Consider the following 144,179-nt stretch of genomic DNA (forward strand, 5'->3'; position numbering starts at 1 on the left):
TTTGCAGCTCCCTTTTTGTTTGTTTGTTTATTTTTATAATTTGTTTTATGGTATGATGCCAGTTACATTCAAAAACTGCACACAACCAACACAAATATGCTTGCATGGAGTCCTCCAAAGACCTAACAGCATGTAGCTCCACATTGAATATCCTATTTGTAGGTGAATGTCTTGTCTGTTACTGTGTGAACTCTAAAGTTGTATGATATAACCTCACTCTGCTCTACAAGTGGGTAGAGGACCAACAACAGGTCAGTTCAGGATGAGTAACCCACAGTTATTAGAACATGTTTGTACATCTAAACTGTTTTTTGAAAAAAACAACAATGACTCCTGATCACTTTTGATGATGTTTTTCCAAGGTTTTTTTTTTGCTATCACTATTGTATAATTCATGACACTGCTCTTCTACATACTTATAAATATCCCAGCGACACAGCTGTCTAACTGTCTCCTCAGCCCCACATTATATTGAAAAACAACAACATGATTCACTCTGGAGGAGCCGAATGTTTGCTGGTAATTAGTATGTGCAATTTTTAAAAAAGTAAGCCACTGATTACATGTGTTTACAGGCTGAATCCTCCATCTAATCAAGAGATTGGCTTGGGTGTAGTAACGCTCTGAGGACTCAGTGAATATTTTCTCTCTGGAATGTGGCTTTCTCTGATGAGAACATTTTTTTCAAAGTGTGTAAAGTCATAAGGTAGATTTGTATGAAACATGAAAATGTAGCTGACACAGGACCTGAGCGACGCATCTGACCATTCGGTTTACACATCTACCATTCACTAAAGCCTCATCAGAAGTGGTTTCTGTAGAAACGTGGCTGCTTTTTAAATTAAGGCTGAAGACTTTTGTTTGTCTCTGCTTTTTATTAAATCAAGGAATTACAGATTTATTGTACTTTCCTCTTGTATTTCTTAAATTCCTGTCTAAATGTCAAACCACTTAGCATTGCTTTGCCCCATTGAACCTTTGATGCATCAAATACCCTGACTAACCTGATGAGGGTGCTGTAATCAAATCTCACCTTTTAGTTATCATGTTTTTAGAGATTTAAAGACAGGAGTTAATACTGTTGTACAAGTGGTAGTCAGGATTGTCTACAGATGTAGAATTTCTAGTGTGATTTAAATTTAATCAAAAATGCCATTTTTGCATGTACAGCATCAAAACAAGCTAAAAGTAACATCAAATTTAACATTATTGTTATGAAAACAAGGACAAATGGCGGTGGTTGAGTATAATTCTGCCACTTGGTTGAGTGTGAAAATCCTTAAAATCTGGTTATATTAAAGTTTTTGATTATTTCACTTCTTCACTGACAATGTTTTTGTTTCATTAAATGCGAGTCTGTGGCAGCTTAAATCCTCTCCTTCATTATTAAGTGCAGTATTTCCACTGGCTCCTCTCAGGTTTCCCCTTTCACTCATCACTCAGGCATGCAGCTCTAAGGTTACTGCTTTGTTTAATTCATTGTGCTGACTCTATGTTACTCTATCAATGCAATAAGGAATAAACAGCTGTTCTTACTGTGGCACAAATTTTTAAACCCCTTTGTCACATCTCATTCTTCTAAAGGGAATCTCACTGGCCTTTAAGCAGCTATAAATCGGCGAGGTGAGGCCTTACAGTGTATCCTTATTCACTGGTATAAAGGAAAAATCAGTATGTTAGCATTTAAGTTTCACTGATGAACCCACGAGGCATTACACCACAGCTGAGTCACCTTTTAGCTAAACATGGCTTCTTAAAATAGGAAAACAGCCTGTAGATATCTTACTTTATTTAAAATCAAAGCATTTTAAGAACAAAATACGTTGGACGGTGCATCTTTTCCTATAAGCTGCAAATACTGGGAATACTAATGTAGAAGACAGAAGGACCCAAAAGCATGGCTCAAAGCTCCAAAAAAGCTTTATTCCTGGGAACTTGCAAAGTAAAGCTGACATAAGGGCAAACAAATAATCAAAAGGAATTAAACTAGTGACACAGGATAAGAAACACACAGCTTGAGGGAGAAGGCAACAAAGAGCACGGGAAGACAATGAATCCACACATGGAAGACACAAAAAGCTGAAACTAATATCAGATGATGACCCAGAGGTAGTACAACTAGACATGCTGCAGAGACTAAAGACCGCCAAAGTATAACAGGGAGAGACAAAACACTTGACGCAATGACAAAAATGTAAACAGCCACAAAAAAGACTGAGTCAGATACAGAAATGGGGGGGGGGGGGGGGGGGGGTACAAGGGATAAATAAAGAACCATAAAACCAGAATATTACAAAATATTCTTAGAAGCACAGAACCAAAAAAAACCTCATACATCCTAAAAACTCAAAACCCTGGGTCCAAGACTCAGAGACCATGACGACTATACCCACAGCACTACAAACAAAATCGACTCTCTCGCCACCTCTATATGGAACAGTGATTAATCGAAAAAGTAAACTCACTTCAAAATGTGTTTATGTACTCATGGTTTTTTGAGAGTTTTTATAAATGGGCTTTAATTTTTTTTAAATATGTAAACGCATTTTTGATGATTTGATGAGCATGAATTGTGTGCTGAAGATGACCATACAGACTGTTGCAGGAATGGCCAGTGATTCTATATATGAGTGGGACTGGCTGCCTGTGTTTCCATTAGCCCTGCAATGGACTGGCTCCAACCCCTGAGTGACCATGAAAATCGACAAGTGGAAGAAAATGGAAGGGACATAAAATACTCATGTCTATACTTTGTCCCATAAAATGTGTTTGGTAAGAAGTGGCTAAAAGGAGCTGCAGATGTCAGAAATTCAACTCAGGTTGAATGGTGTAATGAGGGAAAAGGACAAGGAAGCACGAGGTCCTTTTTCATCAGGTGGCGAGCAGCTAGAAAGTAAAATGTGGTGGTAGCCAAGAAGTACAAAACTAAACTGCAGCAGTTGACATAATTTATTTACAATAAAACCATCCCAGGGAATTTAAAAAACTAAAACTATAGGTCTCACTTATATACAGGGGCGTAATTTCCAGGGGGGTTAGGGGGGTTATGACCCCCCCAATAATCAGACCCAACCAATACAAACCCCCCCCCCCCAATAAAATTATGAATTATCCTACATACATAGGCTGTTGATTTTCTTTACTCATTTCAGTTATTACCAGCAAAATAGTTGCATGTTTAATCATCTGGGAATTTACCCAGACTACCCCAGGTGCAACAGTCTTGAAACCATCACACAAATCATTCTTCCCCAGTTGGGTCTCATTTGGAGAGGCATTCTTACTGGGTACAACTCCTCCACCACATCTGAATCCAGTTCCACAGACAATTCCAGGCTAATCTCCTTGGCATCCATCGGGCCAGTCCAACCTGTTGCTCTCATGAAGCTGTGCCGTCTTCATGTTTGTGCCACTTATACTCTGACACCTCTCTCTGATTGCCTTCACCTGCCATCTTTTATGTAATATCAATTCAATAAAACTTTATTGATCCTGAAGGTTGGCCCTGAAGGAAACTGGGTTAATATCAATTTCTGGTAATATCAGCAGGTGTGGATAATTTCTTTGATTAAGGCACGAAGTAACAGTGGGAAGGAAAAACTCCCTTCTAACAGGAAGAAACTGAATCAGGATGATCAGTCTTGCAGATGCTATGCACAACAGCATTTCATGTGTGGTGATTGCATTTGGATATCATCAAAGCAGAGCCAGTTTGTAAAGATGATCATTTTCTGAACATAATATACAGGAAACAGAAACTCCAATTGCTCACAGAGCTTGTTTTTCTCAGTAATCTAAAAAGTGTTTGAAAAAATTCCATTGACCTTTTTTGTTAAAGGAACTGCGACGATGCAAACTCTTGTTTTGGTGCACACAAACACGGTCGTCCCTGTGCCACTGTGGCCCTCTCTTTACATCATATTCAGCCAAGAGGACAACCCCAATCTGGATTATTTATACAGGCACTGATCTCAGTATTTGAAACTTTGACCGTGTTTAAAATGGACAAATTGTAACAGTGTATATTCACTGTTACTATATAAGTATATGTCACAGGAAATAATTCAAAGAATAATAGAGCTGCTTTAAATTTCACTAACAATACTTAAAGAAATTGGGACCTTGCTGCTAAACAAACATGTCTTCAGGCCTTTACCCTCATCCATTTTTAAGACCAAAAAAAAGCATAAAAGGTCACGTGTATATGTTCATCATATCTGGGTTTCCATGTGACATTTGGCCTAAAAAGTGCAACAGATGGTTGTAGAAGGAGCTTTACTCATCACAATCTATAGCATATTAACTAGACTTTTGATTTTATTATTAGTAACAAAGAAACAATGCATCTCTTCATATGCAAGAGAGAATAGGGAAATAGATCACAGGTAAAATGTCTAAATCAGCAGAAGGTATATATGTTAATTCATTTTGGGGGGTAATGTGTCAATACAACCCTGCTGCAAGGGATTCGGAGTCTAATCTTTCTTTAGTCAAGCTCAGCAATGTGGGAAAACAGGCTCATGAATGAATGTTGTGGCTCCTCTGGTTGAAATAAAGCTGGCATCTATTCTGGCCTCCATTCACATCAGTGGACACAAGCCTCAGACAGACTCAGCTACCCTGGTTCTCATCACCGGGCATTCAAGCATTTTAGCTCAGTTATTCCACCATCAGTGCCACTCGTGTCTGAAAGATCTGCTACCTTATCATTAAAGCTCCACCAGGATACTTCGACAAGCAACAAAGACTAGATTCAGAGCAGAATAATCATTACCTGCTGCTACAGTTGGTTAAACAAGATAACTGAGGTAACTACTATCTAGCATCGCACATTTTGGAAACGTGCAGCAGAATGCAGATGTACTCACAAATAAATTAGGTTATCAAAACTTTATTTGTAAAAGAATAAGCTTTTTTTAAAAGGTTTGTTTGTATTTTGCAGAGTTACAAGGACAAAGTAAAATATTTCCCAGTTCTGAAAGATTGTGATGATCAGAAGATGGAAATATTTGGGGTTTAATCATCTCAAAACTGTGCAATGCACCACAGAGCTTCAGTGCTTTGAAGTGCACTTTTCAGAAATCTCTTGTTAATCAAAAGGCTCTTTTTGTTTATGTAGAGCCTTTCATCCCTCAATTAATTTAATTTTCGCATAATAGTCACGTCTGTGTTTGGTCTGGGCTGTGTGCAAGCACACTGAAAGTATTTCCTAGCTTGTGTGGACGCAGTTCTGATTTGATGAAAACACAATCACATAATAAACTTAAATGGCCCCATTCCAAAAGAAAACATGCAGTGTTTTAAAGCTTTTGCGGTCCACACATTATCACACTAATGTTCCTCTGACTGTGCACCGCATAATCAAGAAACGCTGAATTACCATTGTTATTTTTGGACCTTTTATTCCTCTTTCATTTATAATTTGGCATTGTAACAACAACCACATTGGACAGAAATGACGAAGTTTCTATTAAATAACAAAGTCCAGGAAGTCCTGTTGATTGGTGCAGGGATAACAGGGCAATATATCTTCAAGTGAAATCACATTCATTTATTCTTTAACCATAGAGGCAGCGTAACGCTAAACTTTTATCAGGGTTGGAGAGTCTTGTTCTATCCCCAGCAGTGTTCTTGCTCCACTTCCTGGACTTTTTTTTGTTCTGTCTGCACTTCTTATGAGCACCTGTTCTTTGGAAAATAAAATTTTCTTGTTAACCCCATTTACATTACAGCTTAGAGAGAGGGGGGAGGAATCAAACTGCCTGCTCAAACTTAATAAGCGAACTCACCTTCTGCCCGAGATACGTCTTCCCTAACTGCCCGGGTGTTCTTGAATTAAATTAGGAAGAATCGCTTTAGGGCACATCCAACAGTCGGATGTCTTTCAGTCGGATATAAAGAACAAAACATGTTTCTCCTTTTTCTCTGAAAACCCTTTGAGTGATTACTTTTCTTCATAGCAGGGCAAAGAAAATCAATGCAGAGTTCAGAGTATAAATTACTCATTAGTGCTAGAGCCACAGCACAATAGTGCTGTGTTTTTTTGGGTTTTTTTTTTTTTTTTTTTGTGGAGTGCCAGGATGATTTAAAGCTGCTGACAGCACCAGGCGCTTACACTGCAATAGGCTCCTGCTGTCCCTCTTGTCCTCTATCATTTGTATCGATGGGTATAGCCTGTCTGCTTGCCTGACAGTTAATCTCTTCTTCTCTTCCCTCCTCCTTCACTATTACTCTCTCCTTTCTCTCTGTGAGCCACCACAACTCCTCCTCTTTCTATTTCTTGCATTACCTCCCCTGTTTTGTTTTGTTTTTTTCTCACAGATGTCGTTATGATGTATGATTTCACAGTAGCTCAGACAGCCAGTGTTGCTTAAACTCTACAAGACATCTATTTTTTCTTACATGGGGACCTATTCTGGTTTTTTCCAGTATTTTTTCTCTTATATGATTCACAGTCAATTATCTTCTACATTCTGAGTTAATCTAGTGGTTCTCAAACCACCAGCATTAATTTTAACACCATTGTTTCCCCCAATCATGACCCTTTTTTAAAAAGAAATAACCCACATTTCAGCATCAACATCATTCGACTTGGCTCTGAAAGCCACTGCTTTAACCCAGCTTCCTTGTGACTGGCTGCTCAACACAAACAGAAGGTTTGAACAGCAGGTTGGTTTGACTTCTGTGCTTATTGCTGTGTACCTTAGATGACCATATTAGGTATATCTACTCTGTTTGACATCGTTCTGATCCAATAGAAAAATATTGGGGGAAAAAAAAAACAAATCTCTGAACCTGAGAGTTTGGAGCAGTCAGGGATTCCTTGCAAATATGCTGACCTCATTATTTGAAACCTGCGTCATGTTTAGAGCATCTACCTCTGTGGATCATGAACTCTGACCTCTGGTTAGATGTGAAAGAAATGCAATTTCCCTTAAAGCATGCTTCTGATAACCAAAATACATGCAAAAGAAACATATGCACTGTAATTCTATGCCTTTATTAATTGAACTTAACATATTATTTAAAAATTTCAGTGCAAAGAGAAGAGAAAAGAAGAGACTGATTGAAAAGAGCTAGAACTGGTTCTGTATATCCAGTGATGAACAGAAAACACCGGAACACAGAAAATGGAGAAGCTCGAGTTTGAGATCAGAGTTCGTTGACCTGCTGTGGCAACATTACCAACCAACAAATGTGTACATTTTTCTCTCTCTCCTGTGTTTAAAAGGGAGAGAGTGAGGGTGAGAGAGGCCCCAAACAGCACCTGCATGTAGAATAATCCTTCAGTGTAGTTGACACATGTGTCTGCAGAGGGATCTAGCAGCTCTCTGTCTACCTTTGTTTCACAAACACTGCTGTGGGGATGTTTTGCTCATACCACAACAAATGTTTACACCCTCCATCATTTTCCCTCTTCTTTTCAGTATTTTTCACTGTCAAAATAAATCACATTTTTCTTTAAATGAGTACAATAAAAGGGGAACACGATAACCTAACAATGGAATTACTTATTATTTCCCATGTATGTTAGCATAGACATAAAATTAATCATTACACAGAATTCAGGTTTATATTATTTAGTTTATTATTGTATTGTTTAGAAGTTAGTGCCTGAAACTGCAAGCCTTTGTTTTTAACAACGGTCTCTCTTTAAACTAGTATTAATGTAGGTAACTGAGTTATTATACTCCCCCAAAAGTCTTTTTGTTAATTCCACCATCTCTAAGAGATACATCATAGCAGGTATTACTAATACTCACTCACATACTGTCTTGCTTTTTCTCACTTTCATTCCTCTTCTCTCCAGAGCATACCTCCACCTCTCTGGACTCTCTCCCACCTGCTCCCTGCTCGCACTAAGACCACAACATCATCTGCAAATATTATAGTCCCCAATATACTTCCTGATCTCTTTTCCATAGTTTTATTGTATGGCTCAGCAGCTCTTCACATCACTCTTGCTCTTGAAAACTAGTACCAGCACACTTCTGCTCCGTTCTTCACAGACACTCTCTCTCTAGGATTTAGTTTGGTGAAAAAGCCCCTTGCCCTCTCTCCTAGACATCTCTATACCTCCACATGTATGTAATCCATCACTTAAGGTGGATGTTGATTTTCAGTTAAGGGTCTAAATACTTTTTTTCAACTAAACAAGAGTATTTTGTGTTTTTGTAATTCAAAAAACTTCCCTTGATTTAGAAATATGTTTAAATTTACTTCCATTTTCACTCCTGTGTTATGTTGGCATCCCCTGTGTCAGAAACAGTAATGCATTTTATTTATAAAACTGGAGTATTTCCTGCAGGTTTTTCCACTCTCCAAAGAATATTAGAGTGAGCCATACTGGGTCTTTTGACTAAGGTTGTTACAGTGTACCACTGGTGTAATGCTACTTCTACTTTTTATAAGAATGGTTTATCGTCTGTTTTATGTATGCTGCTACAACAACTCAATTTCCTTCTGGGCTTAATAAAGTTTCTCTGATTCTGATTCTAAAACAAAATAAAACCTAACTGAAGCAATTTTGTGAACTTGGAAAACTATACAAACAAAAATGAAATTACCTTACTTTAATATGTTAGTTTGGTATAAAATGTTATTATGTTATAATTAAGACTTTGGATGTCTATAAGACTTTGTAAAAGTTATTTTTTATTGTAAAAACGTGTACTCTCTGTACTCTCCAGAGAATTAAAAAACAAAACAAAACAAGAAAATCCGATCTGAAAACTAACTGAAACTAAACTGAATGAAAAAAAAAAAAACCTCAAAATTAAATAAACTTTTAAAGTAATGAGAAACTACAAAACTATAATGACTCCATACTGATTTCCTCTGGTTCAAAAAGACCAACAAAATCTATTGTGATGGCCCTAAACTGGTTTTCGGAGGGAGCGGCTGGGCTCGGCACTTTCCGGCACGCTTCGTGGATATTGACGTGAGCTCGTGGCCGCCTCTCCCAGACTGCTTTATGTCTGGCAGCAGCGGCCATGCGCGGTCGCCATATTACTGCGCACCCCTCCCCTCCGGCCCCGTCACAGACAGCGCAGACCACGGCAGCGGTGCGGGAGGCTCCATACTGAACGACGCTACCGCCGGGGCGGACCAGTGATACAGCAAAACCCAAACGAGGACCCAGAGGAATGGATTTAACCCGTGTACGGCGCTTTTATTAGAAGTGTTTCGCCTTTTAAAGCTTCTAACTGCGGATTAAAGGTGGCTCGCTTTCACTTCGTTTCCTCTTGTTAAAAGAATAAGAATACAAAAACCCAGCAGTTTAAACAGCCGAGTTTGTGTTTAGCTAGCCGGTGATGGAGAGTGGCAGCTAGCTAGCTTTTAATATAACGCTAACTTACTCAGCAGCTTTTTGCCCGCTTTTTGTGTTCATTGCAGCGTGGCGTCTTTTTCTCTTCAACAAAACATACAGAAATGTTAGCTTGTGTTTAATAAAGGCGCAGACGGACAGCTCTGGTAGTTAACCGGCGAACTGGCATCAGCTGACGCTAGCGGTCACTAGCTTCTTTTGCCTCGCTAGGATAACGCCGAAGCGAGTGAAAGAAGACAAGGGTGTAAATATCGGCACAACTTTTGCCTCATATCTGCGCACTTCGTTGAAATATCTATTGTTTTTTTTCTAGATAATTTTTTTGGTCGTTTGTCTGTTGAGCGTAGTTTTGTCAAAACGGCGCCTTTAACGAGCTGCAGCCTTATTGCATACTGTCAGAGACCAACTACCGCCCGGATCTTCTCGAAATGCATCATCCGGACCCTGCAGGAGACTCTGGCAGTGTTAGAAAGATGGCGCACCAGGCTGTCTTTCACAGAAGGGGGAGCAACACTGGTAGCGGGAGCGGCCCCGGGCTGTCAACATCAGCTAACCCGGTGGTTAATAACAGCCACGTACCAGGCGATGACTACCCGCCCTCCCTGTTGATTCAACCTCCTGCTGGCTCATCCTCCCCGGGTCCCCATCATCCTCCTCCCCCCCACAGCCTAAATCTGCTCTCCCAGCCCCAGCCCACACAGTCCACTGGAGCTCAGATAAAAAAGAAGAGTGGTTTCCAGATCACAAGTGTGACTCCAGCACAGGTATCTGTTAGTACCAATAACAGCATTGCAGAGGATACTGAGAGCTACGACGACCTGGATGAGTCCCATACTGAGGATCTGTCGTCTTCTGAGATTCTGGATGTGTCCCTCTCCCGAGCTAATGATGTAGTTGGAGCAGAGAGAAGCTCCTCAGAGGAGACGTTGAATAATTTCCATGAGGCGGAGACCCCTGGAGCAGTCTCTCCAAATCAGCCTTCACACCCCCACACCTTGAACCAGGCACAGAAGCAACACGGTGGAGCCATGGTGAATGGGACTGTACACCATCAACATCCTCCACATCCTAACCATGCCCAGGTCTACCCTCTGTCCTCTGGCTCCGGGATCACCGCGTCTGGTCTCACCTCTGGAGCTTTACCTTGTGTCACCCAGAAAATGCCTTCTAATATGGGCGGCCCTCAAGAGAGAGTTTCCCAGGCTGCTCCTTCAAGTATCCCCACTCAGCCTACGGGGACTGCAGTCCCGGGATCTATCCCTGGAATGCACAGCTCTGCTGCTGGCAATACAGTTAGCATAGTTAATCCCCAGACCAGCAATGTTAGTAATGTGAATATGTTGAGCTCTGCCAACGTGCCTGTGAGAGGGGGGATCAGCACGAGTGCTAGCACTAGCAGTGGCGGCTATCCTCTCAATGTGATGAGCAGCAGTGGAGGGAGTGGAGGAGGAGAAAGTGCTGCTGCTCCAGCGGGGAGCAACCTAATGGCCCCCACTAGCATGATCCAGCAACACCAAAACTTAAACTCCAACATTGCTATGACTGCTACAACTACTGTTGCTGTGAGTGTCTCTGGAGGCGTAGGGCTCCCCAGCGGGCTCCATGGAAGAGTTGGATCAGCTGTGCAGCAGCCTGTGAGTGCAACTGCTACAGCTGCAACCACAGCTCCTGTATCAACTGCTCCTGCGGCCCCTGTGGTGGCCACCACCACAAGCTCTCGCTTTAGAGTGGTGAAGCTGGACTCTAACTCTGAGCCCTTCAAAAAGGGCAGATGGACTTGCACTGATTTCTATGATAAGGAGACCCCAGCTCCTGCCCCCACTTCTTCTTCTGATCCTGGGTCCCACAGCATACGACAGTTTGTCTCTGAGAGCTTTGCTGGGGGGTCGGAGAGAGAAAGCACAAGTGGGAGTTCTGTGAGTAGTACTATGAGTACATTGAGCCATTATGTCGAGAATGTGTGCAGTGGAGATGTTGGTGGACCACAGCATGCACAGGATTACAACTCCCCTCCTCAGGGCTTTCAAGGAATCCTCCCCAGCGGTTTAAGCATGGGGGTATCTCACACCCAACCCCAACAGCATGATAAAACTATTGCGGCCCCCTCGGCACCTACAAACGTTCATCAGCCTCCATCCATGCCGAGCCACCAGACCACCATGGGACTCACTGCTGTGTCCCAGCAGCAGCTCACTTATGCCCAGGCAGTTGCTAATCAACCCCCAGTAGGTGTTCAGCAGCAGAAGATGGGTTATGCCACCCTACCACAACAGCCAGCTGCTGCCCCCCAAGCACACACGATGTCGATGAGGCCACCTGAGTACACACAGCTGCAGCAAAGCATCCCTCATTCTGCTGCTGCTTCCCAGCCTTTGTCCAACCAAGCTGGAGCCACATCTGCTGGGATGGCTAACGGAGCCTGCCATATGATGGGAGGTCCTCAGCAGCCCCACTCTCTTCAGTCTACCACCTCTAGTATGTCCTCTCATGTCGGGGTAGCTGGTGTTGGCCAGCAGCCTCAGAGCCATCCAGGCCATTTGGATTGCCAGCAGCAAAAGCCGCAGTCACTCCCAACACAAATCCAAAACCAAGGGCTGAGCACCCAGCTGCCAACAGCGGCCCATCAGAGCCAGGCGTCTGCACCAAGTGTGCCTCCCCCCAACCCTCAGAGCGATCACCAGGCCCAGGCCCAACCCCAATCTCACAACACTGGGAATACTGCTCGGATGCCCCCGCAGGGAGTTCCCCATAGCCAGCCGTCTTCTGTGAGCTTGACCCATGACCACAGCAGTGCCCAGGCCCTGGCTCACGCTGCACAGGCCAGCGCCCTGTATGCCAGTCTGCCGAGCTTCACCACCACTCAGCTGCAAGATGCCCAGCGGCTGCTCCTCCAGCATCAGTCGGGTTTGTTGGGGTTGCCCAAGCTGTCTGGGGGAGAGACTGGATCCAACACTGGCCATGGTCAGGAAACTGAGGGCAACGCTGCCACCGCCAGTGCCTTAACAGCACCAGCTGGTCTCAAGACTGTAGATGGAGAAGAGGATGGGTAAGAGACTTCATTTTTATACTTTTCTCACTTATATTTGTTTGATTATCTGCAAACGGTTTATGGCTTTCTTTTTGTTTTGTATTAAAAAAAGAGTTTTGTGTGATGGTACTCAGCATTTTAAGTCTGTTTGAAGCTGAATGAGTTCACTGTTTAATGTTGCAGCTGTGAGGGAAGAAAAGTGTTGTTGTTATCCTAGATCACCAGCCGACAGAGGCCAAGCTGCTGCACTCTCTCTGTCCTCTGTCAGTGGGATACAACGCAGGGCTCAGCTGGATGTGACGTTTCTTGTCTTTATCAAGTGGCTGCAGTGATTCAACATTTTACCTCACCCGCCCGCCTGCTTGAAATCCCGGCTGTCTGCCTTACAGGGCACATTTTCTGCTGGGCGCACAGTTCCCTGTAGAGACTCTCAGCACATTTTGTTGTTGAAAAGCAGAAATTACAGTAGCAGTTGTCGATGACTTAATAAGCAATAGAATAAGACAGGTATGAAATAAACTGACAGCCATTGTCAATTTTGTGTTGTAGTCAAAGCAAGTCTTGAAATGCCCTTTCGTCTTTAGGAAAGAAACAAGAGTTGCCAGGTTGCTTATTCACATGAAAATGAAGGCACATGGCTCCTTTTTTCCTCAGTGAAAGCTTATCGATTTCATTAAGAGCCTTTTCCCTCTCTCTCTCTGCTACTGGCAAACTTGAAATCCTTTGGAAATTCCTCACAAGAAGTTTTAAGAACATATTTTGAGGTTAGACAGGAATTTTAATCACTGTGCAGCACGAGGGACTTGCTTTCATTTCCGTCACCCCTAACAATCTGAAGTCTTACGAATATGTTGGTGTTACTGTCACCTTTGCCCTCATAGCTTTAGGGATGTTTAGCATATCTGAGTCTCAGTCAGCGCTTAGCGAAGTGATGCCAGGTACAGCTGGGAATGTGGAGGGTAACATGGAAGTTATGTTAGTTTGGTTTTTTTTGGAGGGGGGGGGGGGTTGCCTTTATGGGTCAGCTGGGTAGATACTAAAGGGTGACTGTTTTTATCACATGATGTTTAACTCTGAGGAATTTGAAATCTATGTGGGATCAGGTGGATTATTGTCTTTAATCAGCACTCATACCAAAGCCCTGCTTACAGATTATCTCTGTGAATTATACTCATTCTGTCTAGTTTACCTGCTATCAGTGGTAGTGGTAATATTTTGACTCTGTTTTCTTACTTTTAGACTAGTCAGTCTGCACCATACAGTGGCTTGTGTGGCTAACATTAACAGTGCTAGGACGAGCTACCTTCTGTGCTTGCAAACACCTGTGCATAGTGTAAATAAACATGTCTCCGGTCAGGTGGTTTTAAGCGAGTTTACTTTGATGCGGCCTACATTTTGCAGATGAAAATAAAACAGAACTGTGCTGGTTTGCAGGGCTGTTACCTGCCCTGTCTAACATTGTGCTTCTTTACAACTAAAGTGAGACAAAGAGTGGGTCCAGGACGCTGGGCCCGACATTCGACAGGTAACTTGGCAACAACTTTAACCCAACAGATAACCGGCACTGTACATTAATGCAACATGAGAAATTAGTTTAACTTAAGGCTTTTTGATTATGGCAAAATAATGATTATGGCAAAATAATAATCCGAATTGTTGGTTAAGCTCAGTTATTTAACATGCTGCTTGTTATTGTCAGTAATTTCAACACTGTACAGTTACAGAAAACAGACTTTTTACAGCAAGTTTCCTTGAAGATAGGAAGAAAAAAAAATTGATAGGGGGGAAAAAGAATAAAAGATATGAGCTTGGTAGGAGACATGAGGTCTGAGAGAGTTTCAGACCTGGGCTAACAGGTATTTTTGACTTTAAAGCCTGTGTAACAAGAGTAGCTGCCACAAAGAAGCCCATGCATCAGCTTAGCTACCTCGCACAGCTCAAGAGGCCTTCATGGTAGCTACAAGGTGAGACCTGGTGACTGAGGCAGTTACAGGCAACTGATGATAATCTTTTCACTTGTACACCAATGAAAACGTTGCAGTATTTCTTTTCCCCCACATAGTTTCGTTTTCATGGCTCCTCCCTAAAAGCTCAAAAGTGGTGGTGTGAAAATGAATGCAAAAGTAATTTCGAAATCCAATGATTATTGTTTTTTAATTTATAGTATTTCTGCTGCAAATTACTGAAGGCAGCAGCTTTTAATCTAAGCAATTATTTGTTCACAAATAATTGTGAACCTGAGATTTTTTTTTTTTTTTTTTTTTGTATTACTGATATCTCTGCCTCTCTTTCATGTTCACTGACAAAAGTAATGCACTTCCGTGACTGCATAACAGGCATACTTCAAGAAAGGTATTTCCCTTGTGATTCTATATTTGGACTTGTGCAGACAAAACACAGTAAATTAATCTATTAATTACAAAACTGCTATGTAAAGTTATGTTAAATGACAACCCTCTTGGGTTAAAATAAAACTTAATTTAAAAGCATCACTTATTACCAAGACAAAAAATGAACAGCAGTTGTGATCAACTGCATGGTTTTTAAATTATTGAATAATCAAGATTACAATAATGACCACAATGATTGAGCAGCCTTGCCACCAGTGCAACACGGCTCTCCACCTAAAGAAAAATGGTTGCATGGTCAGTATTACAGGAGCTAGATATCTTAGCTGGACTTTTGAGAAAGGTTGCCCCAAGATATAGAGCCTCTACAAAAGGCCTTATGCAGATTAATTAGTGACATGATACTTGAAAATGTCTTTTGGCAACAAGAAATTCAGTTCTGTTTTGGAACATAAATAGAGTGGTAACAAGGGTAAGTGTGGAAGCTGACCTTATTCTTAGCATTTCAACTTCATTCTCAAAATAGAATTTCAAATTTATGCTGAGTTTTAAACAACAAAGAAACACTTGATGTGGTCTCAGTGGTCATTTGGGGAAAAATGGGCTGTCAGAAGTGCCCTTTGTTAAACTGCAATCAAAAGAGGAACTGACCACATGTCAGATAACATAGGAACTGCTTTGCTCATTGGTCTGGCTTAACATTGTGGCATCGTGCCCTTTTGTGTGTTTTGGACACACAGTTTTGAAACACTTATGTTTTTAACAGTCACTAACAGTTCCTGCCCACTGTTATTGAATTGTTGCCCTAACGTTAGTTGCAGTAACAGAGGAATGACTGTTCTAACTTTAAATTTCTGCTGAAACATTATGGTCATTTTGTGCAGAGGCTGTCACTGAGATGTTTTTTCTTAGCTTTCTCTGTCTGGTAGAAATATGTGTACAAGTATGTTGTGAACAGGGAATCTGTGAGCTGTATTTAGGGTTGGACAGTTCCTGTGGTCTTCTCTGTGACTGTTGATGACCAAATTTTCAGTTTTTGTTATGTGGGATGACCCTGTCCTCACGAACCCCTCCGGAGCCAAAGCTAACAGTTAGGTGTCCTCAGAGTGCCAGTTCATCTGTCTGCATGTGTCTCTTTGAATGAGGGAGCTTGTCTGTTGTACATATCCTGAGTCTGTCCTGCGAGTTATTAATGAGGTGTGTGAGTGAGTGTGAGGATGCCACTGCTGGGGTTTACTGGCAGCTAATAGTGATTAAAAACAGAATGTCAAATGTTCCTGTGTGCAGAACTTTAAGTAAAACCTGGCATGCTCCCACGCTCATGGCTCATCCTGTATGTGAGGAAGTGGTTTCGTGAGGTGAGACTTCACATTTGTGTGTATTTGAGTCTTGTGACCAGAGGTTTTGTAGATTGGCAAGCTGTAAAAGTTTGGTCAGAAATGAATATACAGTGGTGTGGAAAAAGTGTTAGCCCCTTCCTGATTATTATTATTATTATTATATTTTTTTTTTGAGGGGGGGTGTTTATCACACTTGAATATTTCAGATCCTCAAACAGTTTGAAATATTAGACAAAGATAGCACAAGTATAAATGCAGTTTTTTTTTAAATGAAGGTGTTTATTATTAAGGGGAAAACAAAAATCCAATCCTTCATGTGGAAAAATAACTGGTTGGGCCACCCTAGGCAGCAACAACTGCAATTAGGTGTTTGTGATAAGTGTCAATGAGTTTTTTACAGTGCTGTAGAGAATTTTTGCAGAATTGTTGTAATTCAGCCACATTGGAGAGTTTTTGAGCATGAAATGCCTTTTTAAGGTCATGCCACAGCATCTCAAGATTTTCCAAAGTCTTTATTTTATTTTTTAAACCATTCAGAGTTGGACTTGGTTTGTTTTGGATCTTTGTCCTGCTGCAGAAAACAAGTGCGCTTCAGCTTGAGGTCACGAACACATGGCCAGACATTGTCCTTCGGGATGTTTTTGTAGACAGCAGACTACAGCAAGTCTTACAGGTCCTGAGGTGGCAAAACAGCCCCAGACCATCACACTACCACCACCATATTTTACTGTTGATATGATGTTCCTTTTCTGAAATGCTCTTACTTTTATGCCAGATATAATGGTACACACACCTTCCAAAAAGTTCAACTTTTGTCTTGTCAGTCCAGAGTTATTTTCCCAAGTCTTGGCGATAATCAAGATGTTTTCTGGCAGGCAATCACTTTTTCACACCACTGTAACACAATTTTTTTTGTTGATTTTGTTTTAGCTTTAATGAGGCAATTCATCAATTACACTTTGCTCTACTTGAGCCTCCTTTTTATTTGTTTTCTTGCTTTTTTGAGATTAAAATGGTCAGTTTATTAACTATTATTGGCATTCCTCTTGTGCCTTTGTCTCACCTCAGCAGTATTGCTTGTAATTTCACTAAAGGACCCACTGGGAAATGAGAATCCCATCAATGCCTGGATATACAGTTTATTGACTTGCTTTGATCAACTTGCTCTCGACATGTCTGCCTCTTTTTCCCTCTCAATTGCCCCATATCTCTGCGCGTCTGTGGATGCAACCATCAAAATGAAAAGGCAAGTTATATTTCTTGAAGACAGAGATTATTTTATGGTCAATTGTACCAGTCTCTGTTAGCTAGAATTTGTGATAGAGGTACCCCTGTCTGTGTAGTTTGGCATATGCAACCTACATATTCTACCAGCCAGGCCAGAATGTTTTGAGAATCTAGAAGTGCCAAGTTTGGCCCTCATTGTCTAGAAAGGTGCTTTTTCTCTCAGGCAGTGAATATGGGTGAAATTTTGTCCTGTAACATAAAGTTGGTGGGGGACTAATACTTGGGTCTGTATTAGGTTCCCTGCCAAGGCTGCAAAGCTTTAGGGATTGTTATAATGTCAAACGTTAAGGTCAATGTCTCTTTTGGTTTTAGAATGATTAACATCTGTGGGGAAGCTTTCATTGCACTTACGGTAATGATGTACACAAGTGTATGTCAAGTGGAGTAGTGTTAATCTTCACTTAACCTGTCTGCTTCTCTATTATGCTAACAGTGAGCAAAGCAGAAGAGACAAATTAGTGTGACACTATAACACAGGAGAAGCACAAAAAAAAGACACACACACACACTAGTGCTAGTTTTTTATTTTATTTTATTTTTTTAATATTTCTACTTTCTCATTGAGAATGCAGGGTTTGTTTTGTTTGTTTTTTTTAATGTATATACACACTAATACATGTTGCGTCTAGCTAACGGGCAGATGATGATGATGATGATGATGATAATCATCACATGTTATAGTAATGTTGCAATAAGTTTCCCAGCAAGTCAAATGTAAGAAGAGTGACGTCATTAGGGTTGGGACTTTTCATTCATGTCTATCTATTCACTAGATCCTTGCAGTGTTTAAAGATGGACATAGCTGCTGCGATGCCACCTGTTATTTTCTTAAGTCCTATTTTGAAACCTTAAAACTTTCCCAAAATTACAAGAATGCGACAGTTGGTTCAGTTGATGTTTATCTGCAACATTATTTTTCTACCTACATGTTCAGATAATGCAAAGCATAGAGAAAGCATGTCTTTCTCTTTAAAGATTCTTCTTTGTGTTGGCAGTTGGCTTCAGTATGTTCACTGAATTTCACTGTCAGCGCATCCTTAATTTTGTGGTGACGTCTTTGGAGATTCTGCAAATTCTGATGTTATTCCACATGCTTGGTTTATTTATTTAAATGGAGTAGTAGGGATTCGTTTTATTTTGTTGATAGCAACACTTGTGATATTTGGGCTATGAAAAGATATTTGCTGGAGGTATGAAAAGTTTTGGATTGAAGAGGGGGAAAAATGAGACCTCTTATGAATCCAGCGTGTGAGGTAACTTATATATTTACATTCTTGCTAGCTTTGGCTAGCAAGAATGTAAATATATAAGCTAAAGCTAGTTAATATTTAACTAGCTTTAGCGAGCAAGAATTAGCTTTTGTTAAATTTATTATGGCCCAACAAACTCAGTCCACTCTATAATAATGCACCCACTGTGGAATTAGGCAGCAGTGTAACTTTTTTCTCTATAATGAGGAAACAAAATAATAATAGATGGAGCTGTTTGTCACGAAGGTTAGCCTATTGTCGTGTGAGCATGTTCAGGTTGGGAGGGCAGTTTTCTCAGATGAAAGGCACACTAAAAACACAATCCATTACAGGCCATTAGTTTTCCCACCACACTCTTAAGTGAAACAGTCCTGTTTATTGATGAAAAAACAAACCATCAGCAAGAACGGGGCAGACACAAACAAAATCAATGACGCATCTGAGCAGAGAACACCAGCAAAGCAGAAGACTAAGACAGTAAACTGCGCTGAGAGGGTTTCTGCTAACTTCTGGTCCCCCCTGAACAATCTTAGTGTTCAGTTTTCTTCTGCCATTCATACTTTCACCTCCCGGTTAAAAAGTGATAGTAAATACTCAGCGAGACCTCCCTCTCGCTGCCTCTGTTGCTCATACACAGCATGTTGTTGCTCTGTTGTTTTCTGGTGCTCTCTGGCTCGGTCTGTATGTGTGGTAGGATTGAGGGAGGTGTCAGTAGCATAACACACAACAATTGCTGTTTACTTGTAGTGAAACACTTTAGTGCTATATAAAGAGAGCACGGCTGAACGTTACAGCAGTTTTGGGCCATTTGTTGTGACGGCACTTTGTCACGGAGATTGTTCTAACTGCTCAAAAAAATGTGATACCTGCCCAGGTTTTGGCCCCTGTGTGGATTTTTCAGATTTGAGTGATATTTTCACTGTGTATTACAGCCTGATAATAACAAGGATATAGTGGGGTAATACAGTGTAATTCATAATAATTACAAAAACTTGGTACCAACAGTGATTATAGCTTGAATACTTGAATACGATTGGACTGAAATTGATGTAAATATGGCAGTAAGGGAACATGTGATCAAAAGTTTGTAATTATGGTCTTTTTTTTTTTTTTTTTCTTTTTTTTTAAGGTTCTGGTGGTTTCACATTGTATTGCTAATGAAGTTTTTATTTAAGCAAATGCTTATTTAGGTTTAGAGTCACACTTTTTTCCCCCCTGTCATGAGTGTATGACTTATAGTGGCATGAAAGTGCTTTTATAAGTGGACAAAAATACCACCAGACAACCAAAACCATAAATAATGGCTCTTTGGCTTTGTTAACAGTATTTTTCAAAGGGCTATAGAGTTGTCCTTAACAGGCTGCCTGTAATACTAAGAATAATGCAAAAACTTTTTCTATAGCATCTTGCTAAATCAGTGCTAATTTAAATAAGTCTATATTTTAGAAAAAGAAGAAGATAAAAAAACGGTCCAAAATATATCAAATTAATCAAAAATAAAATGTCCAAGCAATGAGTAAGGAAAGGAAAAAGTAAAAATTTAAGGTGTTTCTAAAACTTAACAGTCGATCAACATTCCTACCTGTATCTATGACCATGAGCTTTGGTTGAGGAAAAATGGGATTGTGGAAGCAGGCGATGGAAATGAGCTTCCTCTGAAAGGTGGCTGGACTCTTCCTTAGAGATGAGGCAAAGGTCGAAGTACGGATGCTGCTACTCCACATTGAAAGGAGCCAGTTAAGGGGTTCGAGTATCTGATTAGAGAGCCTCCTGGACATCTCTTACACACCTCCTAGGTGAGGTGTTTCAGGCATGTCCTAGTGGAAAGAGGCTAAGACCTAGGACCCTCTGGAGAGATTGTCTCTTGGTAGCTTGGGGATGTCTTGGTGTCCCCCTGGATAAGGTGGAGATGGTGGCCAGGGAGATGCCTAGACCCCTCGCAGCGCCCTCTGCCGCTGGGACCCTAGCTCTGTTAAGCAGCTAAGTTTGCTAATCTTATAAGAGGAGGTTTGTTCCACAGTGGTCTGGCTAAAACAATAAAGGCACATTTTGCCCTTTGTTTTAAGCCTGGATGAAACCTGTAACAGTAATTGATTCTCTGATCTGACAGGTCTGGGGCTTAGGCTTTTATATCTAATGAAAGAGGTTTTCAGTTATATTGTTCTAAAGAATTGGTTTGACCTTTACAATATTTCTAGTTTGTACAAAGCAAAACTGATCTAGGCTTTTGATCCATTTTGAAGCTGATAAATTCCTTGTTTGTGAGAAGGTTGCTGTGGTTTGGTTATTAGTTGTCCAAGGTGAGGAGTGACGCTATCAGAAACATAATTGGGACCAGTTACAAGGATTATCAGTAAGACGTTAAAAGTCGGACTGCTTAATGTGAATGAGGCCACTTGGATTTAAAGTTTGCTGTAAAAACTAACCTGTGGTGAGGAAAATCACCTGTAAGCCTTGTGTAACACATCGTCGTTTCCTCACCTGTGGGATGAGTTGACCCCCAGTGAGAGCACAGTGATAGACAAAACAACCCAAAATGAGACGGGCCTTCTTTGAACTGAGAACAAGACAAACTGCAGATGCAGCTCCTCTTTTGGTCACAAGTTATTTTGGTACCTCTAGTCTCTTTTCTTTATCCTCCATTTGCCTTCACTGGTCTTGAATGTTGAATGCTGTTAACAGGCTGCTATGCTGCCTGTCTAGCTATTATTATGTCCAACATGCTGTTCAGTGGTATAAATTTTAATAATGTGCAGATAATTGTTTGTTTCAAAAAGTTTTGTCCTGTGTGACAGATAGCTGTGGATCATTAACTTTTAAATTAATGTTTATGTATTCATATAGTTAGAACTGTGAGTGAGGAGGCTCAACAGTCAATACACTCCTTAGCACTAATATTTGCCACTGACACTATAATTCTAACTTTACTTTTGACTTGTGTAAGTTTACAGATGTAACAGTTTGAGAAAATATGTTCCCTACTTTTGAAGCATAAGCAATCAGGCAGTCTGTAAGCAAAGGCATTTACTAAATAAAGATCCACAGGTGATATGTATGTTTTTGGTTTTCCTCCCTGTTGCTACTTTGATGTTAGATTTATCCGCTTTTTTTTTTTTCTTTTTAAAAGAAATACAAAACCCAGAGTCACAGGAGTAAATCCTAAAACCCAGATTGGCATGTATCTACTTCTGGTAGGTGCTTGCAGTTGGGTGAATTATAAGTTAAGTGCAGCATAAAATGCGTAACTAAAGGGTATACCTTGTGCAGTCAGTGGCAGTTAAACTTTAGAGATCAGTAAAAGTGAGTTGGGTGAGATTATCTTGCATAACAAAAATGTTCAGGCATCATAAACATTTTTCCCACAGAGTTTATTCTCTGTATTAATCCAAGAATATGAAAAAATCCTATCAAGGGAACCCAGGAATTGCCATACTTCACTTAATAAAATCTGTGAATAGTGTCCCATAGCTATCTATCATGCTTCTGCAACTGAAGAGGAAAAAAACCCATCATACAGCAAGAGCTTAGAAGCAAATTTCAATGCAGAAAACGCACAAAAGAAAAAAGATTGCTTTGTAATTGTTACAATCCTAAACAAAGAGAGATTTCTTCTGTAAAACCCCACCAGAACATCTGGACACTAGGTCTGTTAAGTCAGTGCCAATAATAAATGAAAATCGAATCGATGAAAGGCAGCAGTGAGCGACTCTGCTCAGTTTGGTTCCATCTGGTCCCGTCTGCTGTGTCCTCAAGTAGTCTGAACCAGCTCCAGTAGACCTGACTAACTTGGGTCAGGTCAGCTCAGGTCACTTCCGCTGTGTGCTGTGAATTTTAGGGATCTCGTTGATCTCCCCACAATGAGCAACGGGCACAACACGCACACGCACGCTCCCTGCACTGCCAGGGGGAAGATTACATTCAAAACAGCTGCAGCAGAGATAGCCATCATGCTGCCAACCAGCCCACATTCCCCTAAGCTTTCACACTTTGAAACACACTATACACTTGTTCGGACCAACAATAGCTCCCTTTAAAAAAAAAAAAAAGCCTGCCTCATTCATTTTAGTATGACCACTGTGTTAGCTCAGCAGTGGTTTCAGCAGAAAAGTGTATTTTTTTATTTATTTTTTAAAATTTTTTAACTTCATCAGCAGAGCAAAGCGCCGTGCGAGGTTGGCTGTTAAAGATTTGAAATGTACGTTCACAGATGCTGATTGAACACCACTTCAGGGATGCAGCTGGTTCTCGGAGGCTATCCTTTGGTTTAAGTTGGTGGTGGTGATGCTTGTGGATGGAGTACTTGAACATTTTCCAGATAAATTTTAATTATTTTTTTATTTTTTTCATGCTGTTTTTGACCATTATGATTACCATAGTTTTAAATGAAAGCTGGCAAAACCTCTTGTATTTCTGGAGGTAACTACACACAAGCTCAGTTGTCGCGCAGACGTATGTGCCTTTTCCTGTTACTTTGGGCCATTCAGTGAACAAAATCCTGTTTCATCCTGACTGAACTAAACCCCAGGATGAGAAATATTAGTTTACTTGGTGCTGTTATGTATTGTTTAACTAACACAAGTTAGATTTTGTTTTACAAACAAGAGCAGGATTCATCACTGCATATTGATGTCGACGTGGTATTGTTATTATCTAAATGTGTACATTGTTGGGGGAAATTGTGCCAGAGACGCTGTGTTGTTACAGTTATTTGTTTGGAAAGTTTATTGTATTAAAAACGTGGAAGAAAAGGGGGATTAACATACAAACACTAAATCTCCTGTTGCGAACAGCATATGAGACATTTTTTTTTTTTGGGTGTATGCATAAATTTTAAAATGCTGTTGATTTCATCTTCAGTCACGCATTTTTATTTTTAGGCTTTAGTGGGCCGCCACTGTCATCCCCCCTAAACATGCAGGCAATGTGCTGAATCATGGCCGGCATTCCTGTGGCCAGAGCACTGTCCAGTCAGCTGCAGGAGTTTAACACACACACATTCACACACATGTAGAAGCAAAAATGCAGTGCATGACTTTGCTATAGGCGTAAGTTTGCTGCCTCTTTGTACTCCATGTGTTTCATAGTGTTTGTTCTGCTGCTGTCATTATGTCTCTGTTCGCTCTTAGCCGAACAGCACAGCTACCAAAGGTCATCCCAGGATAACGGAGACATAGTTATTGATAGTTGTGAGGCTTTTGTTTTTTCTCCATCGATTGATGCTCTCATCATTCCTGCAGACTATTTTCAAATCATTTTCTATAGTGTTGCTGGATCCTATGAGATATGTGAAGTTCTCTGTTATTGTGAATGTAAAACTATGATATTGTAACAACCCAATCTTATCGCAATGTATCGAGAAAATGTGGGGGGGGGGGGGAACCTACAACAAATAATAACAATGATGCTATCGTATAACAAATTAAAATGGAGGTGGTCTGTAAACACCAAAGTAACAATTATACAACTACTCACGATATCTGGTGTAATTAGTGAAGCTGTATCAGGATTTCATTTTTGAAAAGTCATGACGCATCTAAATGGTGTTGTATCCTGTGTAGAGAAAAGACAAGTTGGGTATTAATCACTACATTTATCACTTGATTGTCATCATGGGTGTGCCCAGCTCATTGAAATTTAAATGTTTCTGCCCGTGCTAGTCAGCACCAACAGTTGTTATTGTTTTAAATTGTTCTAAAGGAATGACTAAGCATGCTTGGAAAAACAAGTGTATCAAGTATCGGTGAAAGACATTTGCAAGAGCTGCTGTGGTGTTGTTACTACAAGTCTTAATGGGTAGTAGAAGTTATCTGCCACTAACTGGGGCTGCAGGTTCGACGGACAGTACCACTCGTCTCTCCTGTGATACAAATGAGCGAGGTTAAAGACAGCTGTAAGAAGTAAAAATTCTGCAATATGATGTTGAAAATATTTTATTTCTGCTGTCCAAGGTAAACTGACATCACAATGTGACTGAAGCCTTGTGAAACACATTCATGTAATATTTGTGTGGCCAGTGCTTAACTTTGTCCATTTGACTGTGTGTTTTTGAATGTTTTGTGAGCATTTTGTTACGTTTGGACTGTTTAAATAACTACTGAAGTAGTAGCAGGAACAGCCTTAATATTGTTATTGTGACAGAACAATGATAGATAATCAGTTTGCTGTTATGAGAAAATCGGCAAACGTTTTAGGTTTTTGGAGGTAGAGCTATGCCACTTTAAATGGGCCTGTTGTGCTTTTCTGTATTTTGTCATATATTTACTGTTACAATGGTGGGTGTTACTATTAAACATGGTCACTATGTGCAAGAAATTCTTTTGGACTTGTTTGAACTCTTGGTTTAAGGCAGTTGCCACAAGTTGAAAAAGGATGGATGCCAGCAGAGAAATGTTTTAAGAATCCTGTTGATTGGAAATGAGTTAAAATAAAAGGCTTATCTATAAATACCAAAGCTAAACAGTGTTGGGTTATCTCAGGCTAGTGCAGTTTGATACTTTGTCTGCTTGGCTGTGGTGATGTGAGAGTTTCAGTCAGTCAGGGTGCTTTCCCATAGGCTTCAATATTCATTCACTCTGGCTTTGTGTGAGCTAATCCCTTTCTCTATGCTCTGTGGCTGAATGAGGAAGGCTGCTGGAGCTCTACGCTGCTGGAGCTCTACGCTGCCGGAGGCCCCCCCCCCCCAAAAAAAGTCCTGGCAGCTGCTTCTCTTATTAGCATGAGTAAAGCGCTGAGATACTTTTCTGTGTCCTGTAATTCAGTGTCTGTACTAGACCATTTCCCATATAATACTTAGGTATACAAATATTTACATGTAATACTTTTTACTTGTGCGTCTGTGTTGACATGCACTTGGATGCACACACTTAATAACAAAAAACCAAGAGTTTATTTTGAACTTCAGATGTCTTTAGACTAGAGATTGACTGTTTGTTTGGTTTATTTTATTTATTTTTTGTTCTTAGTTTAACTTTTGACAGCTACTGGCACGGTTTCTGACTATACTGTGTCTCTGTGTGCAGTTTTGAGCTCTGTAAACAGTGCTGTACTACCCCCTGCTGGTTAACAAGCAGCGACTGCCAACAGACACCAGGATCATCATATTGGATGCAGACTAGGACTGTCAAGGGATGGTTTGAATGCTGCCTCTAGTCCTGAAAGAAGCACATTTAAATCTAAGAGTCCTAAATACATTCTTCTTTCAGTCTTCCTTTTCAGGCAAGCTAGCTGTCCTGCTGGGAGGGAAAAGCAATGCAGTAGAGCTATAAATTCATAACCTGTAAAACATTTTTTTATTTTTTATTTTTTTAATTCCTCAGCACATGCAGGATGGCCAATTTTTGAGCAAACAGAGGTTGTTTTTGTTTTAAAGACCAGTTTTTCCAAACTGTGATCAACTTTTCCCCTCGTTACAGTAAGAAATGTTCCGTTTAACCTGCTGGGTCCAGGAATGGTTCTTGTTTTTGAGTTTCATAGCCCATTTACTTTTATATTTTCCCCATTCATTTAATGTTGGGTTTTTTGTTTTGTTTTTAAAAATATGTTTAATGTCTCTTTAACAGCACTTTTTCAAGAGCACTTGTTATTCATTACATATTAAATGTATTTATATTACATATAAAATATATGGATTAACACTTTCAGAAGAGCAGGTGTGGATGACAGAAAATCATAGCACTTTTTCCAGAAAGTAGATTAAAGAGTTTAATTTAACAAATCTCAACTCTGCTGTTAGATGAGGAAAGCCCTGTAAAGTCAGATGATTGAGGAGCACTGCAGTTTTTTCCTTAAAAGAAGGAAGAATTAAAGCATGTTCATGTCATTTTTCTTTTCCTTTGGCTATTTGACATGTATTTTAACTCCACAAGAAAAACAAGGAAAAAAAAATCAGCTCTGGTGACTTTTCTTTGTGGGAACCAGATTTTTATTTATTTATTTTAATTTGCAGGGAAAGCTCTGGCACTGGGGTGACTGAGGACAATGAGTGGTGAAATGTGAGAAATGCACATCTTTACTGCACGGATGCTTTAATGCTTTAAGGTGTGATTAGACTTGATGAAAAGAAGGGTTGGCTGTGAAAACGGTACACTAATATTTTCTCACAGTGCCTGTAAGTACCTGAGCAAATTATATGGGGCCTAATATAAACAGTTGGTAGACATTCGCTGTTAATATACTCACCTGGTTATTATTATGTGTTCATGCTAAATTAATGATAGGTGTTTGAAGTGAATATAGGTGACCTTCCCATGTAGACCGGACTGAAAAGATAATGAGCAGTTAACTGTCTAAGATCACAGGCTTGCGTTTGTATTGTCCTGTTAACTGTAGCAGAGGCTGTTACAAGGGCAGGCGGAGGCAGGTCTACATTAGGGAACAATCATCTTATTTATTCTGTTTTATTTTTAAATCCTGCGATGTTAACCTATTACAGATATTTTATTTGTATTTTCATTTAGTTATAATTGGAAAGCAGAGGCTGCTTCAAAGAGAAATGTTAATATAGTTAATATAATCTGGGAAATTATTATAAGTTTTCAGCAGCCAAGAGCTGAGATTACTCTTCATTAGGTGTTGGTTCAAGACATGGTCTAAGCCAGGACCACAAACTTTTCCTTCATTAATCTTTTTTTTTTTTTGTCTGGAAATAGGCTTAGTATATGTGTGGGAAATCGGTGTCATTTGACTAGGTTTATACATAAACTAATTTATAATGAAGAAAAAATGCCTCAGGCCTACGGTGTATCACAATCTAAATTACATCAGAATCTCTTTATGGCAGTTTTTATTTCTATAATTTTTGAGATGTTTTGCTTTAATGAGTATCAAAGTTTCACAGGCAGTTTAATTCTCTGGAGTATCAAAGAAACCTTTCAGTTTTGTTTTGTTTTTTTTAATGTCAGAGAAGGTTTGTTTTTGAGAATGGTGAACTTCAGCTCACAAGTCAGTTTGTGAGATGCCAAATTTGAATTGTTTCTCTGAGGAGCAATTCACCATAAAGATGTGTGGAGTGTGCTGAATTAGAGAAAGTTTGGCTGCAGGAATGTACCAGCAGATGGCAGTGTGCACAAGCTAATACCTCCTGGTCATCCCCAAACGGGCAGTTGCATTAGGAGTATAGCCTCGCCTTGCTGGTCTGTGACAGTCAACAGTTATTTATTTTATTTCATATTTGTAAAATGGGAGGAAATGGTGAAGCAACGAGAAATTAATTTCCTTTTAAGCTCAATGCTCAGAACACTCGTGAATGAACAAATGCCTGTAACAGCTTCTTATCAAATTCTTTATGCTGTTATAACTGTGTGTTAGGGAAATGTAATGTAATAGGCTGGAAGGCTAGGAACTGTAGGAATAGGGTATTTTTGTCACAGTCACTTATGGTGTGCCTCGTGGTGTAATTGTAAATAAATTGTTAGTATCAACTTGTTAAGATCAAAGTCTAATATGAGGGCAGTGTGTTGGTTCATCTCTCAATGTTTACTGCTGATTTTACTAAAAATTTCCCAAATATCACTCGGATGTATCTCGTCCACAGGTTAGGAAGTCCAGCTCAAGTGAGGCAGAAAATGAGTCCTTGGCTCCTTTTAGAGCACTTCTTCACACACTTTTTCCACTTCAAAAAGGCTAGAAATGTTTAAAGCTCACACCACAACAGCTTTTTATTAACGAGGAACAAAGAATTCAATTTTAGTCAAGTAAATATCAGCATGGTGACTTGAACATGTAACATGTAAATGTAATGACACTCATGACAAGATGAATTGTAATCGCATGCATGATGAAGGGCAGAAAATTGGACTAGTCGTTTAAAGAGTCATCCTCCAGAAGTGGTTTGTTTATGCCACCTGTGTGCCAACGTAGTCTTTCCTACAGATGCATTATGGGAGTTGAGATGCTTCAACATGCTGTAGTGATATGAAATTTCCAGGTCACAGGCAGAAGGACAGAGGAGGCAGAAATGAGAGAGATGATGAGACCCTGGTGTTTTCAGGCCAGTTTTCTCAAGAAGTTACAGGAGAAAAGTTAAATTGCATCCTGGTTGTCGCCGCAGGGTGGTGCTGATGTTTTATTGTCATTTTTTGATTTTACAGTAAAAGCTATGTGGTTGTGTTGGGCTTGGGCTGTTATTTCCACTTTGCTGCAGATCTCTTGTTTGTTTAGCTTTTTTGGTAAATCAGACAGTATTTTATGAATCATCTTTTTGATAGTTTTGCAGTCAAGCAGCTACCCAGACTCACTTATCTGATCCTCATGTTGACAAGCTACAAACAGTATATGTACCAACCAATATATGGCAACGCCTCCTAGCTTCACTAGCTGGCACTGTTGAGCTGTAATTAGTCGGAGAATACTTCTCATAGTTATCACATGACTCTGTCTCTGTAGCTATGCTTGGACATTTATATTCATTAACCTTTTGAGAGGAAGCTGGATACAAAAACAGAAATATCCAGATAAGGGTCGTCTTAGTGAAAGTGGCGTGACAGAGCTTGCAGGAAACAACATTTTGTTGTTTGGTTTCTCATTAAGCCGCGCTTATGATAGCTCCGCTGTCGTCAGGGGTTTAGGTGCGGTGACGGTGGCGCTATCATTGGCTAATCCACTCAGTGCTCCGTCCTCGTGTCTTCACTTGTAATCTTACATGAGTACAAAGAGGAAACTGGGTCAGGGATTGGAGCTTAACATTTCCAGTTATTGATCTGCTGCTCCTCTTCTGTCAGCTGATGCTAGGTAAAGAAAAACTGAATAGCAACATTTTGTTTCCCCTACATTACAAAAAAGAAAGAAACAGATACAAAGACACATTTTTGTATCATTGTGTTTTTGTTGGTAGGCATTTGTTGTTCTGAAGAAGCCTAAGGGATTTGGAAAGACCAAAGCATTATTGATCTTAGTGCACCCAATTTCCTCAGTGATCCATCACTGATCAATTCTGCTGCTCCCTGAACCTTCAGTGTTTATATTTGTATTTCCACAGTTAAAATTAGTTTGCAGGTAGCAGCAAAAGGGGGGATGGGAGAGAAGCAACAATATGTAGAAGGCAAACCAAATTAATCAAAAGGAAATGCTTAGGATACTTTGTTTGATAGGTGATGGTGAGATAAAACAGTAGGCAACACAGAAGTATTGCACTTGTGATGTGAACTAAAAGCCTTGCTCTTAGCAAATGTTTCAGGATTTTGCATTTTTTTTTTTTTCAAGATGCATTACAGATGGGGAAAGTTAACTTTAGGAAATACTGGAAAGTGTGCAGTGGAGATGCTAATCTGAATAGCTTTACTTGATTATTGATAATTTTATCCTACCGTTAAGCTGTTGGTTTGAAAAAGCCCTAACCTTTTTAAGGGGCTTGTGCTTTATTTATAGTGCTGCATTAAATTTGTGGCGTAGGTCTATACACTTTACCATAACCCCATGCACCTTCCCAGACATGTGTCTACACAGACCTCAGGCCTGTGATTGATCTGTTTGGTAATAATACGCAGTGTAAACTCACCATATTGATCAACACAAAGTCATACTTCTGTGAACTAAATGTAACAGGCTGTAATTATATCTAGCTTGCTTGTTACATTATAGAAATAGATAATAATCTGGCAGTGTTGAAATGAGGCTTTTCTCATTTTCACAGTTTTGAAAATCGCTGTATAGACTCTAGGGCTGCCACGATTTGTCGACTAGTCACGATTACGTCGACTATCAAAATCGTCGACGACTGATTTAATAGTAGACGTGTCGTTTGAAGCTTTGTAAGATCGCAAAAGACGCAGGAATAATAGCAGGATTTAAGAGTGTAATAACGGACTGAAACAGAAGATGGCAGCACAGCATGTACAAGGATGCCAGCTGCCGTTAAACCCCGAAGAAGAAGAAGCAGCTGTGTCCCAGAATTCATAGCGCGGCCCAGCTTAGTTTCCAACAATGGCGGTAGCTAGTTAGTTTTAATATTACTCTTATTATTCTTTCTGGGTCACAAAATAAACGTTTAACATATTTTCAGGCGAGAATGTAGCTGTGTAAACCTCAAATATCGGCTCAGTTTATCAGGACACCACATATTTTCAAAAGCGCTCCGACGTTTTCGGAGACGTCTGTTACCCACTAGCTCGATAGCTAGCCGGGGGCTAGGTCACTAGCGCCATGAGAACACCGGACTCCCGGCAAATTGTTTTCAAACCCACCGCCGTCTTTCGCGACTCAGGTTAAATATATATGAGTCACTTAGATAAATTAAAAATGTTATTGTTTGGCTTTTTTTCTTTCTTTCTTTTTTTTTTTTTTGTATTTTATTTGTTCCTGAGTAAATCGGTTTGGCTGAGATTAAAGTTATAGTTTTTACACAGCTGAATAAACGTCAAGCAGACAGCTGATTATCAGAAGTGTGAGATGCTGGAGAATATACTCCGGTGTCCTGTTATATTTTAGATAGCAAGGAGTTTATTAAACTTTACCGAAACAATCTGCAAATTTCATTAAAATTGAATAAACTATCATCTTGTCTTTATTTTTAGTTAGCACCTTAAAAGCTTAAAGCTGTAAGCTAATGATAGTTATATAAGAGCAGATGCTGCTGGTGCAATAAGCTGTAGTTTTATGTCCAGTGGATGATGATCTGATTAGTCGACTAATCGCATAAATAATCGGTGACTAGTCGACTATCAAAATAATCGTTTGTGGCAGCCCTAATAGACTCAGAGCTCAATATTCCACAGGCATTGTGTAGACTGACTGTGACGGTTGATGTTACCAAGAGATATGACATCTAAAACTTTGTTGCACTAGCCAGCTGACCACTGCTGCAGTCTTTTCCTTAAAAGATGATGATATCACAGCTCAGACAAAACCCTCCACATCAGGTCTGGTGGTGGAAAAGTGAAAATGGGGACACAAAATTATCATGGAGGTTATTATTTTATTTCCTGTTTTCTCCCAGCTATTTTAGCATCTCCCACTCTGTCATCTGAGAATGTCTGAACTCGTGCATTAATCGTATTGCTCAACATATGCAATATCTCTCGTAGTGCAAACAGGAAGTGCATCTTAAATGTTCTCGATGTGAGAAGCTATAATTGTGCATAAAGAGTACAGCGCTTGCTTTTTAGTAGCATGGTGTCATTAGTTTTTGTTCTGTTACATCCTATTAGCTGCTGGCTATTCATTAGAATAATGCCCATCCCTAGGAGAGACCATTGTTTAATGCACATCATCAGTTCTAAAATAGAAACACATGACTGTGCTGATGCCGCTGGCCAAAAAGAATTTCAGTACCGCTGCTTCTGCCCACTGCTTTCCCTGATTTGGCTGAGAAACCTGTTGAATATGGAGGGAAATTTGTTGAGATGTAGAGCAGGGCATGAGAGGTGCAGATGACTCAGTCAGACTTGTGTGTCTGTATGAGAATATCAGCCTCCCACCAGCCAACACAAACACACTTATAACACCTTGTGATAGCTTTTAAAGTGGTGACTCTGTAGCAGGTGTGAATTGTAAAGGTTTGTAACCCAGACATCAGTGTGACTCAGTTTTCCACCCTCACAGACGCTTAAGGATTTGATTTTTGGGAGGTTAAAAAACCCCTCAAATATATATAAAATAGTATATTTTATATATAGATAGATAGATAGATAGATATATCTATAGATATATCTATAGATATATCTATAGATAGATATATCTCCTCTCATATTATATTATATTTTATATGCAGTTTGTAGTGCAGATTTTCAGCCTGTTCCCTCATAGCATTAAAAATTAACAGAAAGAAACACTGAAACTGAAGGCAGAGAAACCCACAAACAAGCAGCATCTGAAAGCGGCTGATATAAAGGTCTGGCAGAGCATCTCCAGGGTGAAAACACAGCATTTGGTGTTTTGGGCAATCAGCTACTGACTGCAAATTTTCTTCCAATTGCAGCAAATGGTTCCTATAATGAAAATTGGGTGACTATGTGTAAAAATAGCTGTAATCGCAAAACCCTTTGAATTAAAGCTGATTTAAAATTCACTGTGGTGGTGCACAAATGACAAAAATCACGTTTTTGATACTTTCTTTGTTTTACTTTCTTTGTCATTCATGAATGATCTCTGCACTGGAATTGCTTGAAACTGAGGCTGAAGAGAAGAACATGGCCTGCAGTTGTAGATGGTGGAATTAAGAGTTCACCTGCAGGATGAGGAATCGACTGCAAAGCAGTTTTTTTTTTTTTTTTTTTTTTTTTTTTTAACCATCAGTTATCATCATAAATTATACTCTTTACTACTTTACTGGAAAAGCGTGGGTGACCCTCCTTTGGCATGTAAATGCAGGGCCCTTTTTCCAACTGCCACCACAAATACAATGCACCTGTGTGGGGTAACGGTGCTGATATATCTGTGATAGGTCGATATCAGTTGATTTATTGATCAGTCACTTTACAGGACCACTTTACAGATGTCAGAAATATTTTTTTTGTTTCTTTTAATGAAATTTATCACACAACTTATAAAGTTACCAGTCATTAAAATCAATCCTGTATAGAGGCCCATAGTATCAGTGCATCATTTGGACATGCTTACAGCCTTTTTCTCCCCCTTTTATTGCTGATGTGAGCATCATTTCTGTCCTCTGATGTCTGGACAGAGCACTGTGTTTTCTTTGGCTGCTAATCCTTTTAATGCCAGGTTTCACTCCGCATTATTCAAACCTGCTGCTCGCAAACCATCACAGCTTACGTAACTGTGTGTGTGTGTGTGTGTGTGTGTGTGTGTGTGTGTGTGTGTGTGTCTACAATTATGTGTAAAAGAGAATTGTTTTATTCGTAAGAACTGACTTTGGTGCAAGGCTGATTAAACTGTGCTATATGCGTGTTGTGGCAAGAGACTTCAGGCAAAAACACAGTTGGTTTTTATTCATAAAGAATTATGAGGTACTGGTTTATTTTGCTTTTATAACATGTCTTTTAAACTAGTGAAAAATAATGGCTTAAATACATCATCTGGTATTCATTTTCTTGTTCTTTGTCTATTGGATATTCATGCAAATTGAAGCCTGTTGCATATTTAAACAGAAAAGAAAAAAAATTGTAGTAAGTAAATTGAAGGCAACATGCTAGCCACCAAGCTGCCCCACATTGCACCATATTAATGACTAACCCGTGTTGTGGGATCATCTCAGACTTTCTCTTGGCTGCAATTTGGTCCATTTTCAATGTCCTCTCCCTGCCATGTGATGGCATGTGTCTCTGCTGATTAGGGACTTTAACTTTAGTTCCATGCGAAAATATCTTTTTAAACTCAGTAAACACTTCGCTGTTGAGTTTATTGGCTTAATCACTCATTTTTGATCATATAAATGTTTTTTTTTTCCAAGTCTTTTGTTTTTTGGTCATGCCGTGTTTCAAAATGGAGGATTATCAGTGGTGGTAAACCCCACCCTGATAACTTGTGGTTGTCTGCTCATTAGCACCCACCCTTCCTCGTCACATCCATTCCTCGCAAAAATGCTCATCTTAAGGCTTCAAAAAGAGACTTCAGAAACAGTGGCTGTGGTATCTCTGTCCATTTTCTATATGGTCTATAACTAGACCTCACGAGTCATCTTTGTCATGGATGTCTGGATGTTAATGTTGCAGACCATTTATAGCTTTCAGTCATTTGTGTTTGGGAACTGAAGGACATAGGTAATGACATCGTACTTAATGAGCAGGTTTGGTGGCAGTAAAGGTGACATTGTACAATTCAATTTGCTTAGCTAAAAGGTCATTGCGAATATAAGTCATCAAACTGAATATTCTCATGGTTGATTTATATTTGAAACGTGCATTCGTTTGTGTCTCTCTCCCTTCTTGCCGTATGACTCAGTGAGAGTACTAATGCAGAGGCGGTGGATCTAGGCCATTCCAGTCCCCATGTCTCTGGCAGACTCTCTCCCTCCTCCTTTGCCTCTCCCCTCATGTGTGACTTTTAATTTAGAGTGAGGACTGAGGACTTGCTGCTGTCAGCCCAAATGTTCGAAAAGCCCATCCCTCTGTCACGTATGGATGCCAAAATGACCACTCATCATTCCTCCCTGCTTCTCTGACTCACTCAGTAGCTCTCTGTCATTCTCCATAGTCAGGGTGTCACAGTGGAAAAACCACTGCCAGGACTTACTGGTAAAGTCTGTGTGTGCTCCCCACTATCAAACTACAGCACAGCCAAAAGCCTTTACAATTCAACAATTCAATGGGCCTCTTTTCTCATCACTGGGACGCGCCAGGTCCTTTCTTTTTTATTTTATTTTATAAAAACAAAACATTTACAGTTTACATTTTCCCCTCAGAAATGGCAGAACTGGCTGCCATGTTTAAAAAAAAAAAAAAAAAAAAAAGAAGAAAAAAGAAAAGAAAAAAGAGTGAATTAAACCAGAAACTGTATATTAGGGATAGACAAACAAATTAGAAGTAATTAAGGAGACAGATAACATCAGAATAAAATTACTCATATTAAATTTTAGCTACATCAAAAGCATGTTATGACAGGAAACTGCAAATACGTCATTCCAACTTATTCATGTATAGCTTACTGTGAAATCTGGTGTAATGGTGGTATTAACTTTTCTCCATACAACATTATTGTTGTTCTATTTTTCTTGTGCTTGCTTTTTTTTCTATGTTTTCCTTTGTTTCGTTCGCTTGTCAGAGTCTATAGGTGAAAATTAACGTGTGGCTAATTTTTGCACTTTTTACAAATGTGGTGTGGCTTTGTGAGAATTTCTCCCCCAACCAAAGAATTTCGTTGAGTCTGTGGTCAATCAGAAAGTTACTCTGAGATGATGATATGAGGATGATGACTGCAGGTTGGAAGTACCCAACTTTTGAAGCTAATCATCATATCTGTGAAATTAAGCAACAGAGATCACCTCAGGTCTATGGGAAGTCTGGTTTCTGATGGTTCAAAATAAGAAGTAAATGCATGATAACCCAGCAGTGCATCTGCTTCTGTGTAGTTTAACTTTTGCATGTGTTTAGGCTGCAGAAAGGTGCAGGTCACCTGTGTGCTCAGTTACTTGCAAGTATGGAGTAATTGTTTGTCTTACTAGCCTCAGAAGGGAAATGTGTTCATATGTACTGTAAAAGGGGGCCCTTTCTTTAATAAGTATTCCTCATTTTTAAGTTTTAATTATTTTCTCTAAATAAATAAAAATCTTTCCACTGGAAATATAGTTGAATATAAAACATTAACTCAAAAACTAAAAAAATTAGTCCTTCAACACACCCGTTAAAATAAAAATAATCTCTAAGAATATGGTTTACCTAAAATATAATGCCATAAACGGGGTGTGGCATGAGCTGCCCAGAAGTCATGTGGTACTGATTCATATCCCCTGGATTGTGCTCATCCTTTACCTGTTGTTTCTTGGCGGGCTGTCTCTAAGCCAGCAGAGGCCCTGTGAGTAGGGCTGCTCGATTATGGCAAAAATGATAATCACGATTATTTTCACTGAAATTGAGATCACGATTATTTGACGATATTTATTTAACCCTTTAAGACCTACTATAGAACCAAGTCCACCAGAAGCTTATATTATTTTTTTACATGCTGTAGTGCCATTTGTGGGAGCATTTCAAGTTGCTATACAACTGTTATAGCCCATATTTTACTAATATGTATGCATTAAGTCCATAGTAACTACATTAATTGCAAAAAAGTGCAATAAACTACAAAAAAAATTGAAAATCGCTTTTGTTTTGTTTACATATATTTCTACTTGGAGAAATTTAAGAGGTTTATCCCTCAAAACTTTAAATACAAAAAAGTTGCAAAAAATAGTTTACAACAACAGGAAATTTATTTTGAGTGTCTTCATAGTTTTATTTTGGAGATACAGCAATTTTTATATACTGCAGGAAAAACAAAAAACAATCCTATGATGCAAATTTGCAAAGAAAACAGCATGTGCATCATTTCACTGTGCGAAGTGTTACGAACAGCTGATAGGAACGGCGAAGCGTGTTTCTGGAATATTATGTTTTTGTTCCTGCAAGCGCTTTTTATGCAATTTTTGCAAAGCTATATGTGGAACGAAACCGTGACCGAGGACAAGCTGATGGCATAAGATGTAAGTACAACTCCTCCGGTTTCATATGCAAAACAAATTATTGCGCTAGCTTACACGGTTCAGATTCTACAGGGATTTAAAAATAGTTACGCAAAACGGAGCGTGCAGCTCTGACCGGCTTTAAAGGGTTAACAATGACTTTAAAAAAATAATATAAAATAGTGTGCAACACCACTGAAGGTTTTTTTTTAAACTCTCTTTTCAACCAACGGCAGTCACTCTCCTCTCCAAATAACTTCTGCTTAGCTTTCCGAGCTTCCCTCGGGTCCTCTTAATCAGCGGTCCCCAACCTTTTTTGCGCCACGGACCGGTTTATGCCCGACAATATTTTCACGGACCGGCCTTTAAGGTGTCGCGGATAAATGAGGGAGGGGCTAATAATCGGCTCAGTCATTTTTAATGATCGTTGAAAGCCCAGATCGTAATCGTGATTAAAATTCGATTAATTGAGCAGCCCTACCTGTGAGTATATGTTGTGTTTTCTATCTGTGGAAAGCACTAAGCCATCTTAAAGCTGCCATCCAATGAGATATGACAAGATAAGACCCTAAAGCACAGGGTCTCTGGTCTGTCACACAACGGGCTGGCATATGTACTCGTAAAAGGACAAAGACATGATTTGGTTTGAAGTGGCGAGTTAAGTAACCAGTGTCAGGAATGCTCTTACCGTCTTTGACAGGAAACCCTAAAATCCTGTTGACTTTGAGTTCAAGGGAATTTTGTAGCATTATTAATCTCTGTCACTAAAGGTTAAAGGACTGATTTGTAGTTCTTGAGACCAAAAAATGCTACAAACTCGGACTCCACGTAATCTTTTTTAAGATCTGTTTTATTTTTTATTTTTTTGCATATGTCTCAGGCTATAGAGACCACAGGAGCAGGGAACTCATTGGTCCACATGCTAATCTGCGGTGATGGTTTATGTAACTCCTAGTATCACATGATCACACGTCACCACCGGCTCAGTAACTGGCTGTATTCAGTAAATCACTCACTAGTCAGCCATTCAAACACAAATGAGTGACCGAGGAAAAAAAAATAAGGAGCTCATGTACAGTCATAACCTGGCACGCTGCCTTTTATTCACTGTCCAGCTGCAGCTGCGTCTTTTGCTGTGATCTAGCACGCTGAATTTAATAAGGCACGAGTGGTGTGGGTTTTTTTTTTTTTTTTGGTGTTTGTATTTTAAAAAAACAAAACAAAAACCCACACTAAACAAAGAAGGTCAGGGACACACTGCTGCTGCGCTTACTCTGGAGTGTATATGCTGCTGCTAACGGACGGCTCCATGAGAGTGCGGGGGATACGAGTGCAAGGCCATGACGAGATGGCAATGAAGCTTTTGTTCTGGGAGCTGGAGCAGCATCTCAAAAGGTAAAATGAAAACAGGGAACCCCCACCGCCATCACCACCTCACCCCCTTCCCTAAAGGGGTCTGTATACGGTAGCTGTGAATAGACCAGTCACTACAGTAGCTGCACACAAAAGGCTGCATGGCTATATTGTCCTTTGGTTCAGTCATGCAGGGCTTCAGGGGTGCATTAGCACTGCATGTTCTTTTAATTCACGTGTAGCAGATAAACTGTAGGGAGTGTTTGATGTATAGTAAATGTGCAGATGGCGAGTAGACGATACACTGTGTAGTCCATGTGTGCTGCTTACTCATATCTTCTGGTGGGGTGAGTAATTAAAACCTACAGCATGCTGCTTTTTTTTTTTTCTTTCTTTCTTTTTTTTTTTTTTTGGCCAAATTCTGCTGTTTTATTTTATTTTTTTTAAATTGGCCTCTTGTTACAAAATGGGGCCATCTCCTCCATCATCTCATATGAAGTCCTATTTTTGCAGCAGATGCAGCCCACAGTGTCATTTCTGTACTTCCTGTTGAGGTGTTCTTGATAATATGCACAGAAAATGCGTTAAAATCATTGTTGTTGGTGTTGTATAAAGCACATTATACTTATAATGGTATCCGCTACATGTACATAGTTTTTATTGAAATAAGTGCTTAGTAATTGTGGTCAGATAAAAGCAGAACATCATCCAGGAGCTGGGTTATTTCTCTCAAAGTTTCTTCAGTAGGTCACTGGGCTGGTGTGTTGTTTTACAGCAAACTAGCGAGGCCATTCATTGGTTGGCTGGCCTGCGTATGACACTGCCAGTTATTGCATGCATAGTTTAAACACTACAGTGTTCTGTAATACATCAGCGAACAGAATAAAGAAGAATTACTGTGACTTTCATAGCAGCATTTTAATGGGTTCACTGCATCTGTGGCACATGGTGGTGGCAGAAATAAACTGAAATGTTTTTAATGACTGTGATGGACTGGTGAGCCATCCTGTCCTGGCTATACTGGGACAGCTGAGATAGGCTCCAGCCTTGGATGGATGGATGCTTTTAATTGCTGCCTTTCTTAATAGAAACAAAGAACACACTCATGCAGACCTCAGCAATGAAAACATCCCTTAAATAGAGTTGGAAAATGGGTACTAATGTCTAATTGAATTTGTGAGGTGCTTCAACCCTGGATTCGTTTTTTTTCTTGGGGGGGGGGGGTTGTGGTTTTTTTTTTTTTTTTTTTTTTTTTTTTGTTCCCCCCCCCCCCCCCCCCCCCCCCCCCAAAAGGTGCAGTGTGGAGTATATAGTTCATTGGAGGGTGTTTGTAGTCGTAAATATGCCGCAGCCTGGTGAGGAGTTACTTGGGGCTTTTACAGAGGGACTAAAGCTTCAGCTGTAAAGGAAAAAAAGGATGATTGCTTTGTTTTTATGTCTGAAAGCCGCAATTGTAATAAAATAAAATTTGATTTGTTGTTTCTATGTTACTTGATATTAGAGATGGCACGATACCACTTTTTTATGTCCGATACCGATACCGATATCATAAATTTGGATATCTGCCGATACCGATATGAATCCGATATAGTGTGTTTTAATCAATAAAACTGTTTTTTTTTTTAAAATATCTTGCTGCATTTTGTATAAGTTCATACTCAAGTTTAAAACAACAACTACACTAAAGCTATTCTGTTATACCTATATGCAAAAAAAAAATATTTATAGTTCAGCAATACTGATCAATCTAATAAACTTAAACCTACACCATCCTCCCTATTCTGGTATTTTAAAGAGTACTTAGCGTAAATATTAAGCAACCTAACTAATAGGGTTCCAACTCCCAGCAACAACAAAAATAAATAAATAAAAAATAGGGAACCACCCCTCACGCTCCACCTCATGATGCTTAATCAACGTAATCAACCTTAATTTGATGCAGTGTGAAAAAAAAATGCACAGAAATCAATTATTTTTCAAGAAATATTAAATAGATTCAACATCTTTCTTCAACAAAATTGCAGACTGTACAGATGGTACCTTCCCAAAGGAAAAAGTACTATAGCTTACTAGGGTATATATATTAGACTTAATAGTCACTATATACAGTAATTGACTTCTATTCATTTTACATCAAATTAAAACTTTGGGTGTAAGATTCGGATAATTATTTATTAAAAGCTCGACATTTTAAATGAGAATAAGAAAGAAAAGTATGTCTTTGTGCCCCCTTTTCCCTGTTAATGCCCTATCGGCCCCCCTGGCTAAACTTTGCTAGATCCACCCCTGCACAGTTACCAGCCGTCAGCTACGTAGAAAAAGATCCTCGAGTAGAAAGTAATAATAAATAAATTCTAACAACAGCTGATCAAGCTTAAACGTGCTGCTGTTGTTTAGCCGCTGGTTTCCTCTTTCTGGTGCAAAGTGGGCCAAAAACAAACCAGAGAGATGGACTCGCGACAGAAAAGCCGATCAGCTGATCATTAAGCAGTTTCATGATTGAAGTAGCAGCAAGAAGAGGCAGTCGCTCCATATATCGCTTGTTAAGCTTAACGCAGGAATGCTTTACAAACATTCAGAGATGGACTTACACACTTGCTTTACTTCTCTCGGGGATAACTTTGTCGGAGATGAAATGCCGGGTTGCTAGCGAAGCTCCAAATGCTATCCAGACCACCAACACGTCCCGCATGCCACAGCCGCTCTATCACGTGATGCCTACTGCTCCGACGTGCTAACGTTCTGAGGTGAGTTACGGCGTGTTGCAAGTTTTGTGAGGTGCTTTCGTGATATTTAATGGATCGGATTACATTTTTTATTTTTCTCCGATATCCGATCCAGTAATTTAGGTCAGTATCGGACCGATACCGATACGTAATATCGGATCGGTCCATCTCTGCTTGATACCAGTCAAAAGGTGGGAAAATGTGAACTGCATCTTTGTGCTGGCCAGCAGGGGGCGACTTTTGTGGTTTCTGAACGACTTAAGTTGTGCAGAGTAGGCCTGGGTATCACAAACAAAAATACTGCATGATCTTCACTGGCAACTATTGGAGTATTCTTTGAATTCTGGAGACAATCGATACAAATGTAGTAGTTTGTGGGCAAAAGCTGGTGCTAGCTGGTTAGGATGCCAACTTGCAGTTTTACTAAATTAACTTGGAACACTCACATTTGCAAAACAGTACATGTGTGTCTAATTTGGCCCACAGTCGAGCTCAAGCACCAGGATATTTAGACAAAAATGACTGCACCTCAATGAATATACAACCCAATTACAAAAAAAGATGACTGAATAAAATAGGTCTTTATGAGATTTCGGTAGAACACAGAAAACTATCAAATGTTTAACCTAAGACATTTTATTAGTTGGTTACAAATATTCACTCTGTTTAACTTTGATGGCAGCAACACATTTCAGGAGTTGCCCTGCCTGCATTCCAACTTTTTAACCAATGGAAAAATCATGACGCTAATAAGACACAAAGATGAACTGGGACTGCTGAAAAACGAGAATCCTCTATCAGACAAGAATGGGACAACTTCCTCTGTCCCAGCCTCCGGACTTAACTACGTTTCTGTCAGAAACTCTGGATTTATTTGATAATTTGAGTTAAAACTTTATAACCAGTTTAAAATTTTGTCCTAAAAGGTAAAAAGAAAAGCCCCTCTGTCTTCACTGATGAGGGCTTTAGTTCAGGATTTTATTAGTTTCCCCACACGTGATTTAAACCTAAGTTACTAAGTTTCAGTAGTGTTTTTGTGCAAGTTGCACCTTGAAAAGCTTGTTCCTAGCTTTTCCTGGAAGTGCATCAAGTTTTTCAGCGTAAACACGTATAGCTCCTACCAAGCCTCAATGTAACTCCATATACGTAGGTCTAATTTGGACCTTATGCGTGGGTGTTACTCCTCAGCAGCCGCTCTTGTACTGGCTATTTGGGGTGTGGATAATTGGCTAAACCCTCTTCCAGTCAATTGACCGGAAGAGATAAGCACTGCTCAGAGCTTCTTATTGAGGTACTTGGCTTTTCGGTAAGTGTTTGACTGAGGACAAGGGTGTGCGAGGCGGGCAAGAGTACAAAAAACAGTTTGTTCATAGTGTTGGTGCTTACTGATGCCCAAATTAGCTTAAGCCACCATTTGTAAAGGTGACTTCTGGTATCCAGCTGGTGCTTTGTTTTTGAATACTTCACCTGAAAACACTAAGATTAGACCCCTCCCATTCTTCAGCCTGCTGTGGTACTTCATACATCAAAATGTAAAAATGCCCAAAATTTCATCATTCCAGTTTTGCAGTTCTGAGATTTTACTGCTTTTTTTGTTTGTAGATTTGGTTTCATTTTTACTCCTGGCTCAGTAAAACATGTAACTTAAATATGATGCTACCAAAGTAATCGGTAACAAAAATAATTAGCTATAGTGTGCAAGTAGATGTAGAGAATTGTCATTATTTTTATCCAGTCTTTCTTAAAAAAAATAAATAAATAAAATAAAAAGACAATAGTTGTGCATCATATGGCCCCTTGAGGGTTAAGCTCCACAATCAGTTGTACTCAGTGCCTCAGTTTTCCCGATGGAAAATTATTCTTGGGCGTAATACTGCAGGACAAAGGCACAAGATCACTGACACTTGTGACTATTTGTAAGAAGATTAGATTAGATTAGATAGAACTTTATTAATCCCTCGGGTGGGTTCCTCTGGGAAATTCGATTTCCAAAAAAGCACAGCACCGACAGAAGTTACAGAGTTACACACACACACACACACACATATATATATATATATATATATATATATATATATATATATATATATATATATATATATATATATATATATATATATATATATATATATATATATATATATATATATATATATATAAAAAAAAAATATACGAAGGGGATAAATAGAATAAATAGGAATAAAAATACAAGTGAATTGCACATTTCAAGTATTGAGGTCTATTGCACCGTTGACTATTTACAAAAGTATTGCACAAAAGGTATTGCACAGTGAGGTGAAGAGGCACTACAGCTTAGTTGTTCCCCCCTCCTTTGTCCTCCTGTTTCCCCTCCCTCTCCCCTCCAGGGAGGAGTTAAACAGTCTGATGGCGTGTGGGACAAAGGAGTTTTTAAGTCTGTTAGTTCTTGTCTTTGGGAGAAGCAACCTGTCACTGAACAGACTCTTCTGGTTGTTTATGGCCGTGTGCAGAGGATGTCTGGCATTGTCCATAATGTCCATCAGAATAAGAATACATAGAAATATAAAAAGCAGTTTTATTAAACATAAGGTACACACATACACATAAAAGAAACCAATAAAACTTGAAACGACAGAAGTTCAAAGAAGTTGTAAAGTGTTAACATTAAAATCCAAGTGAATGTTTTACACGTTGCTCTGTTCAGTCTTTAGCTCTTGATTCAGGGTTTTAATTGTAATAATACAGGCATTTATTTTTTTGGGGCCCTGAGTTGAATTCATGGGGATGTTGAGTCCTCTTTGTTTTATACCAGCTTGCTTGCCACAGATTTGTCTTCATAGCTGTCCTGTGCTTGCTGGCAAGTCCGTTTCTCAGCTGTCTGGTTATAATTCGCATTCTGACCTCCTGATGAAACATTAACTCGTTCTGACCACAGAAACTGGACCTTAAGTTTCTTCACACTAGTTTTGTGGCTTGATTGCTGTATGATGTGGACATGGGTGTGATCAGAGGCGTGAATGTCAAGAGTTTGTATAAGAGATTTTAAGGACTTTGCGTGTGTTTGGGGAATGTGTGAGAGTGACCTTTTCACCGGGTGTAGGGAGGTATATGGGAGAGGGTGGTGCGCTGTGGGTGTCTGATGTGGAAATGTTTGGAAATGTAGGAGTTGTTTTGAGTCTGTTGAACAAAGACTCCCATCTGTAATGTGTGTGAAAAAACTTTTGGGTGTGTAGATTTCAGTCAAATTAGCTGCAGTGACCCACCATGACTGCCTTGAAGACAGACATTTGATAACAGTGTAGAATTAGGTAAGATAAGAGGTCTTTATGTTTACAAATAGTAGCAAAATTTCCACATTATAGCAACCAAAACAGTAAACACAACCAACAACAAAACAAAATTAGTGGAAGTGAAATTAATCATAATGAAAAAAGCTCAGTTGAATAGGATGAAATAAAATAACGTAAGATTACGAATATGTCTCTGAAGTAAAACCTCAAAAAATATGTAGACATGGATCATCTTGCAGTAAGGAGGAGCATCTGCTTTATTTACTTTTGTTTCTGTTTTAACTTTTTTTTTTTAACCCAACACAGCCATTGCACATCAGATGTACTTGTATGTATCCCAAAAGTCTGTAATTTAATGTGCTACTGCAGTCAAAACATGAAAAACAACCAATCTGAAAAAGTATAGGTGTACAACTTTATGAAATGGCACTAAAGAACTCCTCACTTTGTTCTATTTCACTAAATTGAAATTACAATAATCCAATAAAGAACTTAATATTTCAAATTCCAACAAATAAATCCAGATATTATGATATGAGGGACTGAGTATTTACACAAACTAAATCAGAATGATATGCATACATGTATACCAGTATAATAAAAGCAAATGAAATGCATCATCCATATGCGCTCAAAACCACAAAACTAATCATGTAAACCACATTTGTCTGACCAGTATTTGCCAGACAAATGTTGATTTCTCTATACATAGTTTCACTGTTTCAGAGAGCAACAGTTTATGGCAGATGAAAAATTGAATATGTTGTCTAATAAGGCTGTTATAGGTGAACATGATCTTTTTCAGAGGGTTCAGAGTTTGTAATGGTTGTTTTACAACAGAGGTATCTGCTCCCCTCACACTGGAAATCCCACTCACTGTGTTCAAAAGGAAAGCCCAGGTCTTTCTGTCATTTTGTTTGTAATATACATAATGGTATATTCTGCGAGAGTCAACACTGTTTTATGCAGAGGACAAACTGCCTCAGTTATGTATCTTTTAAAATCTATTCAATAAGGAGAGACTTGTGGGGTGATGGATTTTTCTGAAATGTGCTTATACAGTGTTTGGCCTGCAAATATTTGAGAAAGAAAATGGTCTGGAAGTGGAGGACCTTTTATTTCTATGTATACCATCTCTGTTCCCATTTGGTAAGACAGTCTTTTTAATGCCAGAGTCCTTTGATAATAATCCTCAAAGTGCAATACATCACAAGGCCGCAAGGGGGCAACATATGTACACGAAATAACACTAAGTGCCCACCTGAAGTATTTTAAATACGTTCATTTCTGTGTAACCTAAAATAAAAGCTAAGCTGTTCTTTTGATTATGTTCTGTTAGTGCAGATTACATGGACCAAGTTGACTTTCATCTGAAGTTTCAGTGTTCAGTTTTATTTGTAGCATCAATTCGCAACAGCACACTGTGACCCTACAGAATTGGAGATACCCCCAGCAACAGTAGGGAGGAAGATCTTCCTTTTTACAGAAAGAAACCTCGAGCACAACCAGATTCATGGAGGAGCAGACTTCAGCTGTTCTGTGTGGGGTTGGCATGTTCTCCAAAGATATGAATGTTATAGATTATTTAGAGGATCTAAGTTACCCACAGGCACCACAACACATGTGAAAATTAATTTAAGTAATAAACTAAATGTTACCGTTAAGTTTGACCCCCTTGGATGAAAGTCTTTCTTACTGTGGAGACTACAGCAGCAGCAGCTGATACATTCCCTGTCCGTCAACCTTGTGCGTCTTATCTGTCCCTGAGCCATTTCTCCGTATTATAAGCTCTTTCTCATAATGGACACTGGCCCTCATGGGTGCCAATGAAATAATGCCTTAGTTTGGACGAGAGCGTGGCTAGGACCAGTAGTGCAAAGCAACTTAGTACATTTACATGGAGCACAGTTGTGATCATTTATAAGTATTTAAGTTATGCTCATTCCCTTTCTGCTCCACCATATTAAGTTTTGTAGTTTGCACTCCATATTGTTACAATCTTCAGTTACTTGTTATTTAGGAAGATTTTTTACAAACGTTATTTTGGCGTTTTAATTTTTGGTCCATGCAAAAAGTTGCATTGCTCCTAAAGGATAGAGCCTTTATTATTCTCTGGTGCAGAAAGCTGTTCTACTACTTTGAAGCCCACTGTTTGGGGCGCGTGCAATAGTAATGTGGAGGTCACAAATGACTGGCAGGTGTGCAGATGTCAGCATAGATCTTCGTGCTCACCATTTTGAGGAAAAATGTGCATTCACTGAGTGGTTGGCAAGCGGTTGCTTGTTGTTTTTAGGTTAAATTGGTCAGGTTGTGCCAAAACAAAAAATCTCCAAGCTGCTGCGATTGCCGGTCATTTGCAAGGAAGATTTCCTGCAAATGCTCGCCAAATACATGTACAACGTTTACCTTCATGTCAATGTTGAGCCTCACCACTGTAAGAATGTTTGAAGAGGCATTCAGGGAATTCAAATTCTTTTCCCTCTAGCGACGGGTAGATGCCAGGGGATTGCCAGCTAGTGTCTAGGCCTGTGAGTACAGATAAAGATATGGCCATCCAACAATGATTTAAAATGATTAAATTCAATAATATATGATTATGGGGGGGAGCTGTTTTTCGGATATTCCCCCTTTGTGCTGCTGGACTATGATTTTATGCCGAAACCAGTCGGCAGAGCTGCAGGTGTGGGCGTTCCCTGCATATATTACGCAAACAGACTCAGCCTCCACCAATCGGAGGTCTGTCTCTTTCTGCGCGTGTGTGGATAAATCATCCAGCCTCGTCCTTAGCTGCAGATCTGTGTGTACGCGCGTCGCTGTGATGAACTGACCTTGGCTTACATCCGTACCGCTGCAGTCAGTGCGCGAGCTTTACCGGAGAGAGGACCAATAACAACAAAAGGAAAGGGGGAAAACACACAGGGAAAGAAGCGCGTGGATGTGCCACGCAGATCCTGTAAATCATGAACAGCATGAATGCTCCGTGCTACACCATGGCTATGGATCTAGGCGTGTGCCAGCTGAGGAATTTTTCCATATCGTTCCTGTCGTCGCTGTTGAGCGCGGAGAGCTCGCACGTCCAGCTCGATAATAGGTGAATGCTCCGTCAGCTGCTTCACCTGCAGCGCTGTGCCTTTTCCTCATGACTGTGTAGCATCCAGCTTAGATGACTGTAAATGCTCACTGTGAGGGGAAAAAAGAGCATAAAAAATTCCTGCTTTTATAGAAAATTCCAGATGTTTCTAGTAGCGACCTACATTTCTATAGAGGGAGCTCCTCAGGCTCTGCGGTTCGCTTTCCTCTATTCTCTGCATTTCTCTCCATCCATCTTATTTGCTGCTTTTCTTTCCCCTCCCCCCATTGCAGCACAGTTTGGCTTAAAATGGATTTATTTCTCTTTTCTCTTGCAGTTCATCCGGAGCCAGCGTTGTGGCCATAGACAACAAGATAGAGCAAGCGATGGTGAGTTTTTCCTTTAATTTGTTGTCTTCGAATTGCTATAAGATGTCTTAATAGGGTATTCCTTAAAAGTATTTTACTTTAAATCACCTATATCTGGAACTTCGTCATCCCAGTGTACTTAAGTGTTTATTTGAATTTCTGGCAAACAAAACGTTAACGAATTGTGAAATAAAACCGCTAATACGTGGAGAATAGTGCAATAGTGTGAGACTTCAGAACTGACGAGTGACCGAACGTAAAGGTGAAAGTAGTTTAGCTAACTCAAAACGAACCGCTGGTTCCAAGTTGAAAGAACATCCCGATTATTACAAATATAAAATAAATATAAAATTATAAGCACAACAGCCGATCAAAAAATAATCAAAGTTTTAAAAAGATCTAGCCCTTTATTTCCAGAAAAATCTAAAGTCTCTGTCTCTGCTGTCAGCTCTTGTTGCTAGGCAAACTGGAAGGCTGGCAGCCTGGGTATAAATATCTCGGGCTCTGATTGGCTAGCACTTAAACGTGGGCCGGCTTGCTGACGTAGCACCTTGGGAATATTCCCTCTCACGCTTCTCCTTTCATCATCATCTATTATATTATCCCAGATTAGATTACATAGAGACTCGCTTCTAAAGATCTCTTTCCACTTACTCCTTCATGAACTGTTAGTTTAATGTTTTAGGTAACTATCATTTTGTTGTTGTTTTGTTGTTATAGTAGTTTATTTTTATTTTTCTCTCTCGAAACATTCGTTTTTTCATAAAATAGTTCAGTATAATGAAGGCTGGCAGTGCTTTTCCATGAAAAGATAACACACAGCTTCAATTTAGGGATACTTTCAGCTTGAATGAAAGTTCCTGACTTTTTCCAAATAAAATAGGTCAGCTTTAAATGTTTGTTTTCCCAGATCATTAAAACTATGATCAACAGTATTTTCAGTGTACAGTCCCATGATGCACAAATAGTCACACCTTAAGGCCATCAGCATCTGGTCCAGGTGAAGACATAAGACAGGTAGCTTTTTCTTTTGCTGGTGTTTGCAATTGAAAATTAGCTGGATCCTTAAAGACTAGTTAGATTTTAATAAATGTCCCTTAATGTTAAGAACAGTTGATTTATGGAAATCAGAAAGCAACTGAAGAGGATAATAAATTAAGTCTGATCCAGAATGTTACTTTCTAATTAGTCACAACAACATTGATAAAATTAAAAGGAAATTTTAAATAAATAATTCAACTCAAAAGTGTTAGTAGTTTTGTATAAGGCAATAGCTGTGTCACATTTCCTTCCGTAAATTCGTCTCCCTGAGGAGATCAAGCCTTAGGAGTAACCTCAAAGCGCTTTGTATTGTAAGGTAGAGACCTTCCAGTGATATAGAGAAAACATCAACAATCAGACGACCCCCACTCCCACCCCACCCCCGTGAGCAAGCACTTGCTGACAGTAGGAAGGAAAAATTCCATATTAATTAATTTAAAGTTAGCATAATGTGTCGTCAACAACTTGATTCAATGTCATTTCACTCCTGACTTCAATGTGTGCAAAGCAGCAAAAGAAGGTACTCAGTGTGTAACGGGACTGAATAACATTATCCTGTGAGTCTTGTCCAGTCTCTTCTTACAGTGAGGATTACAGCTTATTTAGTAAACATTGGCATTGTAATAGCGCTGTGTTTCAAATTGGTGCATATCTATTAAATGTAAAAATGTGCAATTTCCATTTGGTTTAACAGATGCTACCTGTTATTTTATCCTTCTCCTTATCAACCTCATCCTTAAATTTAAATTCACATCAAACGGTTACAATTATGATTTTTGCCTAAAGGCACAACCTAATTTACCTGATGTTTGTGGATTCCTGTCGTAAACCTCTACCTCCTGTCTTTTTCAGGACCTGGTGAAGAGTCACCTCATGTACGCCGTGCGTGAGGAGGTGGAGGTGCTGAAGGAGCAGATCAAGGAGCTGATCGAGCGTAACTCCCAGCTAGAGCAGGAGAACACGCTGTTGAAGACGCTGGCGAGCCCCGAACAGATGGCCCAGTTCCAGGCCCAGGTTCAGACCGGCTCGCCACCTACCCCTCAAATGGCCGCCACGCCGGGACCCGCAAGCGCCACCACCCTCTCCCAGTCTGCAACACACAGCTCTGGCCCCTCGGCGTAGCCTGGCCCAGGTGGAGAACTTGACTTGTTTGTTTGTTTGTGTTGTTTGAGCTCTGGCACAGCTGCCGAGCCAAACTTTGCCTTCAACCGCAGGAGGCTACGCCGTTAAGATGAGAATTTGCACATTTTATCTCAGAAGGATGCAGACAGAGGGACGAGCGGGGGCTGCGCTCGGAGGCGCGGGGGGAGGGCGACAATCTTGAGATGCTGTACATGAAGTTGTTTTGAACATTTGCCAAAAAAGTCCCCCTCTTTTCATCAACTAGAATGTCTTACAGAGGAACAGCTCATCAGTGGAAACAATGCTTAGATTTAAATAGAAGAAAGAAAAAAAAATCACTGTGCCTGAGTGATGTCGACTACACCAGTGGGTGGAGCAGCAGGATTGATAGTTTCCTGTTTTGCAGAATGATGTAAATAAAAGAAGTTTCCAGGTTGACGGACTCAAGAGGAAGACACCTTCTCCAAATGAAGAATGTGAGCAATCATCACAGACTCCCCCCATCTGGAATGGGGGAGTTTGGGGTGGGAGGGGAGGTTCTTTACAGCAGCATTGATGATGATGGTATGATCTTTTAGCTGTGGGTTGATGGGATGAACAAACCGTGGTTTCTTATGGAGATGATGATATTCTATTTTCAGTATTTCAACCTCCTCGTTTTTGCCCTCGAAGCTCCTCATTGCAGTTTTCTCAGCCCTGCAGTGGCATGTAATTTAAACCTTATCAGACAGGGTTGAGACTTCTTTTGGGCTAAGCTGCATTTTTTCCCCTTTTTGTTTTCCTAAAAGATTCGAGAGGGCAGAGGATGATGTATATTTCTGTATAGTGTAAGTATCATGTAAAATAGAGAGGAGGTGGTGGTGAAGATAAACAACAGATGCTATCTAGGTCACACAGATTGATGCAGATGAGTCTTGCCCAGCCTGTGTCATCTATTTTTAATGCTGTATTTTCAGGACTGTGGATGGACGAGGAGTTTAGGATATTTAACTGACAACAAGCAGCCCGACTGTGTTGTCCATAACCCTTACTGCAACATTAACTCTTGACTGTAAAACCATTTCCACTTGGTTCTCTTTTTCTTTCTGGAGTATTGCACTCTTTATTTTATTTTATTTTATTTTTTTTGACAGTGAAATACTTTTGGATGAACAATATCTTAAAGTTCAATTTAAAAAAAAAAAAAAAAAAAAAAAAAAATACAAACTCTAGAGATGTTCTTTTTCATTCTGTGTATCAGTTGTATGCTCATGTTCTGTGCATGTTTCCGCAATGACCGGATGAGATATTGTAACATACATACCACAATTGCACTTGACAGCTGCACTTCACAACTTTCAATAAACATGGTTAAGGAAGAAATGACTCCTTTTTTTCTCCTCCCCTCCCCAGTTTTCCTGTCCAATTACTGCGCTCATGAATGAAAAGAGTGACCACATTTGGACAAGAGTGGAGCATTAACTAAAATAAAACGCATGATTTTGTGAACTTGAAATAAACTAACTAGAGGAAATCGCTTTAATTTTGGGATTAATTTGGTAAAATGTTTCTGTGATGAGACTGAAAGACAAGAGGTTGACACTCTGGATGTCTACTTGGTTAACTTAAAACTTGCCTCTGACGTATCCCCTCCATATAGTAACCATGAAAAAGACAAAGCAACTGAAATTGCATTAAATTAAAAAGAAAAAGTCAAATGAAAGAGGTTAGGTTGGTATCCCTGTTTGCAGCTACAGCTGAAAAAACCTGGGAACTAGTCTAATGTTAAACTCTGACAACCACTGGACAATTAGTGCAACTCAACTCTTTGCAGTAAGGGAGTTGACTCAACTGGTTGGCAGCTGTGTGTGTGTGTATGTGTGTATATGTATGTATGTATGTATATATATATATATATATATATATATATATATATATATATATATATATATATATATATATATATATTTTTTTTTTTTTTTTTTCTTTTTAAAGAAGGTTGGAGCGTGACCACTGCATCAATATTAGTTTAACATCTGAAATTCTGACTGGACTCAAGGAGTTTATATAAATTTCTGTGTATGTATATGGAGACAGAAGTGATTTTCACTTCACATTTAATCACAGCTATTATCACAGATTGCTCATAACTGTCCACTTGTCCCTGTTCAATCGCAAGCTGATGGCAGACAGAGCCCATCTTTACACAACAAAGTCGTTTTGAAACAAGTAGTTGTACACCAGGTGCCCGTCTCCAACTGTTACAAAATGAATGAGACCGCTGCACATTGTGACTGTAGCATTAGTTAGAGAGGCCATTACAATCTCTAAGATCTCCAATATCCAGGTGGATGACTTATAAAATAAACTCACCTTCCTCAGTTGCTGTGGAGGGAAAACTATCCAAAGAGGCCAGACCTCCCATGGCTTGCTTTCTTTATATGAAACTGCCTCCTACGAGCAATTACATATAACCACAATGGGCTCTGCATGTATTTAAGAGTCAGGGAATTTTACAGACTCCATTAAAGTGACGCTAAAAAAACCCAAACCTAAACAAATGCATTTAAGCTCCAGAAAATAAAAACAAAAATAAATATATAATTTGGATAACTTGCAGATGTAATTAAATTCAGTGTTTACATATCAAATAATGTTATCTTAGCAGACAGCAATTAAGTCATATTACAAACACAGTTTGTTTGTAATATGACTTTAAAAAGTCATATTACAAACTGTGTTACTGCTCTGTAACACGTAACAGTTAAACAAGGTGATATTCACACTGGTTTAATGCACTGGGATCTCATTTGTTCCCTTTAGGTGGCTGAACTGAACCTTAAATATAGAAAGCAGTGTTTTTGTTTGTCATTCTCAAACTTCTAAATCACCCCCTGATCCCTCTCATTACTGAAAATACCCACCATCTCTGTTTAGAGGGAAACCATATTTAAACTGGAAATGCAAGATTATGTACACAAAGTTCTGATAGCTACTTTACAAATGAGCTGTATGCGTACCCCGGGTGACATTTAAAGCATTTAGCTGCATCCTGCTGCCACCTACAACATGAAACCTCTGACGGGTGGAGTGAGTATCGTGCTCTGGTAAAACAGAGTCTACGACAGCAGAATTAAACGTGGACGTTTTCTAAATGCTCAACATTTATTTGAAAAAACATTCTTCATAGACTGACAGTGAATTATACAAGTATGGCACATTGTTAGCAGGAATCACTGGTCGCACAGTCACACACCTCTCTCTCTCTCTCTCTCTCTCTCTCTCTCTCTCACACACACACACACACACACACACACACACACACACACAAAATGAATCACGATCTCCAGCCGGCGTGGTCTCAGACTGTCCATAGAAAAGCTGTCAGTACCACAGACTGCAATACTGTAAACGCTGATCAGGGGCAGGGTGGTGTCTTTAGGGTCAGCTTCAGGGGGACGCTTCTCTCCCTCTCTCTCCAAGGAGTGGCATTCATCTCTGGACCTCTGGAGGGTGCACAGGTGAGGCGCTATGAGGGCATGAGGAGGGTTTGGGGGGTAGAGGGCAGGGGTCCAGAGTCTTCTCCTTCATCACATCCCCATACGGATGCTCTGGATGATCTGAAATATGGCTGAGAGCACACAGGGAGACACGACGTCAAAGCCTTGACAGGAAGGAAAACAGCGTGGTAAACAGCCATGACATCATTTCTCATCTGGATTCTCTATCCCGTTCCTGGGTCCAATTTCCCGCTCCAATCAGCAGCTTTTTTTTTTTTTTTTTTTTTTAAAAGTCCTGTCAACTCTGTGATACTTTTTAAAACTGCAGCAGATGTGTGTCCCTGTAATGTGGCGTCAGTTTGTGGGTCGCTCACTGAAACACACTGAAAATCTCATTGTCCATCCATCCATATTCATGGATGGCCAGCCACCCTTCGGAGGAAGCTCATTTCTGCCGCTTGTATCCGCAATCTCGTTCTTTCGGTCACTACCCACAGCTCGTGGCCATAGGTGAGGGTAGGGACGTAGATCGACCGGTAAATTGAGAGCTTCGCTTTTACACTCAGCTCCCTCTTCACCACGACGGACCAGTGCAGCGTCTGCATTACTGCAGCTGCAGCCCCAATCCGTCTGTCGATCTCCGGCTCCCTTCTCCCATCACTCGCGAACAAGACCCCGAGATACTTGAACTCCTCCACTTGGGGCAGGAACTCATACCCGACCCGGAGTGGGCACTCCACCCTTTTCCGGCTGAGAATCATAGCCTCAGATTTGGAGGTGCTGATCCTCATTCCCGCTGCTTCACACTCGGCTGCGAACCGTTCCAGTGCGACCTGGAGGCCCTCACCCGATGAAGCCAACAGAACCACATCATCCGCAAAAATCAGAGATGAGATTCTGAGGCCACCAAAGCGAAAGCCCTCCGCCACTTGGCTGCGCCTAGAAATCCTGTCCATAAAAATTATGAACAGAACCGGAGACAAAGGGCAGCCCTGGCGGAGCCCATCACCCACCGGGAACGAGGCCGACTTATTGCCGGCAATGCGAACCAAGCTCTTGCAACGGTTGTATAGGGATCGAATGGCCCGTAGCAATGGGCCAGACACCCCATACTCCTGCAACACCTCCCACAGGACACCCCGAGGGACACGGTCGAATGCCTTCTCCAAGTCCACAAAACACATGTAGACTGGTTGGGCAAACTCCCATGCACCCTCAAGTATCCTGGAGAGGATAAAGAGCTGGTCCAGTGTTCCGCGACCAGGATGAAAACCGCATTGTTCCTCCTGTATCCGAGGTTTGACTAGCGGACGAACTCTCCTTTCCAGCACCCTGGCATAGACTTTCCCAGGGAGGCTGAGGAGTGTGATCCCCCTGTAGTTGGAACACACCCTCCGGTCCCCCTTCTTAAAGATGGGGACCACCACCCCGGTCTGCCAGTCCACAGGTACTGCCCCTGATCTCCACGCAACATTGCAGAGGCGTGTCAACCAGGACAGCCCTACAACGTCCAGAGACTTCAGGAACTCGGGGCGGACCTCATCAACACCAGGGGCTCTGCCACCAAGGAGTTGTTTAACTGCCTCAGTGACCTCGCCCCCGGAAATTGGCGGGTCATTCCCCTCATCCTCAGACTCTGCTTCCTCCTCGGAAGACGTGTCAGTGGGATTAAGGAGGTCATCGAAGTATTCCTTCTACCGCCTGACAATTTTCTCAGTCGACGTCAGCAGCGCTCCGCCAGCACTATACACAGTGCAGGTAGAGCACCGCTTTCCCCTCCTGAGACGCCTGACGGTTTGCCAGAATCTCTTCGAGGCAGTCCGAAAGTCTTTTTCCATGGCCTCTCCGAACTCCTCCCACACCCGAGTTTTTGCTTCAGCCACTGCCCGAGCCGCATTCCGCTTGGCCTGTCGATACCTGTCGGCTGCCTCCGGAGTCCCACAGGCTAACCAAGCCCGATAGGACTCCTTCAGCCTGGTGGCTCCCTTCACCTCTGGTGTCCACCATTTGGTTCGGGGATTACCACCACGGCAGGCACCAACCACCTTGCGGCCGCAGCTCAATGCAGCAGCTTCGGCAATGGAGACGCTGAACATGGTCCATTCGGACTCAATGTCCCCAGTCTCCCTCGGAATGCTGTTGAAGCTCTGCCGGAGGTGTGCGTTGAAGATCTCGCGGACTGGGGCCTCTGCTAGACGTTCCCAGCACACCCTCACTACGCGTTTAGGTGCACCAGGTCTGTCCAGCGTCCTCACCCGCCACCTGATCGAACTCACCACCAGGTGGTGATCAGTTGACAGCTCAGCCCCTCTCTTTACCCGAGTGTCCAGATCATATGGTCGCAGGTCTGGTGATACGATTACAAAATCGATCATCGACCTACGGCCTAGAGCGTCCTGGTGGGAAAAAAAAAAACATTCTTGGCAAAAGCGAAAAGCGAAAAGCAAAAGCGAAAGAATTTGCCAAGAATGAAGAAATGTATTTCTATGATCTTACTCCACGGCCACGTTCATACATGTGAAAGTCTCCATCTCATCGTTTTGAATTGAATTCTAATGAGCATTTAAAAGACATTTTTAAGTTCGTGACTTTTCCAAAATTTTTCATCGTTACTGTAACGACAGAAGTATTTAGGGCTTAATCATACTCAAGTGGTAGCACAAATGCTTTACCATCAAAATATACACAAAGTACTTAAAATACACAGTTATTAGATTTACATTTTAACCCCTGATCCCATCCATGCTGTCCTCTAAGCAATTTGTAAGACTTCTGGTCAAGCTGTCATGCGGCACAGCTACATGACGCAAGCTCCAATGACGTGACGTGAAGGTCATGCAAATCGATAGGCCGTTTCAGCTTTGGAGAAAAATTTACTACACCCTGGGTTTGAAAAAAATGTCTGGGATTCTCCCGTAGACCGAATTATCTTCTGATGCCACCGTCATCTGAAATGGAGGAGGAGCTTAATACGGGTCAACCTCTCTTTTACTAAAAACAGACAAGTAACACGATGTGAGACTTCACACTTCACAGCACTCTAGTCTTAAAGCATCAATAGACACGCTACACTCCCCTGTGAACACAGCCCTGCTCCAATGAGGCTGATTAAATGTGAGTGCTTAATAAATCTACTGGATTGGGGATGTGGAGCTCCAGTGGTCAACTGCATAATTAATTAACATTTGATTTGAGTGAGCCTTTAAACATGAAATAAGCCTTATCTGTGTATATAAAACACTTAATTTAACACAGTTACTGAAGGTCCAGTCATCTGAGTGAGATAATCAAAGCATTAAAGAGCTGCTGGGTATTGAACACAGACTGATACATCACATCAGTCTGACTTTAGGTCCTAAAATCCAGCATCACTGACCAGTTGAAACCACTTTCTTCTGTAGATATTTTTTAAAAAAAGAAAACGTCCGTACCTGATCCACACACAACAAACACAAAGAGGGCGAGCAGCCAGGGACCCACAGGATACTTCTCTTCTTGTGGCCGCTGTGGAGGAGAAACACACATCATGTACGTCAGCAAAAATGTGCTGCCGAGCAAACACAGAGGCTTCCCTGCTCCTTGTCCAACTTCAACAACTGTTTTTGCAGGGATAAACCTCAGAGTCTAATTATACACTGAAAGGTGCAGGGTCAGCACTTCTCTCTCCCTCTTTACACGGTGGCTCATCAGTCAAAGGTTTAGAGAGCAGCCGTGATGAGCTCAAATTCAAATTCAAATTTTATTTGTCACGTACACAGTCATACACAGTACGATATGTAGTGAAATGCTTGGACAACTACTCGTGACCTAAAGAAAACAAAAAAAGGAAAGGCTATGAATAAGATAGGAAATAAATATGCAAAATTAAAAAGGGTAAATTTAACTAGGAAGGAATAAAATATAAATTAAGGTTAAAAATGAAATAACTGTACAACACAAATTAGAATGAAGGGTAAATTTAACTGGGAAGAATAAGATAAAATATATAAATTAAAGTTGAAAATAAAATAACTGTACAACAAAATACACAATACACAATATAGAACTATATAAGAATGTATGAAGAAATCTAAATATAAATAAATATATACACAATAACAGCAGCTGTACAAGTATTAACTGGAAATGAAGAATATAGTGACCAGTGTTGTGCAAAAACAAAGTCCAGAAAGTCCAGTGTGTGTGTAAGAACCATATGTGTGGGTCAGTACTGTGTGGTGGTGTGATTGAGAGACCGTATCGCCTGCGGGAAGAAGCTCCTCCTCAGTCTCTCCGTGTTGGTCTTCAGGGAGCGGAATCGCTTTCCTGACCTCAACAGAGAGAACAGTCTGTTGTTGGGATGGCTGAGGTCCTTCACGATCTTCCTGGCCTTGGTCCGGCACCGCCTGCTGTAGATTGAGTGCAGGTCAGGGAGCTCGGAGCGGATGGTGCGCTCAGCTGACCGCACAACCCTCTGTAGAGCTCGTCTGTCCTGCATGGTGCTGTTCCCGAACCAGGTTAAGATGTTTCCCGCCAGGATGCTCTCTATGGTGCACGAGTAAAAGTTCCTGAGCACCTTGGAGGGCAGTTGGAAGTCTCTCAAGCGTCTGAGGTGGTAGAGACGCTGTCGGGCCTTTTTCACCACGGTGTTGATGTGACAGGACCATGACAGGTCCTGCGTGATGTGAACTCCGAGGTATTTGAAGCTGTCCACTCTCTCCACTGGGCACTCGTTGATGACGGGGGTCTGGTAGTTCCTCTCCTGCTTAGTGCTGAAGTCCACTATCAGCTCCTTTGTCTTACTGACGTTTAGAAGGAGGTTGTTCCTCTGGCACCAGTTCTCCAGATTCCTAATCTCCTTCAGGTAGGCCGTCTCGTTGTTATCAGAGATCAGGCCCACCACGACGGTGTCGTCAGCAAACTTGATGATGGTGGTGGAGCTGGTAGTGGCCACACAGTCATATGTGTACAAAGAGTACAGCAGGGGGCTCAGAACACACCCCTGGGGGGGCTCCAGTGCTGAGAGTGGTGGAGGCTGAGACATGTCCACATCTGGTTGGATGTGTTAAACCTGGACCACATGCAGCTTGATTTGATCTCAAGTGGGCTCAACCTGAAAAAGTTTTGCCAGTAACTTAAAGAAGGGAGAGAATTTGTATGTTTACATCTAAAAATATTTCACTTTAACTTTAAAAAAAAAAAAAACAAAGAAAAATATTATTCCTTTCCAAATTATTCTCTTATTTAATGAGACATTCACTCTATTATTAATATAGTATTAATATAGTATTAATTAATATAATAACATGTACATATCTTATCAGACACCAGCAACCAGCTCAAGGATTTAGCAGCAGAAACCCTGATAATCACAACCAAAGCATTCAGAGGAGCATCTATGAACCCATGACACATTGAGCCTTGAAGCAGATGGGCTACAGCAGCAGAAGACCACACTGGGTGAAACTCCTGTCAGCTAAGAACAAGAATCATTGGAAGATTAGAGAAACGTGGCCTGGTCTATGAAACTCAATTTCTGCTGCAATATATAGATGGTAGGATCCAAATTTGGTGTAAATAATATGGCAGTATGATTCCATCCTGACTTTCATCAACAGTTCTTGCAACACCTTCCTAATAAATTGGCCAGTGTGTCTGGCGTCACAGTGGGAAAAGACAAAACCTGCTCGTCTTTAGCTCATCTTGGTCTAGAAATGCTTCCACTCCCTGTGTAATACCATGGGGATCACCAGAGAAGGATTATCACAGAGCTTTATTGGAAAACTAGAGCAAATGAGCAAATTTGACATTCTGCATTACATGTCTGCTGTTGGGATGTCAAACGTGTGAGGAGGAGGAGGATATGTGAAGAAAACTAATGTTGACATCACTGAATAGAGTTACCGAGACTAACAGAAATGAAAAGAGAAAACTTGTGGAGAAGACAACCCTCCATGATCCCTTTACTGACCTTGAGAACAGATACTAAAGTTAATAAATGTTTAAATCCACAGTAGTGGAAAAGAGTGCAGATAAAAATGAAAATGTGAAGGACGTATTAAAGATATTTTAAAATGTTCCACAGTCATTAAAAGTAATTAATAGTAACTAATAAGACTCATAAGCGCCATCTAACATCTATTTTCACTTTTTTAATTCAGTGTTTTTTTTGGTTTTGCTTTGTGATATCAGCTTGCCATTCAACTGCACTGACCTCAGTGAAAGGTGGGAGCAGGTGAGACAAACATGTTGAGTAGCAGGGATGTCAAAAGGGCAAAGACTCCTGTTCAGCTCACCTATTTTGGCATTAACTGTATTTTCTTAGATTTTACAGCTTTTGCTACATTCATACTACACCACATTCATTGATTCAAAAACAATTAAATGAGAGAAAAGCTCCAGTTGGTTCTTTTTTGTCTTTTTTGGGGGGAACTTCACAAAAATCTTCTGGGCAACGAGCCACCACAAACTTTTCTGCAATTTTTTTTGCAAATGTCTTTCTTAAAATTTTAGCCCAAATGGTTGTGATGCTGTAGTAAGTGAAAGAAACCAATGTTTTCTAGCATGTAGAAATTGCACGGTTTTTTCAATTCAACTCAACTTTATTTACATAGCGCCAAATCACAAAAACAGTTGCCTCAAGGCACTTCATATTGTAAGATAACCATTCTACAATAGTGGACTTGGCGACAGTGGGGAGGAAAACCTCCCTTTTAACAGGAAGAACCCTCCAGCAGGATCAGGCTCAGTGAGGGGCTGGTTGGGGGTTAGGGGAGGCAGGAAAAATGTAGAGTGCTGTACAGTGGTCCTTCGTTTATCGCGGGAGTTACGTTATAACAAATAACCCGTGATAGGTGAAATTCATGAAGTAAGGAAAGTTTTAAAGTCTGTCTCCTGAATCCAAACTGGGAGCTGGTTACATAGGGGTGTCAACACAAGGCCCAGGAGCCAAAACTGGCCTGGCGAAGACGCCAAACAATGTGAAGGAGGTCCTAAATAAAGTTAAAAGTCCAAAATGTAAGTTTTACAAGTCTTATTTTTGTTTTTTTAAACAATTGGTCCACAGTAAAACAAACAACAACAAAAATTTCCAAAAAATTACCAAATAAATCTGATAAATAAATCGTACGTTCTTTTATTTACCAAAAAGCCTTTTATCATTTGTTTTGTTTCATTAGGGGGTGGCTGTAGCTCAGGTGGCAGAGCAGGTCAGCCACTAATCAGAAGGTCGGTGGTTCGATCCCAGGCTGCCTCCTGGCTGCATGCCAAATATCCTTGGGCAAGATACTAACCCCATGTTTGGTGGTGGTCAGAGGGCCCGGTGGCGCCAGTGTCCGGCAGCCTCGCCTCTGTCAGTGCGCCCCAGGGCAGCTGTGGCTACAATGTAGCTTGCCATCGCCAGTGTGTGAATGTGTGAATGACTGAATGTAGTGTGAAGCGCTTTGGGGTCCTTAGGGACTAGAAAAGCGCTATACAAATGCAGGCCATTTACCATTACTTTTAATCATTTTTGTATTTTTAAAAAAATATATTTATTTCTAACAAGTCTTTTCTGTTACTTTATGATAGCTCAGTAATTAATGTGTAGTTAAACTTCTTCACCATGACAGAAAGTTTCACCGGTCACTTAGGATCAAAGTGGACTGTATGTGGCCCACAATGTAGAGTAAAATAAAGTGATGGGTTTATTGGGGTTTATTTTCCTTTTCCTTGATGACAACCAATTATTTGTTTTTAAATCAATGCATTTCAGACGTGCTCTCACGTTTACCGCTGATTTTATGTCAGAATTAACGGATTTCGGCAATTTTCCTGCCCTAACTGCAGCCTCTTCACCCGGACAGCAACATGCAGTGTGCGGCGGTCACGAGCGGAGTGAATCCAGTCTGAATAAATTACACCCCGATCCGCTCCGTGTGAAATAAAACACACCGCACATATCACGCTGAAGCTCCCAAGTCGCTCAGCACCCTGACACCTTTAACTGACAGCTGGCACCATCAGCACTACCATCACCGCTGCGCTCACGCCGGGCTGAACGTCACCTCTCTGGGCTAACGTGTCAGGTTGGCGTCGCTCTGCGTGTCCGTTAGCGGCTCACCAGCGTCTTGGCTACGTTTCCTCTTTGAGTGATGTTCTTGCTGTGCTTCTCGTTGGCCATGCGGATCCTCTGTTTGGCCACCATCTTCACCGGGATACGCCAGTCTGTTTTTAGCCTGTTGTTTTCTGATGCTGCAGGTTGACGACAGCAGCAGCAGCGGCGCCTGCGTCAAGTCACCAAAAGTCCGCGAAGAAGAAACCGGAACCGAAGTGCGATAGCGTTCAAAATACGAGCACGAAGCTATTATAACAAGTTTTTATGCTCTATTCTATGGTATTCGAAGTTCAGAAATCCAACACGTGACTATCTATATATGCTTACTGTACGTTTAAATCGTTGTAAGACTTAAGTTATAAGAAATTATACAAAATGTTTACCGAGACTCTTACTTTGAAGGGCCCCACAGGATGTTGCGTGTTGTACGTTGTTGAGCTTGAAAACAGCATCCCCATGCACCTGGCGCGTTCAGGGGCGCGCTCCAGCTATCGATGACTGAATAATAGACTATGATTGAAAATAAATGAAATAGAAAACGAGTCGTCACTGTACGACTCATTTTCTGTACACGTATTTTGTAATAAATATTATGAGATGATTAAAAATACTCTAATTTCTATCCATCCATCCTCTTTTGCTCATCAAGTTTGTGGGTTTACATGTCTGTCATCTACCTAAATATAACGATGCGTGTTTTGAGACAGCCTAAAAGTTACCTTGTTGTTTGCCTTAAAAAAGAAGATTGAAATGTTTTTTTGGTCCAGTGGTTACCAGTCAGAAAGCCAGTGGTTTGATCCCTAGCTCCTTCAGTGTGCATACCAAAGTATCCTTGGCCAAGTTACCTCACCCTTAGTTGTCCTCAGTGCATCCATTTCACTTTGTGGGATTCTTGTTTTGACATTTCAAAGCACTTATTACAAGTCTCATTCACCTATCCAGACAGGTGCTTTTGCCTAACATTCACAAAGTTGCTTTTATTCATCTGGATGTAGCTTTTCAGCGGGAGAAATATTTCATCACTCGTCTAAGTGACCTAATCAGTCTCGGCTGACTGCAGTTTCCCCACCCTTAAAAACCATATATTTGCATAATAACCTAAAGAAGCACCAAAAACAGGGCATGGGGTCATGGCCATTGATCAGTGATCATGAAACTGAGTACTATCCACAGATCGGTGGGGGACGACTGCAAGCACTGGATTTATTCTTGGTTGAGAGATGGTTGTTCCTGTGGTGATGTGTGGGTGTTCATGTGCTAATGGGGTTTTGCCAGTAGGGGGCGCTGTATTTGAGAGGGCTCATGAATGCCTCTATAAAAGAAGACTGACTTGTGAATGAGATAATAAAAATGTTTGGAGCAGACGCTCGCAAAACACAAGTGGATACTGTGTAATTATTCAAAGCTATACGAAGACAACACATGGTACCAGGAGTAAAAGTGGGAGAGCGGAAGCGATAGTAGCTCAAAGTTCTGTTTGAGATGGAAAGTTTGAAGCCTCCGGAAGGACTGAAACTGGTGGGGAATGTGGACAGCAACTGGCGGTGTTTTAAGCAGCAGTTTGAGCTGTACATGGCTGCCATGGGACTGGACTCTAAACCCGATGCCAGGAAAATTGCATTGCTGCTCACGGTAGCTGGTCCTCAAGCCATTGAAGTCTTCAACACGTTTGAGGAAGTTGGTGACAGGAATAAGTATGACAGAGTGATTGAAAAGTTTGATGCACACTGTTCACCACAGAAGAACACAGTATATGAAAGGTATGTTTTTCGATCTCGGATGCAGCAACCAGAAGAGACTTTTGATTGCTTTGTGACTGATTTGAAGCTAAAGGCACAGTCATGTGATTTTGGAGAGCTGAAAGATTCTATGGTTCGTGATCAAATTGTGTATGGGATCCATGATAAACGGACTAGAGAACGGCTGCTCAGAGATTCCAAGTTGACTCTGGATGAAGCAGAAAGACTGTGTCATGCAAGTGAGTTAGCCCTGCAGCATGCAAAGACATTTAATGAGACGAGCGTCGCTGCAGTACATGATGGTGCAAGAATAGCTGTGGTTAAGAAGAAAATGGGGAAGAATATGTCACAGAAGCCCAGCAAAGAGGATACAGTGTACTCCTGTAAGCGATGTGGTAGCAGACATGAACCTAGACAGTGTCCAGCTTATGGCAAAAGATGTTTGAAATGCGATGGAAAAAATCATTTTGCCAAACATTGTCTGTCGAAAGCCAAACCCAAATCAGTGCATGTAGTTGAAGAGACTGACTTAAGCGAGACTTTCTTTGTGGGCATAGTGTCACTTGAGGATGTAAAAAGTGAGCATAACGAAGCAGAGGACAGTGAGCGATGCTCAGATTATGAAGACACGTGGATTGTTTCACTCCCAATACAAGGAGCTTTGGTGGCACTAAGGATTGATACAGGTGCGCAGGCGAACCTAATCAGCATGACAGAGATCCATGCCATGAAACCAAAGCCCAAAATAATAAAGAAAAGAGTACCTCTAAAAGACTACAATGGAAAGTATATTGAGAGCAGTGGTCAATGAAGGCTTAAAGTGACAATAAAACATAAAGATTATGATGTATTGTTTAATGTTGTTCCAGAAGGTCGTGAATCACTGCTGGGTGGCGTGACATCCAAAAGATTGAACCTAGTAGAAAGAGTGTATCACATCAGCTGTCCAGAAACAGAAAGTGGACAGCGAGGAGCAGTTGACTCCATTGTACAGCATTATGAGGATATCTTCAAAGGTTTGGGATGTCTACCATGCAATTACAGTATCCAGCTGAAAGAGGATGCAAAGCCAGTGATCCATGCACCACGTAGAGTCCCAGCTCCACTGAAGGACCGTTTAAAGAAAGAACTTAACAGGATGTTACAGTTGCAGGTCATTACAAAAGTGGAAGAACCGACTGCGTGGGTAAACTCAATGGTGTGTGTGGATAAAAGGAATAAAAACAATGATTTGAGAATATGCATGGACCCTGGCGATTTAAATCAAGCCATAAAACGTGAGCACTACCAGATACCAAAGCGTGAAGAGGTTGCAAGTGAAATGGCAGGCGCCAAATACTTTTCAAAGCTAGATGCAGCACAGGGTTTTTGGCAAATAAAGCTGGATGAGAAAAGTTCAAAATACTGTACTTTCAATACACCTTTTGGCAGGTATAGATTCCTCAGAATGCCATTTGGCATAATCTCAGCATCTGAGATTTTTCATCGTGCCATGGACAACATGTTAGAGGGTTTACAAGGTGTTCGCTGTTATGTTGATGATGTGGTTATATGGGGCTCCACCCTACAAGAACATAATGAAAGACTGGTGAAGGTGCTGCAGCGGATGAGGGAGAATGGATTAAAGTTAAATCGTGACAAGTGTCATTTTGGTGTGAAGGAAATAACATTTCTGGGAGACAAATTCTCTGCTGGAGGTATTGAGCCAGATGAAAGAAAAGTAAAAGCCATCGCAACAATGCCACGCCCGACAGATAAGAGAGGTGTGCTCAGAGTGATGGGAATGATAAACTTTGTAGGAAAATTCATACCTAACTTGTCAGTGAGAACATCAGCACTAAGGGAGTTACTTCGTGATTCCATGGAATTTAAATGGTCAGCGAGGCATGAACAAGAATGGAATGATTTGAAAACCACACTGACAACGCGCCCAGTGCTTGCATATTATGATCCAACTAAGAGTCTGAAAATCTCAACAGATGCCTCAAAGGATGGGCTTGGAGCTGTTTTACTTCAGGCTGAAGAAGGGAGTTGGAAACCAGTTGCTTATGCTTCTAGATCCATGACTAAGTCTGAAACCAGATATGCTCAGATTGAGAAAGAATGTCTCGGACTGGCATATGGACTTGATATTTTTCACTGTTATGTTTATGGTCTTCCTACCTTTACAGTTGAGACAGATCATCGTCCTTTGGTGTCAATCATTAAGAAACATCTGAACGAGATGTCGCCGAGGATTCAACGTCTCATGATGAAACTGCAAAGGTACAGCTTTGACTTGATATACACACCAGGAAAGCATTTAGCTTTAGCGGATGCACTGTCGCGAGCATCAGAGGTGTGTCACGCAAGCTCCACTGAGAAAGAAGTAGACGATCATGTTAATATGATAGTGGAGTCTCTGCCAGTGTCTGAAGCAAAGATAAAACAAATATGCGAGGAGACAGCTGCAGACAGGGAGCTGCAAACGGTGATGGAAAATATCCAAGGAGACTGGCCCAAAGGGTCTTGTTCAAAGTATTATCATGTTAGATCGGAGCTCAATGTGGTAAATGGACTGCTGTTGAGAGGCAATAGGATTGTGATACCACATAGTCTGAGACAGCTGATACTTCAAAGAATACATGAGGGACATCTGGGGATAGAAAAGTGTAAAAGGAGAGCTAGAGACACTGTGTACTGGCCTGGCATTAATAAAGACATTGAGACTAGGGCTGGGCCATATTATACCGTTCACGGTAATACCGGTATAATGTTAGGCAACGATAGGAAAATGAAATATCGCGATAGAATATGAGTAAAATGCGCATGCGCAGTGCCTTTGTTTTCATACGCACATGGCCGATTGTTGAGTGAAACAGATGAACCAGAATTGGTTTGTAAAAATGGTGCAACTTCAGTGATGTGGAACTGGTTTGGTGTTTGTCCGTCAGATACACAACAAAGCACATTTTTTTGCAGAACATGCAAGCGGCCGTCGTTATTGTCGTATTTGTCGGACTAAGATGCTCTTAAATCTGGGAGTAATCTGGGTCCTAAACTCAGTACACTTCAGGTCAAACAAACACTGCAGCATCACTGAGAGTTAACTGTCTAAATTCTTTCATCTTTAATAAAACGATCAGCATTGCTGCTTTACCAGGTGTAACAATTCAGTTTAACTTCCAGGCATCCATGAAAACAAAATTTATTACATTTAACGGAGTTAGAAGTTAGCAGGAAGCTAGCGGAAGTTAGCTCGCTAGTTTCGCTAGTTACCTAAGCATGATATAGCATGTTCTGACTGAGAGATTTCTGAAAAAATTCAAACGTACAGCTCTGCTATCACTTCCAACATAAATGAAGGCAGGAAACTAAACAGCAGTGACGTTTGTAGGGTTACTGAAGTTGGGCTAGCTGGTATATAATGATGTGCTACGTGATCGCTAGCGACACAGCTATGTTAGCATAACATAAACAGTGAAGCTGGAGGATGAACACTAAGGTTCCTCATGGTTAGAGACAAATGCAATCGCATGGCAGGATGCTGTAAACGGACCAAACGTCAGTCAGGAGAACAACTGAGATAATCCATCCACAATACAAGGCTAGTCATTAATATACTGCAACAACATGGGAATAATCAGAATCAGAATACTTTATTGATCCCTGGGGGAAATTATTTTTTGTTACAGTGCTCCATTTTAAACCAACATTAAGACAAGACAGAATAGAGCAGCTGCCAGAGAATTCAACATCAATGAATCAATGGTACAGAAGTGGAGGAAGCAAGAAGAATGAGTTTAATAAAGTTTGATTTATCTAACTGCTTTGTTTAGCTCAATGTGCCTTATGGTCCAAAAAATACGTACTGCACACTACAGTTTAATGTTGCAAAGCACCTCTTTTTAACTTCAGTGGATATTATATATGGTTATGCTCAGGATATGTCAGCCCATTTCTACTGGAAATGCCTTTTGGTTAAACTTTCAGCAAGGAATTTGCATTTGCACTGTTACATTTTTATAAAGCTTTAATGTACATAAAAACCAGCTTCTTGTTTAAGTGAAAATTAATGGAAGGTTGTCTTTTTGCGCTAGTAATGTTGTGGAGTATTTTGTCTCGCATCAATTATATCGTCAGTTATATCGTTATCGCAAATTTTCAAATGTATATCGTGATAAATATTTTTGGCCATATCGCCCTGCTCTAATTGAGACCATGGTCGGAAAGTGTGAAACATGTAACAAGTTTCAGAGCAGACAGGCAAGAGAACCCATGATGATTCCTGAACTTCCTACAGCGCCTTGGAGGAAAGTCGGAACAGATTTATTTCATTTTAATGGGAAAGACTATCTGTTGGTGATAGATTATTACTCTAACTTTCCTGAGATTGCTCTGCTTACAAGTACAACTGCTAATAATGTGATCACACATGTGAAGTCTATCTTTTCCAGGCATGGAATACCTGAAACTGTCATTAGTGACAATGGTCCTTGCTATAATTGCAAAGAATGGCAGAATTTCGCAAGAGAATACGGCTTTAAACATGTCACATCAAGTCCTCAACATCCACAGGCAAATGGCAAGGCTGAAAAAGGAGTGCATATCATCAAGCAGCTTCTGAAGAAGGCTACAGACAGTCGATCAGATCCTTATTTAGCTATGCTGAGCTACAGGACTGCTCCTCTTGACTGTGGTTTATCCCCTGCAGAATTGCTGATGAATCGTAAGCTACACACAACTTTGCCCTGCTATGCAGAAAGCAAGCAGAGTGAAGGAATTATAAAAAAACAAGAGCATCTGAAATGGAAACAAAAACTACAATACGACAAGGGGACAAGAGCACTTGAGTTGCTTGCAAAGGATGATGTAGTGAGAATCCAAGATCAGAATGCATGGAGCAGGAAAGCCGTTGTTCTTCAGGAAGCAGGTCCGAGATCATATGACGTAAGAACTGAAGAAGGTCATGTGTTCAGAAGGAACCGTCGCAACTTGCTGAAGACTAAAGAGACATTTCAGGAGGAAAAATATGGTGATGGAGATGAAAATGTTGATGTGTCACATGCAGAGACAGTGTCTGGTTTAAAACCACTGGATGGACATGGGCATGTGGAGAAGAGTGCAGTTGTTTCAGAACCTGTATTGAGGAGGTCAGAGCGTAAGGTCCAAAGACCAGTTAGGCTTAATCTGTAAAGCTATGACTGGATTTGTTTTTTTATCTTATATTCTGATGGTGTAACAAAAAAAAAAAAAAAAAAAAAAAAAAAGGAAGACATTATTGTAATATAAATATGTGTATATGTTGATTCGTGGGACCTATGTTGTAAGAGAAAAGGGGATGTGGTGATGTGTGGGTGTTCATGTGCTAATGGGGTTTTGCCAGTAGGGGGCGCTGTATTTGAGAGGGCTCATGAATGCCTCTATAAAAGAAGACTGACTTGTGAATGAGATAATAAAAATGTTTGGAGCAGACGCTCGCAAAACACAAGTGGATACTGTGTAATTATTCAAAGCTATACGAAGACAACACAGTTCCTGACCAAACCAGCATTCCTCCCTGTCCAGGATGTGTACATCCTCTTCACTGTAAGAGTGTCCACTGACCTGTAGGTGTAAATAAGACTGCGGAGTCCTGGTCTGACGGGGTAGCTCTTCTGTGCCGTGCCGTCCGTGAAGCCTCCTGGCATACACCATATTACTGTTGTTGTGAATGGGGACCTGATTCTTGGGGGTAACGCGTTTTGGGATTTGAAAGTCACGGAGACAGTGTTTTTAGAAAATGCATCTCTGCAATAATACTCCTAACACATAAGGTATCACTAAAGGTTTTCGCTTAAGCAACAGTTGCCCTCCGCTCCTGGATCCAGCTGGCATAACCACATTTACTCAAGGCCTTATTGAAATGATATTCTTCTGCTTCCTTCTGCTGTGCCCGTCTGGGATGGTGTTCATTCTGTGTTGTAGTGTCCGGATAACACCCACCTTTGACTCTTTCAAGATTCCAATTCTGTGTCTGATTCCATGAAGCCACATCCATTTAAGAGATCCACTGCCAATGTACTGGTTCTATACGTCATAATGTCCTCAGAAGTCCATGAAGTCCTGTTGGGATCAAAAGTGTTTTAGAGGACCTACATATTATTAAGCTGGTAGTATTTTATTTTATTTTATTTTTAGCTCCTACACCCTGGATGCTGTTGTACTTTGTAAACTCTTTCAGTCAATGTGCCATCCCAGTAAGCTACTTGGTAAAGATTAATGACCAAACTGGGTATTTGGTGCTTCCTTTCTGCTCTACTTGATTAGCTAGAACTGCAGATTCACTAACGTCATTATTTTAAGGCTCTAAGTGAACCTTTTAGTATTTACTTTAACCTCTGCCTCTGTACCACAGTCTGTTTTCTGTCCCATGTCCCCCCTCTCACCCCCAACGGGTCGCTGCAGATGGATTCCCGTCCCTGATCCTAGTTCTGCCAGAGGTTTCTTCCTGTCAAAAGAGTTTTCCCTTCCCAGTGCCACCAAGTGCTAGCTAATCTGGGGTTGTCTGATTGTTTGGGTTCTCTGTGTATTACTGTAGAATCTTTAGCTTACAATATAAAGTGCTTTGAGGTGACTGTTGTGATTGGTGCTATGTAAATAAAACTGAACGGAAGTTTTTCCAAATCTCACTCTGATAGATAAGAATACTTAATGTATTTTAAAATTCTTCCACGAGTCTGATTAAACTTGAAAATGTCAGCCAGTGGCTTTAAGGGCCAGTCTTCAGGGTGATTAATAGTTAGCTGTCAAAATGAACAAAAACCAAGTGTTTCTGATATCAGCAAACCCACTAAAGCCTTTTTTTAAATGACTAACTGGCTACAATACTGGCAAATGTTTACACCACTTGAAAAAACTCGTACTGCTGGTCTTGTTGTGAACATTTATCAGAGTGAATGGATTATTGCTGTAAGGCAGTACTTGTTTGACACCACACTACACAATCAGGGTCAATAGACTCGGTGTTTAGACCACCTTAAATTACAGCCTGTGTGTCTGACTACAGCGGAGCGACAAGTGCATGGTGAGAGTGATAAGAAGGTACTCACTCTCATGTTACACAGACAACAGCAAAATGACCAATATAAGCATGAAACCCATCTCAATGCAGTGAGTAACAGCTCAGCTTTTACTTAGTATGACGTGTTTCTGTTACAGCGTCCTTACATCACGAGGAGGAGCGAGCCGGCTGCTCGCAGTCAGGAGGGCAGAGACAGAGTAGAAGTTTCCTAGCAACTGAGTCAAAGAGTTTACTTGGAAAGGACTCCACCAATGAAGAAGAGACAGATGGGTTGTCCAAACACTGTACTTACGAGTGTGTTTGTACAGAGGGCCTCGAATGGTTAGATTATCAACTGCTTGACCAACTATACAGTCTGAAATACATACAGAATACAGCATGTTGCTTTTACTTTTGTAGTGCACCCCAAGACAGGTTAACAACAGAAAAGTGTTTAACTGTTGGCAGAATCAGTCCTATAATCACATTAATACTAATCGGACACCACGTTTATTTCTTCCAGGAGAGTATGAGTCAACGCACATTTTATTTCAGACAGTGAAATTACAAAGAGAAGGAATACTTTCAGCTTATACCATTTTAAATAAAAAAAAATGTAAGCAGGCCATTTATTTTAACATGTACAGAAACAAAACATGCATGGCACTTGTCCATACCCATAATTTAGTACCCATGGTTGCACTGTTTAATGAATGTAAGGGCATCTGGACCTCTGAATTCGTTAAACAGAGTTTATAAAATTTGGAAAAATTTTACTGAGTTAAAGAATGTTCTAAACAAAAGAGAAGACAGATTGCAACTTTTGCTGGGTCTTTTGTTTTTATGAAAAAAAAAAAAAAAAAAAAAAGACTGATCTCAATGGGCCTTTTCTGGTAAAAATAAAAAGCAATCAACTAAACTAACCCCCACTGATCACTAATGTAGCTGAAAGCAGAAGCATGAGCTGTGTTTAGAATAAAGGTAAGCAGAGATGACACTGAATTGTGTGCTTCGGTGTATTAGCCATATTCTTACAGTTGTGGACCCACCTCTCAATTTATAATTGATACTTGTGAATTTACAAAACCAAAGATTCTCCTGATAGGCTCCCATTTTCTCCTTTGCCACCCCATTTAAGAAGGAGAAGGAAAAAAAAAAAAAAAAAAAAAAAAGCTCAGGGGGTGGTGTAGCAACCTTGTCAGCCTCTCTGACCTGACTGCAAGTCTCCAGCTGCTGAGCTCAAGCCTGCCAAGAAAAATAACACCCAGCTCCCTCTGAAAATGCAAACATTTGACATTTCCCTTCGTGTGTGAAAAAGAAGCGCTGTGAGGAAGTCAGAGGTTGTGGCTGCGACTTCAGATCAAATGTCCTGGTGTGATCGGCGTCAATGCAGGACCTGAATTTGAAGCTTCTTTCTTTCCCATCCTGGGAGGTCTCCATCGTCTCTGAAAGAATGAACAGTTTTTGGTGAACCAAGATCCAAATTGGCATGAATAAACAACAGATTTGGATGCAGAAAACAAATTATAAGCCTCCTTCTCTGCAATGACAAACCATTTAGCTTTTGGTGATATTTGGTCAATGTTACCTAAACATTATCATCCTGAAGAGTTGGTTGGTTTAAGAGAGATTTATAAATATGATACTGTAATTTAAGCATTCCTGCTAAGTGACTGTACTTTGTAACTTTAGGCACCCAAATCACTTTGTCACCTAGTCACGTGGCAATAACTCACCATTTAAGCCACTGAACTTTAAGCTGATCATCAGTAGGGGAAGAAAGGTCATTTAACCCTTAAGCCCTCCTTAGACATTTTTTTTCCCAACTTTTTCCATTGATGAAAAAGATTTCCTGCAAAAAGAATCCATGACAGAAGCTTAACACAGCCAAAAATGATCGTCAAATCAAATTTTTTAAAATCAGTGTCTTTTACTCTTACATGTGGTCCATACTCTGATGCATTTGCACTCTTTTGAAAGATTAAAAAAAAAAAAAAAAAAAAGAAATATTCAAGGATTTTATGGCAGATTTTGCAATGTGAGGAGACAAGAGCAAAGTGACGTTGAATGTAACATGGTGGTAGTTTTTGGCGGTGCCAGACACTGTAAATCCAAGTAACATCGTGTGGGAAAATTCCAGCAGATCAGCAGTTTCTGAAATGCTATGAACAGAGAATGTGGTGAAAACATCTTGTCGATGCCAGAGGAGACTGGCCAGACTGCTTTGAGCTGCTAGGAAGGCAGCAGGTATAACGGGAAACTGAGGTGACAATGGCTCGCCAAAATTAGCCAGACGATTTAAAAAAAACAAACAAAAAAAAAAAACCAGAAACACCACAACATACCCCCCCGAAAAAAACAAGCATTGCCTGGTCTGAAGAGTCCCGATTTCTGCTGCGACCTTTGAAATTTGGGGTCAAAATTTGGCATAAACAGCATGACACCATGAATCCATACTGCCTTGTGTCAGTGATCATCATTTAAAACACCACAGCTTACCTGATTATTGCTGCTGACCACATCCATTCCTTAGCCACCAGAAGATGAGTACATTGTGGTTACAGACTCCAGCAGGATAAAGCTCTATGTCATAAAGCTCAGATCATATCAAACCTTAAGACCTCCAATTACCTGATCTCAGTGCAACAGCGCACCTTTGGGATGTGGTGGAACAGGGTCACATCATGATGTGCACCGGATGAATCTGCAGTGGCGCAGATGCCATCATATCAACATGGAACAAAATGTCTGAGGAACAGTTCCAGCACCTTTTTGAATCTGTGCCATTCGGTTGAATCTAAAGGAGTTGCTGTAGCTTAGAAAGCAGAGCAGGTCATCTAATCGGAAAGTTGGTGGTTCGATCCCAAGCTGCTCCAGTCTACATGTCAAATCTTGTCCTTAAGATGCTTACCCTGATGCATCCATTGAAATGTAAATGTTAGAACACACAAAAGTAGTGTTTATACAACATGCCCCATTCATACAAAGCGAGTGGTTTGAGTGCTCAGGTAGAGTAGAAAAGCAAGATATAGGAACCAGTCTATTTACCACGTCATGAACAATTACACAGGTGAGTGTATGCAAGCTGTGACATTAAAAGAAACTTTCATGCACATTTAGTGAGACTGTTTCCATCTTGTGTTTACAGCCAAGAAATTCACTTCTACCTCTGCACCGTTTTTGTCAAAACAGCTTGGAGAATTTCTGCATGTTTATCTGCCCTTGCAACACAAATGAAAACATTAAAGTTTCCATTTATTCTCAAACTGTGCAAACATTGTACATTTTAAAGAATAAAGATAAAACTGAGTTCTTGCTCTTTGTTAGAGCAGACAGGAGGGAAGCTGAGACCGTTTACAACTCCGAGGCAATAATTATCCCCAAGTCTAAGGGACAGCAGGTAGATGACTTAACATGTGCATGTGGGATGAAACTGCTGTAGGTGACTCCAACTGGGGAGTGTTTCACATTTAACCCACTTTAGAAAAAGATATTGTTTGAGGAGTAAAAACGTAACAGACACTGTTAAGTAGGATCCAAATTCAGAGAATTTCAGAGCATCTGTGTTGTAAAGGAGCACCACTAACCTTAACCTATAACACTGGGAATATATAACCTAAATTCAGACTTGTTTACCTCAAACCTGCTACTCTAATTATAGTCCAAAAGCACCCTGTAGAGAACAAACATGTACTTCCAAGTCGTCACGAGAGGAGGGTAAACAGCAGTTAACCCAAGCAAAATAAACCTGAAACATGAGAGATGAATTAAGCTACAGACAGATCCAGCTGGAGCGGTGGAGGAGGGAAGGAAATATTCAATGTCAGCTCATATGAGGGTGTGACGTTAACAAAATAAGGTCTGTATGAAAACACAGAGACAGGAGGCTGGGTTGAAGCTCATTACATCCTAAACGACTCCACCCTCTTCTTTTGAATGCTGGGCTCATTTACCTCCTCCCTGCTGGCCCACTCCCCACTGGCCTTGATGCTGTCAGGCAAACAGAGCTCCATGTTTAAGTTCGGCTACAGAAAAACAGACTTAACATAACTGAGCTGCTGGAGAGTGCGTTCATTTCATGTCCGCAAACAGTGATGTTCATTCTCATTCCCGTCAGCTGCTCACGCTCACTGCTGCTGCGACGAATGTGAAGCACCATTTACACGCTTCCTGCCACACAAGCAGTCTCACAGCAAAAATGCCGATCTGCTTTTTTCTCTCTCAGCACAGCCAAATGTTTTTCATGGGCTGAAGGAGGAAGAACAACAAGCCGGAGAATGTATTTGCAATTAACTGACCTTTGGCCACTAAGAATTTCACTGATGCTTTGTGGTGAGGCACAATTTAGAAAGAAAGGAAAAAAAAAAAAAGCTGTAATGGATTGATTCAGTCAAGGTTATTCAATTATTTACACAGGTACAAGCCATTGGACACCCTGGAATTGTTGTTAAAGTGTGGAAACCCCCCCTTCTGACATCCAGAGAGCTCTTTATTCATTATAAAGAATGGCCTGTCTACTTAATCCATTAGTTTTTTTAAACTGCCCATTATTTGATAATGTACCATTAACCTATCCCTATGATTTGTCTGCTTCTGGATTTATGTCCTGTGAACTAAGCACAACTGTCTCAATAGGCACCAGTTAGAGGGTAAAAATTTGTGTGTGTTTGCATGAGTTTGGGAATGCATTTTTGTTTCTGTGCGTGCCTGTTGCTTCTGTGGGTCGGGTCTTCGACTCAATCTCAGGCCCCCCACAACTGTGGAGGCCTGTCTCACCCCATCACACTTGCTGGTGCATTCGTCTGCTCTGGCAGAGCCTACCGGCTTGTCGCTGCAGCCCCCTGTGGCTTTTGCACGATGGCTGCTGGATGAACCTGGGTGACCGGTTGGGATCTCCTCAGCACTTTTCTTCTCAACTAGAGGAGAATGACCAGGAAGATGGAAATGGCCAAGGGACAATTTCAGCCTCAAACTGCTTCCTGGACAGTGTTACAGGGGAAGGACTCTTGTGGTTGCTGAACTACAGCAGCTTTCAAGATGAGGAAAAATAAACAGAAAGGGGATGTACGTGATGGTTCTCAGTCATCCAGGTCAGTGGTCCCCAACCTTTGTTGCGACACCGACCGGTTTATGTCTGACAATATTTTCACGGACTGGCCTTTAAGGTGTTACGGAAAAATACAACAAAATAAAACCAGTACCAAAAAAAGAATATTATTCATAACACACGAGGAAAAGGCCCTGGGAAACAGAGTTAACGAAAAACAATAAAAAAAAAACAAAAAACAATAAAAAACTTAACATAAATGTCACACCTGAGCCTCAACTCTCGCGGCCTGGTACCAAAAGACTCACGGACCGGGGCTTAGGGACCGCTGATCGAGATCATTGTAGTTTGTCTGCCTGCAGACCGTGACACAAAACTCAGAGTGGAGAAAGAGAGAGGTGGACCCAGGAGCAGACACAGGTGAGGAGGCAGAACTACATTGACATGAGGGACACTGACAAAGAAACCTCAGACCCGATACTGACACAGAACCAAAACCTAGGAACAAACAAAGACATCAAGAAATCAAAGATTAACAATACAAAACAGAAAATGCTGCGTCACCGACCCAGGACTGTGACACTTTGAAAGAAAAGCATCTGTACTACTTTAAGTTTCTATCTCATCAGAGAAGCTTCTTCAGTTCTAAGAGCAATTGGTGGAGAGTCCCAGATTTGAAGAAGCTTCTCAGATAAGAGGAACACTCTCCAGTTGGTTCCTATAATTTGCTAGGTTTTTGATTCCCTTTTATACTCCCTAACCATCTCTTCAACCTAAGACGCAGACAAAGAAGGCTTTGTCCCAAGAGTTTGCACCTTGTGTTCACGGTCAGGGAACACCAGAGCGGAGTTGATTTTATGGAGAGCACAAAATCAACTTCTAAGTGAAAAGATACAGGTCTATTTCACTATACATGCACTCCAAAACAGGATTAATCAGACTCTACAGGAACTCAACACTTCTACCCTCCCCTATTTTCAAGTTTTTTGGACAAGGCTTAGAGCCCAACATTCGAAAGGAAAAGACCGACAACACTGGAAATTCCATACTTTGCTAATAAAAACTCCCCAGTCAATACCGGCACAATACTTCACCCATTTTTCCTGACTGTCCTTGGTTGTGAGAACTTTTCAGACAAGAATCTCACTGAACCTGAAAAGAAAGTGCTAGCCAAACGACTCAATTTTGTAATTTCTCTCCCACTCAAGATGGCGGCGCGTGAACAACGCGAGGCTCAGTGTCTCTCCAGAATCTGCTATTTAGCGTTTTTTTTTTTTTTTTTTTTTTATCTACTTTTAACCGGATTATTCATCCAGAATTGCTGTGCGTTGCTGACCTACAGCAGACAAGAGCTTCTGGACATCTGGACTCATAACTCCAACAGTTTTATCGCCGATCTCCGACTCATCCCAGAGATCTCCAGAACACCGGAGGCTGCTCACTCTCCCCGGCCAGGCGGAAGTGCACGCAGACGGCGGCGAGATCGTAAACAAAGGCGAGGTAGGCGCGGAGGGCTACGGGCTAAGCTAAAGCTAACACCACACCGGCTGCCTTTACCCAGTATTTTCCTCGCCAATGTACGTTCTCTGGCAAACAAAATGGATGAGATACGGCTCTCCATCACTAACAACAGACGGATTATGGACTTAAATGTCATGTTTTTCACCGAAACATGGTTGAACAACAGCTGTCCTGCTAACAGAGTGTGTGGCGTGTGTGGCGTGCATGTGTGGCGTCCTGCTAACAGAGTTAGCAGGACGCCACACATGCACGCCACACACACACACACACACACACACACACACCGAGCCGACAGGCTAGCAGATGACTCCGGCAAGACCAGAGGTGGAGGTTTGTGCATTTATATTAACAATGCTTGGTGCATGAACTCCACTACTACTGAGAGTCACTGCTCACCTAATGCGGAGTTTTTAAATGGTCAAATGCAGACCTTATTACCTCCCCAGAGAACTCACTTCTATCATACTCACTGCCGTGTATATACCCCCCGACGCTAATGCTAGGTTGGCCATGAAAGAACTTTCTGCAGCCATTAACAAACACCAGAATAAACACCCCGAGGCTGCTTTTATTATTGCTGGCGACTTCAACCACACCAACTTAAAGACGGTCCTCCCCAGATTCCACCAACATGTCTCCTGCCACACCAGAGGAGACAAGACTTTAGACCATGTGTATTCCAACCTGGTTGGAGCCTACAAAGCAACACCCCTCCCCCACATTGGACAATCGGACCATCTCTCCCTGTTCCTCACACCTCGGTATTCACCACTCATCCAACGTGTGAAACCTGCTGTGAGGACAATTAAAGTGTGGCCAGAGGGGACAGACGCAGTGCTCCAGGACAGATTTAAAAACACAGACTGGAATATGTTCACCCACACAGACCTGGACCAGTACGCCTCATCTGTACTGGATTACATCTCCGAAACCACAGACCGTGTCACCACCCAGAAATGGATCACCATGTACCCCAACCAGAAGCCTTGGATGAACCGGGATATTCGTCTCCTCCTGAAGGCCCGCAACACCGCCTTGAGCTCAGGAGATGCACACGCCTACAGTACAGCCAGGGCTAATCTAAAGAAGGGCATCAAAAAAGCCAAACACCATTACAAAAAGAAGGTAGAAGAACACTTCTCCAACTCCAACCCCCGATGCATGTGGCAAGGACTCCAGACCATTACAGACTACAGGACCACCAAACCCTCCCCCGCATCCTCTGATGTCTCCTTCCTCAACGAGCTCAACAACTTTTATGCTCGTTTTGAGCGAGGGAACCCCACAACCACAACCAAAGCAGACGTGATGCCAGACCACCAACCTCTGACTCTCTCCCCTACCGATGTAGGAGCGGTGCTGAGCAGGATCAATGTCCACAAGGCTGCAGGTCCTGATGGCATCCCCGGGCGTGTTCAAAGAGCGTGTTCTGGGGAGCTTGCAGGAGTGCTCACAGACATATTCAATCTGTCCTTGGCCCACACTGTGGTACCGGCCTGCTTCAAATCCACCTCCATCGTCCCGATACCCAAAAACTCCAACCCATCTTGCCTCAATGACTACCGCCCAGTAGCACTCACCCCCATCATCACTAAGTGCTTAGAGCAGCTGGTCCTAGCACACTTCAAATCCTGTCTCCCCCCCACCCTGGACCCCCACCAATTCGCATACCGCCAGAACAGGAGCACAGAGGATGCAGTCTCCATTGCACTGCACTCTGTCCTCTCACACCTGGACAACAACAACACCTACGCCAGAATGCTGTTTATAGACTTCAGTTCAGCATTCAATACAATCCACCCCTCACAACTCATCAGGAAACTGACAGACCATCAGTTCCCTCATCTGCAAATGGTTACTGGACTTCCTGACCAACCGCCCCCAACATGTCCGGCTGGATAACCACTGTTCATCTACAATCACGATGAACACCGGTGTACCACAAGGCTGTGTGATGAGCCCTTTCCTCTACTCCCTCTTCACCCACGACTGCAGACCTGCTGATGGTTCCAACACCATCAAGTTTGCAGATGACACCACGGTGATTGGCCTCATCAGTGACAACGATGAGGCCGCCTACAGGGAGGAGGTGGATTGTCTGGCTGAGTGGTGCGACAGAAACAACCTGCTGCTTAACACCGAGAAGACCAAGGAGCTCATCGTGGACTACAGGAGGAATGCTGACCCACATCCACCCATCCACATTAAGGGGACGGCTGTGGAGCGTGTGAGCAGCTTCAAGTTCCTGGGAGTCCACATCTCCGAGGATCTCACCTGGACGACCAACTGCTCCAAGCTGGTCAAGAAGGCTCACCAGCGCCTCTTCTTCTTGAGGACTCTGAGGAAGAACCACCTGTCCTCAGACATCCTGGTGAACTTCTATCGTTGCACCATCGAGAGCATGACAGCTGTTCCCACTGTTCCTTCAGTGGGCTGGTTTCAGTCATTATGCAAATGTACTGTTTATAAGATCTGGGAAAACCTGCAGTCAGCTGATACTGAAGAAGTCACTTGGATGAGTGACGAAAAGTTTCTCCCACAAAACGCTGCGTCAGAATCAACTTTTGGAGATATAAAATAGGAAATCGAAAAAAAAAAAGAAAAAAACCACACAAAAAAACAAAAACAAAAAAACAACCCCTATCAAATTCTTAGAAGCCTACGTGTCTGACCAAGATCAGGAAATACTGAACAAAATACACAAAACCAAACTAGAATTAAATGGAATTATTAATAAAAATAAAAAAATAAAAAAAACCCCAAACAAACAAACCCTCAATTCCTACTACAAAAGCTTCGCTTGCCTTCTTCCTTCTTCATCATCATGGTTGGAGTTTACATCCCTCCTTAGGCCAATGCGAGCAATGCACTGTGGGAGCTGGCTGACCAGATTGCTAAGCCCTTATTGGACTAGATGCACAAATAAAGGCGGTGAGGTCTACCCCTCCCTAGCTCACATAAAAGACTGTTATAAAGCCTCAGCTGCAACCGGCGAGGACAAGGGGAGGTATGCTTCGCAGCCCGACCCCATCCATGCAGTAAATACCTATCCCGTGGTCGAGGTCGAACCGCCATTATGGCATTGAAGGTGACCAAAGCCGTGTTATTTGTGTTTACAAGTCATGGACTGAGTCTGGATGTGCAGAGGCATGTAAAGGCTTAGGGGACCCATTGACCAATGTTGATGCATTTATCACTCGACAAACAGCTTTGCTCCTCGTATCACTTAAACGGTCAGGAAACAGAAGCCACCTTTAGGAGGTGTCGGACACCTCGGGTGAGAGGCACCTACACGGGGAGGGATGGCAACACCATCCTGCCCAATGGGCATGAAAACTTAATAGGTCAAGTTGACGGGGTCTATGAACGCCTTAGAAACACTTTTAAAGCCTCTGGGGGATTTTGTTGTTTGGTGCAGAGACAACAACCTCCTGCTAAATGTTAGTAAGACCAAGGAGATTATTGTCAACTTCCAGAGAGGCCACACCTGTCACCCCCCATTGACCATCGACGGCGCTGCGGTGGAGAGGGTGAGCAGCACCAAGTTCCTGGGGGTGCACATCAGTGAGGACCTCTCCTGGACCACCAACACAGCATCACTGGCCAAGAAAGCACAACAGCGCCTCTACTTCCTGCGCAAACTTAAGCGGGCAAGTGCTCCACCACCCATCCTGACCACATTCTACAGAGGAACTATTGAAAGTATCCTCTCCAGCTGCATCACTGTGTGGGGCGGTAGCTGCACTGACTATAACAGGAAAGCTCTACAACGCATTGTGAGAACAGCTGAGAGGATAGTTGGTGTACCACTCTCCTCCCTGCAAGACATTTACACCACTCGCCTCACCCACAAAGCCATCACAATTGTCAACGATGCAACCCACCCCGCGCACTGTCTGTTTAGCCTCCTGCCCTCTGGAAAGAGATACAGAAGTCTCCGCTCCCGCACTACCAGGCTCACCAACAGCTTCATCCACCAGGCTGTGAGACTGCTGAACTCTCTTCCCTCCCGGCTCCCAGCCAGCAGAATCACCAGATTGGCAGAAGTATAGGAAGACAGACTGGACTCTACCCCTCCCACACCCCATCCAGGCACACTCTCCAACAAGGAAACACTCTCTGAACCAAGAACTGGAAAACATTCCTGACTGGAAACAACTACCTCTGCATTGCAATTGCACACACCTGCTGCTATATATTTTTAGTATTTCTTTTAGCACTATTTATATTACTATTACTGCTGCTATAGTCTTATGCTGCATTAAAACAAAAACCCCTACCAACCACAACCTGGGACTACCTCAAGTAGACTAGTATACTATTTTCCAGGGAACACTGTTGGAACACTTTATTTATTTTTAGGTCTTGTCTATCCTGTTACCTATTTAATATTACCTTATTGTTAGGGCTGTTTTTGTTGTGCACCTGCACTTTGTCGTCAATGTCTACGCATGGGACAGTGTGAAACGTAATTTCAATTCCTTTGTATGGCAAGTACACTTGAAGAAATTGACAAATAAAGTTTTCTATTCTATTCAACAATGTGTGCAGAAAGAGGGGGATGTCCATGAGTTCAGGGCAAGATTAGAGGAAGTTTTCAAAGAATACAGAGAATAGCCTATAGCAGCAGCAGTTAAAAACATGCTCTGATGAACAGCTTTCATCCACCCATTGCTGATTTCATTAGGAAATCAATTGTTAATCATAACACTGACAGGTCCATTGAATGCATGAACTGGGCCCGCCCTGCACAGGAAGTAATCAAAAATACAAGTCAAAGCTTTGCCGCCGCCTTGGCAGATAAAATCTTTTTCTAGGGACAGGTTAGAAAGGGGAAAAAATAGAGGCGGAGGCAAGAGAGGCAGAGGGAATTTGGGTTCTAAAAAGGGGAACGGGACAAGAAATTCGATAGGTGTTATGGGTGTGGAGGAAAGGGCCGCTATATTAAGGATTGCCCCGAGCCCCAGCCTGAAGAATATAGACGTCCCAAACCCAAAAACCCATCAATAACTGACTAGCACCTGTCGCCACTGCCATCACCCACACATGTACAGATGACTGTTTAGGTTGCCAGAATCAACAGCCTGTGCTCCAGACCATACATTTAACTGAAGTATTGTTAAACTTCGCTTGCCTTCTTCCTTCTTCATCATGGTTGGAGTTTACATCCCAAAACCATTCAATTTGTGTGTGAATCAGGGGCAGATAAAACAGTCTTGAAAGATCATGTGTCAGGAGTTGACCCTTCAAGTGGCACAATTTATGTAAAGTCTGCAAGTGGTCAACTAAATCAACATAGAATCTCTAAACCAGTGTGGATTAGAGATCCTACCACGCAAGAGGCAGCCCAGGGTTCAGTTATGTGTCTAACGTGTCCAGTGAACCTTTTAGGAAGATATGATAAAACTTGGAATTTCAATAATTCCAACAGCCACTGGAATGACAGCTGCAGGAAAAGGAGAAAACTGCTGTAACAATGGTTCATCAGGACAGTGGGGATTTGCATTATTACTGGACACTTGACCTGTCAGCCTCCAGACCAGAGCAAATAAACTGCAAGCTGCAGCTGAGGAACACAGACACCAGAAGATTTGTTACGCTGATATTTTAAGACTACGCCTGGGCCTGATGAGGCCTACACAGACAGAGTGATGAAATTAGGGCCACAGAATCACCATAAAAGCAATATACACTGATGGAGAAATAATGGCTGGATGCAGTATGATCCTTTCTGAAACAGCACAACTCTTTAAAAGGAAAAATGCCACGTTTCACTGACAAAGTAAAGCACGGCTGAGTGGACAGATTTAGAGTCTTTAGTGATGCAAGGTGACCACAGAGCGTGGCAGCAAGCTGGAGAGGGGTGGGAGACAGACATGCAACGCAGCATCTTTCGTAAAAAGCTGGGATGGGTGACACAACACCACAAACACATTTAGAAGGGGGTGAGAATGACACATAAGAATGATATCTTGTAGATGTCACAGAACACCCGGAGCTTAAACAGGTCCCAGAGAAGCTCTGGTCTACGGGGAAGACTGATGTAGTGTTAATGACAACAGCAAGTCCGATGGTAATAAAGCCCAAAACCTCATATAGGCCAAGAGTGAAGCAATATCTGTTAAAGCCTGACGCAGAGGAAGGCATTAAACCAGTAATAGAGGACATGATTAAAGCAGGGATATTAGTTGAAGCACCACATGCAGTATCTAACACCTATTTTCCCAGTCAGAAAGGCTGATTCACAGTCGTGGCGCATGATTTAAGACTTAAGAGCTGTAAATCAGGCTGTGGAGAGCATCGCCCCATGCATCAACACCCCAGAGTGAGTGCCTGACTCGTGATTTTAGTGATGTTTTTGAGTACAGCATATCGGATTTCAATTTAGTTCACATACCCACCACACCAGAGTGTATCAGAAATACCCACGAGTCACACAGATTTTGAAGAAAGCTGCATAACAGACTCAAATATCACAGGCATACGACACATACTTAAATGTTGCAGGCTTGCCGCCTGCTGAACAGAGTCACTGCTTCAGTAGTTGATAAATTATGTTTGATTGAAGCTAAACTCAATTATCATCAACAAGCAGCACAGGGACACTTGCAAGAAATAGCCGGTGCTCCAACTAGGATCACAGAGGTAATAAACAAAACCTCCAGCGTATTAGATGTCATCTGCACCAGAATTTTAAATTCCTGACTTAAAATCCACATCATGAACCCTCCTAATAAATTATTTAAACACAATAACGGTACCTCCACTCCTGCTAGATGGTTTGACTTAGAGGCTTTTAACCAGTGGTCTGAACAAATAATAAACAAATGTGATATTCTGCATACAAGACCTCATAGGGCTCGTGCGACAACATCTGATGCACATCCTTGTATGTCTGTTCCTACTGCTGCTGGGGCTGTTGTTAATGGTGATTGTATAGCTGCTGCTGATCTTGCGTCCGATGCACATCCTTGTCTGTCGGCACAGCTACTGGGGCTGTTTTTACTAATGCTTCTGTCACACCTGCTCAGGGGTGTGCACCTGGCACACAAAGGTGTCTGGGTGCTGCTGCTGCTACTGATGCACCACCACAAATGATCAGTATTTCTCCTCCACACAACACCTCAAGAAATTTGCAGTCCTTCACAATGTTTGTGTTAAACAGGTGCTGCAGTAGTCGAGCCCGTTGTTCAGTCTGGGTCTGGTAGACACAGTCAACCCTAGCATTAGAGATACCCAATTTTAATGCCCAAGAATTGCGTGAGCACCTTGATTTTAGGGACATAAGTCTTGATGATCCAGAACAAGGGCCGGCAAGGGTGAGAGACTGCTTAGCCTGCGTGATAGGGCAGTGGTTGGATCTCAGCAGAGTTGTGTTCTAAATGTAGTTCTGCGAGGACCGTCGCTGGCTTCTGATGTTCAAGCTGTTTTAAATGCTGATGATTAGTACGATCCAGATCTTTTTCTCGATCAAATAGATTCATCATTACTCTGCATAACTTGAGCTATCAGTGACGATGAATTAGTTTGTCACAGTTGAGCAGAACAGTAGCAGTGGTGCTCGCCTAAGACTGGTTCACATCCCATATGATGAGATTCTCTCAAAGAAAGGTAAACATCTGCACACACCAAATGCACAACAATTTGTGCTTCTTCCTTTGCATAGCGCATTGATTAAACTCATTATCCCCTGATAATGATAAAATTGCTATGGCTAAACAGATGCATGCTGAAGTAGGCCTATGTGACACACAGCAAGTATCATTCTCTGATGTCAGCAAATTTGAGAACACTTAAAACATCAAGATTGTAATCTATTATCATGCTGCAGGGTGTAAACATCTTAGTTTTTTCACACATGATGAGCCAAACCCAAACACTGTCATGATGTACCTGCACAATTAACACCATCACCTGATTGAAAATCCAAAAACATAACTCAACCTGACCTGCCCAAATGAGAAACAGCTCCAGTTATATAGCAAATGAATAAACCATTATATACACCAAAGGTAAAACTAAAGAGATAACAGCTAACCATCATTCAAGAAGAACCCCATTCCCCCTGCATGATCACAATAGATGGTCCAGTCCACTTTATTGGCTTCTGCATTTTAACCAGCTCCACCCTCAGCCTCCTCTTTCAGTCAAACCAGGAAGGACTGGAGCGGAGGGCAGGTAACTCAGAAAGAGCAGAAATATAATCAATATAACATACCTATATAAAATAACAATGCAAAGCAAAGTCTATGCCCCCATTTGGGCTATAGCTTAGTGCTGTCATGCATTACAGGTAAACTCAAAATATCAAATTAGTTAACTTATGATCACAGAAGCTTTAGAGCATAACATAAACATAAGACAAAAGACCAAATGAATATTACCCAAGTATCTCAGTTGTGTGGTTGCATGCATCCATCACACCGCCTCACAAAACCCCTTTGATTTTCAGGCTGAACTCAGGCGCTACTGTGTTAATAATGTTGATGTCTTGTGTAAAGCATGCAGTATATATCGTGACACTCTACTGGGTTGTACACACATTGATCCATTCATGTATACTACCTTAGCTGCATTCAGCATGTGTGTGTATAAAACACCGTTTCTGCCTAGAGACACACTTGCTCTCACGTATGATGGTGCATTCGTCGAGCAGAATAAGACGTTTTCTAACATCTCTATTGAATGGCTTCAATACGTGGCCCATACTACCAACACAGTGGTAAAACATGCTCTCAGAGGCGGCGAACAGCGGATTGGTCCATATTTTGAGCCCACAAGTAATACGGCATATGAATTTGCTGGATGTTTTCACCACAGTTGTGTTAAATGCTACCCCGGGAGTGAAGTTAACCATGTCAGCAGAGCATCCATTGGACTGCTGCATTGCATATTTTGTGATAAAGTGGATGCATTGAGATAACACAGTATGAGCATGGTTGTGATGTGGGAGTGTGAATGGGCTGCCTTGAAGCAGACAGACCCCACAGTTGTGGCTTTCATGCACACATACAGAAAGCCAGAACGCCTGAATCCATGAGATGCCCTCTTCGGTGGGCGCACAAACGCTCTAAAGCTGTACCACCAGACTACATGTGATGGAAAAAAATATTACTACGACTTCAGTCTATCCCACAGTGCAGTCTTTTTAAAAACAAAAAACAAAAAAAACAAAACCAAAACAAAACCAAACATCCTTTAGGACACCTGCAAATCATTTACAACAACCTTGACAGGCTAGAAAATTTCGGCTTTGTACATAGCACTGATATAGAGAAAGTCTGAACGATAGAGAGATCTGTTTATTCAAGAAAAATCCAGTAGAACTATTTCCTTGAACACTAACTACCCTAATATTGTTTAATAATCCATGAGATAAATATCAGGTCATCCTTTCACAGCGAAGAGGTGAAAGGATGTCATCACACATGCGGAGGAATCCGTCTCTGTTTGAGTTGATATACAAAGCTCGCCCTACTGTACAGAGTTATTATTAGTAATGCAAACTTAGATTTCATCAATGCGTCGTGTGAGAGCCTTTAACGTATTGCAAGGCAACATTCCGCTGACCAATCAGCAGTACAAACATCTAAAAATGAAAGGGGGGGGGTCCAATAACAGTCAATAATCAGACTGATTTGATCTTTTTTCTCAGCAATTTTGAAAAAGAGACAATCAAATAATCTGGCGGGTTTTGACTACCGTTATTAGGGGCTGCAATCCCTTTTATAACCAGTCTGATTGCAAACAGGTGAAAATGGAACATGTGCAAAAGATGCTTTTGGTGGCCCAACACTAGTTGGACTTATTAAAGCAACAGCAGCACACAGGCAGCATCAGACAACAGGCTAAGAATGAGTTGGACAATGAGATGCTTCAAGTGTTACAACAATCCGGGACAGATGTGTATGAGAAAGCTATTTTAAAAAAAAAAAAAAAAAAAAAAAAAAAAAAAAAAAAAAAAAAACCAACTTTTTTTTTAAGATATATCTATCTATCTATCTATCTATCTATCTATCTATAGTGATATTCTCCAAAGATACCTCAAGTTGCCACCTACGACTCCTTGAAAGGATTAGTTTGTGCGTTTGTAGCCAGACATGCACCTAACAGCTGTGCCTGATACTATCAGATGCAATAAAAAGAACTGATATTTGAAGAATGAAACTGTTGTGAAGAAGGTCAAAGCGGCCTACAAGTGCCGTGTGTTTCCAGACTATACAACGCAGATTAGAGCAAGGGTTTAATGGCAGACTGCATCTCCCTTGTAGCATGGTCGTCAGTGGCCCCAGTAACTGCAGAAAGACTTTGTCAAAAATATTGTTGAAAAGGCTTCCAGGATTATTCCACACCGTATTGATAACATTGCACACACCTCAAGCTGATGATACCCTCCTACCTACAGACAAGAACAAATTTGCTAATTATAGATGATTTAGTGAATGATGCTGCTAATAATATAGAAGGGTTAACCCTAACCCTCACAAATAACAGGTAATTGTAAACAATAACAATAACTGTTTGATTTAACTCTTAGACATCTCCGAGTTGGAGGATTACCTATTCCCTCTGAGTCAGATTCCCAGGCTACCTTCACAAGTACAGCTAGATTCCCATGAAAAATATTTGCTTCTCGGACACTGAGAGACAAGACTTGTTAACAGAGCTAGGCCGTCTGGCCGCTCGTTCCCAGAGCTCCATGCTCGCTCAAGCAACCGCTGAGACCCAGGCCCACTCTCGGCAACGCAACACGCCAAAGCCCCGGCGCGTGAGCTGCTTATACTGAGCGAGACAATGTGAGTTTCTGTAGGTTCTTGTAAATTTTGAGCTTACCTCGGGGCACTCAAGACTGAGCACCAGGACCAAGAGGAGGACCAGAGCAAGGCGTAAACAGAAAGCTGCTAGTCTCTCTCGCTCTTCGTGCAGTATGTCTCATCTTCAATGCCCTGTACCAACACAGGTCGATTATCTTGTTAATAATTTCACCTCCTCACTACATACGACTCTGGATACTGTAGCTCCAGTGAAAACGGTCTCTGATTAGAAGTACCTGACTCCGTGGTATAATTCTCAAACATGTAGCCTAAAGCAGAAGACTCGTAATCTGGAGAGGAAATGGCGTGTCACAAATTTAGAGGATCATCATTTAGCCTGGAGAAATAGTTTGCTGCTTTATAAGAAAGCCCTCCGCAAAGCCAGAACACCTTACTATTCATCACTGATTGAAGAAAAGAATCCCAGGTTTCTCTTCAGCACTGTAGCCAGGCTGACAAAAAGTCAGAGCTCTGTTGAGCCAACCATCCCTTTAACGTTAACTAGTAATGACTTCATGAACTTCTTCACAAATAAAATTTTTATCATTAGAGAAAAAAATTACCAATAATCATCCCACAGATGTAATATCGTCTACAGCTACTCTTAGTACCATTGATGTTAAGTTAGACTCCTTTTCTCCAATTGATCTTTCTGAGTTAACTTCAATAATTACTTCCTCCAAACCATCAACGTGTCTTTTAGACCCCATTCCTACAAAACTGCTCAAAGAAGTCCTGCCATTAATTCTTTGATCTTAAATATGATCAACCTCTCTCTAATAATAGGCTATGTACCACAGGCCTTCAAGTTGGCTGTAGTTAAACCTTTACTCAAAAAGCCATCTCTAGACCCAGCAGTCTTAGCTAATTACAGGCCAATCTCCAACCTTCCTTTCATATCAAAAATCCTTGAAAGAGTAAGTGGCCTGTATTTATATGGCGCTTTACTAGTCCCTAACGACCCCAAAGCGCTTTACACACACACACACACACACACACACACACACACACACACACACACACAGGCGAGGCTGCCGGACACTGGCGCCACCAGGCCCTCTGACCACCACCAGTAGGAAACGGGTGAAGTGTCTTGCCCAAGGACACAACGACCGAGACTGTCCAAGCCGGGGCTCAAACCGGCAACCTTCCGATTACAAGGCAAACTCCCAACTCTTGAGCCACGATCGCCCCACTTTGAGTATTTGTCAAACAGCTAATAGATCATCTGCAGAGGAATGGCTTATTGAAGAGTTTCAGAGCTCATCACAGCACAGAAACCGCTTTAGTGAAGGTTACAAATGATCTAATTCAGATAAAACTGAGGTTATTTTACTCGGCCCTGAAAATCTTAGAAATATGGTATCTAACCAGATTCTTACTCTGGATGGCATTGCCTTGGCCTCCAGTAATGCTGTGAGGAATCTTGGAGTCATTTTTGACAAAGACATGTCCTTCAATGCACATATTAAACAAATATGTAAGACTGCGTTGTTCCATTTGCACAACATCTCTAAAATTAGAAATATCCTGTCTCAGAGTGACGCTGAAAAACTAGTTCATGCATTTATTACTTCCAGGCTGGACTACTGTAATTCATTACTATCAGGATGTCCAAAAAAACTCACTGAAAAGCCTTCAGCTAATCCAACGTGCTGCAGCAAGAGTACTGACAGGGACTAGAAAGAGAGCATATTTCTCCTGTTTTGGCTTCCCTTCATTGGCTCCATTTGTTAAATCCAGAATTGAATTCAAAATCCTGCTCCTCACATACAAGGTCTTAAATAATCAGGCCCCATCTTATCTTAATGACCTTGTAGTACCATATCACCCAATAGAGCACTTCGCTCTCGCTCTGCAGGCCTACTTGTTGTTCCTAGAGTATTTAAAAGTAGAATGGGAGGGGGAGCCTTCAGTTTTCAGGCCCCTCTTCTGTGGAACCAGCTTCCAGTTTGGATTCAGGAGACAGACACTATCTCTACTTTCAAGATTAGGCTTAAAACTTTCCTTTTTGCTAAAGCATATAGTTAGGGCTGGAGCAGGTGACCCTGAATCCTCCCCTAGTTATGCTGCAATAGACGTAGGCTGCCAGGGGATTCCCATGATGCATTGAGTTTCTCCTTTCCAGTCACCTTTCTCACTCACTATGTATTAATAGACCTCTCTGCATTGAATCATATGTTATTAACCTCTGCCTCTCTTCCACAGCATGTCTTCTATCCCGTCTTCCTTCTCTCACCCCAACCGGTTGCAGCAGATGGCCCCGCCCCTCCCTGAGCCTGGTTCTGCCAGAGGTTTTTTCCTGTTAAAAGGGAGTTTTCCCTCCCACTGTCGCCAAAGTGCTTGCTCATAGGGGGTCATATGATTGTTGGGTTTTTCTCTGCATCTATGAAGCGCCTTGAGGAGACTTGTGATTTGGCACTATATAAATAAAATTGAATTGTTGAAATAAGAACATGTTGGCTTTTGTCCTGCCCCATTCTTGCTTTACATTTTTCTGACTGAATAATGGAGAACGACAGGATGTAAGGGACCCATGTTTATCACTAAACCTGGTTTTAGCTACGTTAAAGCCAAATATCACTGATTAATCTCAAAATACACTTTCACAAAGCAGTGAGCACCCTGCTGCGCATGACCCTTTAATGCTGGGCATACACTGCGATTTTTCTTCCAGTCGCGTTACTCAGCTTCTGCTCAAACTGCACAATTGACTCGCAGGGGTTAGATGCAATCTAAGTGCTCACACTGTGCGTCCATAAAATGAAGGTTATAACAGAAAATCTGTTGCTCACTCTCCCTAACCGTCTTTCATTCACACCACCTTTGATAAATTGCTAATGAAAAAACATTGATCAGGCAGCTGTGATTGAGCAGCAAAGTAAATCCAACCATTTTCACGGTTGTGGTCGTGATAATTTTGTGAGGCCACGTCGAAAAGGCTTGGATGAGCTTTCCAAAGTTCTACAAGTTGTGCCTCCAGCGCTTGTGTCCAGATCACACGCTGCACTGCTCCATCTTTTTCGCTGACATTTATGGGTTTGCGTGTGCGCAGTGTGAGCGGCTGCGGTGACACCCTCACAACCAAGCAATTGATGATCGGGAGCTGGTCGTGAGGTGTTAATCGCTTCTCGTTACCCCACGTATAGTACACGACGCCATGATGAAGGCCAAAATCGGGCCGATCACCAAAACGGTCGCACGACTCAAATAGTCTCAAAATGGGCCAAAAAATTAAAAATAAAATAAAATATAATATTGCAGTGTAAGGCCGGCATAAGCCCAGCTTTACAGCAACTGCTCACACTGTCAAGGCAATACAATAGACAATTACATCCACACTCTTTGATAAGTCTTCACATATCCTGCGCCAAAACTTCTTTAACTGCTGGACAGAACCAAAGTGTCTGAAATGTAAATTTCTAGCCTCCCTTTAGTGTGTTTGTTGGGCAACTTGGATGATGTTACTACAGAAATGAACACAGCCCACATTGTTTTCACTGTCCTATGCATTGCCAAGAAAATTGTCCTCATCCGGATAGGGCCCAGGCCCCATTGTGTTGTTGCTACAGTGTTGTTCTGTTTTTGCTTGTTTTCAGTGACTGACTGGCCTGTCTCACACACTCTCTCACACACACACACACACACACACACACACACTCTTACTTTATGGATGCTCTTAAGTGACAAATTCAGTGGTTCCCTGTTTTGAGGTTGTGTTTTATATCAAGCACATTAGAATTTAAGGCTTCGGTTAAGCATTTTAAGAGTATGACCCTGTATCTTGTAGAAAGATACGCATCACTATGCACCTTTCATACTGCTTCCATAAATTGAGGCTCTGAGTGCCACCTCAGTTTTCCACACATTACTGGCTGATGTCATATTTAAGATTAAGCAGGCACTGCACCATCTCAGAGACTATGGACAGGTTTCCAAATGTCTAGAACTTTTGGGATTAGCTAAATGGGTGCAGTGTCAGTCACTGCAGGATTAGCATGTGCAGATCACACCAAGCCGTTATTAAAGTGCTGATATTTTGGCTGTTTTCCTGCCCTGAAGGTTTAGAGCCAAGCCCCAAATATTTGTCCAACTGGCATTTTGATTAAAACAGAAGAGCTGAACTTCCTTACAGAAGTAAGTCTCAGTCTGACTTAGCATATGGTTATTTAAGAGTCAATCAGCAGTTGCATTTATGCTTTTCGTCTTGAGAAACCAAAGTAGTTTATGTTTTGGATAAACATGCTGGAAAATGTCCTCTTCCTGTAGACTTGTGCCTGTGAGTGCCACAGCAACTCCAAAACCGTTTCAATGCAGAGCCTCACATTCAGAGAGCCAAGGTCAACAAACACTGCTCCCAGTAGGTTTCTATGGTACCTCACTCATCCATGTATGGATTCAAACACAGTCACATTTCTTCTTTGTTTGCAGGTGGGTGAATGACTCCTTGTGCAACCGGCTGGTGCTTGGCGGTGATGCCAACGCACAGTAGGGGAAACTGGGTCAGCACCTGGCAGGCCAAGGACATGAACCCACACATGCAGATCTAGACCTTTGAGAGTGCCTACTTCATTTACCCGAACGTTAACCTTAAACTAAAATGCCGCACCCTCAAAACCTTTTAGATAACAAAGGGGAGAGAGAAAGTCCAAAACGCCATTCTTATCAGTTTAGGGCTTATGTGCTTCATTCAGGAATATATGTGTACTAGTTTCAACACCAAGTACTACAATTATGAAGTTTACTGTAGTGCTAGTCTTCCTGCTGTCAAATAGCATAGCCCTTGATTGTACAATGAAATTGTGGATAAGTGAAACACCATGTGTCAGCACTAGCAACAGCATTGCTGTAGAAAATGGAACTGGGAGTGATGAGGCTGCTATTCCATTTTCCCCCTCCCCCTAGATGGTGACATGTCAGGAACCTCAGACATGGGTGTGTTGATGTTGGGTAGTCAGTGAGAAGCCAGAGGAAACAGTGCATCTTGATAGCGTCAGTGCCTGAAAGACTTCTCCTGCTGTTTCCCATGCCATGGAGGAACACAGCAAAGTTGATCCAGCGTCCAAGATCTAAAATCCAGCAGTTCTTATGACTTATTTGGCTTCAAGTGATTCAAGACTTGTTTATTAATATGAAACAAAACCCCAAACACGCCCAACTTCAGAAATGTGTTTACCTTGTTCAAGACACTTGGCTTTTATGGAAAGTTTCCCCTCCTTTTATAAAGAGAAATCAAGTCTGGCATTTTTTAAAAGCCCATATTTTCATGACATAGCCAGATTTAAACTGGGCTGGGTCTGTGCTTTAGTTTTGCTGGGAGGAAGTCTAGCATAGTCAGTTTAGCACCAGCCACCTTCACCTTGTCTAAGTGGCAGTTTCTGGCTCAAAAACCCCAAACAGTGGTAATTTGAGTAGAGCAAGGATCAGGCTTCCAAAAATAATTAAAAAAACCAAACAACAAACAAAAAACACCACACCACATGGGCAACACTAAGGCTGCCAGGTTCACTTCTCATACATTTGTGAGTTCTGGGGAAAGGTAGGGCTTAGGGAATTTCCGCTAGGCAAGTGGGAGCTAGTTGGCTTAATACCTGGGAGTAACATGTTGATTAAGGAGGAGTTGAGCTGCTACATATTACAGAAAAACAGGATAGGGTTTCTTTTTTTTGGGGGGGGGGGGGGGGGGGGGTTATTAAAAACATTTCACATAAACCACCAGCTGCTCACCCAACCTTACACAACTGAGCAGCAGGGTGGAAGTGAAAGGTCTGCTGTATATATAGAGGTCTTGATTATGGAACTGGCTGCAGCTGGTTGACTAACACACCTGTGGCCACTCCTGCAGATGAGCAGACAACCGCTGCAGAGAGGAAAGAGGAAAAAAAATCTCTCATAAAGTGGCAACAGGTCAACTTGACCCAGAATTGGTCGCTAAGTGAGTCACGACACTTGATAGAAATCACAAAGTCTGCTCCTTTTATGTAACCAGACCCAGACTTTTCATTAATTCTGCACTGTGATGCCTCAGCATGACAAGGGAGCTCGCAAATGTAATGAAATTAACTGTTGATATGAGTGCTTGTCATCTCACAGACTGAAATAAAAGTGAGACGCAGGGGATATAAATTTAGTAAAAACTTCTTCTGCTTCAGGCAAACTTTATGCCCGAGTGTACTGCTTCTGAGAAAATTGATGTTTTAAGTAAATGAAAAATTTATAAGCCATGCTGTGAGAGGAGATTTCTTGCTTCTTTGAAATCCTTTAATTAAGCTGCAAATTGCATCAAATCATAACTTTCAGTTAAGTTGTTCAAGAGTGCTTTATCTATGAATAATATTCTAATGGTTCTAAAATAATTAAATATGGTTTTGAATAATTTTTAAGCAAAAAGGAGTTAAAATACAAATCATACAAACAAAATTACTTTTATTTTAAATTTTTTCTTTTACTTCTACAAAACAAATCAGTTCAGTAGCACAATGAACAGAAAGTCCATATTGTTCAAATAAATGTGACAAATCTTTCTTTTTTTTTTTTTAAAAAAAAAAATGGAAATGTGAAGAGTAAAAAAAAAAAGAAAAGTAGTTTGACTTCATTTGGTCTCTTGAAGGTTAAATAAATTCACAACATGGTCAAATGTGACATATCACAGTCACAAACAGAAAGGAAGGGCAAAAAGGTTGATCAGCTTAAAATAACCAAAACAACAACAAAGGAATATTTATTTTGCAGACTGTTCTTCCTGACATTATTTATATTTCAGTGACGTGTTGCATCTCTTGCATGCCTCATAGGTAAAATAACACATGTGCGTCTGCAGTTACAGTACTGAAATGGAATCACATGGTGGAAATCTCTCCTTCATGTGATCTCAAACGGACTCACCGGCCTGTTCTCTTTTCTCTGTCAAATGTACCCTGCGTGGCAGCGTACCTCACTTGAAATTAATTAATATAACTGACATTTCCTTTGAAGAGCAGCCTCACTATATGTGCTCAAAACAGTACTTGTAATACTCAACAGCATATCCATGCAGTATGTACCTACATAATCAGATGCAGCGTGCAATGAAATGCGATGAAAACTACTTTTCTGTCCCGGTTCTTTGTTAGCTAAGGTTTAATTATCACTTCTCAAGAGTGATGGTGTAATGAGTAATTCAGCTGGCCGGCGTTCCTTTACCGTCAGCCTCATTCGTAACAGCAGCACCTCTGACGTAATATTTGGCTTTTCTATCTGTGTGTGTGTGTGTCGTTGTATCTACAATGGGTAAGTGAAGAATTCCTCATAGGGATGTGTCGGACCTCCGCCAGTGATGCAACTGTATGCTGTCTTGTGTGTTGGTTGAGGTGATGACTCTGCACAGGAATGTAAACTTCTCCTGTTGCCTCTTGCCTGGCTCAGGCCTCAGCTCGACACGGCGACTCATGTTTTTAATTAATTCACGAGTGCTTTCCGGATGTGTTACGCTTTCCTGGAAATACTCAGCTGTCCGTTTTCACTGAAATCAACTCAGTATTACTAAGCAGAAATTTATTGACTGAACCTGTGATTGTGTATATAATCTCAGGTCCAGTCGATTTTTAAAAAGCCTTTTCCCCCAGGGTCAATATTTCATCTCTACAATATTCTTTAACCCTCCTACTTGAGTTTAAAGATGAGAGCTTCTTGTTTATCTCCATCGGCAGTCAATGCTTTTTCCTGTTTCCAAAGTTTTGATTTGGTTTTGGCAATAAAACTGGGTGGAGATGAGAAGGTTATCACAGGCATTTGTTGCCTGTTTCGTTTAAGGTTTGTAGTTAAGTGGCTTCAAACTTACCTTTTTTTTAAAGCAAGTTAGGACTCTGTATAAAATGTAATTAACTTTATGCATTGTATTTCATTTAAAATAGCAGAAAGTTGACATAGAACAATTTTTTTAATTGTTTTTTAATTTTAATGTAATTGCTTATAACGTGTCCTCCATGCGGACATCTTTTTCAGGAAACATCTAATCTCAGCAAGAAAGAAAAATGCGTGCACCTTCTGCAGTTTTAACCCACTGAAATATAAAGTCGAGCAAAGTTGTTAAAGTGGCCTGTCACCCAGTGAAAACAGCTCTAGGATTATAAAACAACAACAACAACAACAAAAATACTCTTAAGAAAGCCTCAAACTGTTGAGTAGCTAAAATCATATGAGAAGGGATGGTATATTTTTTTTCCCCAAAAAACTATAGCAATATATCCTGAGGGTAATACAATACCCCAGTAAACTTCCTATGTCTTGACATCTTTTAAATGTGTTCAAAATGTGCACTGCAGATGTCCCAGATTCCATGTAATGTTTTATTTATATTAGATTCAGCTAAATTTAGAGTTTAAATGATTTGCAAATCAAACTCTGTCCTTTTTTTTTTTTTTACACAACATGCCAGCTTCTATGGAAACTGGGCCTGAAGTTCGGAAAACACTACATTTAATTATTTCTAAGAACAGTGCCCCAGGGACTGGAGCCTCCATTTCTCAGAAGAGGGTGACTCATCAGGCAGTTAGCTCTCAGTGGGAGCACTGTGGCACACATCATCTCTGCACTCATTGCACAAACGTGGACAAAACAACTGTCTACCTAGTAGACTCACTCTTGCATTTCAGCTGACAATCTTTCGTTGAAATGTTACATCCCCAAAATTTTAGTTTATGATCATATTTTTGCAGCTAGCTGTTTTAAAGTCTTGGTCTTACATGTAATGTAAAGAGTGTGGCCTAGGTTAACGCTGCTGTTGGCCAATAGGGTGCCAATGAAAGCTATGGTACTGTTGGCTAAGAACAAAGGAAGATAAGAGGAGGGAAACATGAGAGCACAAGATAATTTATCTGAATTTCAGGAGCAGGACCACACCTCAAACACACCCCATCGATCCATTTCCTACACTGACACTATACTGTTTACACTAGACAGTATAAAGTTGGAATTCAATTAATAAACCCAAGCACCCTCAGCTTAAATTGAAATTCATATCTGCTACCTTGATGTAACCTAAATCTGACCATCAGCAGCACCGCAGTCACTGATGAGTCTAACTTTACTGTGAATTCACCACAGTACTGCAAACTAACCTGTTTATTCTGGAAAACCCAAACCATACTTTCATGCAACATTTGAATAACAAAGCTAGAATAGCTTAGTTTGTTTTGCAAGACGTTTCACAAAATGAAAATACCTAATTTATTAAAACCCAACATATACAAATCCAATATGTGATTAAAATTATTACATGTAAGCTTTAAATTTGCAGTTCATCAAGCGTCACTGAGCAGTCCTTACCTTTAAATATAACTTCTCTTCTTCCTCTAGTGTCCTGTCTTTCGTGTCTTTCTCCATCTCTGAGTGAAGTTAGCTCTTTCTTTTCTCTCCCTGTGAAATACAGCAGCTGGATCTTTAGCTAGCAGCAACTGTGCAACAATATGCACACAGGCTAAACCAAAAGTAACGAGTTCGTTTTGAAAATGTACGAGGTAGAAAGTAATAAAAGAAAAAATTACTGATGACTACAAGGACATTGTTTACAGAGATGTGCAGCATATGAACATGTTATCCTTAAATGTACAGGTAGTTGTCATTTGAGCAGTTCAAGTGATGCATTCAGATGGAACAAGAAAGTCAGAAGTTGCACGAATATGCATACAGGCACAGTTTAATGTAGCAACAGATTAAGTTGGTACGATTAACAATTCCAAGGTACTGAACGAGGACTTAACATGGAAACTTAAAAGTTCACTTGAGATGGCTGATGGCTTCTATTGCACTGTTGTGTCTGCACTGTCTTGTGTCTGTATTGTTCTGTTCTGCCTGGTGTTGCACTGTCTTTGTTTTGTTTGCAATCTTTGCGCATTGCACTTATGTAGTCCTGTGTTGATCGTCTGTTATATGTAGCATCATGGTCTTGGTGGAGTGCTGTCTCGTTTCACTATGTACTGTACCACTGCACATGGTTGGAATGACAATAAAGCCACTTGACTTGACCAAATTCAAAGAGCTCTGTACAGTTTATTTCATTGATTAGGTTTAATATATCTTGCTCTGAATTTTTTTCTTTCTTTGATGGTTTGCACAAAAGTCATTGTAGTGATATTAAATGCTGTTTTAACATGCCTAAATAAAAAATAGAAAGTGGCACACAGAAGTACAACAATCATTTTAGTGACTCCCGTAACAGTTCACAATAAGCAGCTGTATGGCTGTCAGATACACAACAGGACATTACTGTGTTCTCATAAATAGATGCATGCACTTGGAAAAGTGGGTGTAAAATTCATGATACGTCAGTCTGCTGCCAACCTTTCCATATTGTCCTGTTTATTTTGTGCTCTGTGTAAATGAGCTTTCACCTGTGGGAAGGTTGGCAGCTCCTCCAGTCTGCATGCCAAGGTGTCCTTGAGCAAGGTACTAAATTGCCCCTGTCTGTAAAATGAATCAAAACAATTTAAAGTGCACAGTATGAATGCTTCCAAATGTGACTTTACCGTGGAAAAGTGCATCAGGTACTCAAGAGTAAAGCACTTCATAAATACCAATTTTACCTTTCTGCTTTTATTTGAAGAAAAATACATGCTGTAGTTTACCTGTTTTCCACATTAAAGGTATAGTGAACTTAATTAAACCAGATGTGCAAAAGTTTAAGTTAACTTAGATACAATAAACTAGTGTTAAAGACAAAATAAAATTAACTGAGACCATGTTGTGGACTTAAAAAACTAACAATATGTGTGAGACAGACTAACTGGATTGTTAAATGGAATTATTGTGCTAAATCTCACTCCGACATTATCACGAAAACAAGAAACTAAACAAACTGAAATGCAAAGCACAAATAGCTATTTAAAAACACATGTTCGCTTTTCAAAATGCTGAGCGAGAGTCTAAAAAATGTGTCAACGCTCATGCTGAGTTTATCTTGTGTGAGATATTTAGCTGCTTCAGTTTCTCTTGGCAGACAAAGAGCTATTGTGGCTGCAGACTGTCATGTAGATGACAGTTCTCACAAACACAACTATCCAATATCGCGTGCACACTTGGATGTACACGAGTCCTTGGGGAGTGAAACACAACACCCCGAGTGATCGCTGACTCCAGTAGCAATGAATACATGGCATGGGAACACCTAATTAACACATGGACCAGCTGACAAATGTCCTTTGCAGTGTGGCTCCTTTCTTTAAGCTGCCAGTGCATGAAAGGAGTACTGCAACAGAAACATTTGGACATGCCAAGGTTAATATTGATGAGTGTGCTTTCAAAGAAAAATTTGAAGGTGAACGGCTTGCGTGGCAGTAAAGCAACAAGGAGGCCAACACCATCTAAGAAATTCACCAAAGAGAAACCAGAAAGTTGGTGGGAGGCTGTGTTTATGGATGTGAGATCAAAATAGAATTTTTTGCCTGAAATTGAGAAACACAGCATTTATAAGGGCTCATAAGGGCTACCATGAACTTCCAACAATCAACAATGGAACGATGAATAAAACATTGTTCCAGGAAATATAACTGGAAATTTATAGCTAACTAAAGCCTATAACTTGAGTGCATGGATGTGGATTTTTCATTACAATCTTCAGTCTCAGTCTTTGTGTTTTATCTTACACTGTGGTTGGTTATTACTGAGATTTAATGGGTTCGGAGCAGACACCTGACACAGTAACAGACATCACAGTCATAGAAATAAGCAACAAAGCCTGCTGAGACTGGTTGGGCTGACAGCTTTGACCACATTCAAAGACTAAAACTGAAGATTTTTCCCACATAATGTTTTTTTCAGTTAGATTTTTTTTACAAACGCTAGTTTTTAAATGGTTTTTTTTTTTGCACCTTGAGCAAAAGCCAAAGATTTACTTTTAAACAGTGAAGGTCAGATACTGATACTAAATACTGTGGAAGGACCTCAAGCAGTTCATTTGAGGATGCCCAGCAATACCAGAGCTGGGGTAATTTTGTGAGAAGCAGGGCTGTGAATTTGAAGTTTTTCCTTAGGGCTGTGTTTGCTGTTCAAACTGTGCCTGGAACCAAAGTCAACAAAGGTTTTCCACCCAGATGGAGAAAGTTGCAAGAGGAGTCCTCAAAGCAGAAATCCTTCTATCTATGTGACCAAAACAAGTTCTGTATTTATGTTTATCATTACAACGCTGAAATTTCGTTGACATGTGTCGGTTTAGTAAATCTGACTCTGGCAGAGCTGTGTTATCTTAGTTGGCTGTGACTGACCCTTACATCAAGAAAATATGGAACAACTGCAGCAACTGGCCAGTAATCAAAATCACTGATTTATTTCTTGCCTTAGTAATGTGAACCTAAAGAAAGTATTTCCAAATATTTGGACTCTGAAACATTTGGCCTCATTTGCAAACACAGTGCACAAATGAGTGATTTATGAATATTTTGAGGGTCTGGCTGTCTTAGAAACTTTATCTTATTTATTATTTTAAACTTGAGCTACACTGCCTCTATTATCAGCTTTCTTGATTTTTTTTAAAACTAGTATTTATTAATTTTTTCAAATGGTCATGTCTTCTGTGCATTTTCTGGCTTCCACCTCAGACCTTACTATTTAGGTTTTTCCTGCAAAAATGCATGTCTCCTGATTTTTTGCAGGCTTCTTTTAAATCACTGCTCTTTCCACATCACCTTGAGCTAAACGTTTGCATATAACAGACATTCTGCAAACAATGAGCTGAACCCTATTATCTGGGATGAGTCGGATCCATTAACACATGCATGTTAGTGAGCTGCAGAACTGACTGGCGCACATGGGTTTTTTGTTTGTTGCAGGTTAATAACGTTTTCACACTTGGTGATAGAGGTCCAGTGTCTTCAAATAAAGGTGACAGTGCCTTCACAGCACCACGGGGATGGTGGATAAATTCAGCAGTTATTATTTCTCCTTTTAGCAGTTTAACAACTGGTTTGTGCTTTGCATTATTGTCAGTTATCTTCCATGCAAAAATTTTTAAGCTACAAGATATTTGGTTTTTCTTGGAACAAACTATACCTACAAGAGGTTAGTAAGTTTTTCAAGTTTTCACTTTTACTGTGCTCTTCTAAGCAAGGTTGTACAAATAAATTTGCCTTTTGGCCTTTTTTTAAATCCACACCAAAGAGGTTATGTTATTGCTAGGGTGTGTGAATGTGTGTATGTGTTATTTTCTTTGTAAACGTGACGGCTCAAAGTTTTGAATAAATTCTGTTAAAAATTTGCAGGGGTGTAGAGCTGCCTGGTTAGAAACATCCATCTGGTCGGTCACTCGGGCTTGAGGAGGCTGGAGCCAATCCCAGCTGCCAGAGGGATATGCGTGAGTTTTGCCAGAGGTGGGAGCGACCCACCTTAGACTTTTAGGTTTGAAGTATTTACTGTTGCAACAGGGAGAAGAATTGGACATTCTGTGTCTAGCATCTTATCTAGTAATAGAAATATACATGAAAATGAAACAGGCAGAATTGGGAGCCAGCGTCTTGATGATCTCTGGATTCACATCTGGATCCAATTTCTGGAAGCACTATGTTCCACTGAGAGGAAGGGAAACATCTCAACTTTGGTTGTCACTGTCTCAAACACTTTAACCTGGATCTCTATTTCCTCCTGGGCTCTACACACGTGGATGTGGAGGGATTTTTCAGCCTTGGCAGGTGTGTGCATTCTCAGTCTGCACATAAGACTTGGTGTCCTAATTTGCTGTGTGTCTGGGAGTGTGTCTGTACCACAATCAAAAGCAGGTCTGCTGACATAACTTCATCCTGGCCAACAATACACAAAATCAGTGCAATATTTAAGAATGGAAAAAAGGACCAAGAAAATCTGACAAAAAGTTCAGACTCATACTGAAGAGTTTGAAAAACTGGTCAGTATGGTAAACCACATGGTACTTAACAGCACTATTTTACTCAAGCCTCATTCACAGTCCCACTTATTCTACTTCAAAATGATGAGCTTTTAATCAAAGAGAGTTGCTGCATTCAAGAAAGAATCTGCACACACTGTATATGGGCATATCTGACCTTGCTGTCAGCTTTAGTGCACAAAATATTCAGGATCAATGCTTTAAAAACACAGATTTACTCAGTACTTTTTTGATACGTGCAAGTTTAGCTTAAAGGAAAAGCTTTGCTTGTCCGCATGTGTGTTTATGGGTGAGTGAATAAATGCTGCTTCTAGCTGTCCTTATGCGCTGAAGGCCAGTCCAGGCCAGTGTGCCGGCTATGCCAGTATTTAGTCACGGCAGGTAACTGGGTCAAGAGCCCATAATCCCTCCTGTGTCCTCCTTCAATGCTCCTTCATTTATTCCCTTTTACTGGATCAGTAGGACAGGACGAGGGACAGAAACAGCACAGGGACAAATTATCCCTTCTCGTGTATCAGATGGCTTTCAGCATCTCTATTTTTTTTCTTTGAAGTCTTTGCTGGTATAATTTGAATTCAGAAACATTTTGCAGCATATTAACCGGAGGAGCAGCTGTGTGGATGTGCATGTCAGACTTTTCCTCTCCTGGCTGTAAAAAACTAAATGCAATCAACCTTTTTCAGTCTGTTAGAAGGTTGTTTATGTGATGAAGCTGCACCATCATCAGAGAGGAGACACAAATAAGCAACAGAGGCTTCAGGAAATCACTGAAAGGAATTTTTATCCTTTAATGGTGACGTTATTTGAACTTATTTGAACTTATTTGAACTTTTGATTTTCAACATTAAAAGGGGACTTAGGCATTTGCATGATTTCTCATAACAGTAATGAGGAGGTCTTAAGTCAGAGGTCACATAAACACCTAATGTGACTGTCTTGATGCCCTGAGGGTTAAGAGGGTTAACCTGACCAGGCTCTTTCCTAGCTCTTGGCTTGCTCTCTATCCTCACTTTCTTTCATCCTTTGCAGACACAAACACAGCTGAGATGCAGGCACACAATCAAAGTCTGTGTGTGTGTGTGTGTGTGTGTGTGTGTGTGTGTGTGTGTGTGTGTGTGTGTGTGTGTGTGTGTGTGGAAGCTCTGCCAATCCGAACCGTCTGACCTGCAGTTTTGTCGGGGCCTCAGCTCACCGCTCGCCCTGCAGATGGGCTGCACGTCAGCACTTACAGGAGGAACAATTATGAATGAGACCAGAACTGATCTGAATCAGCTGATCCAAAAAAAGTGTCTCATTTTACATCATCTGGGTCAAGATGAAAAGAATAACGGTCTCTGTCTCCCTCTCTCATGCAGACAAATGCTAGATTTCAAGCACACGATTACTGCATATCTATTAATGTAAACAAACTTCATGTAAAAGCTGTGGGTGATTGTTGATGCTTGATCCTGTTCATTATGACCTGCAGGCATTCGTAAATATTCTTTATTTGTGATGACATTCTGTCTCAGCGATCGTGTTTGCGTGCTGCTTTCAGTGCAGGTACTGAATTCATTCCAGGAAATCTGCTGACACGTGAGTCACACCAGCCCCGGGATCGTCTGCTGACTTAAATTTTGAGGGCAAAGTCGATCTGAAATTTAAGTTAATATGTTTAAGCAAACATAGCAGCCCATTTGGAATACACCACCCTGGAAAACAGTAAATAAATAATTGAATAAATGTGCCATTTCTTTTATGACGGGCACATTAAGACAAAAAATAGCACTTTTTTTTTCATTTATTGTTTATTTTGAGATTAAAGTTGAAATGTGGATCTCTGCCATGGCTCCTATAACCTCTCTGCATAATGCCTTGTGTAGATGGGTAAGTGAAATAACTTGACCAGCTGACTCATTGTGTCTGGCAATACAACATATCCCCTCTTTACTGCACAAGGGTGCAGCCATCAACATCCTGGCCAACTCTTATGAGTTTGTGTGGTTTTAACTTCTGACCAGATACAGCGTCTCTTCAATCGCATTGGAACGTAGACAGTTTAACAGCCGTGGAAGACTTGAAACTGAACATTTAATCTCCACATTTTGAATTTATTTTGAAGATAAACAATAACTACTCGAAAAAAACCTGATCCGGGTGTTACATGTGGATCAATCGTATTTTTGGCCCCCACATGCCTCCTGACAACGGGGGATGCTTTAGGTGAGACGGTAGATGGTGTCCTATGGATCTCCTCCCACACCTAGATCAATGACTTTAAGGTCTGTCGGGCTATTTGGCAGCATCGGATGCACTGATGTATACCGTTCCGGATGTTCTGCCAGTCAGCCGTCCAGTCGTGCTGATGGAGGCTGCAGGAGGCGTAAAGTTCTCTTCCTCATGTGTCACACGTACAGAGAATGGAGCTCACTGGTGGATCTGCTGGTTCCCTTGTTCTCTGGATAATGCCAGTCACGCTGCATGATGCTGGTCTGTGAGCACAGATCTCACTAAATGAAGTCAGGGCGTTATGCAACCCTAATAGTCTGCTAAAAGTTTGGACAGAAACATGCACAAAACTCTCCTGCTGGAGGTCACTTTATCCAGCTCTGGACGCACTCCTCCGGCTCCTCACACAAGGGAGCAGTCCTGCTGCAGGGGCTGATGCCCTTCTAGTGGTCCTGTCCTGCTCACGTTTTGCGGTAACCCATCTCCTGGTATCTCCTCCACAGTCTATGCTGGGAGAATTGGCAAACCTTCTTTCAACAGCACAGTGAAAAGAACACTAGCTGCAGTAAAAACAGAGAAATCAGGGATGAAAGATAAGGAGAGTGGCTCTGGCTTACACTACATTATTTTGCATCCGGTAAAACATACGCACAATCATTTCTGCATTTTAACTAAACACACAATGAGATTTCGGAGGTCTTTTTTTTATGACCAGGTGTTTTGTAATTCTGTAATTCAATTTGTAATCTCAGACTATCGGTTAAAAATTGGGTAACACTTTATAATACAGCCCACATCTGAGACGTTAATTCACTTGTACTTTAATGGAATTTCAGGAAAGGACTGTCTCCGTTCCTATAACATACCCGAAGTTATGCAATACTTTGAATTACTCACGCACTACCTAAAGTTACTTACACATTATTTAAATTTCCCGACAGTGTATTTATTTTTTGTTCTTGCGAAAACCCGATTATTACTCATTTATTCTATTCTTAGTCTACCTACCTGTAAGTATTTGCAACTCAATATAGTTACATTTTATTTTAAAATAAAATAATTGAAGTTCTATATTTAACACTGGAAATTATTTTATTTTAGGAAATAAAATTGTTTGCTAAGGGTTAATGGATGAATATGGATGGATGGTAGGAATTACAATTCCTGTAATCTTGACTTTAAAGACATGTATGCATCCTCTTGGCTTATGCAGATGAAACCTCTAAACATCCAGGCATCTTGTGTACATATATGTACGTGTGTGTGTGTGAGAGATCTGCAGAACAGCTCTTAAAGGTCAGGTATATACCTTTATATACCTGACCTTTAAGAGCTTCTTTTCAAGGTCCATTTAGCTCTTTCCAAAACAAAAGCCAGCAGTGTCCGATATTTTTAAAACACTCTGCGGTTCCTGTTTTTCTGACCCCTGGTTACAGGTCAGCGAGGCTGGGAGGAAGGAATATTTTTTATGTCGCTGTTCATCAGCTGTTATCCGACCGCTTTACTGAAAAGTAATGCAGTGAAGTTTCATCAATGGACCAGCCAGCACGTTTCAGCTGGACGATCAAACATTAAAAACAGTCAAAACTAAACAGTTAAAGGAGGCTGGCTGACAGTTTAATAAGACAACTGGCTGCATGAAGATAAAATCACATGTTTTTAATCATGAGCACGTACTTTACAAGAGAGAGCAGCCCAGGGTGACTCACAGTCAGCTGCCTGAATAAAATGCTTTAGCTGGTATAATTACTTTTTCTTTTCAGACAACAATGAGGATTTTACAGAGTTGGTGTCTAACTCTGTGTTTCCTTTTTAAAAAAATGTTTTTTGTTTCTTTTTAAAGAAACCAAACTAATGACAAACTCCTGATGTAAAACTTGAAGCCACTGACTGGATTACCTTCAGCAGAGCAGACGAGAATGAGGTACAAATACTTTCTTTTTTTGTTAGAAATCCGGGTGATGTCAGGAAGAAACAATCATCCATCATTAATGAAACGGACACCTGAGCCTGCTCCAACACACAGGTGTTAACCTAAGATCACACTCCACAGGTAGCTGCGACATCAGGTTGAATCGAATGTCAGAGAGTCAACATCTGATCCCTCACGGCCGCTCCTGGGCCTGAATATGAAATGGTCACAACGTGTTAGTGTTTAGGCATGGTTAAAGCTTGTGTACACGCCACAGGCGGCCTAAAAGATGGACACTGCCAATGTGATGTGACCTACTGGTAAGTGAAAACCTCAAGTTTATTAATTTTGTGATTGCAATTATTTGTGGAGAGTGAAGAGCGGACTTGTCAAACTGGGAAAACCTCCTTTATTCTCCTGTAAAATAGTGCTTGAGACAATAAATTCAACAGGAAAGTGTTTGCTGAGGTCCATGAGAAAAAGAGCTGAAAAGAGCTTTTCCCATTGACTCCTATTTGACCAGAACTCACTTTCTAACAACAAGGGTGCCCCCTGGTGGCCATTAAAAAGACCATCTTTTATACCGTTTATAGTTCTGGATCCTTTACATTTAGTGGATTATGTTGATCTGCTCTTTATGATCCTAAAGAGGCTGAATGAATCTATTGTGTTTTTTTTTTTACTGGTTGTGGAAACCACATCACTGTTTCCTATTGGGTTTTTTTTAAATGCAAATACCTGCTTTGTATGGTTTCCTCTTATATCTCTGCATGTGTAAAACAGTTATAATCAGTGTAGACTTCACTCTCACAACATTTTATAAATGTTTGTCCCCAGAATTGAACTACAACTAGGCTAAAAAAAGAAAGGAAAAAAACGAAATATGAGCTACGCTTGTCCTGAAATCTGTCTTTTTCCAGTGCTTACATGTACTGGATATACTGTTTATAATGGGGCCCTTAGATGTATTACAATCCTGAATAGTCCTGGTCAGCTTTCTGCTCTGTACCACTGGTAAACCTTTTTACAGGGCTATTCTCTCAGTCTGCTCCTATGTTAAGAAAAGTGTGAGAGGTTACGGACTTCACTCAGATATTCTTCATATATTCCTTATAATTGTTAAAATGCCTGCTGGCCTCTCAGTCGACCCAGGAAAAAAAGGACTGCTTCGCATCTCTGTAGTTTCTTCATGTGTGTTAAAACTAACAGATATTTTGTATTTCATGACTCATAAAACACTTTACTAGTCAATATTTCTCATATTATCAATAAATCAAATGACTGTAATGTGTGAGTTCCTCCCTTGGAGCCTGCTGAATTATAGACTAAACTCGTGGTGTATATTAATTTTAAACGCCTTTTATTGTCTTCAATGTGTGTGTGTGTGTGTGTGTGTGTGTGTGTGTGTGTGTGTGTGTGTGTGCGCGTGCGTATGAAGTCTTCTCACTTCCATCAGAGACTGGTACTTATAAACAAACTCTCCGAAAAACCCTCCATCATCCTGCTCAGCTCTACACATCGCTTCCCCCTTATGTCAGCCTCACAAACCTCAAAATCCAGTCTAAATCTTTCACCTACATGTGCAAAAGAACTAAATAACCCTCAGACCACACCTATTCCTTCAAATATTTGGAGCTGTTTCCAGGTGTCTGTAGCTCAGAAGTTAGAGCAGGTCATCTACTAACCTGGTTTGCTCCTGGGTTGCATGCCAAATATCTGTGGGCAAGATACTAACCCCAAGTTGCGCTCCGATGGAGTTTGAATGTTAGATAGAAAGCACTTGTATGAATAAGTGTGGGTATAAAGAGCTCTGGGAGAGTAGAAAGGTCCTGTATAAGAATCAGTCCGTTTGCAAACACTCTGTGCTTCGAAGGAGTGCTGATCATTTTTCAAACAGTCGTGATTTTAACAAAACGAGGAGACCTTTCCAGAGTTAAAATAAATTTATTGCCTTTTTTAAAAATAAACATCTGAAATCAGTCTTTACTCGACATTCATCAATCATTTCCCCCCAAATCAACTCTTTCTACAAGGTTACAAAAATATACACCCAGTTAGAAAAAAATAATCACCTCAAAGATGCTTCCTAGTCTGAAACATGTTTTACATGTTAGCTCATCAGTTTTAATTACTTTATTTTCCTCTAATGGTTTCTTCCATCTAGGCAGACACTGGCTTCTCTTTATGAAATGCATGAAGCCGGAGAGCTGCTGTACAGTGCATTACGATTCTCAGAGAAACTTTTCATTTATCTCAAATCAACAAAAGTCAGTCTGAGAGCTGAAGACAGTGTTGATATTTGGCTGAGGCTCTCTCTCCTTGAACCTGATAGGTCCAAAGATTTAACCCTGTAACACAGACTGTATCATATTTGATACATACATGAGATACATGAGATCTGTACATAATCAGTGTGACTGACAATCACACAAATCATTTATAAACTGCTATTTAATTTTTTTAAAGCAATAGATTCAATAAACACACCAGTTTCAAAAAGGGTCAATTATTTCACGGCTCAGGCTTTACACCATGAACTCTCAGCAACTCTCACTCCATTGCTTGTAGTATTTTTAAAAAACTAAATCAGAACACAGGTTTAAGTGACTCTGCCAAAAATAAAAACATGGTGGAGGTGGCAGTGAATACAGTGCAGCTTTCAGTAACACTGAAATTACAAGTCGTCGTCAGTCTCGATGATACAAAAGCATCACAGTCCTCAGCTCACTCAAATTTAGATGGATCCTGTGCAGGTTTGTGGTAAGTCTTCATAATTTATAATCAATATCATTAATTTAAACTGTATTCCAATCATAAATAAATAAGAAAAACATTTTAAAGTGACAAAACTCCCTCATGTCTTATTTTTTTCCTTGAACACACAAGGACACAACATTAAAAAAAATATTATTCTGAGTCAGCTTCAAGGGATCAAAACAACCTAAAAGTTTCATTAACTAGCTGGACAAATGTGTTTTAAAAAAAATCTGGATCTGCATTAAAACACACACAGTAACAATTATGACGTGAATGTGCGCACCATTTTCTCTGAACTGAGATGTTCATGAACTTTGCTGTCAAACTTTTTGGAAATGTTGCAAAGTTGCTTTTCTTAATAACATAAAACAAAATAAAACACACAAACAGAAACCCAAAAACAAAAGAAAAACCCTGAAATGTTCCTTTCATGCAGCTTGATACAAAAACATGACAGATGACAGATGCAGATTCCTTTTGCAGACTTTCGCCGGCTGAACGTGGAAGTAAACTAAAGCCCAGAAAACTCGGCGTTCCTGGATCTGAAGATGATATTCTTAAACAAGAACACAGAATAAGAGAAGAAGCACTCAGATTAAAAGAATGAAAGTTTCCTTTATGCTGAGCTTGTTCATCCTGTTCAGCGAAGGACCAAAATCAGTAATCCTGCTGGTCACTTTATCCTGGTTAAAAATATCAGAGCTGTAGGAGATCAGAGTTATGTTTGTGTGTCAGAGTTACAGTTTTAGTTTGTTAATGTGCATCGGCATCGGCGGGATGCCCAGTTTGATCGAGCTCTGTCTCATTCGGCTGCTCAGTGAAAAGTGAGCGCGTCACTCACACTCAAAATAAAATTGAGCTAAAACGGAGAAAAATCGTTCAGCCTCACAAAGCAGCAGCAGCACCTAATTCTGGTTTAGAGCCACACTTTAACTTTAACTGCAGCTGACACATGCTGCACGTTCAGTAAGTACCTGCACTGTAGCCCACATTAGCCTTCAACAGTGTATTCATCCAAAATCTGCTACCAAGAACACACTCGTCATCTCTCTCCCTGGTTTTCCACTGCATTCGAATTCAGCTAAATAAAAACAACGATCGTAGCATTAACAGCCTTAAAGATCCCTTTTGAAAACTCTTTCACCCTTAGAAAAATATTTACATCGTTATTGCAGTTATTAGCACCGACTTTTCCCTTTAAAACACAGTTATGTTTATCATCTATGATGTAGTTAGCGCTTTTTGCATCCAGTTGATGCAAAGAGCAGATGAAATCGGTATAATATACACTGTATATTCAGCAGTAGGGCTGCCACGATTTGTCGACTAGTCACGATTACGTCGACTATCAAAATCGTCGACGACTGATTTAATAGTCGACGCGTCGTTTGAAGCTTTGTAAGATCACAAAAGACGCAGGAATAAGTGGCAGGATTTAAGAGTGTAATAACGGACTGAAACAGAAGATGGCAGCATTGCATGTACAAGGATGTCAGCTACCGTTAAACCCCGAAGAAGAAGAAGAAGAAGCAGCTGTGTCCCAGAATTCATAGCGCGGCCCAGCGCAGTTTCCAACAATGGCGGCAGCTAGTTAGTTTTAATGTTACTCTTATTATTCTTTCTGGGTCACAAAATAAACGTTTAACATATTTTCAGGCGAGAATGTAGCTGTGTAAACCTCAAATATCTGCTCAGTTTATCAGGACACCACATATTTTCAAAAGCGCTCCAACGTTTTCGGAGACATCTGTTACCCACTAGCTCGTTAGCGAGCCGGGGGCTAGGCTCACTAGCGCCGTGAGAACACCGGACTCCCCGCAAATCGTTTTCAAACCCACCGCCATCTTTCGCTACTCAGGTTAAATATATATGAGTCACTTAGATAACTTAAAATGTTATTGTTTGGCTTTTTTTTAGTATTTTATTTGTTCCTGAGTAAATCAGTTTGTCTGAGATTAAAGTTATAGTTTTTACACAGCTGAATAAACGTCAAGCAGACAACTGATTATCAGAAGTGTGAGATGCTCCAGAATATACTCCAGTGTCCTGTTATATTTTAGATAGCAAGGAGTTTATTAAACTTCACCGAAACAATCTGCAAATTTCATTAAAATTTAATAAACTATCTTGTCTTTATTTTTAGTTAGCACAGACCTTAAACACTTAAAGCTGTAAGCTAATGATAGTTATATAAGAGCAGATGCTGCTGGTGCAATAAGCTGTAGTTTTACGTCCAATGGATGATGATCTGATTAGTCGACTAATCGCAAAAATAATCGGTGACTAGTCGACTATCAAAATAATCGTTTGTGGCAGCCCTATTCAGCAGTCAGGGAAACACTGTAAAATAAAATTTTCATTAAATAGTTCTGAAACTCAAATGGAAGTTAAACTGACACGTATGTCAAAGTGCATTTGAAAATGAAGGTGCAGTGTCGCAGCCTGTCCAGAAGAGGGCGCTACGCTCCCACTGTTTATAGGCCTGATGAGGTTGTTGGATAGAAAAAAGTGGAGTTAATGAGAGGGGTCAGACCTCCTCCTGCTCAGAGGTTTAGCTCCCACATTCCCTTTGCTGTGCACGTCTGCAGCCTCGATGCAGCTTCGGTTTGGTTATGGCACTTCCTGTCAGCGCGTGGCAACCTCCTGTCTCCTACGTGTTCGTCTCCCGCTGGATCTGGATGTAACAGGCCTGTGGCAGAGACATGGTTTAAAATCCTGCACGCATGATGGACGAAGAATAACTGTGATTGGAGTCACAGCTGAAACAAAAACAGCAATTTGGAGATTTCCTGAAGTTTTACAAAGATTTTTTGTTTCCTTTGAGGAACTATGGAGTCAGGAAAGTGCTTATAGACCTTTCTTATTGTAAACTGACACAAAACTAGGAATTTGTTGAAAAGGTTTTTTTAATTACGCTGCTTCAGATCCAGAAGAAAACACAAAGGGTCCATAAAATTATGTTGAAACAGGTACTTTTACACCTTTTATGTAAATGTGTCTGGGAGTCGGCTGCTCTCACCTTTAGTGTTGTGAACATCAGTCCCAGCTCTCCGTGCTGAATGTTGGGATCCATCATATCTTCTATGAGGCTGATTTCAGCTCCCAGGTTTCGGATCCTGAGCAGCAGAATAATGTGTAATGGATTAATTGGATGTTTATAAAACTACTTTCAAAGAGGTGGGATAGTAAAAATAACAAGACTGCGAACTTGAAAACCATCAGGACTGGTTTGGTCCTCTTTGACTTGCTTAGTTTGGTTTTCACTTCTTGTACAGCTACTTAGACAACCTCCAACAAAACACAGTACTTTATAAAATACTCAAGAAAATAGCTCAGGATGGAAAATGCCCTTCATTCTCTTACAGATATAAATTCTGCCAGCTATCACTTATAAAATGTTCTGTTTTTTTAATCATTATAAATATCACGTGTTTAAAAAACTTTGAGGCTATAGTTCCTACACCTGAATCTCTAAAGAGGGGACACAAATTTAACACTGTGAGGTCTAACTCACCGGCTAGGCTGACATCAACCCTGAATCCTACTCCTTTGTATTTGGAGACAAGCTAAAAGTACTTTTTTGGGAAAAATCTAAGTATTTTTGAAAAATATCAGGTAGACTGATGACTGTTTTTGTTCCCTGATTGTCAAGACTTCAATAAAAGCATAAGGTTAGGGTAACCAACACAGACCTCAAATACCACCAATAAGGCAATACAGACACCTCTTACTACATGCAAATGCATGAATGTGTGATAGGATACCTGGCTCTGAGCACCACATAAAGGAAGAGTGGGAACAGATCATCCATGCACCAGAGGAAGTCACCATGCAGCAGAGGTTTCACCTCCAGGGTCAGCTCCTCAAACGACTTCTGGATCACCATCAGCTTGTCTGACGGAGTGAATCTGGTGCTGTGTAAATATGAAGGGTTGAATTTTAATACTCAACTCGTGAATTTACATTATAAACTCATGACATTGTGACATTTTTATTAGTGCGTGGGTGTGTATCCCTTTACCAAAGTCTCAATAGTTTGTGATCAAGCATCACAACATCTATTAAAAAACCAGCTGAGTGAAGGAGTCCCAGTGTGTGCTTGAATAATCAGCTGCTAACTGAGTGAAATGACCTGAAAGTATCTGTGTGGCAGTCTTCACAAGAACTGGGCAAATTCTCTAAATGCTTAGGAAAGGTGTTTAATGCTTCCTTTAGGAGAGGATATAGCTGAGCATCCTTGATGAAGGAAAAGGAGACAATAGCGACATCCCATTCAAGTGATCACCCATCCGACTATCCTTCTTTTTAACCGCTTACTCAGTTCACACAGAGAGCTGCTGGCGGCTCTGAGGTCAGCAGGAGAGTGCAAAATACTGAGCACCCTCGAGGAGACCCTCCATCGCAGTCAGGAAGCTCCGCCCACCAAAGAGCTGAACATCTGTGCGCTCAGGTTCAGGATGTGAAGGTGGACGTCAGGATCGACAACATCATCCGTCACTCTGAACTGAGCACAGCTCATCATTCAGTGTAGTGACGCTCTTCTTCATGGCCGACAGGTGAACCATGAACTTTATCCCGCTTTAATAAAATCTGCTTCTAAGGAGTTTTTTTACTTGTGTGAAGAAACATTTACATTTTGAAAAGCTTGTGTGTTTGTAACCAGGACATCTGTAAATTCAGTTGCAAATGAATCACTCTTATAGATACACAAAACTCTAAACCATAAATAAGAGCTCCATTTTTCATTTTTAGTGTCTAGTCATCACTAATGACATTGTGCGTGATCACAGGGCAGCTACCTGATCTGCTGGAGTGTTTCTACAGCAGAAACAAAACAGGCGTCTTTGCTGCTGGACACAATCTGTAATGCATGCAAAGAGATCCAGTTACAGACAATGAAACGAGAGCTGCAGCTGTAAATAAAAGCTGCACATTTAGACTGAAAATTACAGAAAGAAAAAAAAAAAACTGCCTCACCTGCTTTTTCTCCCCAAGAATTGACATCCACAGCGGCCAGAACTTCCTAAAGTGGAAAAATTCAAATGACACAAAACAAACAAACAAAATGTTTTTTTCTAAAGAAGAAAACCTTTACTTATTTTGTGTGTTTTGTACTCACTCCTGCACTTCCAGGAAGCTGAGCAGCGATTGGTCAGGCTGTTTGTTGAGTCGGAGGATGCGCTCCCAGTACTCAGTTTCCTCCTGCTCCTCCTGCAGGGAGTACAGAGTAAAGAGAGGAGGATAGAGTCGAGGGAGCAGCAGAGGGAGGAGGAGAGAGGAGGAGCTCACCACCATAACACAGCTGGAGAATAACGTGGTGGAGGAAGAAGAGGAGAAAAACACAGATGAAGAGTCAGGAAAACTTCATGTGTCCTGTATGTGTGTGTGTGTGTGTGTGTGTGTGTGTGTGTGTGTGTGTGTGTGTGTGTGTGTGTCACTCACCCATGCCCTGTTGTGTAAGAGTTGCGTCTGCTCTTAGATGGAGAGGTGGGGGCATCTGGGAGGACGCTGCCATCGTCCGGTAATCCTGGGAATAAAAACCTGCAGACAGAATATTACACCCATATTTAGTCAGGTGACAGACATTATACCACATATACATATATAGTAAAATTTATTGTATACAAGAGTTTTATTTAAGTTGGTTTCACCTTCAGTTTTTAAATCTAATAAGGGCTCAGTCCCTGTAAACCAAATCTTAAACCACAGTCCTGACTCCCTCACAATCAGCTGATTGATTTATTTTTGGTACAATAACTTTAATATGAAGACATGTCATGTTTACTCTCAGAGTTAAAAGCCCTCAGAGTCACAGGGGAGAGGTTGTCTTATTTTTTTCCAAAATTGTGGAACTCTTACAACTTAAGTGCACGAAAAACCCACATGAAATTTTCAGATCCTCGACATAAAGTCGGTTAAATCTGACCTGGAAAATCTCTGCACAGGTCCATGGTGAAATCATATGCACAAGTGCAGGTGGTCAGAACAGGATTTCAAGGTAGTGACTGAAATGTAGCAATGGCACAGAAAGCTGCACTAAGATGACCTTAAACAGGGAAACAGCAAAATGTCCTAATTTTCAGAGCACAGTCCTGGAAGTTTCTCCAGTCTCAGACCCGTGTATAGAAACTCTTTCCTGAGGGCCCAGCAAACAGATGAATCTACCTGATGACGCCGTAGAAATGCGTGAGGTAGGCCAGGACCTCTTGGACCGCCTGCCTGAGCAGCCTGCGGTTTGATCCCACACCGACGTACGTCATTCTGTACGCTGTCACCAACGTCTCCACCAGCCAGCCTAGAGGGTGGTGGGGGGTCTCACATGCCTGATGCACACACATACACAAACATCTATTAACAAAAACAAAACTACAAATAACCAAAACCAGAAGACTTTTTTGACGCAGGAAAACAGCTCATGATAATCAAACCGCACCTAACTTAAACTTGGTAATATCCCCTCAAGATCTTCTTTGAGCCTGGACGGCTTCCAATGCGTTCAAACATCACGTGATGGATCATCGCGGCTGATCGGGGCTGGGTCTCCAGTTGCCACAGCTATTACAGTTTCTATTTTGGTTTATTTTATTTTGTTTTGAATTCAGATTAGTTTCAGCTGTTCAAAGAGTGAATTTCCACATTTCTGTTTAGTTATTAGCTTTAGTCTTAAATTCCTAAAATATGTGTCAGTAGTGAGATTTAGAAGTTCATAATGAGTACTAAATACAAATGCAACGCTTTTTAAAGGCAGCTGATACGTAATCTTGGCAATTAAGTATCGAAGTGTGACCAACGTGACAGATAAAATATAAGGAAACCACCTATATTTTTATTATTTGCGTTTTAGCGTTTCAGGTAGCTTTCCTTTTTTTCTTCTTCAAAAATGTGAGTTCTAATTTATTTATTCTATGTAATCTGAAAAGCTCCTAAAATGTACATTTTAATTTATGTTTTCTATTGTTTATTTATGGGATTTCTGCACTTACTCTGGCTTCTCCCCACAGTCCAAACAGATGCCTGTTCGGTTAACTGGAGATTTTAAAATGGACTTGAACTGTTGTTGGCCATTCTATCACAGGCTAATCTGTCTCGCATGCAACTGTGTGCAGACACACAACCTCCTCTCAAGGCCCGCCTCCCTGCTAATTCATCCACTTTGCACCTTTACCTCTGCCATGCACGCTGGATCTCCACTGATCAAGTTGGGTGGACATCCAAGTTTTTGATCACACCCCATACACACAGTCCTATCATTAACTCTGTCTTTCCAAAACCATTTGCGTCTGCGCCTTAATGAAGGATAAATCTGTTTATTTAAATGTATGATCACTATACCTTGGTGAGGTATCTTCGTATGTTGTCGTAGTTTGCTGCAGTGACAGGTTCTTCATACTGAGGAATAAACTCCAGACACTCCAGGACTTTGGTCTGAGACCTGCTGAGGTCTGGGCTACAAACATACAGCACACAGACACATCCACTTATTTAAGTTGACAACTGTATACGTAAGACACGATGAATTATTATCACACTGTGCGGCCCATTAAGTAGTTTGGAAAGTTACATATTTCTTCTGCAGGAGCTTCAGCACATTTAGTTTAAAGTAAAATGATAAATACTGCATTAATGTCTCATCTTTAAAATGTGTAGGTTTACATCATTATAAAAACTGTGCGGCAGAGCTTTCACTTTAACAGATACAGTGTTTTATTAATGCCACTGTGGCAGTTACACTGTCAGCCAAACGTGCCGAAGCATGACAGAACCACCGCCGTGTTGGATGGATGATGTGGTGCTTTAAGTCATCAGCTGTTTCCTGTCAGTTTTATAGAAGTCTAGGGGAAAATGACCCGACTTCTCACAGAATTTATGATGGCAGTAAACACCTTTGAATTTATGTTCTCAGTTTTAGATTTAAGTCTTAATATGATATTCATTTTCGTAATTATGGTGCTATTTGAGGTAAAATGTACAATAAAGAAGTTTATTATTGAAACCTGATTTAAAAAAAATCAGGCTACTGACTATTAAAATGTTGAAAGTGAGCCTTTAAAACTGGATTTCATCAACCAATGTGTGACCTCAACTTGGCTACATCAATCTTTTATTTGAAATCTGCAGTCTAAACTAACACAAATTAAATCTGAGGCTTTGATGTTGCGTCCTTTATGTGTCTACCTCTGCCGTCGTGCAGTTGTTATTGTAACAGCGATGTTCTCCCAGGCCGTCGTCCTCTCTCCTTTCCCAGCAGCGTCGCAGCCAAGCCGACTCCAACATTCATCAAACACACAGATCCACCTCTGATCTGCCGGCACGGCGTACTGACCCAGTCTGCTGCACATGTGCAACATTTTCAAAGTTTTAAATGACACGGCATTATACGATTATACCCTCGTAACAGACAAGAAGTTGACAAATAAAAGCCTGCACAAATCAGGAGCACATTTACATGCATTATTATAAAACCAGCTCACTAAAGTGCAATAAATACTCACCTCAGGCCGTTCTTCTCCTTGTTTGGAGGTTCAACAATGCCTGGCTTTGTGTACGTTCCAACCACCTTCAGCCCTGAGCTCCACTCTCCACTGAACTGGCCGTCCAGACTGTCACCATTAGGCATGGTTAAAATCCCCTGAAGGAGAAGAGGAGTGAAGAATGAAACTTGTTTTAGAGTATTATTAGTAACAACCGTGGTAAAAAGGAAAAAAAGGTAGATTAAAGTTTTGAAGACTATCAAAATAAGACCTTTGCAGACACCAAGTCCTAAACAAAGAGCAGAAATCACTTCTACCTTCCCACTGATGGTCCAGTCGTCAGTGAACTCCCCATGAAAAACTGTGTCATCGTCTGACATCAGCAAACCCGGACCCTGTCAGAAAGCACACAGCATCAAATGTGTCACCAATACGATTAAGATTTCATCACCACATTATATTTATTTACATTTCATCATCAGGTCAGATTTAAAGGCAGGCAGGACATTTTACTAGTTCAGAATTCAAAGGCGTGAGGTGCACAGGTGCACCAGTTCTACAACATGCACTACAAACTGCAGTCCAGTCACATGTCATGGATAAGATTAGAAATGTATCGATCCTGAGTGAAACCCTTGTGTCTTTTATGTGCTTTGTGCAATATAAACAGTTGCAAAACAAGAGACATCTATAGTTAAAATTTAAGTAAATACAAAGTTGTTGTTTTTTTTGTTAAAATGTCTGACTCAAGCTAGGAACATCCCAGAAAACATTTTGCAGTTGAAAAACATCATTTTGATGTTTTTTAACAAACCCAACCTAATTAACAAGAGTCTGCTGGACGCTCTTCCTGTACTCTCTGGAAAGGGGATGTTTGTGTTTAGTAATTAATTTACAATATTATCTTATCAACTAGAGCATGATAAACTCATTTTATCAAACTGATTCACACACTGAGGTGTCTGTGTCATCCATCTGTTTCTCTTAAAAGGCAAAAGGCAGGACATGGCCTCAACAGGTTGGCAGACTGCAGGGCTAACACAGAGAAATTCACACCTACGGGAAATTTAGAATCACCAATTAACCCAACATGCACTCCTTTAGACCAGGGGTGGGCAATTCCAGGCCCCGAGGGCCTGTATCCTGCAGGTTTTAGATCTCACCTTGGGTCAACACACCTGAATCACATGATTAGTTCGTTACCAGGCCTCTGGAGAACTGCAGGAGCTAATTTAGCCATTTAAATCAGCTGTGTTGGTTCAAGGACACATCTAAAACCTGCAGGGACACCGGCCCTCGAGGCCTGGAGTTGCCCACCCCTGCTTTAGACTGTGGAGAAAGAATGGAGTGCCCGGAGGAAACCCACAGAAGGAGAACATGCACACAGAGGGCCTCTGACTGGCTGGTGGATTCAAACCCAGGACTCTCTTGCTGTGAGGCAACAGGGCTAACCACTGTAACGCTGATACTGGAGGGCAGAGAAGTGATAGGTGTGATCATCTCGCAACAACTGAGACAGAATTTACATCTACATAACCATAAAAGGATTAAAATGACCATGTATTTTAAAAAAGCATGCTTGGGTAATACTGGGGTTTGTATATGTTGTTTGGCTGAGATGAGCCTGATGTCCTTTGCTGGCATGTTTAGAGTCTACTAATGGGAGCAGCAGTGGGGTTAGCATATTTTAAATTCTGCTGTTTGAAGAAGGAAAAGCATGAGCTCTGAGCGCTCTGCACCCCTCTCCGCCATCCCAGGACCCCTTCTGGTATGTGCTTCAGTGACATCAAAGAGAATCCTTTTTGATGATAAGCAGGATAAGTTATTTAATTATTACCTGCCGCATGTAGGATGCATTGTGTAAAATGCATTTGGTATTTTATCAACACACCACAGGCCTGCAGCTACTACCTGTCAGCACCAACAATTCAAGCCTTGTTACACCGCATGTCTCCCAACTTATCTGTTATTTCAGGTGCAGGGGTTTGTATATGCTTATTATAAACTAAAAGCTTTTTTAGAACTAACACATAGGATGAATAAAGACAAAAATGCATTTGTAAATGTTCAAACTAGTTTGTTTTTTTTCTGCACATGTATTTAAATAAACCAGCAAAAAACCACTTATTAAAATGTACTCAAACTCACTCATCAGCTAACAAATTTGTAAGCACATATGTAAGCAGATACATATTTCAGGGTGTACTTACGCTCATTTTGTTCTCTCTGAAAGTTCCTTCAAAGTACACACTGTGCTGCGTGATGACGACCGCACTACCATGCCGCTGGTCATCCAGCCACATGCCCATGTACTTCTCACCTCTGGGGGGAAAATGAGATCAGGGACTGCTGACAGGAGCATGTCTTTGATACAAAATTCATTCAATGATAGGCCATCTCTAGAAACCAGGACCGATATCGACTACTGTGAACCGACCATTAGACGAAACCTTGCTCCGTCCTACCTAAGGAGATGCGTTCCACATTTAACACTTCTGAGTTTCCATATTTCTAAAATATGGGGTTATTCAGACCTTGTGATGTCATCGTAGACGCCATATCCTGTCTTCTTGTCGTGGACCCACTGCCCGATGAAAACACTGGAGGAATTCCTCGCCAGTTTCCCAGAGCTCAGCATGCCGTAACCGTGCCGCTGCCCATCGCAGAAACAGCCCTCGTACACCTCGCCACTTGCATACCTGAGTATGACACATATACAGCAGCCTTCTGTGTTAGTGTGCAGAGCCCACAGCTGTGGCCACTTCAAAAAAAAAAAAAAAAACACTGTGGAGACATGATGTTTTATTTTAGTTCCACATTTGCTGACCCAAGACATTTGTTAATAAGAGCCGATGTCTTTAAAACTTAAAAAGCTTTTATATCTGTATATGGACGTCCAGCGCTGCTACTTAACACCTGACTAAGGCAACACGTACAATTTGTGCTATCTCACACCAGAAAGTTGGTAGAAAATGTGTACTGACTTGTACTTGCCAAAACCATGGATCTTGCCCTCTCTCCACTGTCCTTGGTAGGTGTCGGTTTTATTCAGTAGTTTATTAGGGATCACACAATCTCCATAGCTGGGAAAAAAAAGTAACAGTTAGCAAAGATCAGAATCTGCGACGTGGATATTTAAAACATGCCGGAGGTGAAGTGTAGGGCAATTACATCACTATTTCTGTTTCTTTTTTATCACATGACCAAAGGCAGGAAGAGCAGAGGTTTCTTACTGGAAATGAACAACATATCCAGTAACCACCTCTGTATAAGACCAGGTTACTGTACTGACCCATCCTCCAGTCCATTCTTGAAGTTCCCCTTGTACAGTCGCCCATCCGGCCACTTCATGGTTCCTCTGTGAAGGAAAATATAGCTTCTGCTTAAACCATTTAGCCAGCGTCATCAATTAGGCTCCCCACACAAAGAAGGAATTTACACAAGAAGGCTGGAAACAGTCTTTTCTTCATTCATGCTGACTTCACTTATTGGTTTCTAGTGATTTGATTCCTCATTCATGCACATTGCTCCTCTTTGACCTAAAAACATAATGACTTCAAACCTGCGTATTGAAGAAGTGGCTCTGCTTTTTAAATATATATAAACATATTTTACATTAATCATTGTTTCTAAGAGATTCCAAAGACATAAAGTTAGATTATTTGTTTTGTACAGTGGTCCCTTGCTATAACGCAGTTTGCGGCCTCGCTGTTTCGCTGATTTTTTATGTCCAATTTTGCATGGTTTTTTTTTTCTTACAACGCATTGTGTTCTGCACCCTGATTGGCTGTAGACCACTGTCAATCAATCTCGTGCCGTGTCTCCTGTACACTAAAGAATGCGTTCAGCTTGACAAATTTACACAAATCTTCAATCGCTAACAGTGTGACACTGAAGTGCTGTACTGTATGTTTGTAAGTTTTCTCCCCGACAAACACAACAACGTCGACGAGGCGTTTTGCACTGTCAAAGGCAACAGCGGGTGCTTTTGGTTTCATTCTATAATACTGGACTTTTTTTTTTTCCTTTGAAGTTTTTAACTTTGAGAGTGTTTAAACAAGAGAGTAGTAAGGGGTTTTACAGCCTTAAAACATCTATAATAATTGTAAAAAATAAAGTTGGATACTTCGCGGATTACACCTATCGTGGGTTATTTTTAGAACATAACTCCCGCGATAAACGAGGGACCACTGTATTGCTAACTGGCTGTTTTTTGGTATTCAAGTTGTATTGGAAACCTATTGAGTTGGGCACATTGTTTTATGCATTTATGCGTGACAAAATAATACAGTTCCATTAAATCCTGTTATTATTGTTTGATTTTACAGGTGTATTAAATGAGGAACATTTTTAATGTTCTCCTAAATGATGCCTTCAGGGGCCCTTAAAGAGAATGCCAAAAACATACAAACATGTTTTCTAACCTGCCATGAACCCGTCCTGCCAACCAGCTCCCGGTGTACTGAGCATCTTTGAACCGTTCGTCTGCCGTGAACGTGTAGGAGGCCGTGCGAGTCATTGCTGGTGACGACCCCTGACCTCCGCCGCCCAGTATCTGATCCACTGTCTGGTTAAGAGATCGTAACCACTTGTTCTGCAGAGAAAGAAGCACAGAACCGAAGGTGACGCTTTAAGACGGAATTCGATCTCAAAAAAAACTTTTTTTACAAACTGATTTTGAAAAACTGAGCAACAGTAATGGTTTAAACCATAAATGTACCTTTTCCTGCGGTGTTGAGGCCACCAGGGTGAAACTCTCCTCTGGACATGTTATTTTGAGGGCATGACTGAAAATATGCAGCACAAGAGCAATAATTAACTTAATTGGTACAAAAAAAACAAGGAGGTGGATCTTTTAAATATTGTATTACAAATGACATCCAACTTCCACTCCCTAAACGCTTTGTAGGCTGGAGGTCCAACTTAAAAATATTTCTAGAATTAGATCACTCTTGTCTCCTGCTGATTTTCATAAGGTCATGCAATGCTCTGCAAGCTGGAATAAGTCAGAGCTCACTCCACTGATCCCAGCTGCTCAGATTTTAAAATCTGACTCATAAATAAAAAGCATAAATGACATCCTTATAAGTACATGAAGTGCTTATTACCATCTTATTAGTCTGGGGGTTGAACGGGACTCTACTGGCTATTCTGGGGTCTCAGCTAGCAAACAAAGGTGACAAATGTACCAGTACTTTTAAAAGCAGATGATTTAAAGAGCAGTAGGTTTCATGGGAAGTTAACCATAACCATGGCTTAATGTTTTGCTGCTTGTTGCCTATCCAATGAATACAAAGTAAATTAAAAGATTAAAAAAAGATCCCCGCATGGATCTCACTGCTCCCATGTTGCTGTTGAGGCTATAGTGTTGCATAAATGTTTTTATCAGAGCGACTAACATTCCTTTACTTCGCATTAGTCAGCATGTAGATTGATTTCTACAACAACAAACTCACAGTCCGCTGCCGTTTTCAGTGACCGGTTTCACCCACAAACAGGTCAGAGGGTAGACGTGATGAGTGGAGAACTGCACACAAAGAGGGAGAGCAGCACTTTTTCTGTAATTCTCACATATTAGGTAACAACGCGCTGTCTGAGATTACAAAACTTTAGAAATGATCAAATCTTACTCTGTGTGTGTGTGTGTGTATGTTAGAGAGGGAGAGAAGAGGATAGATGACCAAAAGATATGCCTTTATAACTGTCTGTGGTTTCCTGACTGTGTGCTGGTAAATTGGGGAAGTCCAACGTCTTTTGAGTTCAGCTACACTACCCTACATTAATAAGGCAGTTTCCTCTATAAACTTATGACCTTTTATGATGTTTCAGTTGTTTTCAACATGACTTGTGTTTTAATATTCAAAGTAATTGACTGTTTTAAATTCCTTTTTATATCAATTACAGTTAAAGGTCCATAAAAGCTTGTTTTTTTAACTACATGAGATGTAACCATTAAGTTGTGTGACTCCTACAATATAATCCTGATTTAAATTTGGATGACTTCTCCTTCAAGGACTTCTGCTGCTTTTAGGTCTATCTGTAGAAGTCTTGTTCTGACCATTTGAACATGTGAGCTGAAAACAGAAGCATAGAAATGACAACCATGCTGGACGTGGACACACAGAAGTGAGTGTTGGACCTGTCAGGGTTTCACCCTTGTCTTTGATCCATGAACAGGATTTTAAGGGATAAGCAGGGGTCCATTTTTTGACCCTCGGAATAGCATTTCTGCTTTTTGCAGATGTAGTTCTGTTGTCTTTAGTGGTGCGTGACCTTCGATTTTGTAGCCAAGTGTGAAATGGCTGCGATGACAATCAGCAGCTCAAAGTCTGAGCGCTGTAAAACAGTGGAGTGCTCCCTCTGGATCTGGGAAGAGACGCTGCCCCAAGTGAAGAACTCTCATCATCTTCTTTGCCAGTACTGAGAAGATAGAGGTAGACCAGCAGAGTGGTGCAGCGTGTGACTGGATTGTCATGACAAATTCGTTTTCTCTTGAATGACTGGATAGTAAAGCGAGAGTTCCAACTCTCACCTATGGTAAGGAGATCTAAAAACCAAACAAGTAAAATCACCTGAAGATCTTCTGGGCTAATTCTTAGGGAAACTCAGACATCCAGAAGGAATTTGAAGCCTTTGCGCCTTTGTGTGAAAAAAGAAGCTAGCAGAGATGGTGAAGCATCTGCTCATGGATGACTCATGAATGGAGGGTTTTTGGGCACATCTAACATCTAAGAGTGAAAGATCCAGAACTCACTGAGAGATTTTATATCTCATTGGGCCTGGGAATTCCTCATGATCACTCAGGAGGAACAGGAAAGAGATGCTGGGGAGAAAGATGTCTACAATATCCTGCATAACCTGATGGCAGATAAGCAGAATTGAGTTGGTGGATGGCCGGATGGGTAGACGGACAGACAGATGGATGGATGGATAAGGTGAAGACCTTGAAGGGGAACTGACCAGCTTTAATTTTTGATTGTCATGGGAAGAATTAACATTTCTTAGTGCACATTGCATACCAACCACATTTTACAATTATAAGACTTATTTATGATGCACAAAATGACTTTTAATACATCAACGGTTGCTCAAAGTTTTAACTCACAACACGTGACATGAGCCCAACACACCACACCACATCAAACAGGAAACAGAGTCTCAGGAAGAAACTGCTCTAAAACCAAAAAAAGTAGCCAGAGAGGACAAGCTGACAGTAAGTGTAAGAATAAAGAAGCCATCATCTGGAAGAAATCAGTGACAGTCTCCTTGTTTAAAGCTAGACCACAGCAGTGAGAGATGCATCCTTTCACCATCACCCTTCCAAGCTCTGAACTACTGCAGCTATGACCTCATCTACTTTCACCACTAACTAATGTTGGAAAATTTTCTAAACACAAATGAATCCACACACAGCAGCCTGCTGAGCAGCAGCTGGACAGAATCAGCCATCAGGACCACATGCACAGAATAAATGTTAACACAGGACATCTGTAATGCTGGAATATTACAAAGGCCAATGATCACTGTTTGTTTTAGCCTCATTCATGTTAACTGAGTGGACAAAATATTAAAAACAGAGTATTAGGGAACATAATGGCCAGCAATTCTGACATCAAAGGAAAAATTAATTTATGAACAACGCAAGCCATCGTTCATCATTATACAAACAGACAACGAATTCTTAGTTTAGTTGTAGATCAGTCGATAGTTTGTTCTGTCTTTTCATTTACTATCAAAGGACTGACCAGTTGCCATAGATGTGATCCCACCAGTGAGACTCTTGTCTCTCAGGTAGACCAACTTCAACTCCACCATCTTATTCTGCTGTGAAGATTTGGTGCAAGCTGGAGGGCTACTCCAACTAGAGGTGAATAGGTTTGTGTGCTGCCAACCCAAGCTCAACAAGGCTGCAAAGCAGAGCATAGACTAGTGTCGCCAAGTGCTACTCAAGAAGATGGAGCTGGAGCATGTCCACAGGATGAGAGACTCACTGGTGAGCCAGTTAATTATTCGGCCTATATGATATTTGCAGAGCTCCTATTTCTGCAGGGGAAAAAAATCACCTCAGATCTTTGAACTAACAGAAGAACTTGCTTCTGAAAGTATATAAAGCCCCAGATCTTTAAGCACCTGTAATACCTGTCCTGTATTAACATTTATATAGCTGCATTCAAATCCTAGTTGATCCTGTCAGAGTGGAAGCACTGAACAGATGCCGGCCCACCTACAGTATGCTGCTGCAGCTCAAGCTCAAGCTCAGTTACAGTTATGTCTGTTATTGGAGGTAAACTGGTGGAAGGGATACTCACGAAGCTCTGAGAGGGAATTGTACCCTGAATAAAAGACACAATGTTCATATGTAAGCTTCAGCTGTAAATCAATGCAGATGACCAGAAATCACTGTCAGCAGAGATCCTTTGGGTTTTCTCTGGTGTACAGTGAGTGTTGTTGTTGTTAACAAAAAAAATGAAATAACGACAATTTTAAAAGACTTAAAGGCTCCTTTATACACTGCTTCCCCCAACATGAATTTATGCTACTAACATAAAAAAGAAAAGCACTTTAATATATCTGATTTCATACTGACTTATTCTGAGTACCTGTGTGTGCACCAGGGCGTCATTGAACAATATGAACCAGTGATTTGAGAACCGCCCGGCGTTCTGCGGAGTCAGAGATCGGTTGCTGCTTTCACAGACCACACGACGCCTAGGAAGACGCAGGCACTCCTGAAGAACAAAATCACACACATAAATTTCCTTAATAAAACCCGGAGTACTCTGGTAGCTCATAAGCTGCAACACATGTCTCATAACTTAATGTGTTTTCACACAGGATGTGGAAGAGGCTGCACTCTGAAAACCATTACTTTCAACAGACTGTACTGCACAATGATGGGTTGCTGCTTTGCAGAGCAGCGTGCAGTTCAGATGCTCTTGCAGACACCTTGATCAAAGTGCAACAAATTTAAATATACGGTGATTTATATTTGTCTGGGAATTTGATGAATTTACAAGAGGAAACCCTTGGAAACAGGTTTCTGTGCAAGCAGACACCTCAGGTGTGTGTTTTTACACACCAGTTGCTCTACAGATCTATTATAGTTCTTTAACAACTGAAGAAAGGAGGTGCAGAAAAGAGACTGACATCCAACTGAAAGTATTCAAAACTGTACCTATTTGTTTTGTCTTTGAACAGCATGCTACACCCATCAGTGAGAACTACCCTATTACTTTAGCCAATGAAATGCAGGGCAGGGCTGTTCAGGGCAAGTTAATACTCTGGGAATCAGCTCAGTTTGAAAAGGAGCATTTAGAGAGTGCTGCCAGGAAGGCTAGTGGCTCTAGGGAGTGAAATAAAATTTAGAAGCACACTTGTTGTCATGGGTTAAAACCTCAAAGGAAAGCATAGTGACTAATGTGTATAGACTAGAAAAAAATTACAGGATGCAGGCACATAAAACAGAGTTGTGCTCACAGTAGTTTTGCCAGAGTGGGTCTTCCAGAACAGGAAGGTGGTTTCAGCCTCCTTCTTCCTTCTTAGCAGTGATGAAGACAGGGACTCGCAATCTTTATGACCCTGATCAAGGGACTTATACTCCACAGTTAACTGGGGAGAAAAGGAAAGACAGCACGACAGAGAATTTTGTACACCTGAACATATAAAAGACTTGAAGTCAATATAGTGACATTAACAACCACTTGTTCTAATGTTGCTCAGTCATGGGAACGAAACAGAAAGTGAGGGAACGGAGCAAGGGAAAGAGAGAAGAAAAAGAAGGGGGAAGGTCAAAAAAGTGCTTGAGACAAAAAGAGAGAAGAGAGATTTTCTCACCACATCATAGCAGGCCGCCAGTTTGAGCAGGGCTCGGCTGTACTGGTGGAGCTGCTGCAGAGGCCAGTACAACATTGAAACCAGATCAACATCACCACTGGCTGACTGATCTGATACGGACAGCTGAGTGAGCAAAGTCTGCCGAAAGCCTAAACTCTCACTGGGCAGGAACAGAGACAGGCAGAGACAGATACACTCTTAGAATAACACGTCTGTCAAGTGACTGGGATAAGTTTTATGCTTTTAGTTTAGTCACAAAAGAAGAAAACATACAAGAACATGTATTTGCAAATGAAGAGAGCTGCACTCCTACAGTGAGCACTTAAGAAAAATAAAAGTGCTTACAGCGAGAGTTTGTGAAGTGGTTGGAATCCGCCCATTACTTGGAAATCACCAAGTGAAGAAAAAAACCTAGAGTCAGACAGAGTGATTTTAACTTAGATTTTACCCCTCAGTGACACACAAGATACACCTTTACAAAGTCAAGTGAACTTGCAAGAGCTTAAACCCTCCATCTCAAATTAGAGGCATTTGTACTATTAAAGATCATTTGAAATATGTTTGTCTTCCTGGCTTGTTTCTTTTAACTATCTATAAGCTTAAACAAGATGTGATGAAACCTAACCTGATCACAGCGTAAGTATGTGTGATCCCGAATTTCAGGAGGGTTTGCTTGTATGTAAAGTAATTCTAGCCACAGCACTATAACTGCTTTGTAATGCATGAATAAACAAAGCATCATGAATGTGCAGCTGACAAATCAGCAACAACTGTGTGATGCGATCATGACAACATGGATCAAAATCTCTGAGATATTTTTCCAGCATCTTGTTGAATCTATGCCGCAAATAATTAAGGCAGTTCTGAAGGCAACCTGCTACAAGTAAGGTAACTAATACAGTCACCAGTGAGTGTAAAAACTGAAAAAAAAAAATGGAGAAAAGGGGATAAAAAGGCATCACAGGGATTACTGACATAAACATGAGTATGTCTGTTCATGTTTTCTTTGAGGGAATCACATGATGGGACTTTTGTTTGGTGAGACAAAAAAACCCAACTCACCTTTTGTATGTGTCAATGAAATACTCTGTGTGTGTCAGCAGGGGAAGGGTAGTGACATCACAGCCCTGCACGTTATGCAGGAAGTAGGTGAGTGCTGTGGCATGTTGGCCAATCAGGGTGCTCAGCTGAACAAAACTCTCACAGAGAGAGAAGAAGAGATGAGAGCACTGCTCACCCAACACTGGACACAAACTTTCTGCAGATGAGAAAACACACACACACACACACACACAAACACTAATTTTAATAAATGTTTTAATTAGGCAGAACGAGGCAGTAGATGCTCTCTGACCTCTTTTACGCAGAGGGGTGAGGAGGATCTTCCTGACGCTGCTGCACCAACAGTACAAGTGCCTCTCTCTGGAGGCCAGCTCGTGGATAGCCGAAATAAAACCCATGACATTGTGGTCTGCCAGCACCGCACAGCTCTGACCTCCACTGCACACACTGCTAACGTAACCCATCTACACACACACAGCAAAAACAAGAGGGTAACATTTAGGTTACAATTACAGTTAGAGTTAGGCTGGTGTGAGTAAGAACTTCCATCTCATAAATATGTTCGTGCTTTAGCGGAAAAAATGCTCCACCCATCATTTTCCTTACTGTCTGTGTTAAGTTGCGCTTTGGACCTACAAACCTCAATGCAGAAGGGCAGCAGGGTGGGCATGACTGTATAACGCTCCACTCTGTTGGGTGACCTCTTGCTTGAGCTTTCACTCTGGTTTAGCCTCTCAGTTTGCACTGGCTCCTTCTGTTGGCCGCAGTACAACAGGACTGGCTGCACACAGTCTCCATCAGCCAGGAGCAGGGTGTGGCTCTGACCGGCTGACAAGTCCCAAACACGAAGCCCATCAGACAGCTATGGTGGTCCACCCACAACGAAACAGAGTAATATTAGGAAATGGATGGTGTTGCTATGTTTTCCTACATTAGCGAAAATAATAATCTATGTGAATGACTAAATCTTTGGCTAGAAGTGTGAAATGTGTGAATTAAATTTTAAAAAATGGGATGAGATTTCTGTACCTTCGCCTGCTGAGGGACAGTGACGGGGCTGTTCACGTGGCCGAGTTGTCCACACATGTTGCTGCCCCATGAGTACACCTACAGCACAGAAGAGATGAAATAGGGGGTGAGCATGCACTTACATACAAGTAATGCTTGAAACTTGAGACCTTGAAAAATAACATGATTAAAGTATCATAAGACAGTTAATTACATCTTATTTTTAAGATTGAGTCACAAATGTTGATGTTTAATTAGGATGTCTATTAGCATTTTGTTAAAGCATAACTCATCTTTCTGGACTTCTCATTAAAACATACAGAAATGTTAAGCTCATCTCAGCATGCAAGTACAAGTAGCAATATTTAGTAGGGTAAGGTCTCCAGAGCTTGGGAGCATTTAATGTCAAAGGGGGTACTTAGAAATGGCACCTGTTTGTCTAATCATGCTAAGTGTGTGCCGTTTTTGTTACCTGGCACTGAGCAGTGAGAGCCAGTGAATGGTGCGAGCCTGCAGCAACTTTGATCACTTCTTCACCTGTTAAAGACTTGATGCATAGAGGCTGGAGTCTGGACACACAAACACAGTTCACTCGAATCTTGTGGTTATAATTTCTTTCTTTACACATTTCCAACTAATTCAATTGAGCATTTCATCCCAAAAGGTTGTATCTAATTGTCTTTTAATGTAATTCTGTTCAATTCACCTTTAAATAATAATTATGCTTATTACATCATCATAGACATATCGTAAATACAATATAGACATTTTAATTTTAAATATCACTGTTACACTTTATTTTTGGTCCCCACCTGGCGAGCTGATCTCCATGACCAAGTTGTCCCTCAGAGCCACGGCCCCAGCTCCAAATCTCTGTCTCCAGAAATGGCAGGCCATCTTCTGCCTCCTCTGGTGCTCCAGCCGGAGCCCCACCAGCTGAGGACGGCCTGCAAGCACAAGGGTGTCGCCTCCGAGGAGACCCTAACGGAAAAATACACGAGCAGAGTAGAGTAAAACTTTAATGTCCCTGTGGGGGAACCTGCTTTGCAGAGAGTAGTCCATGTATAAAAGATGCTTGGGATTCAATATGATGGTTTGTCGTTACATTAAGACTACCACACCAGCAAATCACAGAATAAGAAAGCATTGACTGAATAAAAGAAAAAATACACTAGGTGAGGACATTCAAATAACTGAATCCTCACATAATTGTCATATTTGAGCATTTATCTATATTGTAAATTGAGTTTTTCATTAAAATTACATAACTCTAGTACAAAATGTTTTTTGTCAATGTTTCAGAATGATCTTGAAATCCTAAAAAAGCCTAGATGGACTTGAGCAATCTTTGAGTAATATGAATGTTATTGCTACAGAATACAATCTGCAGTGTTTCCCACAATCAGCTGAATCAACATAGCTTCAGGATGATCCATTGAAAATGAATTCAGACTGGCCAAGGGGCGACTCAACAGATAAAGACGCCAGTATCTCCCAATATTTTGAGCATAAACTAAGGAAGGGGATCGTTATTGCTTGTGAAAACAAACTTTCGTGGCTCTTCTGAGATTTTAAGAGATGTCATTAATTCAGAAAATTCAGTGTTTATGTCTTCTCTGCAAACAAACTGCATCAGAGTTCAGTGCAGTGTTATTGACCATGCTACATGAGCAAACGCAAACAAACCGCACCCACAAGGGTTTGCATGAACACACCCTAACGACTCACAGAGCTTCACTACTTCACTGGAATCAACATGTGCCACCTTGTACCTACAAAATACTTAAACTAACCGGGAGCTGAGTCAAGCTGTTGAACCAGGATAAGCAGGCACAGAGCAGAAAGTCACAACATCAATAAAAACATTCTGCTATTCAATATATCTAATATATTATATTTTTTTTAAACAAGGCTTTTCAGCAAAAACCTAAAATGTCAACGTGGTTTTCATTTCTGCGTCGGCTGACGAGACACTTTCATTTTTACGCTCCTGAAACTCCTGGAAAACCAGAAACTGAGAGTCTGCCGGCCCTTGTATGGCACAATCAATGTATTTCATACAACCCTTATTAAGTAAAGTTATTTGAAATCATTAGCACAGTCATCAGAAATTACCAGTACTAGTATTGGGATAGAGTTATATAGAGAGAGTATAAGGTGTTTGCTAAAATGGGAAAACTGTGTAAACTTGAATCCTAAAAAAATGAAGAACTCTAGGTCTAATTCCACTGAAAATGCAACATGAAAAAGTGAACTGAAATAAACCCATTGCGGGTTTACTTCTTATTCTATCAGGTAGTGAAATTGGAGAAGCAAAAGTATGTGGCACAATAATCCATTCATCTCGATTGTGTTGTTTTAATAGAGGCTAGAAGGTAACGTTTTAATTAAAATCTGATAAAATGCCTGTTAAAATATTCTTATCATATTCCAAAACAGCTTTCCTAAGATCCTCTGATCCAAACAAAACAAAGGAGGTAATTTATTACAGGACACCAAATGTAAAATTAGATGTCCAGCAAGCTTTACAACATTTCATGACTTATTACAATAAAATTCTCACAAAGTTCTTTCAAGAGTTGAGGGCTAAAGACTTGGTTGAATTAGGTTACGCGAGAGTGTGGCACTTACTAGTGATGATTAAACTTAAAGGTAATATTAAAAGTAAGATGATTAGTAATGCATTATTATATCTTCACAAAGACAGCCAAACAAAATTAGAAATTGTGTGGGTGCTGCTCATCGAATGTATGTGATAAACTGATCATCAGCAGCTGTCACCACCTCTACAAATGCAGAAGTTTTGGCAATTTTCTGGTCTGGAGCATTCAGTTGTGTGTTAACACAATCCCACAATCTTCCCATGAGTGGATGTCCCAAGGAATTCACCCAAAGGTCAGACCATGCAATGCTCAGATAAGTTAGGCCTCAGTTAGCATGTTAAAATATTGCGTTCATGAAGAGCGGTCCAAAATTCCTCCACAATGATGTGAGAGACTGATCCAGTCATACAGAAAATAGTTACTTCAAGTTATTGCTCCTAAAGGAGGTTTTACAAGCTACTGAATCATGAAGTGCCCTTAATTTTTAAGATGGCTGCAAACAGTCCTGTGAAAACTTTCTTTGCCCCTCCTCCCCGTACACAGAGTGGATCAGGCAGAGGGCCACTTGTAAATGAAAGTGACCCAAAGTATGAGAACGGATAACCCAAATAATCTCATACTCTGCAAAGCACTTACACATGTCCCCAGTAATGCAAGGGCCAACACTGACTGGACTGGACAAGCAGTTGTCAAGATAAGCACAAAACAGGTAGATGTACAGAGAGATTTCTCAACTTATTGGTGAGACCAAATGACATTTTCAGGCTACTTGAATGTCATTTTTTATAGAGATTGAGAAATGCTTTAATAATGAAAAAAGATATATTCAGAAAGCAAGAATAACCTTGATTGACTTATCAGTTTATTGAACACATAAGCTCAAGTTTTAAAAGATATGTTGGTCTTAAATGCGTCAAAGTGAAATGCAAACACAGGCAGGAACTGCGCTGTGTGTTCTGTTGCAGGTAATCGACAAAAGTGCCAGATAGCGTATAAACGTGTTCAGTCCATACTGCTATATTTCACTAATTACTAATGTAAAAAGTTAAAATTCATAATCAAACACAATCCTAACAGCAGTTCCTGTAGTTCCAAAGCTAGAACTACAGGAATTACCTCTTGTTTGTTCATTTCAAATACAAGTACAGATGCAAAAAACTAACAGCTGTGGTTTTACACAGAATCAAATGGTGTGTCTGTTTTTTTGTTAATAGCTTCTCAGTGTCTTGATGAAAAGCTATGCTAACAGTCTCCTGGCTCCATATTTTGAGTTTGGGGAATCTTCTCATCTCACTCTTGAAAGTAAAGTAAATAAGCTCATTTCCCAAATGTACAGTTAAGCTGTTCACACCCTATCATTCCTACCGTGGGTGGGTGTTCCAGGAAGCGAGCTTCTCCTGCTCGTTGCCGTTTTCCCCTTCTGGTGTATGTTTGTGAGACTAGAGCTCTTCAGTCCCTGCAGGGACGGCTTTTCCTTCTCCAGACAGAGTCGAACTTCATTCAGACACACTGGGGAAGAGGAGTGTGACCCAGACAGTCCACTGTTACTGTGGAACAGAAGGTCAAATGTTAAGCTGCTAATACCCTGAAGATAACAGACATCCTGGCAGGGCGTGTATCTGCATTAGTCGACGATTATTATTCATGCTTTGCAGTTCTGGGACACGGTTTTGAAACACAGTCTTACTTGTGCATTTGTCTCTTTGTATTTAAGTCATCTTTGTAACTGGAAGTCAGCAGGTCAGAGGAAGGAGTTGAGGAAATGCAGCTGTCGTCTGGATAGAACAGATAAGAGAAGAGAAAACATTACAGAAAGCAGCAAAAAACAGCAATTGAAAACAAAGGAATGAGTGAAGGATGAATCAAGAAGAGAAAAACAGTCAATTATATTAATTGTTACATTAAATGATGAATTTCAAAACATCGAAGAGACGAATATCACAAACCTGAGGTGTGGCTGCTCAGTGAGTCAGTGTCTTGTTTATCTAATGACTGATCAGAGAGTTCCTCAAGGAGATTTTGCAACTCCAGGTCTTCAGAGAAGTTCTTGTTGGTTCTCCAGCCTGACAGCAAGTGCACTTTTGGGCTGCCGTCAGTCTCTGTTACACTGTCAGTTTGACCCTGAGATTCAAGGGTTGGGCTAAAGTTTTCCAGTGGAGGAAAGGCAAGGAAAGACAACTATGAGAGTTAGGAATTATTTTTTAAAATTAAGTGAGTTATGTAGTAACGTACTGTTTAGTGTTAGATTTGCTGTCATCAGAACCAGGACTGCTGCTTGCTGATGTTGCTCCAGCCCGGAGCCTTCGTCTGGGTCCTCGAACTTGGAAAGACGTCTGTGAACACAAAATGACAAGGGGTATCACACATTGTTGAGAAAGCTATGGTTCCTGATTATGTAAATTACTTGTTTTTAGTCAATTTTCAACAATTACACACCTGTAAAATGTTGGAACTGGACATTATTCAGATTAACAGGATGTTGAGGCTTTATATACACTCACTAATGCGATAAAACATCATGATTGCACCGCCTAACACACTGTTGGTCATTTACATGTCACCAATAGCGACCAACAGTGTGTTAGGTGGTGACACATTCAGTAGTGACCCATTCAAATAACTCTGCTGCAAGGGAGGGAGGGAGGAAGTGGCCTTTTTATGACCGGTCAGTTTCCTTCACACTTCCTGACTGGCAGCTCTGATTAGCTGTGCCGTACCTTTTTTTTTAAAGCTACATTTTTATTTTTTTATTTTTTTTACATTTTTTTACAAAAAATAAATAAATAAAATTCAAGAAATTACCTACAACCATATCCTTTTTGGCCTCATTACACAAGTAAAACTGAACATCAGTATACTTGTGGAATGTATGCCAGAATAACTCTCACTGTTTAGAGTTTTATTCCATGCTTCCCACTTGACCTGGTCAAAATTAGCGGATTTGGACACAGAAAGAATCACAGATAGAAGATGAGCCTCAAATTAAAATGTAGTTATAAAGAAGAGCTTTCATATGCTAGAACTTGTTTTGACCACCCATGCCACATGATGGTGTGACTCTTTAAAGTTCACCCCGTGTATTATCAGAATTTAAACATACAGGGCACTGATGCTTGTTTCTTTTTCTCTACATTTTTCTACAGAAACTGTGATGTATCCTTTAATATTGATGCTCCAAGACAGTTATAGAAAAAAGCTGAACAAAAATTATATTTTGGCTTGAGATTGTGATAATTGTAAAGTGCTCACATTTGTTTTTAAAGACTTCAAAATGCGTTTCTCCTGTACTTAAAACTCCTATATGGAATTAATAGCTGCATTCATCTTATTCTAGAGTATTCACAATAATTTGCTCTACTGTTGTAAGTACTGGCAGTTATTTTACAATTTGTGTAGTCCCCTTTTCATTATTGTTCTTTTACTTATTCCTGTTTGTATTTTTATTTACCTCTCCTTTCATCACTTCAGTTAACTCCACTCCGAGTGGGCAGTAATGAGAATCCTCAACTGCTGAGAGCTCCTCCCTTTCTGTCACCGAGTAGTGGGGTGACTGGCCTCGCTCCTTCTTCTTAGGGGCATGCTGGGTATTATAGTCCTGAGGAGGTAACCTGCGGACAAGAGCCAGGCTGTGGTATGCACCGCAGGCCACCTGCAGGAAGAAATACAGCCAGTAAAGCTAAAACAGAACATCACAGCTTTGGAGGTTTAACATGGCAATGAAATTAGATTTTACCTGAATCACATGTCTGCCTGCCAAGTGTTCCACCTTTGGACACAGAGGATAAAGAACACAAGAGTAAATGAACCATTTCATAAATTAACTAATACTTTAAAATGTCTAATATTATTAACATGTACTGAGAAAACGGTTTAACCATTTACACTCGAGCACCTATTTTCCTGTTTTGTGATATTTGTATGAGCTGTATAAATAAATTAGTAGTGACACTTGTTTAACTATTGCTACAGCAGTACTTCATGTCATTTAATTCATTAACAACTTACAACTACATTTAACAGGGAAGGTTTTTTAAATCTTCATTCATATCTATAACAGGAAAAGAGTTGTAGTATTACCTTCTGTGGTTTCCCCACAGGGAAGGTGTTGGTGACCAGGCCGAGTTGGCAGCCACTACCCCACGCCCACAGCTCGTTCTGAGCTGACAGAGCCAGGCTGTGTTCCCGTCCACAGGCAAGGTCCACAATTCGAACCACCACTGGAGGAACGACCTCACCGTCCACCACGATGACAGGACAAGGCTCTGGAACTGTGGGGTAATTTTCTGTTTCATTTAAATCATATTAAGCCTGACATAGAAGTAAATAAATGCCTCTTTTTAACTGTTTCATCTAATTTAACAAGTTTTTATTTGTCAACCTCATATCTACTATCACCATTGGTGCTTTAAAAATCAGTTTTAAGGCCTCATAAACACGTAGCTGGTAAATTAATATCAGCATTTATAAAGAACGTAAATAAAAAAATAAACCATGTTGCAAAAAATGGGAGGAAGCACTGACAGAAAATGGAAGTTTCACAACAATGGATAAAAGTAATGAGAAAAGAAAGTGTTGAATCTCTGACAAAGAACAGAAGTAAAAGATAAGCGAGAAAGAAGCTGACGGAGGTAGTGAGGAAGGAGGGAAGTTACAATGGAGAGCAGAGGCTGAACACAAGGGTAAAAGTTAGGAACATTCAGAAGAAAGGTGTTAACTAACCGGTGATGTTTGTGACTGTACCCTTCTCTGTTTGCCCACACTGTCCTGCAGTATTCTCCCCCCACATGTAGACGCTACCCTGCTCGCTCAGTGCACCGCAGTGGAAGCCGCCAGCAGCCACACGGACCACCGTCTTTCCCAGCAGAGAGACCTCTGGCACCGGAGCAGACACGGGGACGCTCAGATCCCTCCATAAAAGCTCTCCAAATGAATACACCTGACCACCTGAAAGACAGTAACATCTGAGAAGAAATGCAGTGATGAAGCATAAATGAAAGTGGGGCCTTCTTTACTACAATCAAACTTACCCTGTGCGAGCAGGAGGCCGTGGTGTTCCCCCAGGGAGACCTGCAGCACGGGCCTGGACAGCAGCACCCTATCTGGACAGAGCTGCCTGCTGTGGCCCGCTGAATGCCAAACATGGAGGAGTCCTCGGTCTGGAAATGTGGGAGCCTGCTCATCTGCGAGGCTGCAATGAAGCGTGAAAGATTAAATAAGCAAGTCTTAATAAGTCTGTGCATTCAGATGTGATCAACCTGAACAGATTCTCCAAATTCTGCACCTGGAAACCACTACTGCAGAGATTAGATGTGGTTTAGTGACACAACTTTGAGTGACAGATGGATTATATTCCATCACATCCATCTGTCAAACAATAATTATTTGCTCAATGTCTGCCGGCCCTGACACGCAATTTAGTTTTGAAGTAGACGAACAAGTCTGTGCAGCTTACACAGCCCTCATACTGAACTAGACACAAATATATGACAGGATTGGGACTAAAAATTAGCTTAGGGTATAGAACTTGTGGCATGTGGCACGTGTTTATGATATATACACATGTTCCTGTACCAATAAACAATAAATAAACAACTGAGTATAGGCACACCTAGTAAGGTTCTGATATTCCTGTTTGTATGTAATCAAAGCTGAAAATGTTACAGATACAGGATTTCTGAGTATGTTACAATAGAATTTATTGTTTCTCTGCACTTTAATGGGGAACATAATTCACAAAATAGACATCATGTAGTATTCAATAACAGTGGAATTTACTGACTGAAACTCTAAATTAATCAAGATTGTATTTACTGAGGGCACGGTCAAGGGAGCACAGACAAAGGTATCTCCCCCTGCTCACCATCAGCTTTAAGGCACTTCAGCACTGGCATTACTTTTCAGACCTAGAAGCTCTGTCTATTCTTTTTATACAGTACAAAACCAAACCAAAACTCTCACATTATTAAAAAATGTACTTCTGGTATTGTGTATTTTCTGTGTGATTATGAAATGCACACACCACTGTGGGAAACTTTTGAATAACCCCTCATTTCTTCATATTTTGCTTTCAATAAGTCAGACTTCTACATTTTTTAAAGTAGTCTTAAGCAATAGTTCTTCAAGCTTTCTGGAGATCTCTGAATTCTTTTTCTTTGGTCATTCCAGTCCCTGTATCCGGCCATTTTAAGATTAATGCTTATTTGGTTTGGTTGTTAAACTTACCCTATGAATCACTAAAGTATTAAAAAGGCACCTAACTCAAGAGATGAACCATGGTTAAGGTAAACACATAACAGTGAAACTTGCCAAAGAAGCAATTCTTAAATTTCTATCTTTATATACTCTATTACAAGCAGCCTGGCACAAAACACATCATTTGTTCCAGTTTCTTTATTTGACTCTACAAAAACATTGGAGGAATCACTAGCTACACTCCATGAGACAGGAAGAGGAAATGATGGATGGAAATTACTGGTGTGGTTTACAGGGTGGAAGAGCAGGGCTTTGAGGAGCTGGTTAAAAACATCCCAGGTAAAAAATATTGTTTAGTCTGTAACAATAGTGTGCAGCTTCTGAAAAAGTTACAAGGTTAAGTTAATTTATTTTTTCATTTCTACATTTTAATTTAGGTAGTCTGTAATAATAGACAGCATCAGAAAACAAGGATGCCCATCATTTACTTACAGTTATGAATGTTGATGCCTGTAATCATCAGTAAAACCTTGTTCAGAGCTTGTTTTCCTCTATTATCAGAAATATCAGAATCAGATGAGAAAATTGAAGAGCAATTCTCTCAGTTCAAAAGAAGACACAGTCACTCAATAAAATTTTATTTAATTAATATAAAGAAATGAGGAATGACTCAAGACTTTTGCACAGTGCTGTAGTTATAACCATTAGCATAAAAGTTTCGCTTGAGCTGTAGTGGAAATGAAATTATAGAAGAACTAATGTTTACTGGAATACTTATTTACTGAACAGAAAAGGTTCAATAAGTAAGGTTTAATTAAACTTTAATTGTTATTGTTTTTGAGTAAATGTCCACCAACAGTGATTTTTTTCTTATGTTCTCTTCTATGACTTTCAATATCCCTATGAGAAGAGCATGCTTGTTTACATTTCTGTATTTGTGAATGTCAATATATGCCCATTTGTGAATATACGGAGCTAATGAGAGCTTAATAAAACACACAAAAAAACTTGTAAGTTGCAAAGCAGTTTCTCTTAGATTAATGGTATGAACTTTGTGTTTTAATGTACATAAATAAAAGCTTAACACACTGCTTGAGAGATTGTCCAAGATTAAATGAAGGCTAAAGGTATAAAGGATCTTGCTTTTATGTTCAACATGTTTCCACTTAAAACAAGTTTCTCAGAGATTATAAAGCCAAGGTCTGCTGAAAGCGCTCCTATGTGCTTACCTTGCCTCTGGAATCTCCATCACTTCAGGCTCCCCATTCCTCAGTACACTTATGACACTTGTATGTTCATTTCTTCAAAGCTCTTCTTTGTTTTCCCTCTGAATGACTCAGCTGATAGGAACAAAGTGAATCCTCTGTCCTGCTGCAGTGCCTCGTTGGTTTATCAGGCTCCAGGGGCTTATTTGGTACAACAACCACAAAGACACATTCAGTTTATCACTTGATGCAACTCTGGCATGTACCAAAAACACTTAAGTCATTATGTCAGTTGGTTTTCTCTGGTTCAGATGTAATAACATGCAATAACATTTGTCCCAATGTTTGCATATGACTGAAATGTGGTCAAGAGCTGTTTTCCAAGGCATTTATTTACAATTGTCCACTATTCAGGTGTAAGTTTTTAATTTATTTTTTGTTTATGGCCCTTTATGTGGCTGCACATAAAGGGACAATAACCAAATCTGTAACACAGAACAGGGTAAAATATATTAGAAAACATTAACACTGATTTTCAGCCTCTTGTGCAGCACCCTGTACCCTAATACATCACTTTATTACATGAAAAGTGACATGGTGAAGGAAGCGATATTTACATAGATCATGTATCACATAAATCCTGTTCTTCAGTTTACAGGAGATATACTCTTTGATGTAAACATAGTTTCCATTGATCAGGTTGTTAACAGACTTGATGTTTTTGATGTAATCAGTTTATCCAGGTTCCTTTACTGTGGTCTCAGAGTACTGACATGCTTAAAGTATCCTGTCCTTGACACTTTGTCTTTAAAAGTTCACTTTTAAATATTAATCATTGTAGCCTCACAGAAAGAAGGTCCTTGGTTTGAATCCACTGAGTGAATCCAGAGTAAAGAGAAAGGCACCTGTTTCATTAGGCCTCATTAGGCCAGCCAAGATTTGCTGACTGAGTCTATGTGGTAGCCATGAGAAGGTTGTTCCCCTATGACAATGGGGACTCCAGCCCCCCCACAGCCACAAACTGGATAAGCATAAAAAGATTGATGGGCAAACAGAACATGCCCTATATCCATCCTATTTATTATGTTCTATCATCATTGCCATTTTCTAGATAATAAAGTCCTAAAGAAAACTACCTGAGCTGGCTGCTTTGCACTTTTATGGGTATATCTGGTATCTGGTAATATGGCTCTATCACTATGGACTCTCGGGAGTGAAGCTCAAGCTAACATACAATGACCCATGCTTTGAGTCCCTAAAATAGTTGGATGTCTGATCTCTGACAGAACTTGTGGAGGTCTGTAAAAAGCACAGTTTGGCAGGTAGAGCAATGATATTATATTTACAGCTTCTGATATCCAGAGGACATAATATTCTTTAAAACAGTCCAGATCAGGTGAATGGTATTACAGTTATTAATGCCTATTATGGACAAACACATTTTCATCCAAATTCTGCGCGAAATCCCCCACTTTTAAATTAAAAGAGAGAGCCTCTTAATATTATATTTTAAAAAATGTGACGGTGACTTATGAACATAAGTAACTCTGCTTTTAACATTAACTTTAGCTCGACTTTTTAGTAATTTCTTTCTCAAAATTTGCCAAACATTTCACCTTTGGTTCTTCACGGCGATTAAATCACTTATATACGAAATACAAACACATTACAACGTTGTAATGTGATCATCGTTAACTAAAATCGATGCTTTTACATTAAAGGTCAGTTTAATATGACTACGTGTTTGTTTGTTTGTTTGTTTGTTTGTTTTTTAGCTCTATTTACAAAACAGTGGCGGCAACAAAACCCATATCTAATCTGTCTAATAGCTATCTAATCTCGGAAGCTGTTTACTTTCACAGACTGACAGCCATGCTTCTTCTGTCACAGAGTAAAGACAGAAACAACTGTGATCATCTTCTTTTTTTTTTTTTATTCCCCTGACAGAATTTCCTACACTATCTAAGAATACGAGAGAAAAGCGAATAAAGAAGTTGGCTAGCTCGATGCTACAGCTGCTAAAGAAGCTAACTAAACTCACCGAGCGCCCGTTTGAAGTCGGCGGAAGGCTGCGGAGATTTGTGCTGCGGTCACTGTGAATAAATCCGGAACTGTGTCCAGGTGTCACAGGAGGGGCACCGAGCTACGGCATTTCTTTTTAGATTGTTATTTATTCAAATCAGTGCAGCGCAGTGAAAGCAGAAGTGGTGTGGTTGTTGTTGGGAGGAAACTCTGCGATGGCATCCGTGCAGGGACAAACTTTACAGCGGCGACTCACCTGTTGCTGCAGCACGCGAAAGAAGCTCTAGTATACAGAAAGAAAAATAGGGTCTACTGTAGCTCTGTTTCCAGAATGCAGTCTGAATGGCGTATCATCTTTTTCAAATCCAGTTATCTGTTTTATGTGGAGACTCATGAGTGCCAAAATGAATTATAGAAATACAGATTAAATAATTAATTAAACGTGACATCAATTCATTGAAATGTTAAATAAGTAAACAAGTATTTTATTAAATCTTTTAAATTAAATGAATAGCTATTTAATTAATTATTAAATATATAATTAATTCTTTAATTCTTTAATTCATTTTGGCACTCTGGGCCCTCCACTATTGAGTTGCCTAGCCATGTCTAGAATCTGGGCTTGGGTTGCTACTGGTCCCACCTGATGTATAACCAGTTCTCTTAACTGGAAGCATTTATATTGAATATTCAGGTATTTGCACTTTATTTGAGTATTTGTTTTTTCTGACAAGCTTTTACTTTTACTGCTTACATTTTCAAACAGACTAGGGATGGACGGTAATTCGTTAATGCACTAAATTCAGTAATTACATTAGAATTATGTTATAACTTGTGTTAACAAAAAGGTCTTCAGTTATCTGCATGCTGGATGGATAGAAATGAAAAAGCTCCCATCAAACAGCATTTTTTTTCTTCCTGTGTACTTGATTGATAATCAAATGACATGCTAAGTAACTAAAGCTTTAAGATAATAGAATAAGGGCCAGAGTTGCTAAACAGAATAAAATAGCATGTGAGCATGATCCCCAAATAGTTCCAATAGGTGTGGTTAGTTTTACGGGTGTTTCAAAAAGCTGTACTATTTTCTTATCGCATGTCATGGATCGCTGTGTGGCAGGCAGGAGGAGGACCCAAAATGCAAAACTCACAGACACGGGGATGAACTCAAAAATTACAGCTTTAATGCTGGAGAGGCAGAACGTAGGAAATACAAAACTAAACTGGGAAAACTAAATACAAAGCTCGCCAAGAAACACAGGGAAGAACACACACAACATGAGGGAGAACGCGACACAGAACTGAGGGAGACGCAGACATAAATACACGGAGGGTTAACGAGGGAAGTGGGAGCACACGGGGAACACAGGTGACACTGATAATCATAACAAGACACGGCAGGAGTGAACACCACACTGACGGGAGATGGGCAAAGTAAAACAGGAAGTACAGAGGTTCAGACAGGAGGAGAGAGAGCACGGGGAAAACACAGACATAACGGGCTGGGGAAAACAGAATAAACACAAAGAGAGACGAGGGCTCATGAATACACAGAGGGGCACACAGGGGGTAAGAGTCACGAAGGGAACACACTTGGGGAACAACACACCAGGGCAACTCAGGAAACATGGCCTAAATAAGGAACAAAATACAAAAATACATGAAAACTAAGAATACTGGGCCAACATGGCCCAGGACCATGACATCGCAGGTATAATATCAAGTTCAGGTAGGACATGCTTTTTTCAGCATTTATATTAGGACAATTAGCAGTAAGTTGCTTGTTACTGACATTAGTAAACCAGTTTGTACTCTTGATTTAAATATTTTCCTTCTTATATTTTGCACTTTGAGACAGTGAAACTCAACTTGCAACAGGATCAGATCTTACACGCAATCTCGTCACTTCGCTCTCTTTAAAAATAGTACTTTTTTTGCACTAAAATCCAGTTTGTTCTGGTGCAGTGCATTAGTAAATCTACCTCTAACTCTATTATGTGTATATGATATAATGCTAGGTTACACAGGGAAGTCTGTGTGGAGTCTCCCTGTGTTTGCATGGGTTCTCTCTGCCCACAGTCCAAAGACATGCATGTTAGCTTAGTTGGTGATTTCAAAATTGCCTTTAGATGTAAATGGTTAAATAGATCTCTGTTTCTCATTGTTGTCCCTGTTGGTAGACTGAAAATCTGTCCAGGATGTACTTCTCCTCTTGAGACAACAACTGGATAGGTGCGAGGCTTCCTAAGACCCTGAACTGGGTGAGTGAATAAGAAAAGGATTTGATGTATTATAGATACCAGGAGTGTATAAACAATTATAATCATATCAGGTGCAAAATAATTCATAATAATGAATCAATACTTATAGTCTCATGATATATAATATAGATGACTCTGGATAACGTATGATTTTACTTTAGGAATAGTTTGATGCTAGTTTTTTTTTTTCTATTATTAGGCTACTCAAGAGTGTAAATATTTCTTTCACCACTTTGTAAAACAGCTATTCCATATAATTTTTAAACTCTTGTGTTGTGTAGTATTTCTACTCTGCTTTTTAATGTCTGGTTACATTTTTCTGGTTTCCTGTGGATTTCCCCTGCCTTGTTTTTGCCATGCCATCCCAAATTAAAGAATCCTGGAAATGCTCTTGTCCCTTTTAAATAGTTTCCTGGAATAAACACTGGGAAAATATAGAACACGGATATGATGGCAATTAGTGCCATTATAGGTTAAAAACATGAACACCAACCATGAAAGCAGTTTTGCAAGGGGAAGCGGTACTATTGAAAGAATGCAAACACAGGCTGTCTAGATTAAAGTGGCATATTTATCAAAGAAAAATACAACATTTGATTATAAAACACATCAGGCACATTTAGGTGCGACACATCACCTAAACATACAACAGAATAAGTTTTAGCCATCTAACTGCATGAAGAGGCTGTTGGAAAACAATTAATGTTCAGGTCTGATGACACGATTCCAAAAACTGATCAAAAAAGATAACTATAAGTTGTTCCTCGGGTGAATTTAATATAATTAAATAGCAAGACTAATGCATATGGATGTAAGTGCAGGCCTCAATGCTCTGTGTTGCTCCTCATGTGGGCTTTCAAAAAACAGAGGTCTTTGAGCTGCAAATACATCAACCTCTCAACTGGAGGTACAACTTTACTGCAAGCTGCATATTTACAATCACCTGGAATAACCCCATGCTTTAGCTAAATTAAAATTACACATTTGTTTTGGTAAGTGGTCATTTGTTACACAGTATCTGTTTGTATTGTACCTCAATCCTGTTTGATGCAGTGCCCTCCAGAGGAGGCTTTTTTGAGCCTTTCCTTCAGTTCATTTAAAACCCCTCATACAGTATTTATGACAAATATGTTGCTTCACAACTGTGGTTCCTCACGAGTCATTCTGTAACAAATCCTTAACTTAACTGTGGTGTTTTGTGTTTGTATTTTAAAACTTTCAACTTGTAGGCTATGTAACAGCATGCCTCCCTTTCTCACTTACACTCACAGGCAACAGTGTTGCCAGCGTGTTACTTTAAAACACTGTGACGCATACGAGTGACCTAATCGCTTAATTGTGGCTTTTCCCTTCCCTTTCCTTCCTTTCATTTCCTTTGCTTTCCTTTCCTTTCCTTTCCACGGGGATCTTCACAGCTACGTTTTTTTTTAAAATCCTAGCATGATGAGTCATAAGAAGTCTGTTACGAATACTCAAAACAGTGCTCAATCATTT

At 40.7% G+C, this 144,179-nt stretch overlaps 3 protein-coding genes across 6 annotated transcripts; 1 reads left to right on the forward strand and 2 right to left on the reverse strand.

Moving 5' to 3' along the window:
• The first annotated feature begins 9,023 nt into the window (after positions 1-9,023).
• Positions 9,024-50,791, forward strand: LOC146651346 (TSC22 domain family protein 1-like). Its single transcript, XM_085383889.1, has 3 exons — positions 9,024-12,374; positions 47,392-47,443; positions 49,316-50,791. Exons 1-3 carry the CDS (start codon positions 9,757-9,759, stop codon positions 49,583-49,585), a joined length of 2,940 nt encoding a protein of 979 aa, XP_085240015.1. The 5' UTR covers positions 9,024-9,756; the 3' UTR covers positions 49,586-50,791.
• Positions 50,792-52,728: 1,937 nt separating this feature from the next.
• Positions 52,729-61,300, reverse strand: serp2 (stress-associated endoplasmic reticulum protein family member 2). The gene is made up of 3 exons (XM_085384858.1): positions 61,145-61,300; positions 56,496-56,568; positions 52,729-53,195 (listed from the first exon to the last, which is right to left on the reverse strand). The coding sequence occupies exons 1-3, from the start codon at positions 61,226-61,228 to the stop codon at positions 53,155-53,157; spliced, it is 198 nt and encodes a 65-aa protein (XP_085240984.1). The 5' UTR covers positions 61,229-61,300; the 3' UTR covers positions 52,729-53,154.
• Positions 61,301-107,203: 45,903 nt separating this feature from the next.
• Positions 107,204-140,633, reverse strand: LOC146651348 (alsin-like). Of its 4 annotated transcripts, XR_014907845.1 has the most exons (42): positions 140,444-140,633; positions 138,427-138,603; positions 136,033-136,193; positions 135,725-135,949; positions 135,083-135,273; positions 134,739-134,771; positions 134,454-134,654; positions 133,238-133,338; positions 132,952-133,145; positions 132,693-132,780; positions 132,371-132,552; positions 129,215-129,383; positions 128,875-128,971; positions 128,424-128,501; positions 128,035-128,256; positions 127,687-127,858; positions 127,395-127,590; positions 126,678-126,743; positions 126,333-126,492; positions 125,976-126,107; positions 125,099-125,227; positions 124,808-124,831; positions 121,955-122,025; positions 121,219-121,285; positions 120,923-121,092; positions 119,791-119,856; positions 119,483-119,581; positions 119,033-119,197; positions 118,709-118,820; positions 116,816-116,893; positions 116,520-116,656; positions 116,203-116,358; positions 115,360-115,474; positions 114,193-114,350; positions 113,470-113,568; positions 113,147-113,329; positions 113,005-113,050; positions 112,827-112,888; positions 111,792-111,941; positions 111,047-111,143; positions 110,561-110,716; positions 107,204-108,583 (listed from the first exon to the last, which is right to left on the reverse strand). XR_014907845.1 is itself a non-coding variant. In XM_085383680.1 (41 exons), exons 2-41 carry the CDS (start codon positions 138,444-138,446, stop codon positions 110,678-110,680), a joined length of 4,908 nt encoding a protein of 1,635 aa, XP_085239806.1. In that variant the 5' UTR covers positions 138,447-138,603; positions 140,444-140,633; the 3' UTR covers positions 107,204-110,677. The 4 variants fall into 4 exon arrangements, 3 of the variants coding, with proteins under 3 accessions (XP_085239806.1, XP_085239805.1, XP_085239808.1); XM_085383680.1 differs by having other exon boundaries at positions 107,204-110,716; positions 116,203-116,355; XM_085383679.1 differs by having other exon boundaries at positions 107,204-110,716.
• Between the last annotated feature and the right edge of the window lie 3,546 nt (positions 140,634-144,179).

This window comes from Rhamphochromis longiceps, linkage group LG16 (assembly GCF_057381845.1).
Source record: "Rhamphochromis longiceps isolate RC_006_pf linkage group LG16, R_longiceps_female_GT1.1, whole genome shotgun sequence".
Taxonomy (NCBI): Eukaryota; Metazoa; Chordata; class Actinopteri; order Cichliformes; family Cichlidae; genus Rhamphochromis; species Rhamphochromis longiceps.

Bases quoted from the DNA above. Each gene is read 5' to 3' on its own strand.
- LOC146651346 (XM_085383889.1), top strand. From the start codon at position 9,757: ATGCATCATCCGGACCCTGCAGGAGACTCTGGCAGTGTTAGAAAGATG. The intron at 12,375-47,391 runs GTAAGAGACTTC...TTTCTCTTGCAG, and splicing joins GTAGATGGAGAAGAGGATGG to TTCATCCGGAGCCAGCGTTG. The intron at 47,444-49,315 runs GTGAGTTTTTCC...TGTCTTTTTCAG, and splicing joins ACAAGATAGAGCAAGCGATG to GACCTGGTGAAGAGTCACCT.
- LOC146651348 (XM_085383679.1), bottom strand. From the start codon at position 138,446: ATGGAGATTCCAGAGGCAAG. The intron at 119,857-120,922 runs GTTAGAAAACAT...TTTCCTTCACAG, and splicing joins GCAGGACGGGTTCATGGCAG to AGGAACCATGAAGTGGCCGG. The intron at 113,569-114,192 runs GTAGATTCATCT...TTCTGTCTGCAG, and splicing joins CATTTCTACGGCGTCATCAG to GTTTTTATTCCCAGGATTAC.
- serp2 (XM_085384858.1), bottom strand. From the start codon at position 61,228: ATGGTGGCCAAACAGAGGATCCGCATGGCCAACGAGAAGCACAGCAAG. The intron at 56,569-61,144 runs GTGAGCCGCTAA...TCTCCTCCACAG, and splicing joins GAAACGTAGCCAAGACGCTG to CGGCCACAAGAAGAGAAGTA. The intron at 53,196-56,495 runs GTACGGACGTTT...GTGTGCTCTCAG, and splicing joins GTTTGTTGTGTGTGGATCAG to CCATATTTCAGATCATCCAG.